Raw genomic sequence first — 144,179 nt, forward strand, 5'->3', positions numbered from 1 at the left:
CTGCTGAGAAGCCACTAAGCGAGGATTCAAGATGGCTGACACTCGTTTTGGTTCGTGAATCTTCGGAGAAAGACGACAGTCCAACCCCCTATGGGCGGGTTGAAAATATGGCTGTAGTCAGGCTGTAGTCCATTGCCTCTGGGCAAAAAATCTTCCGATGACGTAAAACGACGATTTTTGCGTCATCGGAAGATTTTTTTGCCCAGACCCACAATACAGAGATCTCTCATCTCAGGGGGACATGACGGAGGGAAACACAGTGATTAAAAAATACTACCGTGTTTCTACTGATACAAAGCTTAATGCTAAATCGGTGAAGTATCCCTTTAAGTGCACCATAAACCTTGTGGAATTCGCTGCAATTATAAGTCAAATACTAAAAATTGACATATGCAGGAAAACACACAATAAAGGCATTTTCCTTTCACATTTAGTAAATCTCTGCAAAGATAGATATTTAGAGATTTTATCCTTTACATGATCGGAATGAGGCATTGTGACACAATGCTGTTTCCAAATCAGCTTTAACAGTGTAAAAGCTCTGCATATCCGGATCTCATCAAGTTCACTGTGTGTGACTGTACTGATATGAAGCAGCAACACGCAATATAACACACTCTTAATGCCAATCTTTACTCTGAGCTGAAATTGTATTGACCCTGTAATCACAATTTAATTCAACAATCAGTAAGTCTGAATCTGACTGATTGTCCACTTTCGTTCTTGCTTTCTTTATTGCTTTCTTTCTTACTTACTTTCTTTCTCTCTTATATAGGCAGGTAACAACAGCTGTAATACTGCTTTTCGTCTTACTAGATGCAAGAAACTTTTTGTGGGCAGAATCTCAACTTTTAATCAGTTTCACAGAGCACAGATTCTCAGAGTTCTGATCCTTAGCCAACTCCTGCGCTCTCAGAAATCTCAGGAGACAGAAAGGAGCCAGGACATGCTGCACCTAATCAGCAAAATCAATCTCTTTAATTGATGGCAGCAGATAAATGATGATCAGCAAAGGATTTATCTGTGACTTTGTGGCCTGCCATTCAATTCCTCACTGTCCCGGCCAGGTTATTAGACTCTAGGGGTGAGTCTGATTCCTTTTCAGCACCTTTTCGGCAACTAAAATGTTATTCACTTCCATTTATCGGGGTGGCGGCAGAAATCTCACATACCTCAAAAGGCAAATTAAACCCAAACTATTTGCATGGCAAAATACCACTAGAAATAAGTGCATACATTTGTTTTTGATTAACATTTTGGTGAAATGACCCTTTGACATTGTTGCCCATGATTAAAAATAGTAGCTAGACTGGTTGCCAGTGTCTTTTGTGAAATGCCATTCATAGAGGCGCTAAGATGAAATGCGAACCCAAAGTTGACAAATGGGTTTGGACATTTATTTTCATAATTTTTAGGTATTTTTACTTATTTTTTGATCAGATAATTCTTGACTTAGATCAGAAGTTTGTGCTTGTTTCATTTCATTTTAATTTGTATGCTGTTTTTTTGTAATTTATCATTAGACTATCTAGATAGATATAAACACAAAAGCTGTGAGAGATGGCTCTCTTTATTACAGATTATGGAAGGAAAGATATGAAAAGACAATCTACCATCTTTCCACTTGCTCCTGTTCATTTTGAACAAATTAGTTACTGGCTGCAGCCCAATCATTTAATATTCCTTTATTGCCCAGAGCCCTCTAGACACCTCTGGTACATCTAAATTATGTGTTTACCTCCAAATGTGTGTAATAGATGTCAAGTATAGAAAGTGGTGACAAAAGGGTCACATACACAAATTATGTTTAATTCTAAGAAAACGACGATGTGCCGATGTGGTAAGTGACTCAGAGATGACCAGAAATCCGGATATTTAGCAGCTGGGAGGATTTAAGTTCAGTTCAAACCCACAAATCAGTGCTTTAGAAAATGGTTTATCTGCACTGGTGTGTCATCTGACGCTGATTATTGGGCAACAGACTCTAACCTGGCACTTACTCAGATGTTATTTCAATCTCTGACTGACAAACACAGACACACAGTGAGAAAAGCACTAGCTGCAGATCTGTTCCCATGGTAACATGGACCAATAGATCTCAGCTATTGACTGAGGATGAAGATCTTTGTAGACCTATTTAAGAAAACACACACACACACACACACACACAGGCTAGGCATCAGCCTCCAAAACATCCTTTTTTGTTATAAATGGAGATGGAGAATACAAAAAAAGGTTTTCTCTCTAAAAGACATGAAACAGCTGAATGCTTGAGAAACCAGGTAAGAGAAAGAAAGTCAAATCTCCCCAAGCCATGCTATGGAAAAGCTCGCTCTGACACAGCAGTATGATATAAAAGAGGATATGTTGTGTGTGAGTGGGTGATTTACTTAGATTTAACTGGGGAGGCTGGACAGATAAACTGTCTTTTTCCAAATAATTTGGCAATCTTCTCCATATTCTGTATTTCTGCTTTTATTCTCAAAGCTGTGCTTAACAAGGGGGTATGCATTTAATGCATGTGTGCTTATCATAGGGGTACAGTCTTTCCTTATTACCCTCAAATAACACCCTGAATAGTGTTGGCATGTGTTATTACGATTAGCCAGTATTTCATTGTTTTGCAATTTGAGAGTTAATGAGAAAGGTTGTTGACGTGGTACTGAGGGAGTCTTCTTCTGACTTTCTAACTCTCATTGTAAGTTAGCCAGTCAATCACTTATATAATTATCAAAATATAAAATAGCAGCAAGCCAACAAAGCAGCCAGTAAACAGTTCAACAATTTAATCAGACCTGTGAATTGAATCAAAATCAGAAAAGGACCATTTGTTCTGCTTTCGCCCTAAATTACTCAATTTAGGAAAATGAGAGTGATAAGTTTCTTATTTTATAAAGCATTGAGTACCCTGGGTGTTTGTACATGGAGAGTTTAGGCAGGATAGATTGTTGTGTGGCACCGAATTATGTTTGCCTAAGAAGGTATTATTTGTTGTCCATAAAATGTAAAAGAAATGTAATGTTGATAAGTGTACTTAAAAAGAAAGCTTATATCCTATTTTGTTCTTTTCTTTTCGGTTTGGGTGGGGGTTGACATTGCTTTTTTGTATTTGTGGATTACTTGTATTTTGTTGCAGCTATGATACATACAGACTTGTAATATATTTGTGTTGTTTTGGTTTTATTGGATCATTATAATTGAGAAAAGCTAATAGATATATATATTTTTAACTTCTGCAGCACCATGTCTAACACTGAAAACCTTCCACAGTTGTCTGTGAAATGTGGCATGAGTGAAACACAGTCATTATTCCTGGAAAGAGACAAGACATTTGACATTTAAGTTTTTTAAATGTCATCCTCAGTGCTGCCAGCACCAACATTAAAATTCCATTTAGCTCCAATGTGAGTTGGCATGAGAAGTCTGAGAGGCCAACATCTCCAAACCTCTGCAAATAAAACTAAAAACTAAATCTAAACGTGCAAACTATCTACATTGCTAGTTACCAATAGCCTATGGTTAAGTGAAAAAATGTTGTTATTGTTATTTATTTATTTTAAATAATGTGTGTGAATAAATCCTTTAATAGCCTTGCATCTCTGAGCAACTGTAGACCTGGCTTAATTGGATTCCAAATGAATCTTGGATGCATTTACATCTCCATTTTGTGTATGTCTACTTCTTGTAAAGGGTGCTTTATTATTTTGGGTGTATACTTATGTCAGTTGTATATAGGCCTACTTAACTATCCTTGATGTTAAATTGTTTTCAAGAACGTGTCAAAAATTGAATCAATGCAAACTATGTGCAGTCATGGCCTCCAAAGTTTAACCAACGCAAAATGAAAAGCAAATGACAAACAGTGACGCCACGAGGTTGGTTGTGGTTGAGGTTATGCAGCCAGAAAGCTTAGTTGAGCACCTTCCAGTGCTTCAAAAAACATTAAATATATTCCTTTAATGATATCTCTCAGGGAATCAAATACTACAAAAATAATAATCAAAAGAGGGATGTCAAAAGAGGGATTAAAAGATAAACTGCATTTTGTAGTCAATATTATATAAACATTATTACAAACCCCTGTCTGTTTACTGAAGTACAAGAATGTCATGTCCTCTGTACTCACTGTAAGCAATATGACTGAAATACGTAAACGTCTTTACTGCTATTTTTATGTTTTCCTCGGATGGCTGTGGAGACATGGAGATCATAAATTATGAATCTGTGCCACTATGAAACGTCCCCTATGGATGGTGTTCGAGAGTGACGACCTCGGGCCTCAAAGCAAGAATTAAAAGTTCCCTCCTTAATGCAAAGAAGTGTGGTCCACTGTGTGCTCCGGCTTAGTGTCTGGGGACGTGACTTCGGTTAGGGCCTGTGTGCTACTACACTGATTATTTAAATACAACATAGACATATATAAAGCGCAGTCAGAACATCAATCCCCTCAGAGAACATCCCCAGACGCGTCAAAAAGGATAGCCATATGGCCTAGAACACTGTTGTTTCATCACGTATAGGCTATACATCAACAGAGGTGAAATCGTCCACACACTGATCTTCTCCTAAACTGGCAAATCAAGAACTGCATAAGGCTAATAATATGGTAAATTAAGCGAGCTTGAGACTGGAATGGGAGTCTGAACACCCAGCGCCACTCAGGCTGCCGGACTTGTGGTGTTTAAATGGTTTATTTGTATGATGACAAGGAATAAAGGAACAATCTTACAGGTTGGATAATAAACACAGCATCAGTGGCTTACCGTCAGCGGCCAAGGAGCTCTGCAGCATCAGCATCAGCACCGCGCCGATGGTCACAAACCACCGGGCCAGCATCCCAAACAGCGCTCGCGTCCTCTTCCCGTTACTTGGCGAACAGACGGCCACCATCCCCGCATTCAGGATCCATGCCCTCGGAGAGGAAGAGTGGAGGTCTCCTTTATTTTTTACCCCTCCAATCTCGGGGTCACTGCTGCCGCTGTCGGAGAGGAGCACATGTTTTGGAGCCATTGGTCAACCAATTAATCCTGAATGGAAAACAAACGGCGCTGCTGTGGCGAAAGGCATCCGATAAACCTGCCCCTGGTGCGGACAAGCAGGGCTCCGCTCTCCATGAGCCTGCTGGAGGCTGTGGAGATTAATAAAGGAAACAAAGAGATTTTTCTTTTTCGTTTGCGCGTCTCACTGTGTCTGTGTGTACGCGCGCCGTGTGTGAGGTCTGTTGTCCCTACTGCGACCGCAAAAAGCGCTGTCCAAATCTCTGCTGGCAGCTGCATCAATACGAAGATACAATACCGGAAAACAGCCTATGCTGTCTTCAAAGTAAAAGCGTTCAATTTCTCTGGAAGTGCATTTGGCATAGGGGCACTTACTGCTAACTTCATAGTTAAGTCTGTTCTGTTCAGTAGCCTAGGTTATATCAGCTTAACAGTTGTAGGCTATAGTTCCGTAGTTCTGGGCAGTTTTTAGTCTTAGAAGATCGTGATTAGGATGATATGGTTTTGGAGACACATTTCTTAAAATTACAAACTTGGGGCATGGAGTTTGAAAGAGGTAGGAGTTTTCCAGGCAGGTATGCTAAAGCACAAAAAAACGCTATAAAGCTGCTGCCTGCATCAAGGGAAAGTTATCTATCTAGCTCTCTGATTAGGCTATTTGTTGTTAAAGACCCATGGTTCCTACTCAGATGTTTTATAATGTTAATGAGCATGATATTATCAGTTTACCTGCCTACACATCCTGCCAAAGTGTTCATCTTCATTTATTATCTAAAGCATAGGCCTACAATCTAGATTTGCTTGTAAAATGTAATGGCATATTGTCGTCCGATCATATAATAATAATTGTTGGCATGTTTTTATAAATCATGTTTTAATGTTAAATATACATGTGGCACACAGATACTTATTGTATCTGTGGATGGCTACCCTAGTGACTACCTTACCTATAGGCCACTTAAAATTCAGTGGCATTGCTTATTTTTTCTGGCTGACTTAGTGGCTCTTTAGCCTATATGTTTGTACTCAATGTTAGTAAAAAGGCAATATGCCTAATTTGTTTGTGGCAAGATAAAACAAATTGTATGGGTAAACTGCCTAACTTCCTGTCTTGTTTCTGCTAGCTTTGGCTAGCTTGACGCAGCTTCTAGTAGGTAGAATATACTGCGTGTTTGGTGTAATTATGGTTAAAATGACAGCAACAGACTGGTCATAACGTCCGACTAATTACTCCACGTCTTATGGAGATGAGAGAAGAGACAACTACAGCCTGCCATTAAGCACGATGCGTCGTTAAAGGACCAAAAATCAAGACAGTGACGCCACCACTGCTTTGCTGTAAGATGTTTTGGCAGATGTGAGTTCAGCAGGAGGCAGGCGGCCCCTGGTGGGAGCTGAGGGCACAATACTGCCTGTCACAGAAGTAGGAAGGCAGCTACAACTGGGAAATACACTAATCAGTAGACCTGTTCCCATTGAGTCCAATTTACTGTTAAAGAAATAATGGTGAAATCATTATTTTGCCGCTCAAACCCCCTAGGGCCCTAACCCTGTAACCACTGATAATGTCATCATCAAAATGCATTAGCCTAACCGGTTTCACTTTACAATACGGTACACAAAAAGTGAGTAGTTACTAAGGAATGAGTGAAGAATTAATCAGGAATTAGCTGACAATTAATGAGTCGCTAATGAGTCATTCCTGAATAACTGTGATTCAAGGACTAGAAATAGTGCCCTACATAACTAGAGAACTAGTCTTGCATTGCCAGACCTATGTCCACAATGCTAGTGATGGGACAACTAACTCTTTTACACGAGTCGGGGGGTGTTGGTCATTGCACGTTTACTTCCCCCGCCAGGAACCAAGACACTGCTTGATTACATTAGACTCGAGCGGTTGCGGTTACATTCGGTCTCGACTAGCAACATTCACTTCTAACATTTAACTTAACATAACTACCAACATAACATTACGTGCATTTGTATGTGATATAATACTTTCCCCTTAGTAATGTAGCCTATGAATTTCCATGAACACAATTCTAAAATGCATGAGACATAAAGGCTTCTGCTATCGGTTGATAACTCAAACTTTCGGAGAACCTAGACACCCGTTTGATTACATAGACTCATGCATTAGGCATGGTTACGGTCTCGTTCAGTAGCCTGGTGCGCGGTCTCCTCGTGACAGCCTACCTACCGTATAACAAACATTTAACTTAACATAACTACCAAGATAACTTGGTCTTGTTCAGTAGCCTGGTGCACGGTCTCCTCGTGTCAGCCTACCTACCATGTAGCAACATTCACTTCTCTAACATTTAACTTAACATAACTACCAAGATAACATGATGTGTATTTGTATGTGATGTACTTCTCCGTCGATAATGTGTGAATTGCCATGAACACAATCTAAGTCGGGTTAATTAACCGGCTCTTCGGTCAGTTCGTCAACACGACACAGCGCTGTGGAGTAAGGTCTGGCTACACCAAACATACATTCTGGGATAGGAGAAAAAAACTGAAAAAAAATCACTAACATTCATCACTAGCAATCCTCTCTAATCGGTCCCAATACGTCATAGTTAGATAGTAATTGCCGTGACCAAATTCTTCGTAATTCTTTACAATCATTCACTGACGGAACCAAGCAGGCCTGACTTACTGCACAATCCAAATTTTCGTCAAAACTCGCCATTAGCAGCATGTTGCTTGCTTGGTAGCTCAAAGTTTGCTGTTGTTTCCCGTTGCAAAGGGACTTTTAAAACGGCAACACAGAAAGCGGAAGGTGAGGGGCAAAGCCTGACATCTGGCACGTGAGCCACACGCCGAATGTCAGGCTTTATCTTGGAAATGTACTTCCGTTGATCCACACCACTAGAGAACAGACCGGTATTATTGTATTGTACTGTATTAATAAATCACGAGCAAAGAAGCCGGATGCACAAAAACAGCTACTTCACAGACAACACGTTGCTTGTGGCAGATGTTTCATACCATCACCGACTACAAGTGCCGACTATATGCCAGGATCCTCCTAGAAGATTTCAGCTCAGCTATTAAAACAATCATTCCACAGCAGCTGGTGGAAAAGCTGAAGCTGTAGGACACTGGCACCTGCAATTGGGTGTTTCACTTTTTGACACAGCAGACTTTCAGGATGGGTAGCATTATATCAAGAATCATCGCGTTGAGCACTGGCTCACCCCAAGGCTGCGTCCTGAGTCCTCTGCTGTTCAGTCTGCTCACCCATTTTCATTTAATTTTTCGTTTATTATACAGGAAAAATTTAAAAGTAACAATAAGTTATAATACAAACAGGCCTGACTCAGTTTAAAAACTGGTTTGCAGCAGGTTCCTGTTCTGCAGAAACATAAAACATTGAACATAGTTACGGCACATGAGGACAGAAACATTTGTACAGGACATTAGCATGGGCTAGACAGATGCAAACACATAAAACAACAGTGCAAACAAGACTTGGACAATACATGAACAATCAATGTGTGCAAGTGTAACTGTTGAGAAGGAACAGTTTGTATGCCTTTTTGAAATATGTGATGGATGGTAGTGTTCTGATGTGATGAGGAATGTCATTAAAAATGTTGGTGCATGTATGAAAAAAGGATTTCTGACCATAGTTGTTTTTGTATGGGGGTGACTGGAATGAATGCCTGTGAAACTGACCTAGTAATGCGTACTGGTCTCATATTGTGTCGGGAGAAGTGCAGCAAGTGTTGGCGAAGTGCTATTTTGAAACTGAAAATAAAATGCAATCTCGTGGCTGTTATGTAGTTCTGGTAAGTCAGAGTGTTTGAGCGTGTGAGTGCAATGCAATGGTGAGACCACTTTGGGAGATTACTGTGGATCTTGAGAGCACAATTGTATAGTCGTGCTATTGGTTCAGTAATTTCCTTTGTGGTAAGAGACCAGATTGGAACATAGTAGGACATTGTTGAAAACACAATTGCATGTAGGTAATAGAAAAGGAAAGATATGATCTAATCTTGTTATACACATGAAGTTTCTGATTTAGCTTTTTTGTTAAGTTAGAAATGTGTTCTCGGTATGTAAGGGTGTGAATCAAGTAGCACACCAAGATATTTGTAAGTCTTTGTGATGACAAGATCTTGGTTTGCAAAGGTAATAGAATCAGTAAAAGAAAGACTTTTTCTGGGTGAGTGAAAATACATACATTCAGTTTTCTTTACATTGATGGTCAGATGGTTCTTTTTCAACCAGTCATGTAAGAACTGATGATCAGATGATAATTTGGAGTTTGTGACATCAGGATTTGAGTCACAGAGAAAAATCACAGTATCATCAGCGTACAGTAAGCATTTTGAGTGTTTACACACTTGAGGGAGAAAAAAAAGTAAGGGTCCAAGAATGCTGCCTTGTGGAACGCCCATATTACAGACTAGTTGGGATATTGCATGATTAATTTTGACAGCTTGCAACCTGTTCGTCAGCTTGCAACCTGACTGAACTGCCAGACTAGCAACAATTACATCAGCAATTTATCTGACAACAATGGTAGGTCTCATCAGTGATAACAATATGTCGGCATACAGGATGGAGGTGGAGCTGCTTACAGAGTGGATGTCGGTCTCATAACCTCACTAGGGAACTAGGGCTGCGGAGGGTGCTGCAGCACCCCCTAGGCGAAAGGACAAACTACTACAACCATAATTTAAAAAAAAAACCATTTATTTTTAATAAGTTGATTATTAATATAAACCTAATCCCTTTCATTACAAATTAAATGCAATACATTTTAAAATTTGGTAAGTAAGAGATAAACACATAATTTGATTAGAATGAATCTGACGATTTTGCCAAGAGCGAGGCGCGCCGCGCGCCTCTGACACTCATTCATGAGTGAAGATAGTTGTAGAAACTTTCTCGGCTGATCAACAGTAGGCTACAAAAGTTAGCTAGCTATGGCACAAAAGCGCATTTGGGATTTCTTTATAAATCAACCACAGGCTAAAAAGCTTAAAAGACCGGAGGCAGAAAACTCAGCAACTGTAACCGAATGAAGTAGCAGCAGCACCTCTACACCTGTCACAGACGACGAGGGAGCTAATCTTGTAAGCCAAGCTAGCAGCACCAGGGCAGCCGCAGACTGGCTTGCTTCACTTTGATTTGATTTAATATAATTCAGTGATGTGTTTTATACCCTTGTGTTTTGTGGCTCCGTTTTTGAGGTTGTAGTAGGCATATTCTGTACCATTGTCGTAGCTTTGTGCCTATATCCTGCGTTACCCGTGCCTAGTTTGTTCCATCTTGGATTTTGGACTTTAGTTTTATTACCGAAGCTTTAGTACTGTTTTGACACCACAAAGTGCCTTTGTTTTAATAAATAGAGACATTTTGTCTTCATCTTGACGGTATGGGTATGAAAGAAATTTTACTTGGTTGAATAGCGATAACGGTCTATTATTTTCCAGTGTTTCGGGATCAGTAGCCTATGGCAGGCTAATTATTGTCTTGGATAGGCTATTTATAATGAATTGATTCTCTATATAGTTCAATAAATGTGATGGATGCAGTTTGGTGTGTGGTGGTTGACTTTGGCTGAAAACCTCACTCTGGAAAATTTGTCACCACCCCCAATTCAAAATATGGCAGCTCTGCCCTTTCCTGTTGAAGATTTTCCAGAAGCGCAGCATCTGCAGGGCCATCTCCTTCATTAAGGACCCTTACCAACCCTCTCACTACATCTTCTCACTCCTGCCATCTTGGAAGAGGTACAAGAGCATCAGCTGTAGGACCAGTAGAATGCTAAATAGCTTCTTCCCCCAAGCAATAAAGATGGTCAACTGACTGTGTCCCCTCCCCTTACAGACACACACACACACACACACACACACACACACACACACACACACACCACATCCATTGGCGGGGATTGCTATGGACAAAATACACACAGCGATACACTGGTAATAGCAAATTATGTTTAACCATGTATCCAGCTAATTTAAACAGCTCACGTTACTGTATAGTATAGGTTAATTCCAACTGCCATTAACTAGATGTTATGAAAAGATGGATTTGTTTGCCAAACTTGTGGTAGTCGATTTACGTAATCATTTACGTCCTGCTGGCTGCCACCACGTTCATTATTAATGTTGGACTCTAGCTCAAAGACTTGAGACTTGACTTGGACTCCTAGCTCTTGTCTTGTCTTGTCTTGTGAGCATCTCTGCTAACCACACAAACAAAAAGATATAGCAGCGAGTGGCAACATGTTTCCTGTTTCTGTACAGGTATGCACATTCTCCAGTCAAGGTTGTTTTTATAGATCACAACTTTTGTGTGGGAAGTGATGTACACCTCTTTCAGGGAGACCCTGAACAGAATCTATAGGATATTCTCTGCCTCTGACAAACCTGGATGGCATGTCCCAGACATGCTCAATTGGGTTGATGTCAGGAAGTCAGTCCATCACAGCGATACCTGCGTAAGGAAGGTCATGCACGAGCTGTGAGTTGTGTGGGGACAGTCATTATTTTACATTAAGATGAAGTCATCACCAACACACCTACAAACGGTCTGACAAGGCCATGCTGTACAGTGTTCTGCAGGGAGAATATTACCTGCCCATGGACTACAGACGGAAAATAGCAATTGTGCTAAAACCTGGTACAATGCATCTCTCCTTGTTTTTATACAAGGTTAATGTTTAATTGTGCACTGTCCCTGAATTCATAAAATTACATTACATAACATAGGGCCTGTGACCACTCGTCTCCTACCATCGTCATAGAGTTCATATCCAACAGTCTGGTTGAAAAAGTGAACTTCAGTAGCACGGTGAAGTAAGTTCTGTGATTTCAACGAGACAAGGTGATAAGATATTGGCCTTTTGTTGGCATTGTTGTATGCAGACAACCTTTACTTTGTCTCCTGCTGTACTGCCCAGTCTCCAGTTAATGTCTCCATAGTTGGCTGAACACACTTGGAGACACATCAAACTGACGAGCTACCACCCAAACCTCTTTACTCTATGTTCCAGCAGTTGAACTGCTGACAAACTGTCTGGTCCAAATGCCGTCTGACACCGCCAACGACCATCAGGAGACATCCAGCAATCACCATACAGAAAACATCACCCTGCCCATAGACAGGATAATTAGCTGATGAAAGTAACACAAATTCCTTACATACTGAACACAGCCACTTCTATTGACATTGTTTTCACTTCAGATCATTCAAACATGAACTATTCTGTAGCTAAAATAAGCCCCTTAACACACAAACAGTGCACAAAATCTAACTTTTATGCTATACCAGGTATGCCATTCTAAAAGTATTTTGAGTAGTGTATTACTGTATTTCACACAATTATCACTTCATAGTTCATGTCTTTGGATACACTTAAAAATAAACATTGAAAGGTCACCTTTATTGCAGCCACACACAAAGTAATACCCGTGCATGACATGTATATCAATAAAGACAACAGCGACTGAAGCAAAAGATCTTTTTTAATTCAAAGTGAATCTTGACATAGTACACCATCAATTCATAATTTGACACTCACCAATAAGAGTCACCAAGAAGGAACCCGCTTTTTGTGAAAAGGTACATAAGGCTTCATCACATTGAAACTCACTGAGAACTAGAGGGGGGGAAAGAAAACGACCGCAAACTGGTAAGACACACATTACATCCAAATAATCATTTCCCCAGTCCTCATATTGTTGTATATTGCACAGTGCAGTTGCTACATGTCAAAACTAGTGTAGCATATAAGAATACAATAAAATCAAAAAATCATAAAAAATCATAAAGCCACACAGATCTACACACATATTTAGAACAGTAACAGTTTCGATTTAGCAATTATGTCTACATATTTGTGTCTAACTACAATTGTCAAACCGATAATTAGATAGTTGTGGTACAAAATCTACCTAAAACATTTCTTAGGAATCTGATTTGCACAATTTACTTCTCAGCCCAGTACCCAAATGAGATGTTCAGACCCATGTTTGTGGAGTTGGTGGTTTTGTCATGTGAGGGCCCAAAATGTCCCCTAATGTTTTAGTATTTAAACAGTTCTAAGGCCTGCGTTGTTACCTAAGGCTGCTGGGCTCTATGTGCTTGTTGAGCTTTAGATCTGGGACTGTGTGACCCTCTGCTGACTTTGATGATGCAACTGTCAAGGATGCATGGTGGCGGGATTATCTATCATAAGCAATCAACCCAAAGTGGTGGGGGATTATGGCGTGGGACATCACTGACGTGGGACATGTGTTCATCTCATCACAGGTGCTAAGATGACAGAAATAATAAAGCCATGTGGGAATCACCGAGAGGCTGTACACCACAGGGTTAAAAGAAAAAACAGAACATTTTCCTTGACGTTAAGTACAGATTACTGTGCTATGACACACACATATATTAATTATAATTCTAGGCTGTACTGCAAGTGCATCCTCTCATTTGTCTAAGCATCGTCAACACAGTATCGTATTAGACAAGCACACAAAATACACCCATTGCTTAAGCAACATAGCAAAACCATTACAATGTAATACATTAAGTAGAGTAGCACCATGACAAAATATATTTGCTCAGTTTCTTGTCATAACAAACTTTTGTTTTTACAAGATAATTTTTCCAATATAACAAGATATTGTTAAAATGGTATGACATTTTCTCATCTTTACTAAATACCAAATTACTCAGGCCCCCCTCCCCCGTGTTATATCATAACACTTTATCTTGTTATATCCCAAAACGTTCTTTGTATTTTAATAAAACCAACCATCTCGGTTCAACGTTATAGGATCTTGTAAAAATGAGAGAAGTTTATGTTATAACAAGCAACTGAGCAGTTTTTTTTTTGTTATGGTGGCAACAATACACTGACGTAGATGGAGATGAGACAACTTTGGACCTAAACTTTGAGTTTGATTGATGGATAAAGCATTTTGAAAGAACCCCTGACTAAAACACATGGACTATCAACACACAAGAACTATCAACATCCCAACACAAGATAAGAGAAAACGCTGTGCAGCCATTAGAAATGCAACAAATAACTAATTTGCAAACCAAAAACAGATGTCTCGAGTTCCACAAATACATTCATGGTGTGATAATAAAGCTTTGCATTTGTGTATATTCAGGCCCTAGGTTTTTTCAGTACCGCACGGTGTTCTTCGTGAGCGCAATGAAACATTCCCTGACTTGTACTTTCTTAGGATTCTGTAAAAAAGAGATTTTCCAGACCTTATCTTTGTCGAACAAACAACTTTGGGGTTTTGTGATGTGAAAATACGAGCCGATCCCGTTAGAAGGATCTAGTCTACAAATTTCTGACTGCTTTGATATCAATGCAAGATTTCATCTGTCAGCCACTTGTTTGAAGAAAGGCACTAGTTGTACAGTATGCAGAATTGCAAATACAGTCCAATAATAAAAGCCATATCATCAGAAGAAAACGAGAAAAAACTCTTAATACAACCACAAACCGGTTACAGAATCAAACAGTGAACCCAGCCTACGTTTGGAATACTGATGCTAAATGCACACGCACAAAAAAACACACACACCAAAAAGCAACAGAAAAAAAGGAAAACTCATACCTTCCATTACAGCAGTTTACAATCACTTCAAAACAACAAAGCCAATATACAGAGGCACTAGCGTATAGGAATAGCATTCAATATACTATATATTAAAAAAAAAAAATACACTTCTAATGTATCTAGTCATCAGAACTACAATACAAAAGAGAGAATGCAGGCTAGAATGAGATTATTCCTCTAAATTCACAGCTACGAAGTGGCAGATAATCGGTACATAGCAGCTTATTATCTATACATTCCAAATACAATTTGCCAAATACAGCTCAGAAAAATAAAACCTCAACCTCATCCTGATTTTTAAAATAGAGATCTCACAATATATTCCAATGATGATAACTGCAACAGTATGCTGGAGGTGAAAGGAGAAATAGTATTGACCATGCTTCAGAAATGATTGATGAATATGTCTTTGGTGCTGATTACAGGAAAATACCAGCTGATATGACAGGTAAAGACGCAGCTCTACTACACACTGGAAATCAAAAACACAAAACAAAAAAAATAATAATAATCAAGGCTATGCATCCACCCTGAAGGAATGTATCAAAACTGACAACAGGCTTCAATACATGGACAATTACCGATACACCGTTAACACTCAATAGCCCAGCAATGATACTGTAAGTTGATAGGTTATTTCAAACACTGAGAAGCATTTAAAAGTAAAAACATGAAACAATCTTTTTTTGTCTATGCCACTCCCAAAAATTAAAACATAAATGCATCAATACAAGTCTAGCCTAAATGCTAAATAATAAAAACACAGCAACCCAGAGGCTATCTAGATTGTATTGCAGTTACAGTAAACAGTGACAATACTGTTGTGAATTAAGTACTATAGTGAATAGAAATTGATTATCAAAATATCAAATCACTCTTTATGTACATAAAAAGCTCATTCAGTCAAAGCCCTAAATGTGCAGCCTCTAGCTAAAGTAAATACATACTCTGAGTTAGAAAGCAAACTGAAGTCCAACATTTGCTAATATTAAAAACTTAACCACAAGCATTATTTATCCAATAAGCCCATCATATTCAGAGTCTAAAGGTTAAGTGCTGCAAGCCCATTTAAATTTCCAACCTATAATCTCCTGAAGTAACGTCATAGACTCTGGTTTTAAGGCACTAGGCGATGGCAGCAGTGAAGTCTGCCTCAAACAAAGACAGGAGCGTTCAATCCAGGTTAATAAAGACTGGGATGGCTTAACAAACAGATCTGACCAGCTAGCACATGCTACAAGGTAACAAAGATAAAGGGTAGGGGAGGCTGAGCGCATTGACAGCATCAACAAATGATTTCCCATCTCCAATTAGATCATACTCTCTGAAACAACTCTCTCAAACAACAGGAGGTAATGTGCAAGGAACACATTCTTAATTAAAAATATCCTTATCATCATACTTTGTGAATTCATTCCCTCCTGTGACACTATCTCATAAAGCTATGCAGATTTTATCAATCATTGTTTCTTCCGTTGACTGACATGATTTCTCAGGAGATCTTTTCAGAGCTGAAGTTGCTCTGACAATCAAACACGACTTGACTTTTGACGATAACCTCCAGATTACAAAGGCTGTGAATTTCTTTATCCTCAAAACACCATAAAACATTATCTTCAGCATTGTTAATTTAGTTTTTCTTTCTCAATCCCCTATGATACATTGTTATCCATTCTCCTCGTTAACCATATTTTCCTCTTCCTCATCATGACAAGTGTCCGTTTTGTACTCTGCTGCTAGCTCTTCCTGTCCAGGGTGCAGCCCCAGTCCATTTCCCGTTGCCCTTCCTCACCAGAAGGTACTGCTGTGGCCCTGTTCTGCTCCTCAGATATACGAGAACTGAGGGTGGTGGCTGAGCTTGGTGGGGCTCAGAGGGAAGCCTGTGTAGGCGGCCGGGGAGGCCATGTAAGGGTGAGGAGGAGGGAAGGGCGGCTTGTACTGGTGGGGGTGGTGGGCGTAACCGGGCTGGTGATGCGGATGGATGGTCGGAGAAGGGAGGAGCCTGTGTGGTTGGGGAGCGGGGTGTCCAGGGTGGTGGGTGCTGATGCCCAGGGTCACCTGGTGAACTATAGCGCCACCTTGGGGGTGGGAGAGACTGTAGCTGTGCTGGAGGAGAGGGGGTGGAGGAGGGCGAGAGGGCAGGATGGGGTGGGGATGATGAGCGGCAGTGAGGGGGGCGCTGGGAGGGTACGACAGCAGGGTGTGTGTGGGCAGGCCTTGGGTATGTGTGTGAGGGGCGGCCGAAGTGTGGGTGGGACTGCCGTGCGACAGGTGTGTGAAGGTGTGTGTGTGGACAGTGGGGGGGATGTAGGCGTGTGGTCGCAGCGGCCCATAGTTGCCGTTCCACTCTTTGTTGCTGTGGTTTGAACCGTACGGCTGCACCTTAGAAAGAGAATAGACAAGCTCAATGAGAATCTGTTAAACATCCAGGCTCTATACAGTCTGTTAAAGGAATAGTTTGACATTTTGGGAAATGCTCATTCGCTTTCTTGCTGCGAGTTAGATGAGAGGGTTGATATCACTCATCTATCCGTTCAGTATGAAGCTGGCGCAAACAGCTGGCTAGCTTAGCACAAAGACAGGACAGACAGGAGGAAAGAGCTAACCTGACTAATTTACACAAAAGTGTAAAAACAACACGTAGTTTTATGGAGTATATGTGCTGGACTACGTCATTGCGGGGAACAGAAACTTCTTGGAGTTTTCCTGGCACATCACCTTTTGTAAAATCACAACTTGTTGTTTAAACACTTGTTTTTATTCAGATATGTGTCTAAGCTAATACGAGTGAGATTTAAAGGGTGCAGCAGATAGGTGGATTTTGTCACCTCTGGACAGAGCCGTTTTCCCCTTAACTGACTACTGGCTCTAGATTCATATTTGTTCGGACAGACTTGCCCCCACTGCTAAAAAACACTGATCAATCTTCTCATCTCACTCTTGGCAGGAAAGCGATTAAGCGAATATCCCAAAATTATGAACCATTCCTTTACAGTTGAAATTACATTACATTTTTCATATAAGCAGAAAAGATAAACCACACAAGTCCACAACATATCAAGGCATTTTAATCAAGCCCTTGAGAGGAGACTAGAATATTGTTGATTGTATCAGACCAGCAATAAAATTACCCAAATGTACTGCTGCTCTGACAAACAATGCCCTAGAGCTCTGCTGCAAAGCACACACAATCCCATTAATATTCACCAATAGATTTCAAAGTGTTCAGCTCCTTCATAATCCCCTATATATAATAAAGTCAAAGGAAAAGAACTGAACTGACCTGACCATAGCCCAGAGGGTGCTGGTGCTGCTGCTGCCCAGTCACTTTTTGCTGCCGGGACAGGAGGGGGGCGGATGGGAGAAGGGGGAAGGAGGAGGGAGTGTTCTGATGTCCTACGAAGCTGCAGCGGCCTTTGGAACGGGACCAGGACTCTGAGACTGGAGCAGAGAGAAGACATAAGTGAGTCAGGCAAGGACATATATACTGCAAAAAGGAATGGCAAGTTTAGTCCACATGGCCTGCAAGACTAAAGACAGTGAAGAAGAAGACCAAAAACTACAAAGACTTCAAACAACAAACAAGCATGCACACCAGAGAGAAAATAGATTCAGATACTTTTGTTCACTGTGTTCTTTCAAGCCATACATACTAGTTTGGAACTTAAGTCCTGCTTTTGTATGTGCAAATCATTATTGACTACTTAAAATATCTCATCTTACTGAGGAATAAAGGCTGCATGCATACAAATAACTGATCACATTTACTAATATAGACATTAACATTGTATTTGCATTAACTGAAGCTGAAAGTGGAGTGGCTTAATAAAGTCAATGTGTAGCACTTCATATTGCAAAATGAATTATAAATAGGACAAGGACAGAATCCTTTAATGTGTGCAGAGTAGCTTTGCCAGGTAGACAAAGGCTAAACAAACAGGCTAAAGAGCAGCATGTAATGTGACTGGTCCTAGCTGGTCCCAAAGGTCTTAGCACACTACCAAAAACAAAATATTGGTAGAAACTTGAGAAATGCAAATATGAATTTCTTTAAAAATTTAAAGAGTGCTGACAATGTAATGGCACCAATCTACAGCTAGATTACACATTTCTGATGGGTCTGTGCAATACACAGTAAAAAGATTTTCACAAACTAAATTTGCGTTTAAAGCGAAAAAAAAGTCAAACCTGAAAGGACAACCAGTGTTTCCTCTATGTTGATTTGACCATGGTGGCACCCCACGGCAACATTTCTGCCCCCCCACGGTATCAGAAATAGGGCTACATTGTTAGAGTGCATGTCGGAGAATAGCGCGGACACACAAGGATAACTAGCCAGTTGAGATTGTGTGTGTACGTCCTTAAGAACTGTAAGTTGTATAACTTATGTTGTCGGTTCATTTAAGCCTGGTCTTGCAAATTTAAATTAAGTTAACTGGTGATTTTCGTTGTTTGTATTCTTCACCTGCAAGCTAAATTGCACGTGGCTGTTGATTCGATAGCGATTGCTGAACGCCCTCGTATGTATTTTAGGTGCATTATTTACATGCTGAAGTAGTTACACTGCATTAAGATAATGTAATTAATAGTGGGTTTATTGTTATTTGCTAAAGAATGCTTAGCCTATATGTCAAGATCAAAGTTGGCCTATATAGTAACTCAAAAAATACAGAAAATATGCCTCATTGTGTGTGTGAATAGAAGTGAATAAATATATTAGTTTGTGTTGCAGTGGTGTGTGTGTGTGTGTGTGTGTGTGTGTGTGTGTGTGGGGGGGAATGCGGACCTGCCCCCACTGCTAAAAAAAATCCTAAAGGAAACACTGACAACAATATCTGAAGACCAATATATCAAGCTAATCTGTGAGACACAGCAGCATGTGCATCAAAATCATGAAGCCAACTGAACAAAAACAGCCTATTTATTTCATGTACAGTCAAAGGATAACTGGAAAAGCTCAGGCTTAGTAGTTAACACTTCCACAAATTCTTAACATCTGACATGGACCAGACATTCCCTAAACTTTCCTCATGGAGACTAAAAGAGTCCTGTTAAAGGATTTATCAATATTTAAACTCTACAGGCATAATCTGAGAGTGTATACAAGAATGTGGTTGCATTAGAAGTTATGCATTAGATGTGAATGAAACAACAACAATAGATAAAACCCAACAACGTTTCACCCATTTCAGAGACTTGTTCTAGAATTCTAGTTCTAGAACAAGTAGAACATGCTGGCCCAAAGAGAACTACCACTCGACACTACAGAAGCATGCCACACCTTCTGGATTACAGTCGGTGTGGAAGAGCTTTTACATTAGCAGGGCAGTGACCCTAGTAGAATCATCAAACATGTCTTTCACTTTTTAACAGTTGTGCATCTTCTAATTCAACACAGCATCATAAAACTAGACAATACAATCCATAAAGCTGGGGAAAGAGAGTGAAACAGAGATTTTTGGCACTCAGAAAAGGCACCTGAGCAGCAAAGTTGCTTCTTGGACTCTGATCTGTATCAGTTTTAAATTCACTCCACCATTTATATATATATAAAAAAAACAAAAAAAAAACATCTGGCGAAAGAAAAGGTGAAGCTGATCTCAGATCAGTGTCTTAAGGACAACTTTTGCAGCATGGCAAGAACCAGCAGAGAAAGCATAGGCTCTGACTCAACACCAAATTAAATGCATCCACCTTTCCCTTGTGGACATGGACATGTTCAGAAAGCATTTCTGCTGTACTCTGGTTCAAGTAAACTCTCCCTCTTCTTCTTCTATAAAATGTCTGTATCATTGATGCAGGTGTTGTCAAGTAAGGACGGATTTGTTTTAGATACTTAAACTGCAGTTCAAATATTTGTTTGAGGGGTTGGTGACAGTTACTTGAGGGATTAACAGGAAAGAAATCTAAATGATATAACTCAATGCTCAAAATCAACCATCAGCCAAGGTTACTGCTCAGATGAGAAGAGCTTTCATCATTTTACTCTTTCTGGACAGCATCCAAATTAACAAAACTTGGTTTGCCTTGGGATATCTGGTTCACTGAAGCTTACACTAGATGTTGACAAATTTCAAACAATGCACACATGTACACACAGGGTTCAAGCAGCCACTCAATAGGTAACCTTTGTTATTTTGGCTGGTGAGTGAAGCAAATCTACCAGCCAATTGCATCTTTTACCAGCATTTGGCTGGTAGGTGGTGCAAATTTAGAACCCTGTGTACACATATTTAAAAGACACTGTTTATAACCCTATCTAACTGTGCATGTTTAATAGGTTACGCACAAACACACCAGCTCCTTATTCTTGGAAACTTTCCTTGAAGAAAACTACTACTTTGATGGAGGGAAAACCATAAAAGAAGACTCTCAGGCAATGATAGCATTGCCTGCTATGGATGCATCTTTGAGGTATTGGTACAATGTGGCCAGTTCTCTGTTGGTGTCTCTTGATCACCTGTTAAAGCCTCTATGACCCACTAGGGGGCGGTAAGCCCCTACTGCTTCCATATGACCTGCAAAGCACACACCACCAAAGCACAGGTGACAGACTACATGACAGGTACCAAGATGAGGACACATGTTGCTACACACACAACATTTTCATGAGCATTCATTTCTTAGCTTGTAATGACAAAAATTGGTTAAAACCTAAAAATAGACAACACTCCTTTTCTTCTCACCTATAAAATCCATCATACAGTACATAAACATACAAAGAGGAATATTTGTTTCCTGTTGTAAAGGTAAATATTTCCACTGACCTGTTCTCTGAACACGCTCCTCTGTCCCTTGACTGTTGTTGTTCTGCACTCTCATTGGTGGAACCACCATTGTCCTGACACCACGGGGACTCCTGCCCTGCACTGCAGGGTAAGGCATTGGCGCTACGATGGCAGCCAAAGGTGAGCGCTTGTTGTGGTTACTGTTGTCGAGGTAACGGTAGGGACGGTTGCCATGTGGGGAGGTTGACGTGTCAGACGTGGGAGAGCCTTCCACTGTGTCACAGCCACTCTCGTGGCCATCGTCTTCAGACATGCTGATCACAGAGGAAAAATAACATTAAGATGACTGGAACTTATGAGTGCATTTCTCTTTGTAGAACATTACGTTCTTAGTTATTTGGAGATGAGGACACACTTCCACTACCTGTTGGGTCTCTTGCATGGTGAAACAGAGGGGCTGGACTGAAGGGAGTTGGAGGCAAAAGAACTGGTGCTGAGGCTGCTGTCGGGGCTGCTGAGGGAACACACTCTCTCCATAGACACACTGGTGTTTCTGCATGCTTCACACACGCACTCCTCTTTACACCTACGGAGATCAAAATTAAGGTTATCATTTCTAAAGCTCATGATAGTAGAATTAACTCCCTCATGGATCACTCATATTTTAGATTTATAATTTGAATTCCAGATTTTTCTTAGAGCAGACACTGCCTGTTACAGAGGCTCATTTGGCTACTGAAATCTAAAAGGGGGTCTGACTTTTTTACTACCATTCTGTGCTATATCCGGAGAAGACAAATGTTGAAAGACATAGGGAAGATAAGTGTTAATGAGGTTGATTTTGTTAATCCCATTTTCATTGTCTGTGATGTTACTCACTCGCTCAGACGGCACCTCTGAGGGTCTTCATCCTCTTCGTCCTCTCCGTCAGTCAGTTCACTGCGGATGCTTATCACACTGGGGGCAGGGCTTGGCGTGTCACCCATCAGAACTGCCACATCCCGCTGTTGTTGACTGGACAGGTCCAGCTGGTTGTTACCATTTGGCACCACCTCTTTAAAGCAGCTCACTTCCTTCTCTGCATAATTTTCCTCTTCATCTGTGATTTGAACTCCCGGTTGCCTAGTTTCTACCAGAGGTACCCCCCTCTGAGGCTGCTCTCTTCGTGCCACTGCCTGTCCAACAACATTGGCCATCTTGGGGGTCCGACATGCTGATATATGGATGTTGCTGGGGTGGGACAAGTTCCTTTAAACAATATAATTGATATATTAGATGTCAATAAAACGGCAAAGCAGTTTAACTTTACTACACAGCAGAATCTCACCTGTTATGACTGTATCTGTTCCTTTTATTGGCTGGCTGTGGCCACACAACATGAGCTATGCCAATGTTGATTGGCTGATGGGCAGAGAGGGCTGGCATCTGATTAGTCAGGAGAGGCTGTTGCATCACTGTGTAGTGGCTGCTGTGGGGATATAATTTCCTATTAAAAGGTATCAAACGAAAAAACTAAAAAGAGGTGCAAGAGAAACACAACTTTATAAGATGTGTTACGTTGTTGTCCTTAGGGGTGCACGATTCAGAAAATGTCATCGACTTTTAGGCTCAAGATTCAATTCAAAATCGATTTTCGATTCAAAAACGATTCTTGATATAAAAAAAAAACGATTCACAGTATGTAAATGTAGTTACTTTACCCATGTGATTGCAGTAGACATACAATTTAAAAGAAAAGAAACACAACAAATTAAATGTAGTTTGATATTACTTTATGTCTTCATACAAAAATAAAAACTTTTGCAACTAAAAACCGCAAAGTGCCAAGCTTTGGCCAGCTTTCAAATACATTTAATTCAAGTATAAAATAAAACTGTTAAATAAAAAGAGCTTTTCTTTTTGAGTTCGGTGGGAGTTTAGAGCATTGAAAGAGAGTGCGTTGGTTGACTGGTATGTTAGGTACTTTAGGTTGTTGTTTGTCCACGTCTTTAATGTTAATCTCTGGGTGATGTTGTACCATGTGAGTTCTCAAGTTTGTGGTGTTTCCAAAATACTTAACTTTCGCTTTGCAAAGCCTACATATAGTATGATTCCTATCAAGTTCCGTCTTCTGAAATGTGCCCAAACTCTCGCCTTCAATGAGGATGGAGCATGTTGAATAATTCTTTCTGTGAGGTTTGCCATTGTTTGCGCCGCCTAAACTACTTCTGCTGCACTCGTTCTTCTTTGATTATGACAAGAGTGCCCAGGCGTCAGTGTGAATTCGACGCAGCGCCATCTATGGGAATGGCGAGCTTAACTCATTTCAGCACAATAGTATACACGCCATTACAAAAAGAAAAGAAAAAAAGAATACATTTTTGGAATTCTATGAATCGATAGAGCTTGAATCGTGATACAAATGTGAATTGATTTTTTTGCACACCCCTAGTTGTCATGCACATTTGCAAATGGAAAAACCCTGTTAGAATCCTGGTTAAGCATACAGTGGGGAGAACAAGTATTTGATACACTGCCGATTTTGCAGGTTTTCCCACTTACAAAGCATGTAGAGGTCTGTAATTTTTATCATAGGTACTCTTCAACTGTGAGTGACGGAATCTAAAACAAAAATCCAGAAAATCACATTGTATGATTTTTAAGTAATTAATTTGCATTTTATTGCATGACATAAGTATTTGATACATCAGAAAAGCAAAACTTAATATTAAGTACAGAAACCTTTGTTTGCAATTACAGAGATCATACGTTTCCTGTAGTTCTTGACCAGGTTTGCACACACTGCAGCAGGGATTTTGACCCACTCCTCCATACAGACCTTCTCCAGATCCTTCAGGTTTCGGGGCTGTCGCTGGGCAATACAGACTTTCAGCTCCCTCCAAAGATTTTCTATTGGGTTCAGGTCTGGAGACTGGCTAGGCCACTCCAGGACCTTGAGATGCTTCTTACGGAGCCACTCCTTAGTGGCCCTGGCTGTGTGTTTCGGGTCATTTTCATGCTGGAAGACCCAGCCACGACCCATCTTCAATGCTCTTACTGAGGGAAGGAGGTTGTTGGCCAAGATCTTGTGATACATGGCCCCATCCATCCTCCCCTCAATACGGTGCAGTCGTCCTGTCCCCTTTGCAGAAAAGCATCCCCAAAGAATGATGTTTCCACCTCCATGCTTCACGGTTGGGATGGTGTTCTTGGGGTTGTACTCATCCTTCTTCTTCCTCCAAACACGGCGAGTGGAGTTTAGATCAAAAAGCTCTATTTTTGTCTCATCAGACCACATGACCTTCTCCCATTCCTCCTCTGGATCATCCAGATGGTCATTGGCAAACTTCAGATGGGCCTGGACATGCGCTGGCTTGAGCAGGGGGACCTTGCGTGCGCTGCAGGATTTTAATCCATGATGGCGTAGTGTGTTACTAATGGTTTTCTTTGAGACTGTGGTCCCAGCTCTCTTCAGGTCATTGACCAGGTCATGCGGTGTAGTTCTGGGCTTATCCCTCACCTTCCTCATGATCATTGATGCCCCACGAGGTGAGATCTTGCATGGAGCCCCAGACCGAGGGAGATTGACCGTCATCTTGAACTTTTTCCATTTTCTAATAATTGTGCCAACAGTTGTTGCCTTCTCACCAAGCTGCTTGCCTATTGTCCTGTAGCCCATCCCAGCCTTGTGCAGGTCTACAATTTTATCCCTGATGTCCTTACACAGCTCTCTGGTCTTGGCCATTGTGGAGAGGTTGGAGTCTGTTTGATTGAGTGTGTGGACAGGTGTCTTTTATACAGGTAAAAATTCAAACAGGTGCAGTTAATACAGGTAATGAGTGGAGAACAGGAGGGCTTCTTAAAGAAAAACTAACAGGTCTGTGAGAGCCGGAATTCTTACTGGTTGGTAGGTGATCAAATACTTATGTCATGCAATAAAATGCAAATTAATTATTTAAAAATCATACAATGTGATTTTCTGGATTTTTGTTTTAGATTCCATCTCTCACAGTTGAAGTGTACCTATGATAAAACTACAGACCTCTACATGCTTTGTAAGTAGGAAAACCTGCCAAATCGGCAGTGTATCAAATACTTGTTCTCCCCACTGTATATACAGTACATGGACAAGGAATTGTGTGTGTTTCTTTTTTTCTTTTCTAGCTGTGCTAACCATTTTTTGGTTTACATTACATTTAAGAAATCATGTTACAACACAAGCCGACAGTAATCCGGTTACTTTAGTGCATGCATACACACTGAATGCAACATAAAAGATTTTGTGGATATCTTAAAACAGAGAATTCCCCGGACTAAGTTTGGGTGACTTACCCCCAGTCGCTGATTCTCTGTGGGCCGGCTGTGGTGTCATTGGTAAGGGAGGACGGGGGTGGTGGAGGGGGGTGAGAGGGAGGAGGACCCACTGGAGTCATCTGCTGCCAGGCTGCTGGGACAAGGAGCTGCTGCCCCCGGCTAGACCAGGCTTGCTACAGGGACAGAATAGGAATATCAGGGGTATTATACAATCATCTGTGGATCCCCATAGCTGTGACCAGTATTAAGTCCCCCATACCTACCCTGATGTTGGGGTTCGGAGGTTGACTTGGATACACAAGCTACACACCTATTTAGAATCCATGTTTGGGTCTTACCTGAGCAATTACACCAGGTCTCACTGGTAAGGGCTGTATGGGAGGAGCCTGAGTTACCATGGGAACAGAATACCCTGCTGGTTGGTTAAGGTTACCTTTTAAAAAAAAAAGGAGCATAAAACAAACCATTGTCATTCATGCAGTTCAGAAAGGCTGTGACTAAATTTATTAGCAAAAGTCAATTTGAAAAGTCAATGTTCAGAAATGTACTGATTATTTATTTTTGACAATGTATGTATGTAAAAATTGTAAGCAGCGTGCAGTCTGCATACCTTGCATGGTGGGAGGACAAAGAAGAAGGGCAGGTGGGAAGGGGTCAGTGCACCCAAACTGACCATTCCCAGTTGTTAGAGCTATTCCAGGATGCAACACCGAGGGAGCTGACTGGTTTATAGCCTGCATTAGAAAAGAGTACAAGGAGGCAGTGGCAGATAAGACAGTGGAATTAATGAAACAGAGATGAAGTGGCAGGCAGAGAAGAGAATATAGCGAAGAAAGAGAAAATGTGAAAATAATAGAATATAGATTTAGAGGAAATTAGGTGAATGACAAAAAAGAGAGACAAAATGAAAGTACAGACAGGGTAAGAAGTTTAGCAATAATTCTTGAGCACAACCATTAACCATGTCACATCAGTGAGAATTATGAAGACCGATATTCTGAGATTATACGTTAAAGCACCTTCTTCCCTGAAGAGGGCAACATTAGGTCATCAGCACCAGAACCGTATATTAGAGAGAGTTTGGCCAACGTTATGCGATTGGTTTCGAGGTGGTCACGTGTTTCATGGACTCCATGTTGTATACCAACATTCATCTGATTCCCATTGACATAGTGCAGGGAATAGTGGAAAAATGACATCAATTATTAAAAAAATGACATAAATCACTGAAAAAATGCCCTACTGTTGCACGCTTGGCTGCAATGAAAGACAGGGAAGTGGCAAAAGATTTCACAACTTCCCCCATGAACCAAAAAGGCGAAAAGTATGGGAGCTGAAGGTGAAAAGAGCAAACTGGAGGGCAAGTGACCTACTCATTTTTGTTTGAGGTAAATGTCAATTTCTCTCTTCGACTTATGATAACAAATTACATAGGACAAATAAAGTAATACCGTTGTTAATGTGTACCATGCTGTCAAGTTCTAACACTGCTTTAGAAATGAATGAAGTTTGAAGTTATCCAAGCCTTATGCTAGCGTTAGCTTTTTCGCTAGCACTCCATGTACCTAAATGGAAATGCTTGTGATCTTGCCATAGTCATAACTTGAATTTAAGCTAATCTGACTTCAATTGTCATCTGTAACTCAGATGTAATATACTGTGACCACGCAAGCAGGTCATTTATGTTGATTTAGATCACCAAATATTATTAATACATAACTTTGCCTCGGTTACTATTAAGTTATTATTGCTAGCGTGATAACGTTATGGTCCTGTCCTACCGCGATTTACACCTGACCAAAACACACTTTTTACCCGTATGCTGTCGGTCGCATTATCATTGTGTCAAAAGACTGTGAGTAACTTTATTAAGAGTTCAGTTGCTAGTCATGACGTTTTTGGAAGTACAGAAATCGTATGTTTGTAGCGCAAGTAATTTGGCCTGTCTTGCTCCCCACTTACTACAATGGGCATTTTTTAGAGGCCCATTTACGATAGAGAAGGTAAATATACACTGGAATATTTCCGTAAGGGCCTTTTACATATGACAAACGTTGATAATAACATGATAATAACATGTTATGGTGAAAATAAGCGATTTATTTCAAGATAGCACATTGGTTACACTGACGATGGTATCCAATATGGCGCCCATGATTTGAGTTGGCCAAACTCTCTCTAATATACGGCTCTGATCAGCACAGAAACATTACCAAAGATTGGAAATATTTATAGGTGTTTCTATTTATTATTATTTTATGTTCTCTGTCCTGACAAAAATGGGGTGTGACAATGTGTACTGGCATAATTTTCAAATGAAATAATTTAGTCAATGCTATGCTGAATGACAGGGATTTAATGATTTTAGAAGCTAAATGGCATTGCTACTGTAGTAGTTTAAAAAGACCAGACTGTGGTGTCTGTAAATCAAGATTTGTGTCACACGGATATGAATGATCACTGTTGCAATTAAAAATACAATACAAGAGGTAAACATGCCCTGGTCCAGAAAGACAGAAAAAGTACTAGTAGCAAACATTCACACTGCTACAGTATCTCACCTGAGTGTGGACTGGTATGTTGCTGTAGCCTAGAGGGAGGCCAGAGGAGGCAGTGGGGGCTACAGGGGGTCTTGAGAAATGAATGGTGTTCTGATTTATAGCATCAAAGACTGCATTGGTGGGCCGACTGTGGCACATGTCCATGATACGGAAAGATGACTGCACACTGGAGAGATGTAGTGGTGTGAGGAGGAAAGTTTTATGACTGGAGTTCAAACTACGGTCAACAATAATGCATTGATGCTATCCCTTTGTACATGGCTAGTTCATACAGGAATGAAAAAAGAAACAATAAAACAAACAAGAGCATGCAAGACAACACATTTTGATTCAATGTCAGTTGTAGCAGCCTTACTGGTTACTGTGTGGGTAGTCCAGCAGATGAGTCATAGTGAGGAAGGGGTGATTGAGGACACTAGAGGGAACAGTCCTGTCCCCAGCATCAATCAGCAGCATGCTCTTGAGCAGAGACACAAACTCCCTCCGGTCAGCCTTCTCTGCTTGCATGTCACTGTTATCAGGACTCAGCACCAAGTTCACCTGATAGATGGAAGCAGTTAGGCACACAGAGAGAAAACACTGCATATGAGAACCACACAGGGCAACAGTTAAAGTCACAATTAATTTAAAACCCAGGAGTACCTGAACTAATACGCTTATATGATTGTTTTACGGCTGTGATCACACTGCTGCCAATCCAAATTTGAACCTGAAATTGTCTGTGATCTTGTCCCTCCTATGTTGGATTTGTTCAGAAGGGTTTAAATTTGATTTGAAAGTAATTTGGTCTGGTTAGACTCACGTGTGCTATGTCATCCAGACAGCTGAAAATGTACTTTCTGGCCTCTTTGGATTTAAGTCCCGTCTCTTTCTCATGCTCTTCTGTTGTCTGGAGGAGGAACAGAGTTATTAAGACAACGAAAAATCTCAAGAATGTAGGTGCAGTATTTAAAGATGTTTGTATAGACACGTTTTTGCATATCTGTGTATTGAAAGCTACTTGATTTGTCATGTTTAAATGATAAGGAACAAAAGGTCAACGTATTACATTAAATATACACAGGAAATGGGAGCAAACCATGTGTTTCCATGTAAATCTGTGTGGTCAGTGGGTTTTGCTGGGAAGTACATTGACAGATAAACATTAGGCCCATATTCATATAAAATATATTTACAGCCAGCTCTGCAGGTAGTCTAAGCCGTTTCACATTTCCTAGCGCTTTCCTCAGGGCCTGCTGGCTTTGTCTTGTTTTGAAAAGCTTATGCATTTGTTTTCATTGGTAATGTACTGCCACTTCATACTTTTTTCCCCTTGTTGCAAGGACTTTCACTTGAATTTCAAATGAATTTACTGCTTTTTTAATTTCAAGTCTCTCCTTCCCAGTTAATCTGTGTGTCTGTATGGGGCATACAGACACCACCACCACCACCACCACCAAAGGAATCAGTGACTGTAGATGATGTGTGGTTGACAGGAGGATGTGTACTTTCTGGTTGCAGGTCTATAATATGTTTTGTGTATGAGTGTATATTTGTGCGGTTTGTGTGCAGATACCTTTAGTCTCCAGGAGGCGTAGGGAGAGTTGGACTCTTTGGAGAAGAAACGACAGGTCTTGGTCCCCTTGTTGAGTAGCTGCTCGGCCGGCAGGCCCTGAGTCTGAGAGATGTACCGGATCTGACAGAGAGAGAGAGAGAGAGAGAGAGAGAGAGAGCAAGAAAGAGAGAAAAGAAAGAAAGAAAGAAAGAAGAAACAGAAAGGAACAGGCAGAGAAAAAGAGAGAGAGACAAATTAATTAGAAAAGTAAAAGAAAAATGTAAGTAAATTCAAAGATAGACAATGGTTTACATCACACCAACTTGGCAGAATAAGATAATCAACTTGAATCAATTTTCTCGTTTTACTCAGCTACTGAAAATACAGCCTTTACTTCAGCTGATGAATTCCAACCATTTATGTACCTTAGTCTGAACCTTAGGTCAGCAGCTTGTAACTGTGGGGGTACATTTAGAGACTTTTTTTACTACTTGACTTCCTAATCAACTCACACCATAAAGGACATAAAGAAAATAAATGTTTATCGTGAAGAGAAAGGAAAAAGCATCAAGGCCAGAAGTGAATACCATGAACTGGCTAATATTTAAAAGACAAATGGAAATAATAGTTCAAACTCGAATAAGACTATATTTGCAAAACAACATGAGGCAAAGACATCTCCAATCATGTATGTTATACTCAGCAAATTGGGGCAAATAAAAAAAGTAAATCATACACTGAAGATTCAGCTTATGCCGCGTGGAGAGGTGCGAGGCCCATACATCGCTGCTTGCAGCTTTAATTACAAATGTATTTTCTTCAATACACCATACCTAATTTAGTGTCAGCTCAGCTCACCTGCAGACAGGGCTGTAGTCAGGGCTTGTGTGCAGTGTAATGTTTCAATATGCACTCATTAAAGTTAATTTGACTGGCAAAACAGTTAAAGTTCTTCTTACATTACACAATAATGAAAGTCATAATTTTTTATTTTTAAGTAAAAAGTTTTGGATACATTTTTTTACTTCTTCCAACCATATGTTAAATTAAGAGTCAATGTAGATTTACATATTGCAATAATATCATAATCCTACAATGAATCGTGAAAACAAAACTTTCTAGATGTTGTGTTGTTACTTTGGCCAGGTCATCATCAAAAAATTAGTACATTCATGATTTTGTCCATGTTGACATTAGTTGCTTCATGTACATTTATTAAAAACTTTGCATTGTTTAGCTTTTCATATAGCTAGACGTCTAAACTCTGGGACAAGGCTGTTATGTTTAAATAACTGCCATGCTGATTCCAAACAGACAGCTTTGTCAAGGCAGTTTGAGCTTCAGATAGCTTTTACACAGTGGCCATCGTTAATGACAAATCGTGTTCCTCTATGAATGTGCACACACGTATTGTTTATATCACAAACACGGTCGGTCAGTGAAGGCGCAGTCGCAGCGGTAGCCATCGTTGTCGGTAACATACTCATATGACAGAGTGCACGGACCAAAGCTTTGTGACTAGCATCTAATGACTAGAAGCAAGCACCCGGCTCCCTCAAAAATGAGGCACCAAGTGCTAAACGGCTTCCCGTCTCCACCCTTTTGTCCTCTATTCATGCCCAGCGGCATTTGTTTTTAACTCCTTTCTCAACTAAAGCTATATCTACATGCTCCAAGTTTGATAAACTTAAAGCCTACTTTTTTTTTTAGCTGCGTTACCACGGAGACCACACCGCACTCTCGCTTTTCAGCAAAGACCCGCCCTACTTTGCATCTGATTGGCTAGAACTCGTTTCATTGGTATCCCATGTGGACTTTTTAATTTATTTATTTCTCTAAAATAGTCATATGCCAGAAATCCGGCACGAGGCCCGAGTACTTTAGGCCCTGCGTTAGTTAGAGCTGCGTTCCTTGATTGGTATGTGAAATCAATTGACTCGAAAATATTAAACCACATGCAATCATCAAGCATCAATCATTTACATTTAGGCATCAGACACAATGTCAGCGAGCACTTTGTTCTATGGATTCTTCAGGACAAGGAATACATTCAAGAATGGGAAAATTTCCATGTTTTTGCTAATACCTGCTGCAAATGTTGGTATAATATGAAAATGGCTGGTGGAGTTAAGACAAAAGATAATAATGTATTGAATGAATCAAATTTGAACATATGTGTCAGGGGCTTGTAGATCTTTACATTGTTAGTTAATTTCCTAACCTGGCCTGGGACACACATTCATACGGTTTGATAAAGTACTGACTTTAACTTATCATTGCACTTACAATAACGAGCGCAGCTGTCCTCAATTTAGGTCATCCTGTTGTCTCATCTCCTTTTTTTTTCCTGCATCCACCGTGTGTGTTGTTTGTGTGTGTGTCTGCAGCCCCGCCCGCTGCAGATAGCCGGCAGGATTGAAACGGCAGCAACTTTAGAGTGAAAAATCGTTACAGCGTACATTGATGTTAAAATGTATACAGGTTGGCAGGACGGTCTGAAATGTTTTGCACGGTCTTTCGCTGTACGTTTTGTTAGTAATGTGAGATGTTCGAGTCACATACGTCTCGTCTTCATATCACAAACAAGGAAATGATCAACCCGTTCTCACTCCCGCTTGGTCATTGGCTATCAGAGTGCACGTGGGACTGCTGGGATTGGTTGAAGTTGCGGGAAACTTCAGGTTATTGGTCAAATTTGTGGAAAAGTTGCAGTGATTGGTCAAAATCGCGATCGCGACATCGCAAAATCCTGGAGAGACTGAATTATGAACAGTTAAGTAAGTGGTCTTGAAGAGGATTCTTTTTTTTTCTGTATCGGTCTTGACTGTCTCTCGAACCTCTTTGGACTCAGTCTCAACTAGTCCTGGTCTTGGACTTGTCTTGGACTCGACAAAGGTGGACCTGACTACAGCCCTGCCTGCAGAGAAGCCGCCCCACACTAAACTCCAATATCAGCCTACATTAGTGTCATGTTTTACATGCAAAACATTTGAATGCCTTTGTTCATCATATGTGATGTAAAAAAAAACACATCAGATGTCCACACAGTCACACAGAGAAATAAAGAGTGTGCATCCTGGTCATATAAAATCCTAGTGCAGCACGGAGCATCTCTCCTGCCGGACTGCTGACAGCGCTGTCAGCCAAACACTCAGTAACACTAAACAGCAATAGAGGAGGTTGTACCAGCGTCTGGTTTGAAAGTAGTAGTAGCCAACTTCATTGACAGTCCCAGCACTTGAGCTGAAAGCATCAGAGCAGTCAACACACATGTCGTGCTGCCCTGCCTCATCTGTTCAGGATCGCACTGTACTCCATTTTCCTCTCACCCTTATCTACCTCCATCACAGTCATTTTGAGAGACAAGGTTTGTAAAGTTTACAGCCTGCCATGCCGTTATCCTGCATTGCTCTGTACAATGACGCAGCTAAAAAAAATAATAATAAAAAATAATGATTGAGTCGACTCCAGGCTTTTTTGCAGTTACCCCTTCCCTCACACTCACAATTAGGGATGTCACGACAGCATGAATTGAGTAGTCCATACCAATACCAGTGGAATTCCATGATTCTCAATACCAAATTCAACACCACGGTAAAAAACAAAAACAAGACAACAAATCCCATCTACTCCTTTGTAACGTGTATTTCAGGATAAGGATAAAAAGTGTCAGTTTTTTCAACTTTTATTTTTCAGTTTGAACTTTGAGGGGGAGGGGGAAAGGAGTGTTGTTTACATGTAATCTGGAGAGAACGTCTGTCTTCTGAAGCCTGGCATCACATCACAGCTAGCGTACGCTGTCATGTCTTCCATGAGTTCACCTGGAACTCCCAAACAGCAAGTATGTTAAGTCGTTTTTTCTCTGCCGTTTTTTCACATAGAACTGAGATTATGCAGAGGTCCGCTGTGACAACCACTAACATAAGCTAGTTTTAACTATCATAGCTAATGTTAAGCTCTACGTGAAAAACAACGGCAGAGGGAAACAGACTTACTTGCAGTTTGTGAGTTTCAGCTGAACTTGTGAAAGCAGTTGTCATAGACGAACGTTACGGTAAAGCCTTTAGTGGCAGACTAGAGCACTTGTAACAGAATTGCACCCCTAAAAAAAACGAGTACCGTCACGGTTTCAGAATTTTGCCATTGGCTTGGTACCGAAGTATTTGGATCTAATGACATCCCTACTCATAACCTGACACAGACATTATATTCTATTGCAAAACAAAGAGTTAGTTGTATTTAACTTAAAAATAAGATACAACTGAATCATGCAAATTCATTCCATGTTTTTCAAACATGGCTCTGATGTAACCACATGACCTGTGCGTGACTAAGTTAGATTGCCCCACTGACCATAAAAAATTTGATGTTAATCTGTTTCTTTTGTTTTGGCATTTTGTTTGTTTTTCAGATCAAGAAAGATTTAAAATCCTTTAAAAATGTGTGGTTTCCAGCACCGTTTGATTTGCAAGTTATACATTTATACTTTACATGGTTCATTTTACAGGAGTTTACCAGATATGTGCTGACTTTTCCCAAAAGTTCATTCAGCTCTCTGTCTTGATTATGCCTCTCAAAATTCCATGATACTCCAGAAATACCATGGCCAATGGAAATCCCGGAGTGATACATTTTACAGCCTGTATGTGTGTGCATGAATGCACGTGCATGTGTCTACGGCCCAAAACAAACACACTGACCAGAACCTGCTGATGGTGCAATGAACACTCACCACAGTGTGTGTGTGTGTGTGTGTGTGTGTGTGTGTGTGTGTGTGTGTGTGTGTGTGTGTGTGTGTGTGTGTGTGTGCGCGCATGTCTACCATCAGGCTTATGCTTATAAATACATTTTGCTGTGTAGAGTGGAACTGCAGTGAGCCTTGGCATAGCACAGCATACTTTCGGGACCTCAATATGCACGTGTGAGTGTGTGTCCTGGCATGGCCCAGTGGTACAACAGAGCTGTCAGTGCTCAGCGAAGCTCTATCAGCCACTATCTCCGACTAATGATTGTCCAAACTGCTAAATGCTGCTGGAGGCACAAGTGACAGTTCACCAAAAAAAACTCCAAAAACAGATGGATACATACGTATTAACACTAGAATTGCCAGAGCCGACGCAATTGTGATTAAAAAGTGTAAATTACTCAGTCCAGGGTTTCTGCAGGTTTCACTAAGTCAAAGTAAAGTGAAACAATTTGGACCTTTCATGAAGTTTGATGTCTTCATCAAATGCTTATATGACGGTGTCATGAATATTATCCTTGACCTCAAGTAAAGTGGAACCATTTGGACTTGTCATTAAGATGTCTCAAACGTTATAAGACCAGTTTGACGACAGTGAATGCACTGAACAAGGTGATTTAAGGAATTGTGGACTGCTGTTAGCTCGGTTAGCTGTAACGTTACAGCTGTCCAATTAGCTAGCTGACTCATGCCGCGTTCTATTTACCTTGGAACTCGGAAGCTGGAGCTGGGAATGACGTCATACCCGAGTTGAATGCGTTCCATTTAAAAGTCGGATTTTCATTGTTTTCATTAGCTCTAGCCCGGTTAGCTATTGTTAGCAATACAAGTTGATAACAACGCATTACGCCGTTTTTTGTGCATGCAAACAGCGTAACAACATGTCCACAGATAGAAGTTGACCATGCCTGTGTGAACGACTGATTTAGTGACACAAATAAGACAGAAGTGCTTATAACTTTATGTTACTGCAGCTTTCACAACTGTTGATACAGGGGGCAGCCATGTTGGATTTTGAACTCTGGCAACTGCGAGGTTGTCCGAGTTCCAGAGGCAGAGTACGGCATGTCTTCACCATTAAATCCGCTTGGCATTAGCCGTTAATGGAGCTTTTGGTGTCGGTGACCAGATGGATTGGACCAAACACAGCGGTAGGGCTGGGACGGTTACTGCATTACCGCAATACCACAGTCTACCGCGGGGCCTGAGCTTGTCACCATCATCACCGCAAAAAAAACACTGGCCTGCACGTAATGTCTTGTATCGGAGAAATGTCATTACATTTCTCCGTTTTCAGCTGAGGTAGACACATTAACGTTACAGCTGCAGTGTTTACCATTGCACATTAGCCTAGCAGCTAACGGAGTTTCCTTCTGTTTATAGCTTTATCCCGATTAAACGGCACGGTTGAATTTCAGCCTGCATGCACGTTTCGTAGCCTAAAACAGAGCGGCTTATATTGTTAGAGAGAGCTACTAATGATATGGCTGGATAGCTAGCTTGTCTTGTTGTTCAACATACTGTCAAATACTTTTTACTGATTGCCAACTGTACACAGTGTTATTGACTTTGAATCTTGCTAGCATAGCGTTAGCTTTCTGGCTCGTAGCTGAAGGGTTCTACGAGCTGAGCGGACTATAAATATCTCCTGTTGCTAAGGGAGGCAAGTCATATCTAAGGTCTTTCCTATTTCCTGGAGGAGTGAACAACGTTTGCATTGCATAAGAACCTTATAGGATGGGAAGGATTGTTCCAGGTAATAGTTCAACCCTCAGGCGTAACCAGGGAAACAGAGTTATTGTTTGGATAAACTTTAGATTTCGATTGTAAAACAAATTAAAATATAAACTAATGTTTTAAAAATATGCTATTTGGCAAGTGACCATGGTATAAGCGGGTTAATGCCCTTCGAGGTGTCCATTGTCAGGTATTAATGGACTTTGGCGGCAGCAACGGCGTCAGACGGTTCACGCCTCGCCATCGTCCATTAATACCTGACAATGGACACCTCGTCGGGCATTAACCCTTACATAATTTGGCCTGTCATGACATATTTATGTTATCTAGGTTAATGTTAAGTTACATCGACAGGTTGTATTGTCTTGTTTAATGTCAAATTGTCATAACACAGAGATTGTTCTTTGTTAATGTCAAGTTGTCATGATAAATACATCTCGGACAATGCTAACTTTGCATTAAAAGTGTCATCATTTACCGAATGACACTTAATGACAACAGTCATGAAGACTCAAAATGACTCCTTCATGTTCACGATAGGTGTCATGTCATAATAATGACGGTGTCATGTCAGTCTGTGTTACCCTTTGGGTAAATGTTTTGAGCAATTATTTAATAAATTTCAGTAAAAGCTAATCAGATAATGTTGTGTGCGGGACATTAAGTCAAACTCAGTGGTGAGTGAAACCGAAGCAGAGGGACAGGCATAGAGCTGTAGCGGATCCAACGTATTAATTAATTAACTTTATCGGTTATCAGGCTAATAAAACGCTGATTCAGATCATCTGCAAACTATCCCTAAAAACTATTGATGTAGCTTAAAGCTTGCTTAATTTATTATTAGCTTCAGTATAGTGAAAGTACATTTACTGTTGAATAACTGGTAACGTAAGCTTAGCTCACTCAACTTTCCAATAGCTTGCCGAACACTGGTGATAAACAATATGTAGTGGTGAATAGTCGATGCTTTGATTGAAGGAGCCTGATTCGACTGCTAATCTCAGTCGAATCTTTGCAGAGGCATTATGAAACGAGGATAATGCCTTTTGGCATTGGGGGTGCTCCATGTCTTATTTTACATAGAACTACCGGTTTTCTTCCCAATGAGTTAATATACAGCCTATATCAACCAATATAACTATACTGTAAATATCAACATACAATGCTGTAAATAAAAATGTGAAAAGGAATAAGCTTTCAATTAATCGTTTTAAAGTGCGTGAATAAATCCAACCACCCCATGACAGATTTAAGTTTCGCTTTCGAAACTTAAGGCTCCCGCAGCTCCATACAGTTTTCGATGTAACTTTTGACACAGACATCTAAAAAAACACTGGGCTAAAGCGGGACACCTTGAACGGATCTAAGAATGCCAAACACCCAGAGGAAGATCACCCAAATGGCTAAATCTGCCAAATTCGTCGACGTTCAGTCGCCCCAAACTAGCCAAGCTAGCATGGCGGACCACGCACCGCCGCCACATATGGGTAAAGTGGAGACTGATAGCCTGGTAATAAGAATCACTACCGAGGTGCTCAAAGGCGTTGAAGCCTCCTTCCGTCATCCTCATGAGGCTTGTTCGTCTAAACTCGCTGCTTTTGATCCTCGGCTTAACGAGGCTGAGCAACGCATCTCCGACTCTGAAGATGCCATGGTGAACCACACTGCTAAGCTAGCCGAAGTCGGGAAGAAGCTGGAGACAGCGCTGGATAAAATTGATGAGGTAGAAAACAGGGGACGACGGTGTAACATTCGCATCATCGGACTATCCGAAGGCAGCGAGGGCAGCAACCCTGTCTCATTTTTTTAAACTTGGCTGCTGGAGCTGCTGCAAGTTAGCTTCAAAGGTGGAGCTGTCAAACTGGACCGCTGCCACCGGGCTCTCACACGCCGTCCGCCTCCCGGACAACGGCCCCGCACTGTCATCATTAAGGTCCACAACTTCCAAGATAAAGTCCGGATCATGCAGGCAGCCAGGAAGGCGCAGGCTCTATCGTTCAACGGAGCTTCAATCATGATATTCGAGGATTTCTCCGCGGATTTAAGATTTTACATCGTCTTTATATTACTCCTGAGGTCAGACACAGAATGAATCCTGCCATATCAGATCTTTGTACTAAATGTCAATCTGCTGTTGACTCACTTTTTCATTGTTTGTGGAGCTGCCCCCATATCCAGCAGTTTTGGATCACAATTGCTCAACAGCTTGAGAAGATCTTTAAGCACCCTTTACATCTGGAAGCCAGGATTTGTGTGTTGGGTCTGCCTGATGAGTTACCTACTGATCTTCGTAACACAAGACTGGTGCATAGTCTGCTGCACAGTGCCAGGAAGTGTATTCTACTCATGTGGATCTCTGATAAAGCCCCAACCCTAAATCAATGATTGTGTACTGTGACAAACATCATCCCTTTTGAAGCCTTTTCCACAGCCTTAAAGGACAAACCCTTCACATTCTACAGGATTTGGGACTCTTTCTTTGACTACCTGGGATCTGCTAAGGCCCAGAGGTTGAAATCAGGACTGATGGATTTGGCCTGGAGGGGGGCAGGGGAATAGTATCACCCGTCATGGTGAAGATGCCTAGATACAGCATCCCGGATGTTTCGGAGTTCGCTTTCCAATACATGCTCCCTGAAACTTCTGTTTCGTTTATTTATCCCTTTTTTTTCTTTTTTTTTCTTTGCTTGTTTGTTAGTCTGTTTGTCTATCTGTTTGTTATCTAATTTTAATGTTGGTCTCATTACTTATTGTTTTTAGCTGCCTGTCTTCACCATGTGCTGTTTCAATGCTGTACCTGTTTTTCTATCCTTTTTGTCTTTTTAGTGCTTTGCAAAACATGCAACTGCTGAATTAAAGTACCGGCACCTTTTCTGATCCAATTCAGGCACTGTTGTGTATTAACGTCAATGTCATTGGTATATATTAGTCCCCGCCACATAATTCGACGATAGGCAAGACATGACAATTCTGATTCGACTATGTAAATTCGTAGCCGTAGGGGAATGGCTGAACGGTGCCCGCCGTTTGTTTAACGTAACTAGAAAGTTAATGTGTTTTTTTTGGGTGACGAGATAATATATATTTATTTTTCTATATATCTAGAAAACTAAAACTGCGCTGCCTAGATGGAAACAATTCGGATTTCAAGACGACACCGGTCCAGTGTTTGGCTTGATTTCAAACCGGTTTGAAAATTTCTACACTGGCCCAAGCCTATTCTGATGGTCTGAAACAGCAACATTCATTCACCGACATTGATGCTACAGTACACCATCACAGCTCATCTCTGCATGCTGTAGTCTGTTTACATTTGACCGTCTGCTTATTTTTCATTCTCTGATTGGTTGTAGGTCTATCCAATTGTGTCCAAAGGGATTTTGGCCGTTAATAAACCCTTAAACCGAAAATTAACTGAACAGTTTTAACTTGCATTTGGATTTGGTAAGGCAATGTCAGGCTAGGGAACTATGCAAGTACATCTTCTTTCAAACATTTTGTTTATCAAAGAAGCTGAAACAAGTTAGAGCTTGGGAGAACTTTGTAGATGTTCATAAAAGGTCAAATATTATTTTCTCCCAACATAATAAATACCAAGACATGACAATACCAGGAAGTTCAAGTTTTTCTTTTTCCAATTTTCTAAACTCATACACTGTAAACATGATGGGCTTAATTCTAGTCTTCACAGAGTTGCCTATAGTCAAACACAGGGTAATCCTGTACTGCTCTGTGAATGTGTTTTGGGCCTTTTCCCATGCTCCCTCTCCCTCGCTGGGGGACTCCATTCAAAGTCCCAGTGGTGTAGTTGAGACCACATAACCCTGTGGGAAGATCATCACATATTGCCAAGAACAATTTTCTGATTTACTTAGCTCAGATATGTATTAGGTGGATTTCATGATGGATTTGTTAGACTTTACTCATACAATGAAAGAGAGATCAAGGAGCAACAACAAACACAGGTATAACTAGATAATGAAAATAGATTTACGTTTACACTTTGACTACTGGGAAAGCAGAGACCGAAGAATTATACACATTTAATATATATTCTATAATTATATTTCATTCTGTTTATTTTGTCCACTTGACTCCCTCATCCTCGGTGGGAGAGAGGGATGTCTTTATTTCTCCTTACACTCTTTGAGTATGTGTGTGTGTGTGCGATACAGTAGCTGGTAGTTCTTGCGAGTGTGTGAAAAATGTTACCTGGTCGTACTCCAGCGCTCCAGGGTAGAGGGGCCAGCCCAGAAAGAGCTCGGCTATCACACATCCCAGTGACCACATGTCTATGGCCTCGCAAAATGGTAGGCCCAAAATGATCTCTGGGGCCCTACAGAGAGAAAAGAGAGGCAGAATAAGTTACTCTGTCAGATCCCGGAGGACAACATGTCTACTGATACTACTGGTCAGTACCGTAGTATCAATAAGCTCCTGAACAAACAATCCTGCTATCAGTTTTTGTAACTCCGCCGGGCGCCCATCGTGTCTAAGCATTTGGGAATGATTTTTAAACTAAAATGTGTTAGGCTACACAAGTAGCAAACTTCTTTGAGGAATAACTCAGTGCATATGTGTGTATAATGCAAGCCAGTGAGAGAGAAAAAGAGAGAGAGCGTGTGACGGTGAGTATAACAGCTGGAACACACCGGGAACGTTAGTATAGCAGCTATTTTGGCGCCCATGTTATCCATCTGTCTGTTCACACCGGGCACGTAGCGTCCGCACACACAGACACACACATTACAATTACCACAGTTTTCCCCACTCATCCTGTCTCTTTCTATCGGAGAGCGCCTGGTGTGTTCCAGCTTTAAGGCTGCGTTCAGATTGCCTGTGTTTGTGTGTGTGTGTGTGTGTGTGAGAGACGACAGTTAATGTTAAGCAGTGGTCTATAGCTGTGAACCTCTGCATATTTATTGTAGCAGCTGGACATGGAGATTACTCTTGTATCGATTTCTGACTACCGTAATTCCTCAAATAAAAACCGGGACCTTTATTTAGCTGAACTGCAGAAGGTACCAGGCTTTTGTTAGAAGCAGGCCTTTATTTCTAATTCTAATCTGTTTGATAAGTATAATTGTTTTAAATAAACTGTTTTAAATTAAAAGCCATAGCGTTCCAGTGGACAGAGATCATTCATTTTTTAAGAAACATTCAGAATTAATCAAGCACCAGCATTGTGTCAGTTTCAACCCTGTAAATGTACCGGGTATTTATTTCAAATACAGGTACTACGGTATTGCTGGTAGATTACAATAAGAGCATACAGTAGTTTTGTAAAACACATTGCTGGTTTGCAGCAGCACACCAGTATCTGATTAACATTACAGACGGTAGCTATTTGTTTCTAGCTCCAGGCTAACGTTTTTCCTCCCACCTCCAGCTACCCATGCTCTACTCTTGTCGGCTAATCTTGTCAGCTCATCCTTCTGTTTCTTCCAGTATTGGATTCTCCTGGGGTCAATGTCGAAATGTCTCGCAGCTTTTTCACCCAAGTTTTCCTCCGCATACTTTAAAACTCTTTTCGTTTTGTTGGGCACCAGAGCCCGCCATTCTCTGCTAGCACTAAATAAGACCCGTACATCCAATGTAGCTACTGCCATCTATTGGCACCTGTACGTTACTACAAACTACACTTGGCTGAGTAACAGATACAGCCGCATTGACTAAAATACCGGTAGGACAATAATACTTAACATGAGTACCATAATCCAGAAAAACAAAGTGTGGAAAAAAGCATGAATATATTGTTGAATCTGTTAAATTAAATTGGTAGAAATGTAATAGAAATGATTTGCCTCGAAGCTTCGTTTAATTAATGTCACCAATGTTTTATCGCTAACGGTGTTTCCGCATGGAGGATTATTACTGTCGCACACCGGGCTGACACTGCTGTCGACACATGCCATGAAGACTGATTACAAAATGAAGAAAGAGCATAAGGGGCTAAGAGAAGACACAGGCTGGAGAAAACGACAGAAAGTGTCCAAAGTTTGGAATCCGTTCAAACGTAATTAAAATGAAGACTCTGTACAGTGTGTCTACTGCAAAATCGAACTAGCTTACCTTACTTACTTACTTACTTACTTATCTCTTCATGGAGAAACAGCTGATCAATGATCTACTAGCATAAGTGTAACAGAGCTGTGTAGCATTGTAATCAAATATATAAATGAAAATAGGTTGAGTATAACTAATATTTACATATAGGCCTATACACATATCAGTCTCAAGTTGAAACTTGTAGTTCTGAAAGTTAAGTTGCATAACTTAAGGTAATGTTTATGTATGTATGCCTTAGTTTGAGGTGTTTATTGCATTTCAGAAAATGTTTTCTTTAAAAACAATGTAATATAGCACTTAAATGCACTTAATATGTTTAGTTTTTTGAGAGATTATATTGTAAGCAATGTAGGCAATACAAACCTAGCTTTTTCTGAAAATTAAACCAAACTATTGTATTTTATTGCTCTTCAATAAAACAAAAGTATTTCTTACCCAATTACTCGATTAATCGATGGAATAATCGGTAGAATACTCAATTACTAAAATAATCGATAGCTGCAGCCCTAATTTTTACAGGCAGTTTTTCCTGTAAAACTCTGCTACTGCTCTGCAAAAGTTGACTCGCAGTCAACTTTCGAGACCGGGGCAGACTAGTGAACATCCGAACGCGCTGCTGCCCCCCCAGCACACGTCTGCCCCGCTTGCACTCCACAAAAAATAATTTATGTAATTATGTGTGGTTGTCATCACGCGACAGTGTGGAGGAGAAATAGTTTTTTGTAAGTTGTTGTTATGTTATTATTGTTTCAGTATTAGTGTTTGGTATTCAGTTTCTGAACGGTGCACAAGCCAACAGTTTGGTGACGCTGTCTGAGCCTTACGTCATAATTGTTAATTAGTCACAGTAATACCATATACCGCGGTAAAATAGGGAGGAGGTTTGGCGGTATCAAAATTTGGATACCACCCAACCCTAACTGGCATCGATAAAACCCTAACGATACCCATTCCCCGTGCTTAATTTGTAAAGTGGGAGGTCCCGGAGCGCAGGGGGGGGTGGTGGATCCGGCGACTCAAAACGGGGGTTGGAGGTAACGGAACAAAAAAAAAATACACTGCCTACGTAGCTTCTCTGACTAAAAAAAACTAAACAACGCTGTGTTTACATCAGGGCAATGTTTATTTTTATTTCAGAACATGCACTGCATCGGTGCAACATGTAAAAAAATATATACTGCAACAATCGTTTTTTAACAAGCAGCAATTATCCATCGGACTATTAAATTAACTAAAAAAAAAACACTGGATGAGACAAACATCATGTGACCATGTAAACAGCAACAGGCTTCTTGTGGGACTTAAATATACACATAGAAATGAAACCATATATGGTAGGATATATATGTATATTGCAATGATGAACACCCAATAATTAATAATCTACACAAGCACATCATAGAATAATTGTGATTTCTTCCTACCATCATTAGCCTATTTGTCCAAAACGGCCCATACAGCATCGATAGAGCCCCCGGCCTCTGTTCCCCTGCTTCTTTCTCTACACCTCGTGTTCAGAGCAGATCTATGTCCTTTTGCAATCCATGACCTCACGTATAGGAAAGGGGTTGAACCGGGTAAGCAAATGGCTTTATGCGCCATTATGATATTGCATTCTCGTTTTTGAGACAGCTCTGACAGTTCTTGCAGTGCGTCATACATGAATCCTAAATTGCAAACAAAGGCATGGGATGAAAGGCGCTTTGCCAAGCCATTGTAGCTTTCCCGAGTTGCGCTCTTGCGAGCAGAATCCTCCGCTGCGTGCGTAAAATGTCCGTGGAGGGCAGGATAACTTCTCCACACAGCTTTGACTGTTCTGAGACTAGATGCCACCCATCTGTTGTCTAACACCCGGCCAATTTTACACAACTGAATGTTCAAACCGTCAGCACACTCTTTGAGCTCCACTCAGTTTTTGTTTGATGTGCTGTACAGTGCGTAAAGTTTATCCATGAGGATTTTGAAATGATTTATAGCCCCCATTTCTTTCATCACATCACCAACTGCAAGCTCAAGTCGATGCGCAGAGCAGTGCCACACCCTGATGTTTGGGAAGCGGGTTTTAAGTCGAGTTGCCACCCCACTCTTACGTCCGAGCATCACTGACGCACCATCACATGTGAGACCGACAAGTGTTTTTGAGAGGAAGGCCTCGTCTAAGTTGGCGTGATCTAAGGCATCCAACAGTTTGCCGACAATGCCTTCTGCGCCAAAATCATCTAACTCCACAAGATCAAAGAATATGTTGTCGGGCGATTCCATTTCTGGCAACTGCATTCGTAAATACACGATTAATGCGCTCTTTTTATTCAAGCCTGTGGCCTCATCCAGCATGAGACCGATTTTTGGAGCACAAGTGACAATCCTCTCAAAAAGTTTTCTTTTCATGTCAGTTGCAATATGCTGTTGTATATGAGAACATGCCACGTTAGAGTGGAGAATCCTCCCCATATCCACACCATTCATTTCCTGACAGTCTGTTTCATGTTCAAATCCGTGAGCTGGCCTGTGACGCTTGGCCTCCTTGTAAGCGGTGCGAAAAATTCTGGCAGTCGTTTGCACCTGGTCGCTTTGGATATTGGTTACTGCATTTACCAATATATTTTCGTCTGTTTTATCACAAATATTGGATGCCATTACATGTGCTTTAGTACTCCCATGCTCAAAAACCTTTTTCCTTAAGGCTCTTTGCTTTTTTCTCAAATCGGGCGTAGATGATGTCACTGAGGCCGAGATCCATTCTTTTGCCAGTTTCATACCTGCAGTTTTTTCCGGACCCAGTGATCCCACTTTTTTTACAAATGGCACAGCCCAGTCCAGTTTTGTCCATTGTAAGCCAGGGATAACTTTTTTTTTCTCTGTAAACTGAGCGTTGGTCCAGATTAGCCCAGTTTGAGTGTCTGTTGTACCTGCTTCGTCGCCATCGCTATCTCTTGCAGATTGAAAGTGCCCATCAGCCGTCTCGTTGTCATCTTCTCCCCCATGTGGGTCATCATCATCTCCGCTAACGACAGGTGCATTAGCAGCATTGATGGTAGGCGTACTACTGCTGTGTCCACCATGGTCTCCACATTCTTGATCAGCAGAAACGATTTTTGCTTGTTTTGGATTAGAATGGCCAGCGTATTTGTAAAAGTTAAGCAAACTTTGTTGTCTTTTTGCCATTTTTCCCCTGAGGAAACGAGGCTAACAGCACAAGCGCTGCATGTGTCACTTGAAGTTCCTCCCAAAGAATTTCTAATATGGGAAGAAGTTCCACTCTCTCGTTACTTCCGGCTTCTGAACTGGTTGCAGTTCCACCCATATAGGGGGCGCTCACAGGCCAGTGCAGAATGAATGGGACTCTATGAATCCCCTCAAAAATCCACTTTTCTCAGGATATAATTTTTTGTCTAGTAATTTGAATGTTGCATTCGAAAGGGGAGGATAAGAAAATGCACACTGCTGGGTGTTAGATTTTTTTTAAAGTCGCTTTTTTGTTCTAAAAAGCCTTTTAAAATGTCAATGACGTCATACACATATACGGCCAGAGATCAGCTTTACGGCAAGCTCTTTTTTCTCTCGAGGCATCGACAACACAGCTGACAGGTTAGCCTCTCCGTGTTAATACACGTGCTAGAAAGAGGTTTGCTAATGTTTTAAAGACCACGCCGAAATATTCACTCTGACATTCTGGCTCTGCTTCGGATGCCGTCAAGTGGGATCTCTGGTCGTAATCAGTCCTTCACTGACCAATCAGCATTCATTAGCAGAATGCTAGCGTGTTATGGGCAACAACGACAACGACAAAGGACATAAGTACTCGTTCATTCAACTTTTGACCTATAATCCATGTTGAACTTGCAAAAACTACAATCAAATCTGAGATTTCTCAACGACAATCAGGCGAAAGAGACAAATTTAGCCGTCTAGCTCCATAGGGTCCCATTCATTTTGCACTGGACCGTGATCACCCCCAGTGGAACTCTGGTGGAACTGCAACCAAAGTAGGTACAATGTGTACAAAGGGGCTGAATAGGGAGTGGAACGGCTTTTCGTAGACGGGCTTTGGTTCCTCCCTTCCCGCAAAAAGAATACAAATCCTATCATGGCAACGCCAAGACCCGCCCTTCAATAGCAGCTCGATTGGTTGGGGTTAGGCATTGACCTCGAGTGGTTAAGGGTTAGGATAGCCGATTGGTCAGGGGATAGGACCTGAACAAATCAGGTTACGTCCCTCTCCCCCCCCTCTGTCTTTCCCTGAAAATTCACCTCAAAACGCATCAAAAATATAAACACAAGATTTTTGTGGAACTTCAATGGGGAATAAAGACTAACAAGACAGATAACAACATTGAACACTACACAAACAGTAGTTTATTTTTTTCATAGGCGATTAATTTTTCATAGTGACACGGGAGGTGCAATAAAAAAGGTTCCGAATCCAACGTCGGAGGTGCCGGAACATGTTCTGGTGTATTCCGGCTCAAATTAAGCCCTGCCCATTCCTGGCAAGGCTAGCGGCTCCGCAGCTTTTGTTGGATGGGTTAAGCTCAAAAAGAGAGAACAAAAAATGTTTCGCAAAACCCTGTCAACCATATTAATTCAGGGGTGACTCTGGATCTAAAATATCTACTACGACTCCACATTGGGTTTCTTTTCTGCATAGAGAACTAATTTCCTGCATTCTGGTACATTTTTATTTACCAATTTTTGGTGAAAATATGTTTATGTACTGTATGTAAAGGGAAACACAAAATTGAGGCGGCATGTGACAATAATAATGGAATATAAGGCAGTGATGCTCTAAGGCATTCTTTCAAATAATATTGTTATCCATGCTAAGTCAACACGTATAGGCATGATTTACTCGCCCTTCCTCTTTTGTTTAAGGAAGTAACTTTAAATGGGCATGTGGCACCTATTCACATTAATGATTAACAAAATTATACAACAAGTAGACACAGTACAAGGCAATCTGATTGGTCATCGTTCTAGACATTTAGAACTCAAATCAGCATGATAGCACACCCAGACCCATTTGAGCCAGCACTAAAAATATAACTCTGCTATGTCCATGTCAACATTCCAGAGTTGAATCAAAAACTGTTTCGGGAACATTTTTATTTATGCAAATAAATCACGAAGGAGGACAACCAAAACTAACTGAAAACACTTGATGACCAGGCATAAATCTCACCATTGTGTGGCTTATTGACTACACAAATGTTAACTTGATCACTTCCGATAACGTGCAGCTCACTCGCTTACCCACGCTTTTCGGTGGAAAGCGCATGCAGCGACACAAAGCTACATGTCTACGAGTCAAAATAACTGGAGGCACATATGCAATGAATATCAAATTAGTGGTGCGGAATACTTTAGGTAATCAAAAAAGTGGTAGGGACATATCCCTTCTGTTCCTATGGGCTGGTGCACAGAGATCCAGAAAGTCAGTGGATATAAGAGCAGGCAGCACCGGATCATCAACGATGACACATCACTGACAGTTTAATAACATCCAAAACACATGATTTACTCTCAGTGGTTTCTGTGACATGAGAGTACGTAGATCTGTTTACAGTTGAAAGGTGTTCCTTAATGTGGCCGAGGACATATTCGCGCGCACACTGCTAAAGAATGTGGCCAGGGGGCGGCCTCTAGCTCACCCAGTAAGAGTGTGCGTCCCATGCAGGCCGAGTCCTTTGCAGCTGCCCGGGTTCGAGTCCGACCTGCGGCCCTTTGCTGCGTGTCATCCCCCATCTCTTTCCCAGCTTTCCTGTCTATCCACTGTCACTATCAAAAAATCAAAAAAAAGGGAAAAGCCCCCCCCCCACATGTCTGGGTCACATGGCCACATGTGACCCAGACTACCTCCAAATGTGATCTGAGTAATCAGATCTTAATGCGTCCTCAATGCGACCTGGATGCATTCACACCTGCACTAAGAGCTGTCCACTTGTGAACATATCACTCAGGATGGATATTAAAACCAGGTGAAAACAGGGTTATAAATTACTCCCATGGGTGTGGGTTTGGGAGAGGGGAGGCAGTCAACCTACTGTTCCCCTAGCTATGTGGAGATGCCAGAGAAGGAGGCTAACCTGACTAAACAGTTCAAAGAACTGGACAGCCTGACTCTGGACGGTAAATCTAAGACCACATTAGCTAACCCTAACCCTAGCTTCACAGCAGAGCATTCAGGTCCAGTCAAAACAATGCACCTTAGCTCAGTGCCAGCCACATGCTTAAAATATAGCGCCTGTGGATGAGAGGGAGAGTTGACTGTTGGTCACACATAAGTCAAACCTATTTCAAAAGCACTACATCAAATCCATCACTATCAAGTCTTAATCCAACAGCAGACACATTCCAGGGTGGTACTGGGTGAAAATCATTTACAGAATGATGTGCTAGATAATTAGTGATGACCATTGTAACAAAGCACAGTATCAACAAAAACTGAACATGGTAAGAATTGAATGCAGGGGCTGTTGAATGGCATTAGATTGGTGATCCTATTTGTTGGGGGTATTTCAGTTTACATTTTAAGCAAGATAGTGACAAAAGTTCTGTTTTGGGTGGCATTCATGAAAAGAAATATTTGTAATATTTATCTTGTGACTGACTTGAAACCTTGTGATTTGAATGAAAACATGTTTAATGAACAAATCACGGTCTTTTTCCCCCATCTATAGATGGTGCTTTCTATTGGCAGAGAAGGCAGATTGGACCTCATTTATTTACTTTCGAAGTAGCATAAGTATGTATAAATAGGTCATGATTAAGGATCTTTGCCTAATTTTGAAAGCTCTCACCATTATAGGGTAGGTTTTACATTTTGTATGACCCTATTCCACCTAATTAAAAAATATAGACCCTATTCCATTAAATTATATTTAAAAGGCAACTGCATTCAGTTAAGCTTAAGAATACCACAAAGCATGGCACATAACTGTCTCTATGCAAGAAATGACAGTCTCATCAACAATTATTCAGGGATCACAAAGTGAACGTTACACCAATGACGTACATGCAGTGTTACTGCAACAAAGAACTAAATCTCTTTCAACGAACAGACTTTGGTACTTACACAATTCAAATGGGACTAGTAATCTTGCAGCAGTAGTGTATGAAAACAATGGGCTATTGGCCTGGACCAACAGCAACAGTGCTGCAAATAGTAACCACTGCTGTGACGACCACAGGGGAAATGACTGTTGCCAAGCAACAACCGGACGCAAGATCATAATGTAACAGTATTACAGGGTGATAAATGGAGCCATTGCTCAACATTATGTGTGAATAACTGTGAGCATGTGTGTTTCTATGGCCCCGTTTTCACCTGGTTTTAAAATCCGTCTTGAGTGATCTGATCACAAGTGGACAGCTCAGGTGGGAATGCACCCAGGAGGCATTGAGAACGGATTAAGATTCAATCACTCAGACCCCACTGGGAGTTGGTTTAGGCCACATGTGACAACATTATTTTAGCACTGTGCAAGTGTATGTGACCTAGGCCAAATTAAGGACCGCCTACTCAACTGTGAGCGGAACTACGTACTGAAACCACTGAGAATGAATTGTGTGTTTTGGATGTTATTCTCATACTGACGATGACACCCTGCACTGCTACTACTATTATTACTAGCCATACAGTACTTCTATTATTTTTACGGTTACTATAATTGCCATTGCTCATCATGTCATTCCATTTTACCCACTGCTATAATTATATGAGTCATATATCTGTATATCTGACCCCCCCCCAACCGGTCGAGGCACAAGGCCACCCACCAAGACCCAAGGTCTGCCTGAGGTTTCTGCCTGCCTTTTAAAGAAAGTTTTCCCTTGCCGCTGTCGCACCAAATGCTTGCCCTTGGGGGGAATTGTTGGATCTCTGTAAATTACTGTATAGTGTGGTCTAGACCTACTCTATTTGTAAAGTGTCTTGAGATGACTTCTGTTGCGATTTGACATTATACATAAAATGTTACTGAATTTGGCTTGGAGAGACATTCTACTGCCAGGTGGGAACATGCGTAGTGAGAGCTGTCCACTGATCACATCAAGATCAGACTTTAATACTAGGTGGAAATGCGGCCTGTGTGTGCATGTATGCATGTGTGTAAATACATATATACATGCACACATCAGGTCATGTCCATCACATTTACAGCACAGCCCCTAGACTTGATAACTAGAACTGTAACTGTAGCTGGTTGGGAATAGGTGACCACTGTGTTGCATCGGTAAGAATGCAGTGGAATGCTCTGATGCTCTTCAATAGATTTATTGGCAGCCAATATATGATTGTCTGTGTCTTTGTGAGTGTGTGTGTGTGGTTCTACAATAAACAAATAAAAAGGGAAATATCAGCATACAAGTAAAAACGACAGTGCTGACAGGATGCAATTAGTAAGGCTAATAAATGGTAATTAGTATAACTTTCACTTTACGTAGCTATAGCTGCTTATATCAAAATAACCAAATAATATACCAAATAACACACATCAGCTAAATCAAACAGGCTTCTTACTGCTGGGATCTCAGTAACAGCAACCCAAACATAATTCTCTAATACACAACCATTGTAAACACTCTCATTACGAACTTAAAAACGAAACTTATCAGCCAGCGCATACAGGTGTCTTCTCTGTGACCCAAAACAAAAAGGTGCTGATTGGCTGATCCCCGTTACCGTGAACATAAATAACAAGTCCTTCTTTACACTGCCCTCCTTGGCCTGAAGGAGAAAATTACACTTTGCCATTTCCTATTGCTCCTTCAAGAGGAAGTCCAGTTATGTAACCAAAAAGAGCCTTGAAGGAGACTGCCTCAAACATTTACAGAACAGTCCTGCAAAGTGGGGACTGAGAAACTGATTGTGGTGTTCCTAGTTTTAAGTGCTACGATAAACAAAGTGAAGACAAGGAGGTCGGACCACAAAAAAACTTTGTGTGGACATAAAGACTGACCTTAAAAAGGACAAAGGGCAGTTTAAATACATTTAACCACTTTATCAAAGGAAAATAATATCAAGAAAATGATAATGTGAATTCACACTAGATACACAATTCACAAAGAGCGAAATAAAAAATAAACTGAATAGCATAGGTGGACAAACTATACACTGGCAATGCAAAATAATCATGAGCGTTGCATTGAAGATGCAGATTCATGCTGTGCTATGGCGATCAGCTGAGAATCCTGCCTACACTGAAGAGGTACGATCCGCAGTGCTAAACAAAATAGAGAAAAGCACCTGGTACCAAAAGAGAGTTGAGTGGAGGCAAACCATTTTGTGGAAATGAGGCTCAAGTGTGTTAAACATGTAGAGACGTTACAGGACATGTGAACCCAGTAGGGCCACACAATTAATCGAATATTAATTGCGATCACGATTTTAGCTTCCCACAATTAAATGAACATGATTAACTATCTATTGAGATTTAAAATGTGTGCTCCACTCATAGAAAACTCAGCTGGATATCAAATCAAGCGCTTCTTAAACTAACAGCATGACTCAGGAAGAACTCGGCGTCAGTGCCACACCAGCAGTGGCATCACTCACCGTCGTTCACTGTTAAATCGCCTGATAACGACACCAGGCTGCTACAGTATAACAACACAAACCTGTGCTGCACACTTTACTCTGTCTCTGCACACATTAGACTGCTTGGTTATAACTGGACTCAGCCAGACGTTTCTCTGTTCTTGGCTGATAGACGGCGTAGCGCAGCAGTGTTTCAGTTAAAGTTTACACTCACTGTATAAATTAGTTTAGATAGTGGCTAAATCATCACAGAACATTTCAGAATTTCAGCCTGCATGCACATTTTATTTTTCAGTTTGACATTGTTGCAACAGAGTAGCTAATATTGGTAGTTATAGCAACTAGTTAGTGGGCTGACAAGTCACAGTAATATATAATATTTTACACTATTATTATACAGTATTGAAGAAAAAAAAGAATATCTGAATCACAAAATAAAAAAGAAATGTCCCTAAAATCAAATAATCGTGGTAAATAAACGTGATCTCAATATTGCTCTAAATAAACATGATTATAATTTTGGCAATAAATCAATCAGCCATATAACCCACAGTTAATCCGCGGAAAAAACTAATCCATGATGATCACAAATGAAACACATCCCACTGCATTACTAATGGTGTGGGACAGCAGATCAAATTACACATGAGAACATGCATGTGGAGCAAAACAGAGCAATACAGATTGGAAGCAAAGATCCCCTGAAATAAACCAATAGAATACTAAACACAAGTGGCATGTGTTTACTTTCTATTACATTTTTTAAATGCTCGCACACAGTCCTTTCTTGTTAAAGGACAGCAACACAATTAAAAGTCTCCATTGATGCACCTGCTCTTAAAGACTAATAAACTGATACTTTATTTTATTTTGGGATTTCGATGACTGAAAAGCAGTCTATATAATAGTATAATCCTTCTATGCGGGGCTTGACATTAACTTTTTGAGGCACTAGTCCTAGTACATTTACATTTCACTTTTCCATGCACAAAAGTCACTTGTCCGGGTTTTTTGTGTTTTGCTAATGCAGAATTGGAACAAACTGCTGAAAGCATCCAAACACTATCAACATTAATAAAATTCAGTTGAAACACTTTCTACCCGGCTGAGGCTGATTTACCAAGGGATCCTTTAAAAGGTGTAGCTACTTTACAGTTGAATATTAGCTGATATTTAACTACGTACATCTAACTGATGTTGACAAATGCTGCTAATGCTTGCACAAATTTTCTTTCCCTTTTTAACTCGTATGGTGCTGTTGTTGTAAGGCTAAATGTTCTTGGTGCTTTCCCTGGCACTTGGCTGGGCTGCGGAGCCTGAAGAAACATCACTCTCCACTCCAGTCTCCACCACTGTTTTTCTGAGGCAGGTAAAAATGTATGTTTAAACTGCGGGCGATTATTACTTGGACCGACTTCTGATAGGCCAATCAAAGCATTCTGAGTTGGACGCTGGTTCGATGGATTGTGGGGAAAAAAAATGTATTTCTTTCAAATCGGTAAAATAAAATCGACAAAATAGATGTAATGAGTGGCACATAACGTGAAGTAACATGGGATTTTAATTTGTTTGAGTTTTAACTTGTCCAGTGGGGCAAGTCAATTTCTTCCACTTGCCCTACAAAAAAATCCACTTGTCCCGGACAGGCGGACAAGCCTTAATGTCGAGCCGTGCTTCTATGCAAAAGACTGTTTCCAGGAAAAATGGTTAGAGGACTTGGCCACAAGGCACGAGTAAAGGAGGCAAGAAAGCAACAAAAAAATGAATTGATCAATAAATTAATGAGTAGAAGCCACAAGACCATAGTTAATTACCCAAAGAAAACTTCACCAGTTTATCTATGTCAATTTATGAGAAATGTAAGTTTACCTTATATTAAAGGGGGAAAAAACAGACCTAATACTAAATGTTTACACTATCTCGCCAACATAAAATTCCCCTAAAACTAAAATATTTGTTTACAAAATTAAATGATTGTTAAAAGGAAAGAACAGAGAGAGGGGGTTGGAAAATGGTGTTTCCTCATGGGAAACTGTTGCTCTGGACAATATCAGTTTCACTTTTTTTTATACCCACTGGTTTATACCACAGAGAGAAGGACCAGGGCTATGTGTATAACATGTACTTTTGCAATGTGACTAGGTGCTAGTGTAAAACAACACCTCTGCAACAAAGAAATCACAGCTAGATGAAGGAAGCCTAGCACAACCTACCCAAATCTGTAAGCATGCTATGATGATAGGATTCTTTCCTTCCACCTGATCTGCTTAGCTGAATTATTCACATAGCCCAGTGCTCCGTTTTCATTGTGGAAGCTGGTTTTACGTCACCAGCCCCCGCAGGACAGAACAGTCACCTCACCAGGCCCTGCTGTGTCATGCTACCATGGCAACAACACATTAGTGCATGACAAGCATTGAAGAGCTTCTGCGAGAGACTTATATCTACAGAGTTCTGCTTATAAAATTAACAAGGTCAAGTTTGTGTCCATTTAAGTACAAAACGTTATCCCGATGACTAAGCAAGATCTAGGCCAAAAAGCTGCACCTGTTTGCTGTAGGTGAATAAAAACACCCAGGTCCCATTATAGCAGAAGCCTAGTTTCTGATTGCATTGCTGTGGACTAACAAGGTCCATTCAGGGCCAAGGACAAGGTTGATGGACAAAATGTGGAATGGATATTCATAAAAATCTATAGAAGAATACCATTTTTGACAGGACAAATCCCGACTAACTTGAATAAGCATTCACTTAAAAAAACGCAAACACTACAATTACTGGACATGCTACCACCACAGATATATGGCTACATCCGTACAAAACCACAAATCCAAACCAAATTCTGTGTGAACTTGCTTGAAAATTAACCCTGATGCCAAAAACCTCTCTTTTAAATAAAAATTACAGCCTGAAATCTTGGCAGAAAAAGTGTAGTGTATAAAACCATGCATCACTTCTGTAAACCACCAACAAGATAAGGTGAGTTTTATTTGTAAGCAGGTTGATTGTTTTTAAAAATTCCACGTTTAGATGGACAACTCTGATACAGAAACTATTGAAACATCTGAGTGTGACATATGTACACCCTTTATTAGTATTCATAATCAGTCACAAGTAAGTGACGTAAGTGACATATGTCCCATCAATGCAATATGCTAATGGTTAAAAGGTCCAATCTGCAATTTTTTTTAGCTTTAGGCAATTTTGCGTTTCTCATTTGATTTTCATTTAAAATATGGACACGTTTTATTCTACAAGGTGCCAATGCTGTTAAACACACCTTTACCAGCATCAGAAAATACAACTTGAATTCTTATGTTGTCTAGTGTTGGACTGTGCATTTAGAATGTCCTCAATTTTACGGTCTCTTGGGGTTTTCTTTAGAAACTGACTTTTGCATCAAAGCCACACTGCTGGCAATGATACTACCTATGGCTCTGGAAAGTCCAGGGAAAACCCCAGAGCTGTAAACACAAAAAAACACCTCCAATCGACTGTGGTGAGGCCAGCATTTCTAACAGCTTTACTATGGTAACAATACAGTCATTATGCAATATGAGCACTGGAGATGAGGAGACACTGTGTCCTGCAAACCACTCTCCTGATAACCTGATGTACAAACAAAAATCACTCACACACACACACACACACACGCACGCACTAACAAGGCCTACCAATGCACGCTGCACAAAGTAAACTACAAATGCTCACACACTCAAACATAGAGTGGAAGGGAAGTAGGACGGGAAGCAAATAAAGAGAAAAGGCAAAGTAATGGAAGTGCTGGTGTACTATTAAAACCCAAAAGTTACAGTGTCTGTATGTACTCTTAAAATAATATCACATTGCCAGACCTATCTCCACAGCGCTGTGGAGTAAGGTCTGGCCACTTTACACATTCATTCTAGGATAGGAGGAAAAAAATGATTGGGCTTGTTTGCATTTCTTAAAACAAATCACAATCGTCTTGGGCGGCGCATAGCTCTGTACGCAGCGACGGTGGCTCTGCAAAATAGTCTCTGCAAGAACTTGTTTTGGTAGAACATTTGCACATAGGGAGGCAAGCTCTGGAGTTAAATTGGCTAATTCCCCGCAAAAGAAAACAAAGGCTAAAATATTTAATAAGGGATGTCGACTGTGTAATCAGAATTTTACTCAAAGAAAAGATAAACATAATTTAACTGTTGGTGCCCTAGAGGTGAAGCCTGCCTATGGTTTTGCTCTGGCGGAGCTCACTGGACTGCCACAGACGAGTTGCTAGCGTGGCTATTGCTCTTGCAGATATTTAACAAACCAATATCAAACAGAATGTTTCTGGTGATCCATATACAATGAAGAACTGGCCAGCAGCAATTTTTTGTTTGTGTCTTTATTTTGCAAGCGTAAGCTGCAGCTACCCCCCTTGTCTGCAGGGTTTTCAAAAGGTCCTCAAAAGGACCAGAGGGGACGCAACCAAAACCATGGCATTTTCACACCATTTCGCTGTGTAACGTTACCCTCGCTAGCTCACTTCAGACGCTAGGCCATGCTTGGAAAATATAACTTTTTCCATAACCAGTAGGCAAACATGCTAGCATGTCCCTGTTAGATAGTTATTGCCGTAAACATATTCTTTGTAAATCTGTACAATAATTCAACAAAAGAACCAAGAAAGCCTGCCTTATTTTCTTTAAAACTTGCCATTTTCAACATGTAGCTTGCTAGCTCAGAGGTTATGGTTGTTGTTTCCCAAAGCAAACAGTTTGAGAATGGCAACACAAAAAGAGCGGAAGGGGTAACAAAAAGTAATCAAAAGAATAGATTTAAACAGTTGCACACTAATGGTGGCCAGAAAAAAATAAGGTTGGATGTTACACCACACAAGGTTTCAGGTCAATATAGCTTTGTGGCCCCAGCAGGTAAAGTTAACAATCTTGACTCACCAATTTTTCATCTTCAGAGAACATTTTTGATCACATCTGACTTTACTTATTGTGTAGCATGTTAGGGTACATTGTGTAACCTACATACAAGTATCCAGCCTTGGCAGCTGTTGCATAGAGCACACATATGAGCACACCCAGACACACACAGGAATGTCGGAATGTTTTTTCCTGGATCTAAATCTGTTTTTTTAACATACCACATTCTTCCCTGGCCTTCTGTGTCCTGGGTGACCTCCCTAAAAGTCAGTGCCAGCCCATTTTAACTGCACTATGATCTAAGTGTTGCAGATGCCACTCAAATACAAAACACACACAAGCACACATGAATGCACACTCATACACACTTAACCAGGTCAATTGCAGAGCCCTTATGTTATGCAACAAATATAGCTCCACTCTCCTCCTCGTCTCTGAGAGGGGGGCCTAGAAAGTGGTTTGCTTTCGCAAAAATGCAGAACTTACAGTTGAAACAACTGAGAAAATGTTGTGCTCCTTATAAAGCAATAAAATCAGGACTGCATAGAGTGTAATCATGGGTGTGTGCAGTGCATTAGCGGCAGAAGTACCTAGTATCTTAACAGCATTTGTCATAAATTGCACAACAGCTGAAGAATTTGCAATAGTTTATCCAACGCGGCCTACTTGCTTAAACTTGCTGGTAGCAGTGCAGGTGAATGATAGATGATAGGTATTATTTGTATAACATCTTAGTTCTGATAGTAAGTTAATTAAAATTGCATTAATATCGGCATAGGAAAAACCAATAACCCATCATTCCCTCAATCGTCAATATACGGTCTGATCGGCATCGGCACAGGCCTATTGCTGATACCCAGTACTGATAACAATTACCTTGAAAACACGCATTATTTACACTTAAATTAATCATGACTTTACAAGGTGTACCTGAATGCACCATGAAATCCTGATTGGTGCCCACACACTTTACCATTCATTGTTTTGTTTCCAGTACATTTCCAGGATAAAGCCTGACATCCGGCGTGATGTCCCTCACCTTCTGCTCTCTGTGTTTGTTGACGTTCTCAAAACCCCTTCGCTTTGGGAAACAATAACAAACTTCGAGCTAGCAAGCCACATGCTGAAAATGGCAATTTTTGAAGAACATTTGGATCATGCAGTAATGCTGGCCTGCTTGGTTCTTTTGGTAAAGGATTGTATAGATTTATAAAGAATATGTTTACGGCGTTTACTATCTAACTGGGACTTTTGGGACCGATTGGTGGGGATGTACGAAGTACCCATGGCGATACACTGGTAAGAGCAAATTATGTTTAACCATGTATCCAGCTAATTTAAATAGCTCACGTTACTGTACTGTGTGAACAGTTAATTTAATATAGTATGTGGCGTTTTCTTCTTTTGCGGGGTGCAAATGTTCCACCAAAACAAATTCCTATTAGCGGTAGGTTAACGCTACCTGCTGCCAAGTTAAGTGCTAACTAGCGTCACATGCAGTGATGCATGAAGTGGTATCAAGTGCAGTTGTATTGGAGGAGTTTTATGAGTACAAGAACATGAGCACAGTATTGGACCTGATACCCAATAGTCAATAACAATTAGTTCTTGAAATTAGTGAATGATGAATTATACAGAGATTTGACTGAATGTGGAAGTCCGCACCTGTAGTATCTGGACTGCAGGTAAGTGGAGCAGACAGCCTTGGAGACATGGCTGGCTGAGCCAAAGTCAATGACTTTGACTCTGTAGGGCTGCCTGGAGGGGTCCACCAACATGATGTTCTCTGGCTTCAGGTCAGCGTGGATCAAACCCAGACACTTCAGCTTCTTTAAGGCCTTTGCCACCTGCAAAGATTTACATAAAACACGTATTATGAGTAAGTTTGGCACTTATGGCGATTATATCTGTGGTTGTCTGCAACTGATGTCACTTTACCTGCTGCAGAATGGGCCTGATGATTTTGAGTGGCAGGGGACTAAACTTGTTCTGTTTAAGGAAGTCATAGAGGTTTTGCTCCAGCATCTCAAACACCAAGCAGGTGTGGCTGCGGTGCTGAAAGCACTCCAGAGCACGCACCACATTGTGCTCATCTGCATTTTCGCTGCTCAACCGGGCTAGGATCTCCACCTGGGGGTTCAGGAAGAAGAAAGAAAATAACACAGGTTCAGTTCAGACCATCACAGCAAAACAAAAGCAAGAAGAAAATAATCTTCAATCACGATTTTGGCTTCCCACAATTAAATGAAAATGATCGACTGTGATATTGACATTTAAAATGCATGCTCCGCTCATAAAAAACTCAGCTGTATATCAAATCAAGCGCTTCCTAAACTAACATTATGGCTCGGGAAGCACTCAGCCAGCGCTGCGCCAGCAGTGGCTTTAGGCACAGCCTTTCACTGTTAAATTAAACATTTAATACAGCCGACTACACTGAAGCCTGATATACTACAGTCTAACTGACTGTAAACAGTAAATGACAGTAAAGACTTACACAAAGCTGAAATTGAAACACTGCGCTGCAACATGTGTCTTTCGATTTAATTAAAGGCATTCATTTTTAAGGATTCTGTTACTCTACAGTATTGAAAGAAAAAAAAAGAATATCTGAATCCCAAAATTAAAATCAAATATATACCAAATGAATGAATACCCGAATAGTCCAGACTTACTTATTTTGATGCAAAGATTTGTACATTACCAGGAACGTAGCACAACATGGAAGTGAAAGCAGTGCTCTGTTTTGTTTAGTGTGAAAGTGCAATTAAAAAAAAAAAAATTGTCCGTAAAATCAATTGTTGTCAATAATCGTGATCTCAATATTGATCAAAATAATCGGGATTATCATTTTGGCCATAATCATGCAGCCCTACAGATTCTTACCTCAATCTGTCCCTGACGTGCATAGGATGGGTGGTTCTTCAGTATTTTGACAGCCACCACTTCATTCGTTCCCCTCTTCCAGCACTTCACCACCTGACCAAAGGTGCCACGACCCAGAAACTCCAAGACCTCATAGCTGTTCTTCAAGGAACACAGAACCTCGTGCTGGACTAACTGATAGTCACCATCTGCTGACCCAGTTCTGGTCACCGTAGCTCCTGCCACTGCCTCAGTACTGCCAATAGGCCTGATTTCGGTCCCATCCAGCCTAATTCCCATGTCGTTCACTGCCTCAACCTTGCTGTGTTGAGTGGGCAGTGTCCCTCCTCTCCCTACTCGGACAGTGTCTGCATTGTTCCCGGTGCTGATTTGCAACATGGCCACAGGGGGAGGAAGTGAAGGTAGAGCAGATACCTCCTCCACTATCTGCATGGTTCCGACGCAGTTGTTCTCCTGTGGCTGTTCTCCACCTTCAACTGCCTTCTGTTCACATCTCTGGGTGGCACCTGTGTCTACAAGGCAGATGTATCGTCCTCTTGCTTGTACTCTTCGGTTTCTGCCCTCTTCGTCCTCTGCTCTGATGCAGGCCCTAATCAGTAGCCCGCAGTCCAAGCCTCCTCTTGATAGAGTTCCACCACTGTCTCTACAAAGCCTCACTTGCTGTGGGCCTCTGGTCTGGCAAAGAGACTCCTGGATCCTAGCTGATCCTTCTCCTTGTCTCTGTAATTCTGCAGTCTGCAATGTCAACTCCTCTCTCTCTCCAAGCTGTAGTTCCCTGTGCAGTTTTCCTGAATCAGCACCGGTTGAGGATGGGATAACGTTGTTAGGATAGGCGATGCCGTAGTTGACTCCAATCACATAGGTCTTGGACGTGGGTCGGTGCTGAAAGGCTCTGCTGGTGGTGTTCTTACTGTGGTAAGCTTCGTCTTTATGTCTGCTGTTACCACTGCTGCTGGTTCCTAAGGCACTTGTTTGAGCTGAGTGCAGGTGTGATGGGTAGACCAAGACTTGTGAGGCCATACCTAAAGAACAAAGATAAATAAAACACAGGCTACATGTAGCAATAGTCAAGGGTGAAGTAAAGTGACACAATTTGGTTTTTAGGCCTTAAAGGAACACGCCGACTTATTGGGACTTTAGCTTATTCACCGTATCCCCCAGAGTTAGATAAGTCCATACGTACCCTTCTCATCTCTGTGCGTGTTGTAACTCTGTCCAACGGTTCAACCGGTAGCTTAGCCTAGCACGGATCCTGAAGGTAATCGGTTCCAACTAGCCTACTGCTCCGAATAAGTGACAACATAACGCCTACATGTTCCTTTACATTTACGTGTTGTGATTTGTATAGTCACAGCGTGTCCCAGTTTATATACAGTTAGAAGATGGCTGTGTCTCATGTGACCTTGTTATTTGTACACGCTGTGACTATACAACATGTAAATAGGAACATGTTGGCGTTATTTTGTCAGTTATTCGGAGCAGTAGGCTAGTTGGAACCGATTACCTTCAGGATCCATGCTAGGCTAAGCTACCGGTAGAACCGTCGGACAGAGTTACAACTCGCACGACGATGAAAAGGGTATGTATGGACTTATCTAACTCTGGGGGTTACGGTGAATAAGCTAAAGTCCCAATAAGTCGGCGTGTTCCTTTAATGCAACTCTAGTCTCTGTGTGCACTGCAGTCTCCACGTTGTAACACCCTTCACTTTACCGAGTTTTAATAGATGAAGCCACCATGTCTTAAGAAGCGTGTTGTTTAATTGTTCACCGTTAACACACTTTAAATCGTCTTTGCTATCTCTTTTTCCAGTCGCTTTTCCCTCACACAGCCGCTACGCTAAGTCCGACACCGCTCACCGGCAGTTGCTCTCCTCTCCTGACTCACCAATCACACACTGACGTCACACAGTAGCACCTGCTGTTCTAGCTCTCCCTAATGCCTGATTTATGGCTCTGCGTCAAATTGCACATTGTTTGTTTGTTTTTCTTTTTATGCTCGTTTGTTGAGAAGTTGAGAAATACACATTTCAAAATGGTAGTATTTTGTGCATTTTCCTTAATAATAAAGCAGTAGACTCATGCTACCATTGTATCGCACTATTGTAAATCGCAATATGACTTTTTCTTCAAATCGTGAAGCCCTAGTTGTATTCACCTGACACGCTGTGTTTACTTTAGTGGTTAGTGGTTTAGTGGTTAGTGGCTCAAAACCAAGATTAAAAAAGCATTGTAATGTTCCCTCAGCATTTTGTTTTGTTGCTAAACTGTATGTAAAATTAGCGGAGACATTAAATTACCATTTTCACGTCTCATTATACTAAAGTACCGTCTATGTGCTAAATTTTTCCTTAGCAGTGGTTAGTCTGCAAATAAGCCAACTTTCGAGAATGTTGTTGTTCAGACTTTGGCACACTGTTTCAGCATAATCTGTTCACACACTGTTGTCACATCGTAGGAAAGCACATTGCTATTGCCAGATAGCAAACTTTGTTTGGCTCATTTTCTGTAACTAGTGTCGCATGAAAGCACGGCGGGTAGAATTAGCAAGCTAGCTAACTAGCCAGTTGTTTGCAGCGGGCTGCTTGATTCCTCCGCTTCCCCATCGCAGGGAGACTTCTTTGCAGAGAAAACGGATGACATCCTGGGAGATGGACAATCGGTTGTCCGCTGTCATCCCAACAGGGAGGGAAGCAAGATCTGTACTGCTACTGGCTGATTCGCTCAAACGATGTTTTGTTGTATGTATCATGGCAACGGTTTGTATATCCGGTTTCCTTTTTTGAATGACAAATAGATTTCCTCTCACGCAGGTACAAAACATACATGGTAGTTCTCCGTTGACTGTAGTCTTTGCAGTGTTTTCAAGTGCAACTTTTCGGCCAAGCCATGTGGAAATGTGAGCTGACGCCAGAGTTGGGCTTCGTCGCCACTAGTTCTTTGCTGTCTGCTTGGTGTGTCAGCAAATTTCTGGATTAGGTTTTTGTTACGTGATTATTAAACATGCTGAGATAGCCTACACCAACTTGTAAATATTAAAGTGAGACACTCAATGACTCAAGTGAACTTGTTAAGTACAAAGTAGCACCATCGCTATTACCTTTTTCCTGAGCAAGATTACGGTCTAAACAAAGCAATCATAAAAGCAGCTAAAGTGAATACACATCTAAGCCATCATGTCACCCTTACAGGAAAGGGGAACTGGCCTACTGTAAAGGGAGATGGGGGAACCCCGTTGCATCGCTGGCCTGTCCCTGCAATCTACACTGGAGGGTCAGTTTCACACAAAGTAGAACCGCAAAGTAAGCAGTACCCGAGAGGGAAATTATACATCATGAAGCGTGATGGGTGTTCTGTAACTCAGTGACATTTTACAAATACACATATGAACTGAAATGACCCATATCTGACATCCGGGTTTACTCTGACTCTACAACAACACACGTGCATACAGCAATATCGTTCAGATGTCTTACAAACACAGTCAAATCATTACTGTCACTATCGAATAAAGGGAAATGCCCCAAAAAAGAATCTAAAAAAAATGGAGTATGTCATAGGTAAGGTGTCACACATGAGAGTATATCAAATGTTCAACAATTAGCACAGTATCTTTCAATTTCAAAAGTATTTTCAAGGAACATTCCTCTCCTTGCAGCAAGTCATAACACCATTATAATAGGCAGAAAACATGCAGAGGCCAAGCCTGTCAACCACACTTCCTGAATATTTCTGAGTGAGCTTACATTCTCAGGTGATTCCAGTTTTAAGGCCATATCTCTCTCAGACCCACACACACACACACACATTTTGTTTTACAAGACAGGCCTGCTGAAAGCCAGTGGCCTTCCTAACTACTAAAGGCGTCACACACAGGCTCAAACAGGCTGAGGGGTGTGCCTTAACGTTAGCATGAAAATACAACACACCTCTTTCTCATGACTTGTAGAGCTGGTGAGTTTTACCTAATATACTGCTGTGCTGACAGAGATCAACAACCACTGTTGTGATCAAACTTTTCTTTTAACCAGGGAAAAACTCTGAAAAAACTATGAGATAGCATATGGACTTCACTCAAGTCAGAACAATATAACCGGTACTTAGAGTGCAAACCTTAGCTGACTACTATTGTACTTACTAGTGAATAAATATAAGGAGGTTTTCTATAAATTTGCGATTGTAAATAAAATCCCTGCAACCAACAAAGTTTTCCAGAAAGATAGCAATGCCATTTGCCATTACTAAGTAGAGATCAATGTTTAATTGACACTTTCTTCATTCACCACCCACAGCTGCAAAAATTGATAACTTGCTGACAAACTGACAAAAGTCACAGGCAACAGAACCACTACTATATAACTGGTGTGGTGCAAATATTTTACCCTGCCTATGCTTGACAAGATGGCATACCCATCAGTCATTGAGGGATACTGGCATAGACACAGCTGTGATACCTCCTGCTCTATCCTCTCCCTGCCAACCTAGGTAGCCTGATATCCCACAGAGCGACATGATCCAAGCCTGAAATGGAGAGCCATGACATAAGTGCGTTCCTGCGTGTGTGCGCGCCTGCGTGTGTGTGGTGTTTTTTACAGTTGAAAAAGAATGCCAGCTGTATATGAAATTTGTTACTGATCAATCTAGGAGACGGTTGACATATGGGGTGTGTGTGTGTGTGTGTGTGTGTGTGTGTGTGTGTGGGGGAAGGGCAACACCAGCCAGCCTAGACACCTGTTGAAACTTATATTGTAAGTGGCAGGCAGCTAAATAATGTATTATGCTATGTGGGATAGGTGATATAACTAACTTAAATGTAGCTTTAATAACCAAACGGACCTATTTATAACGTTACTGTAAGGCAAGTGTTGCGAATTATTTATAACATAAACGTTACCTAATACACCAAGTCTATTTCCGTATCTTTTCAAGGTAACGTTAACAGTAATGTCTCACAAAATACATAGCTAAAGTTACTCAAAATCAATACTAAAACAAGTGCATTCTCTTAATTGACCCCTGAATAACTAACTACTATTCTTCGTTAGCTCCAACTATTTAGCTTTCGCTGCTTGTATGCCAAGGGCAACAAACTGAAGTTGGCTAGCTTAACGTTACCAGTTAGCAAACAGGCAAGCTATGAGCGAAGTGTTTTCAATGTTAAAATTATAAAATAGACAAACATAACCGTGAAACTGAAAACATATTTGGCAACCAGTTTAGTCAGATAAGTTGACATACCTTCAGTAAGACCTATAAATTGTATCACCCAGAGCGTCAAGGGACATGCTAGCAACAAGGACCAGCACCACAGTCAAATGCTGCAACGATGCTGCTGCTGCCATCTTGTTCAACGACGAGGAGAGACCGAGCGACTTTTCACACATTTGAACCTTGTAATAACGCAAATAACTAGCTATTTCGGAAGCCAGCTATGACCCATGGTTTCGACAGCCGTATTAGGTTTTGCCAAGGTTGCTCTTGCCTCTATTCAGGACAAGGAATGTGTGTTTCTAAACTTTTGCATGTTAATACGCCGCGTCCCCGACAGAGATAGCTGCTAGCTGTTGCTTCGGTTCGGTAGCAGCTTGTTGCTTCTCCGCATGTGTGGAATGCTGGGGGGTAGAGAGAGAGAGAGAGAGAGAGCGAGAGAGAGCGAGAGAGAGCGAGACATACACACAATATACTGTATATAATTAATATAAATCAATTATTTAGTGTATAAAAATATATGAATCAATCGTAATGTTGTGTTAATGTTTATGTTCATATTACCGTTTATTGTGTGCTTTCCAAATATTTGGACAAATTGTATGATGCTTTGGCAATATTGTTATTGAAACTTTCATGCCAAAAAAGCTATCTGAATTTGAGAGATAATCTATATATACATGACAACTGAGTAAAAACATTGTATTTCCTAGAATTAATAGTCGTATGTGTTCATTTAATCACAAACTATATTTTATGATTCATATTATTTTACTGAGCTCCTTTACAATCTGCCTACATATATCCAATTTACTGTATATCATCCTGTCATACACATTGGGCAAAGTGGGCTACTGTCCTGCATCTCAGGCTCATGTCAGCTGGCTTTCATTATTGCAAATGTATAAGGGAATTTGCATGAAAGACAATATCAACCAAGAGGGTCCTGCATTATTACCTGATGTTGTGGCTGTGTCTTTAAGAGGGATAGTTTTTTAGGTTTATATTATGTGTGTTGTGTTGTTGACGTTACTTAATGGGAAGGCAAGAGGGTACATAAAATGTTAGGTGAGGGTCAATAGGAGCCCATCAGCAATCTTATCTAGAAAGACACATTAGGTAGATATAGTCCTGCCAATTACCCTTGAAACAGGCAGTGGCCTTAGAACTGCAGTTGATATCTGGGTCTTGCCATGCTGCCCACTTACTGGGTCAAATGCAGGGAAGGCCTTTCCCCAATAGCCTCTTTCTGACCAAGTAGTTACAGGAACGTAGTTATAGGAACAGTCCACTTCTAAACAGTTCTACTAACTACTCTCTCCCAAAACCGTTTTTCCATTTGCATTCACACTGGCCAAGTGGCCATAGGAACTGACCTTTTGTTATTATAATCACAGCCATCTAACCAATTTGGGGATTTTTAAGTTCCTCTGGCCGCAGTTCCTGTAACTCTTTCAGCTCCTACTTCAGGGCAGGGTCTTTTCGCTGTTCCCTTTTCAGCAAAGGAACCTAGGTCAACAAGGGTTGGGTTTCCGGTACAGACAGACCAACAACGGGACAATTTTAACAATTTTAGCCATCTTATTCATCACTAAATTCACTTCTAACAAAGTTTTAGGCGAGAAATGAAATGTTTAGATTTCGAATAGGCAGTCTTGCGAAAATTAATGCCGAATTGACAATTTGCTTCAAAGTTTTCAGAGTTGAGAAGCTCCATGAAGTGAGGCGACAGCCAGCAGGCGCGTGCCGGGGGCGCTAGCTCGTCGCTCAGCCAGTCATGCTCAGAGACCCCGCTGTAAGCTGGAGGTCTCGCAGACCGGTCTCGTAAATAAGAGGCTTTTATTTCGCCGTTTACGGTTCGTTTGTTTAAATATCACAACACATGTCCATCATAAGATTAACGGGAACCTGTGGTTAACTGTCTTTTCGGAGTTAAACTCCACCTCGCTGGCCGGCCGTCACACACACACACATACACACAGTCACACATCCACAGCGCAGCAGGCAGAGGCGGGGGAGAGAGAGATACCCGTTTCTCTTCGGGAGACTTGTTTAAATTATGACACATATGCTATACACATTAGATTTAGTATTTAGGTCATACTTTTTTGGTGTATTTGTTTTCTGATTTTAACGCTATAAAGACCGTTGCCGTGCTTAGAAGTGGCCCTTTCCTATAACTACGTTCCTGTAACTACTTGGTCTGAAAGCGGCTTATGTGGAAAAGGGAAAAGACCCTGCCCTGAAGTAGGAGCTTAAAGAGTTACAGGAACTGTAGCCAGAGGAACTTAATGATCTCCAAATTGGTCCAGTCGGAACAGGAGGAAAAAAGGGTTCTAGGGACGTTATGTTCTAGGAACTGCAAAAAGCCCTCCGTTCAGAAAGCGGCTAGTGATAGGTAAAGCACGGGGCCCCACCACTAAACAAAATTTAACAAATGTGGACAAACATCCTATTGATTCAGAAAAACATGCAAGAGCATTGTTTAAAGTAGGACACCAGGGAAAGCAAAGCTGAATTGGGCCAGTTTTGCATTTCAATGAGGTTTCACAAAAGATCATTAAAATGTCACAATATTGTTGCACTTATTATATTGTTCTAATTGTAATATGGTACTTGTTGCACAAATGTTCAAATACATACAGGAAATCAGACACTTTACAGTCAATGGTCGATCATAGTAATTTAAAAATGTGAAGTTATGGAGTCAATGTAACAAGTCACTTTTTGCTTGTTAAGGGCTGCTATGCAATTATTATATATTCTGCTCGGCTATACCAGAATATACTATAATCTAGTATATTTATGATAAAACAGTTAATTGGAGTTCTGGCTTCACCTAGTGTCTCATATGTAAACTACATGCAAGCAAAAAAAAAGGTGTTTGATGAAGGACTACATTACCCAGTTTCACCTTGCTCTCTCTCACACACCAACAAAAACATAAACCAACAACATGTAGAAGGATTAAAGAGATGACTCAGCTATGTGGGACAAACAATGCTTTATTGGCATGTTGGATGAACATCAAAAGACAAATATCTGTGTAATTGATGCGACCAGTCAATGAACATGTGTTATTCGTTTGGGGAATAGGCAACGTAATTCTGCCTGGAGGAGTGAAGAAACATTACAACCACTTTAAGTATTATGTGGTTAGTTGAATGAATGTGTAAAATATTATGCAAAGCAAAGTGTTTGTCAAACATAAATATTCTTAACATCTAATTAAGTTGATAAAGATTTTAAGAATATTTATTTGCAAGAAAAGTTATAAATAAGTGAACATTTATACTACTATACTAAGTAACACTTAAAGAGAGCAACTGTTCAAGTTATCCATAACACCTGTCTGGTTTCTCTCGAGTACGCATCAATTTATCCTGGTCATTTTCCTTTTTTCTTATATACGGTAAATGTTAAACATATCTGTGCACATACAGTGGATACAAAAAGTCTACATACCCTTTATTTTTATAGGGTATGCCGTGCGGCCTGAGTTAAAAAATATGTACTAAGTTATTCACAGATCCTTGTTATAAGTGGACCCCATTTATTGCCTGTTCATTTTAAGAATTAATTTTTATAATTACCGTCTTATTTAGATGCATGGTCTAGCTGCATTTCAGAGCCAGTACGGAGATTCAAATCCTCAAGCAGGCTGTACATTACAACAAACCATTTTGACATGGATAGTGTTCAAAAAAGGTTCTTATCCAGTTTTAATTTAGGCTGGTAGAGACTGAAGATGCTTCCTTTGAGCATCTATTTACACACATTTACAATTACAAATCCAGTGTATCTTATGTTTTAATTTTTAAGAATTATTTGATATCAAGCACAAGATGTAAAGGTGTAACAAGTCTTTGTATCCCCTGTATTTCATTACAATTGTAGTGTAAAAGACAGCATGCCACCATCTGTTGTCTTTGTTCATTGTCCGCGATCAATTAAACTGTGTCAGTAGCAGAGTTTGAAAAACTGCCATGTCCTGAAAGCTGTTACTGAATAACTGGCCAGGGTTTGTATTTATCAAATGTCTAAGTGTAGGGAATAAGTCCCAGGCGATCTTGCTTTGCCAGACCTTCCTCTACAGCGCTGCAGAAGAGGGTCTGGCTAGTCCACACAGCATTCTGGGATGGGAGAAAAACCTGCTGTGGTTTATTGGCATTTCTTTAAACCAATCACAATCGTCATGGGTGGTGCTAAGCACCGGGCAGAGCCACGGTGCCGCTGCAAAATAGCCTCGGGAAGGAACTTGATTTGGTGGAACGTGTACGTTCAAAAGTTGTTTTAGTCGTGCGAGAGACAACTCAGATTGGATAGATAGTCCAGCAAGCTAGCTCGATTTATCCTGCAGAGATCTGAGGAGCGGTTAACCATAGTCCTCATAAATCGACAGGAGTTTAAAATTCCAACACAAAGAAAGTGGAAAGGTAACGGACATCCGTCCGAAAAGAGTGAAATCCGGCGGAATTTCTAGCGGCATCGGAGCAATCACGAATGTGGAACGTCGTGATTGACTAGTCCTAGGCAGCCAAAAATTCTGAGTGATGCATATTTGGTGCTACTGTCTGGAGTAAGAACACTTAATTTAACATTCTTAAACTAGGAAATTACTCCCATCTCTGCCTGTATTTACTGTAGGAGAGCTCCAAAAAGGTATTTGTCAGGAGATACTAGTTAGGCAGAGACATGGTTGCACGTTCTGTTTAGGTATTGTTAAATAGCCGTGTAACTTAGTTACCTACAGTAGGTTATATGCTATTCCCTTTTCAGCTACATCATTTGTAAACTTGTGGGCCCCTACATAAGAGGGGAAATGTCACCATTTCTTTGGAAATGTATCAAATACCATGGCATGGCCCTGCCTTCCCTAAATAAAATAATAAATAAACAAACCAGTAATTTGCATTAATGCAGCTCCTTTTTCCATGACTTCAAACTGAGTGGAGGGGAAATTGATGAATCTGCACATAAACTTATTTTTTTTAATTTAAGTAGTTTGTGGTTTCTGTCAAAATAGTTTTTTGTTTTTTTTAAAGAACAGTTCAACATTTTTGGGTTATAAGATTATTCGCTTTCTTGCCAAGATAGATGACAAAAATCAGGTACTTCCTGCCATCTTTTTGCACTCCATTTTATTTTATACGGAATTAACAAACAAGATATAACATGTTAATTTGTGATCTTCAGAAGTGCTGGTAGGTTGATTTTGTAGCCTTTGGACTGAGCAAGGCTAGCTGTTTTCCCACTTCCAGTCTTTGTGCTGAGCTAATCTAATTGGCTGCTGCTGGCTGACTATTAATCTTCTCATCTGACTCTCGACAGCAAATAAGTGTATTTCCCAAGATGTACAAGATGTTTCAAGATGTTCCCAATACATTTTATTGTATTGTTCCTAGGTCTTCTTTCCTTCCATGGAATGTGCCCACATGTCTCCGCCTGAATGCCATCTCCTTGTAACTCATGACAGGTGGAGACACCTTTAGACCTCCCTTAAAGAGATAGGGCCATTGGTGTAGGTTAAGAACATTAATAAAATACTTCTGGCCCTAAATGCAAGACCAAATATGTCTCATTCTGAGAACTGTTTGCCATTTAGGACTTATCAGAGACCCTTGATAAATAAAGGCCCTGATCTTGTTGAAGTCTTGTTGACTTAATTTTTAATTAAATATTTTAGAATTAAAATCACTTTTTTGTTAATTATATACTGTGCTTTGCCATAGTTTTTTTTGTAGAAAGAAATGTGTTTATACTCTGTATTGTTAGTATTGGTTTTAAAACCAGGGTTCCCACACATTTCTATGGTCGCAATTTCAAAACGTTTCCATGACTTTACCATCACAGATAATAAAATTTCCATGACCATTCACAACGTATTACCCAAACAGAACTGTATTGTATACTCCAAATGTCAATTACTGTATGAAAATAAACAGCAGCCTACATCAATCTAAACAACACTAGCCTAACCTCTAACCCCAGTTGATTATGTTCATATTTTGAATGCATTTGTTTATAAACTCATTTCTAGATGTTATTCTGAAAAACTATGCATAAAAAAAGTAGCCTACATACTACATTATATTTCATGGCTCTCTAATGACCGACACAAACTGTATCGTCATTAGAGAGCCATGAAATATTAAATGTATACTTGTTTGACGCTATTCAAACATATCAAACTGTAGCCAAACATATTTTCAGCTAGCTGGCATACATGGAGGGAGAGACAGAATGCCAGAAAAAAATGTAAGAAAGGCGATACGTGATGGTAAAAAAAAACATGCATATTAGCACTACATTACGTCAGCAGCTACGGAAAATAAATTTGCCGGTATGTTACGTTAAGTAAAAGGTTATCCACAGAAAATTACTGTAACAATAATTTCATTAAACACAATTGAATTCCATGACTTTTCCCAAAATGTTCAAGGAATTTACTAGTTCCATGACTTTTCCTGGCCTGGAAAATTAGATTTTTAAATTCCATGACTTTTCCAGGTTTTCATGACCATGGGAAGCCTGTCAAACTTGGATAGCAAGCAATTGTGATGGATACCCAGCCCTGCTAGTAAAACTGAACAAAACTTATGCAAGACGGCTGGATGGTCATGAGGCCTAAGATTTGATCATATAAGCAATGAGGGGTGGGAAACAAAATGGAAAATCGTATGTATTGTGAATTTTTTGCAACAATTTTTATAATCAATTCTTTTCCCTAGAATCCATATTTTTTTTCCAACGATTCCCCTAAATATTTTCTGTTTATACGGCGACTAAATCATATCCGTTTCCAGCAAAACAGCCGGAAAGCAGAAAATGCAAGAAATACATGTTAAGTACTTCTTTACAAATGAAATAAATGTCAGACTGACTGACATGTGATGTGCATTCTTTTTAGAAAACAAAAAAAAGGAGAAGATACTCGCAATACTCAAAACTATCGAATCGCACTACTTCTAGAATCGCAATACATTAAAATCGCAATACAAGTCGAACCAGCACCCCTGTATCATGACTAGAGCTGTCAGTCTTCCTCTATAACAGTGCTTCTGAAATGGGGGTACGTGTACCCCTAGGGGTACTTTGGAGGACTGCAGTGGGTACGTGACATTTTTTGCTAAATGTTTTTCTGTTACAAGGCTGTAGTTATTTCTACTGTCTTTAAAAGTTTTTTTTCCGCTGTTTTTGAAGTTTGTCACCTTTTTTTGAAGGTTTTGTCGTTAGTTTTGACCTATTCTTGCCTTTCTTCCTTACTTGCCTTTCTTCTTTTTTTCTTCCACGTTTTTGTCTCTTTTTTTCAAAGTTTTTGTCACTTTTTTCGAAGTTTCTCGCTTTTTGGAATTTTTTGTCACTTTTGTCGCCCTAGTGTTGCCTTCCTTCTTTCTACTGTGGATTTTTTTGTTTTTGTTACTATTTTTGACCCATTCTTGCCTTACTCCCTTCTTTCTACTGTCTTTTTCCAAGTTTTTTCACCTTTTTCCATTAGCATTTACATGTTTTCCAGGTACAAGGCTGTTGTTAAGTAAATCTATCGCTGACATCGCTGTATTGTTCCTCTTTATAGCTGTAGGAAGGTAATATATGAAGTCAAAGCTAACTCTGACAGCTGTAGGGCAGCTAACATTAACTTTAGCTGTCTCCATGAAGCTCCCAGCTAAGCTCCTATAACTCGCGCCGAAGTTAGGAAACCAGAACGAGCCAACTATTGACAACATAAGCATTTTGGCTTGATGGATGTCGATTTTAAAGTCACGTTTAAACTATTTCCCATCCATATTCCGATTTCCAGCCACAGCCACAGCCTGTCAATCAAACGTTACGTACAAACGTTACTCGGTACGTAAAGTTAGCTCACAATGCCTTGTGTTTCTCACTCCCATAACTTATTGTTCCTCAGACGTGACATGAGAAGAGGGAGATTAGCTAACGTTAGTCAACCTATTTATAAAAAATAAAAAATAAAAATCACATTTGAATAGTAATTTCAACATTGGAATAGTATTGATTTTTTTACTATTCAAATTATATTCGACATTCGGAATACGTTCCAACAGCCCTAATCATGACAGAATCGAATCGGGACGAAAGTATATCGTCCCAGCCCATAAAGCAACACTGTGATTTAATGCAACTGATTTGGTAGCCAGCGTTTTCTGATTATGTTGGTTTAAGGTGCATGCTCTTGGGAACTGGCTTTGCCCGCTGAATACAGATCAGCTTCCTCAACTCGTTGCTCTAAATCTTAACCGTTACTATTGAGGCGAAATTGCAAAACTACAGACCACTCTCCACATCACTCTTACTTCATTTCAGTGTTTACGTCTCTGTGCTGGGACTCTCCCCTGTTGTCAGTATTTTATGAAGAATCTTTTGGTAGAAAGGGGAGAAGACCAGCTTGTTGAAGTTGATGAGGCGACTGAAGCGAACAGCAAGCTCCTTCAGCTCCCTGCTGACTGGAGCCAGACCTCCTGGGAGAGGAGGAGGGGTCTTATGTTGACTGAACTCCAGCGAAGCCAGGAGATAGTTCTGAACCCGAGACTCTGAGAGGAAGGGAAAAAAGAGAAGTGAAGAAGAGAAGAGTTCTCTGTCACTGCCAAATAAAGGTGTACATAAAACACACGGTCGACCACAGCTGTCAGCTGTGCTCCTACCCCTGAGGGTCATCATACGTGTCACTCTTCTTACCTATCAGTTTGCGGATTGTGTTGTCTGGCTGGATGGTAGCAGAGATTTGTCCCCTCAGAGTGCTCTTTCGGTCAGCTGACAATGGAGAGTAGCCATGTTGGCTTAGACACTGACTCAGCACAACACACAGTTTCTCTCCGATGGTCGCTAAGGCCTCTTGTGCACTAAAAGACCTTGGGACAGGCAATATAGAAGCATTTAAGTAAAGCAACACAACTTGTAAAAATGGTGCTAGCATTAAAAAGATGCAAGTATGGATGAAATACTTGCTGATCTTTGTAATAGAAAGCTTTTGCATATTCTTTTGCACTCTGCCTGGAAATGTATTCTACTATAAATCACTGAAAAAGCTATACTAAAACTATAAATCTAACCCTAAATCCCTTTTGAAGCCTTCTCCACAGGCTTAAAGGAGAAGCCCTTCTCTGATCTGGGACCCGTTTTTACCTGGAAGCTGCTAAAGCTCAGAGGATAAAATCAGGATTGATTGATTTAGCCTGGAAAAAGGTTTAAGGAATAGCTACCTGGCATGGAAATAATGTATTTGGCTTTCCAGAGGCAAAGTTTGCTGAACTCCCTTATTTTGTTTGTTTTTGTTTTTTTGATCTAATTTCTTGTCTTATTAAGGCATAATAAGACAAGGCTTCTATATTTTTGGCTCCCTCTACCTTGAATTGTTTTGAAGCTGTATCTTTGTGTTTATGTTTTTTAAATGTGCTTTGTGTAACTTGTTCAATAAAAAATATGTTTGGGGAAAAAAAAAAAAAATGCAATTGCAACACACATTAAAGCTGCATTTGTTGATTTTTTTTTTTTGTCACTTGGTTTAGCAGAACAGGCTGAAAACAAAATTGTATTATCTCAGGTTTATATTGTGTTAGCAAACGTGTTGTCTATTTACACATCTAGCACACATGGAACACCATTAGCATTCATTTGGAATTGTGTGTGTACCGGGCAAATGTAATTACTTATTCTAGTCACTCTTCACTAACTCTGTTTTTGGTCTGCAACAACTCAGAAAAATATCTGACTCTTAAAGGGTAACTACCTTTTTTCAACCTGGACCCTATTTTCCTATGTTTTTATGTCTAAATGATGGGAACAACAATCTTTGACATTGGTCCAGTATTAAGCAAGTTTGCTGCAGTCTGCAGAGGTGAAACAAGCTACAATGTAAGTTAAAAGGGCAATTGTCCAGCTTGTATTTACCTTCACAAAAGTGCTTGTTTTGCCACTGACAGGCTCAGATTAATATTCTAAGTGTCTGAAAACATTATGGAAAGGATTTCTAAGGAGGTCGACCTTTCTGTTAAAGAGTAAGATCTTTTTTTAAAACATAAAAACATCCGGAAATCGCGTTCGCTAAACCCACCAGACTCCATGTAAATAAACAGGAATTTTAGCATCCTAAAATACACTTCATTCATAGTCGACAGAACCAAAATAAAAATATGAAAAGCCGTTTTGGGTTGTCTTTCCACTTTTCCAACCATCACAACTCTAGTTTTGGTTGAAATAAACACATAGCTTACCAATTTACAAGTGAATATATGATGGCTCTATACACGCTAAAAGTACTGCTTTTTTTAAATGGAGTCTGGTAGGTTTAGTGCTAGCGACTTCAGAGCTGTTTCTGGTTAAACAAAAAAGGTCTCAAAGAGGTTTTAAAGGTAATCTCTAAAGGGATCCTTTCCATAATGTTTTTAGACACTTAGAATATTAATCTGAGCCTGCCAGAGGAAAAACAAGCACTTTTGTGAAGGTAAATACAAGCTGGACGATTGCCCTATTAACTTACATTGCAGCTTGTTTCACCGCTGCCAACTGCAGCAACCTTAATAGTGGACCAATGTCAAAGATTGTTGTTCCCATCAGTCAATTAGACACAAAAACATAGGAAATAGGTTGAGGTCCAGGTCGAAAAAAACAGTAGTTATCCTTTAAGCTGCTAAATTCTCATTTTTACTGATGTATGTTCACCAGCTAGTCGCTTACTTTGTTTGTCAGTGGCTAGAAACAAGTTTGATAAAAGCAGATTCTGCAGGCCACAAAACCAAAAACTCTGTAGAGTTGAAGGGTACTGGTGGGTGATAATTCACTGTGAAGTTGTCACTACGACCGACCCCCTTTGAATAACAGGTAGTCATTTGTTCCCCTGTTAAAGGGACAGTTTACCCCAAAAAAATGGAACTGAATGGCACTCAACAGCAATGTCTCTTTCCAGAAATCATGACCCAGTTACTCAAGATAATCCACTGACATGGTTGTGAGCAGTTTCATGAAGGAACTATTTCCTTTTTACCAAACTACACCCGCAAACCGTTGTAAACATAAGTGGCCTCCTTGGCTGAGCTGTAACGTTACCTAGCTGGGCTAGCCGTATCGGTTAGCTATAAACTAATTTCCACAAGCTAGCAATGTCGGACCACGAGCCTCTCGTCCATTATTACGCTTACTTCTGTATTCGCAGTGATACAGTTGGCGGGTGTAGTTTAGTATAAAGAAAATAGTGCATGAAACTGCGCACAACTGGATTATCCTGAGTTACCGGGTCGTGATTTCTGAAAAACAGACATCGCTGTTGAGTTTTTCAAATGTAGTTTTTTGGCAATTTGAGCACCATAAGCCCAGTGCTACCCCCTCACCAACTAGAAAAGTTGTCCAATGTAGCTTTATTAACTGTATGTGTGACAATTAAAGCACTGGCACTCACGGTGTGTGCATGTCTGCAAGCAGGACATTAACAGTGCTTTTAAGAGTCTCCATCAGCCCCGGCAGGCCTGAGATAGCCTCCCCTGTTGTAGTGTAGACGATGAGGAGCACAGAGGAGAGCAGGACTAATTGCTCAGCCTCATGATGCATCTCCTGAAACCGAACTTGATCCATCAACACTGTCTAGAGAGACAAGATGAATATGGTTTATTGCACCAGAAACACAAGATATGAAACATCAAAAATCACAAGGGGCAGAATGCATTATAAAAGATTAACAACTTATAGAGAGACACATTGGCAGGCTTTAGGATTGACTGTATTTACCTCTGGGAAGGGGTCTGAGGTGTGGTCCCACCTCAGCAGGCGTAGATAGGCATGATTATGGACATTAACGGGGAGGAGTAAGGGAGGGTCAGATGTGGCAGCACTAGATCCATCCGCCCCGGGCTCTCTCAGGCATCTCACTGTGTCCTCAAGCCACTTCTCAGTGTAGTCTAAGGCATCTAAGAACAGATCATTTCATTTTTTCAGCTTTACTGGATACAGTGGATCCTTGTCTTCCCAATCACTTGGCAAGCCAAAACAAAATATCCATTCACCTACCTGCTTTGTGAAGTAGGCCAAATACATAACACTAATAGCAACTTCTTCAAGTAAGACGTTTGCCATTTCATGTACAAATATAAATAAATAAGATCTTACTGTACTTCCTTACATAAAACAAACATGTCAACACAGGAATGTGTGATGCTTAATTAGAGGAGAGTGTAGTCAGAGGAAGTGAATGACTTTGCTTTACCCTATGTGCAGATTTTGTGGCAAATTAAAGCATTCAACTGTCACTAAATTTCACTTGAATTTCATGAACAACACCCCATTTTGTTTCAGGGTGGGCCATAATTGGCTAGCTGCATCACTGCAGTGCTACAAAGAAAAAAAACATGGTGACATGGAGACATGGTTCTATTTTCCAGATGCAAGCTCCAACACAAGTCAACGCGGCTGAACTTCTCAAGGAAAATATGTATGGGAAATGTGATCTGCAATGTGTTTCAGCAGTATCTACCTATACACGGCAGTCCAATACGTAATTGTTTTGCATGAAAAAAAAAAGTATAATATGACTCATTTAATGGAAGAGAGATTCCTTACTGGGGTGTTTCTCCAGAAACTCTTGGAACTTGCTCCTCTCAAACTCAACCGATTGTTGCATCAGATGAGGTCTGATGCTAGTCAGGGCAAAGTTAGCCATGTCCACCTTCATCAGGTCCAGCACAGAGAATATAGCCCTAGACAGAGGATGACAGTGGAAGACAGAGACATAAATGATATGTCATGAAATGATATCCACTCACAATGTACCATTTGAAAATCCAGGTCCAACTGGGCTGGGGTTGAACTTGTCATTCACTTTCATTAAGTCTGCATTAGGTTTAGGGACCTGCTAGCTCATCTCTTATCATCCTTGATGATAACAGCAATCCAGAACAAGCTGACTTCTCCACTGTGGACTGGAATGAAATTTCACAGTTTAAAAATAAACTAAGACCTGGAAGACACAGAACTAATAATAGTCTCTTGCTTGTCCCTTGGCTTACTTGAGCAGAGGCACAATATCGGTGATCTGCTTCAGCTTATCGATGTCCTCATCTCTGCAGGGGGCGCACAACGAGCCCATCATCCCAACAATGAAGTGGGACAGCTGACTGATGTCAAGCGCTCCATTCTCAGCCTGCTGCTGGATTAGAGGCAGATCCAGAACCTCATCGATACGGGAGCGCAGACGACCGTGGCCAGGCAGCAAGAAAGATAGCAGTGTCTGGGAGAGCAGGGAAATAGATGATGATTTAAGGCAGGCAGGAAAATATTTAGGGAATTAAGGGATAGATATTGTAGTTTGGTGTGGCATATTCACTGATGGCAAAGCCGTGCTGCCATGACATTCAAGTTTTGGAGTCATCTGGGCCGGTTTATTTCCTGAATAAAATTTAAAAAAACCTGCCTCACCTCTTTGATCTCAGCCAGCAGTTTGATGGAATGTTCGTACGTTGGCGGATTCTCCTTCAACTGAGCCTCCAAACAATCCCAGAATGCTTTGTGCACAATCTCTTTCACTTTGCGCTCCAAACTGTACAGGGCCACAGGACTATTACTTCTACTAGCAAGAAAGAACTCATCCAAAAACAGAAAGGCTCAAAATGACAGTTATAGTATCTGATTAAACTCTCACCTCCCTTCAGGAAGCTCTGCAGGTTTGACTTGAAAAGCATCGTTGACCATTATTTCATGGGCCAAAGCCATGTTGGTGACTCCTTTAGCTGTCTCCATCAGCTCCTCCACAGAGACAAACCTGGAGGGGCTGGCTGTGAGGGAAATCCATCTTTATGTGATTTATTCCAACAAAATTACACATTAAAGTGTATTTTCCTCCAAAAGAAAGAAACCAGAACTTTTATATTGTTGTGGAAAAACCTGAGCTATTGAACTGATTTGCAAACAGAATGCATTATCTCTTACTTTCAAGTGGATTTAGTCTGAATGTAGTAAAACCAAGGAACACACCAACTACAAGATGTGTTAATCCCTTCCATTGAGCCTGCTGTCAGTGTATCCACAAAGCCCTCTGTTCAGCATACCTGCCTTATAGCAGAGTTTATATTCTTGCACCTCATGGATAATCAAATTTAGAACTGTGAGCATGAACAAGAAGTCACAAATTCCCATCTGTCAAGTGTAGCGCTACCTAAATGCAAAATTTGAAAAACATGATAAAAGCCACAGTGGAAACTATCAGATAATGTAGCTTTTTTTTTTTTTTTTATAAATCAGAAAAAATGTATATGGCACTGCTACCAAACACTTTTGAGTTATATTTGTCTGGTTTCTGGCTTTGTGGGATACCTTTTATATTAATATGCTGTATTCCAGGGGTAAGCAACATTTGGCAGATGTGCCACCATGGCCCTATCTGACTGTAATGTCTGAACATACTAGACCTTGTGACCTTTCAGAGGCCATATATTGTGTTTGCTTTGTCTTCCAGACATATTACAGTAAAGGCCAAACTTCCTGTCTAAAGTCCACTAAATGTGGTGTGTCTAGGTATAACAATCAAGCGACCACTCTAGAAACGATGCTATCGAAAGTAATAACCTCTCTCTGTAAACTGCAACAACCCAGTGACAGAGAATGTTGTATGTCAGAGAAAACAGCTCTGATGTGCGAGATGACAAAATCTGCATTTTCACCTGTGTAGTGAAATTTAGCAGCCTCACAATCATTGCAAACTGCTTTGCTGATATCAATATGATAGTTGTACATATTGCTACACCACACCTGTCAGGTTAGACTGGGACATGCTGAAGTGATGACAAGATGGAGGAGCCGTGTTGTTAAAAAGTTAAGACAGGCGAGCACTACAGACAGGAAGAGTTTATTTTGCTAACCCCTGAAGTTGCGTGTATATATTATGATTTTCCCTCACAAGAACATTGATTCCTCCCCTCTGTACCAAAGGAGGGTTGTTTTTCTTTCCCGTCTAAGTCCACATTTGTGCTATACTAATGTGTGTGGGTATTTCAGGCCTGTGTGTAGTGATTTCTAACTAACTAAGTATACATTGTAATTTCCCCAATGGGGATCAATAAAAAGTATAAATATATAATAATAGTATTAATAAAAAACTGAGAAGAGACTGAGGAACTGAGCTGGGTAGTTACAGTATGTGATAGGGAGCAGATTGGATCCCAAATGTTTGCACCGCACGTCCATGTCTACAGACACTGAGGCTACTTGCAACAGTAGCTTGGACATCCTGACAGCTGACCAACATAAATTCTGTTCTGTTTATCCAGGATGCTGGTCGCCTTTCTAATAGCTTTATAAGCATACTCACACATGTACACAATACATTTCTTTAGCTAACCTTCTCTTAGGAGTGTTTCTTCCCCTACTACTCACCTTGAGGAGTGTTTCCCCTGTGTGGGCTCGGAGTATTTGCTCGGACCCTCTTCCTCACTGTCTCCTCAGGAGCGTCCTGTGTCCTCTCCTCCTTCGACTCGTTGTCTCCCTCTTTTGGCATGCTAAGGTCTGCAAAATAACAGATAACGTGAAGTTACAATCAGAAGTTATTTCAAATGCTGTAAAATGCTGAAAAATGATTGCAGTATTTGCGACAAGAGTGTACATTTAACAGTTGTTAGTGATTTTTCTAGCTAGCCATGCAGTGTTGCTACATCAATGAACGGCATTAGTCATTTGCTGGTTACAGTCCAAAAACAAAAAGATGAGATGCAGGTTTGTTTTGAACTATTGGATGATGACATCATCTCGACTGGAAAAGGGAGGGGGAGAGGATTCAGTGTGCCAGTGCGACGCTAAGCTGACTCAGGTTGTGAACACGACAGAGGTAAACACTACAGAACACAGCCTCATTGCTGTCATTACAATCGTATGTGCGGTTAACGTTACTAACCTTGTAAGTTAGTCGGGAGCCCCGAGGAAAGAGATGGGTTAACGTTAGCTGATGCTCTACCGTTAGCTTTAGTCTGGGTTAAACAACACCAATAATAACAACAAAGCCTTATGACGCAGCTAACGTTATTCCTTTATAACCCGGCCAAAGCAAAATGATCACCGTCACAGATTTATTCACTACTTCAACACTACCAGACACCGTTTTCAACAGAAGAAAGGCCTTATTTCGTACTATAAACGCTAGCTTACTGACATCGCAGCCTTCCTCTAATGGGTCGCCGCCTTAGATGCTAGATTGCACCAGATACACGTGTCGACGTCAACACGGGCATACTGTGCACTGCGCAGGCGCTAACACTTGGGCTGACCTGCGGTGGCCAATCATGTAACCGGTGATTAGTCTACCGGCAATGACTTGTGTCAGTCTGTTTTGAGGCGGGTATGCAGTCATTGGACCGCATTGGCATTGGACCCGTACAAAAAATAGTACAATCCCTGCCTGCCTGAAAGTTAAAAACAAAACAACTATGAGAGTAAAAATGAAGCACATAACTGCCCAGGAGTTTCTGTAACATCTGGATGTTTCCTGAAAATGTCAAGATCTATAAACGATCTGACGGAAAACAGAAATATAAAGTCTGCTTGTGCTACATTGGTGGGTTTAATAACACAACAGGACGTCACACAATGGGCCACGTGACGCTCCCACCGCCGGCCCCACAACCCTGTGGCGAATCGCCTGACCGTCTGACTGATCTAGTGTGAACCATGATTCAACGGTGTGAATTATATATCAATGTGTGAACCAATAGATCCATGGTGTGAAAGGGCTGCATCTCGTTGGCCCGCGCAGTGTGCTCATGTTGATGTAGACTGATGCTGCGTTCATAGACATCGGAAAAACATTTTTCCGATTGAAAACGTCATCATTTACGTCACTTCCTGTGGGAATTAGAGTTTTTATTTTTATTTTTTATTGTTCATTTATACAGAACACAAATATAAACAAACAAGGCACAATTACAAATCCATCTCAATAACAGAGCTATTGCCTCGGGTCGAGCATATAAAACAAAACCTAGGAGCTTATACCTTATAAAACAACATAAAAAATGATATAAAAGAAGAAAAAAAAAAATAAAGAGTAGGGGCTATCTCAAATTAAAGTAAATTAAGAGTTTCAAGTAAATAAATCAAATCAAGGGCTTTTTTATCTTTAACCCGTTTCAATGACTTGCACAAAAGATTGAACTCATTCTTCCAATGTTTCAGGGAGGGTTTGGTCTTAAAATATCTGCATTTATGTATAAAATGTTTTCCTAAAAGCACCAAGTTGTTGAGAACAAAATCTACTTTCTTATCTTCAACAAAAACACCAAACTTTATATTCTTCACTGTCAGAGGTGGCATCTCAATTTCCCTGGACTGTAACCCGCTCTACAGATCTCTCCAGAAAGATTGCACCGACTCACACGGAAAAAATACATGTTCTAAATTCTCAATTTCTTTTTCACAAAAAACACAGTTATTAGTATCAAAATTGAATCTCAGTCATCCGTATATCCTGAGAAAAGTGGATTTTGAGGGGTATAGCTCCATAGAGTCCCATTCATTCTGCACTGGCCTGTGAGCGCCCCCTATATGGAACTCTGGTGGAACTGCAACCAGTTCAGAAGCCGGAAGTAACGAGAGAGTGGAACTTCTTCCCTTATTAGAAATTCTTTGGTTCTACACTTGCGCGGACACCGGCAAACTTCACAGCTCTATACACGCATTGGCGTAAGGATGTTTGGACATTTCTGGTTACCAGAAGAATACATTAGACAGTGACAGTAGACCGTTATTATGGCAGAGATGAAGTTTACAAGGTGTTTGCTGGAGTTGCCTAAAGTATCTGTTAATGATATAGGGAGGGTCGTCCGGCCATCCAGTACAACACCATGTAGCAAATTAAATAAAGGCTTCAAATTTTACGTTTAATCATTTATTTGCAACTTTGAAGGTAATTTGCTAACGCTAGCTAGCCTGAGCTAGAAGCCTTGCTTTGGTGTTTTAAGTCATGACTCCGTCCTGCTTTAGGTTAATCATGCTTTAAATAAAGTTTAAGCATGTGTATACCGCTCACTTCATGTGTTTGTACTTCAATGAAAGTATCAGGTAAAAACAGGGCTACAAATGAGATCTCTGTGAGAGACCAGCAAACTCCTAGCAAACTATTATGTTAGGGTGACCAGACGTCCCTGGTTTCCGGGGACAGTCCCCGGTTTCGGTGACCTGTCCCCGGCTGGAGCTGTCCCCGGAAATGTCCCCGGTTTTCAGTGTGACTGACAGACCCGAAATTGGAATGAAATAGTCGTGCACCCTACACGCACAGGCTCAAGACAGCCAGAGCAAGCACTGCTCAGAGCTCAGAGATGTTTTAGAATGCCCATTTTACGATGCTAAAATTACTGTTTATTTACATGGAGTCTGATGGGTTCAGCAAACGCAATTTCGCGGACTTTTTATGTTTTAAAAAAAGGATTTTACTCTTTAACAGAAAGGTCGACCTCCTTAGAAATCCTTTCCATAATGTTGTCAGACACTTAGAATATTAATTCTGCCTGTCAGTGGCAAAACGAGCACTTTTATGAATGTAAAAACAAGCTGTACAATTGACGTCCTATTAACTTACATTGTAGCTTGTTTCGCCGTTTCCGACTGCAGTGATCTCGTTTAATACTGGACAAAGGAAAATATTTCCTCAATAGTTTTAATTGTATCCGATACTCAATGAGCTGTTGCAGAAACAAGCCCAGCGTGAAGCAATAAAGCAAAAGCTGTCAGATAAATGTAGTGCAGTAAACATTACAACATTTCCCTCTGAGGTGTAGTGGAGTACAAGTATGAAGTAGAAACAGGGGTGATTCTAGGATCAGACCTTTAGGGGGGCTCAGCCCCTAATGAGAATGTGACACGGATATGGCGCATGCAAAAGTGTTAACCCCATTGCTGTGACATATTGCAAGAAAATTAACATTGAACTTACATGAAATGTTATCATATTTGCATTCTGCATACATCTCTGTGAAATATCTCACAAACTCTTCACTCAACACATGCATCGGTACAACAAGCGGTCCCTGAGTAGTCCGGTTTTGAAATTGCAACAAAATTTCTACATGGTCTCCAGCTTTATAATGTATTCTCATGTAAACTATTTATGTCAGCACAGATATTTTTTGTAAATTGTTTAGCTAGTGTATTCCACCATAATGGTTATTATATTGCCAGATTCCAGACAATCCCACTTACTTATATATATATCCCACTTACAAATATAAATATATATTTCTACTGGTATGCTTCCTAGTGACATTAATGCAAAAATATGAAGAAAAAACTATTCCACCTGTGTGTGCATGGTTAAAATTCTGAAGTGAAATATTCCCATCCATAGATATATGAATAATCAAGTCTAACCTCTGAATTTCTTTTCAAGGTGCACCAGATTGATGCATTTAAACATTAAAATACACAAACTTTTCTTACAGGGGAGCATGCCCATTTCACCCCAAATTCCGGTCACTTTACTGTATTTGTATTTGTTTAGTATTTGGTTTAGAAGCCTTTATTGGTGATTTTTTAGTCCTGCTACATACGTACATATATAGCTAGCTATATATGCTCTGCTATGTCGCGTTAGCATGCAGCTACAATAGTTAGCTATGAGTATGCTAACGTTAGATTGTAGTGGAATGAAGCAGCACTTTATAACGTCAAAAATCGCAAATAAAGGCTTCTGAACCAAACACTACACAATCGGACATGTTTCAGCAGGAATGTGACCCGGAATTGGGGAGAATTTAACAACATTGCCAGCTAAGATGACATGTTTACTGCCGTTAGCATGTAGCTACTATAGTGGTATACAGCAGTGGTGGCTGGAAGAGCTGTCATCCCGTCTTCAAAAGGACACTTATGTACGTTTACACTTCATCGCATTAATAATAAACAGTCTATGGTTATTAGTCAAGACTAAGTATTAAAAGTAAAAACATTAACATAAACAACACAACAACGACGTCGCTACACGGTTTTGGATCAGTGACAAGTCTTGATTGTTTGTAGCTATGACTATTGTATAATAAAGATTTAATAAAAAAGTTGTGATGTTTGGTCGTAAAGTGTTTCAACGCATGCGTGGTACAAATCGCACAGGGACATTGTTAGTTTTCTACTACGTAATTATGCGCATGCGCAGAACGGATCTTACAGGCGTTACGGATCGGGTACTGACAGTGGGAAACTCGGGCAAGATTTTGCTCATAGACTGTATATAGAATGGACCAACAGATCCCGTTGCTCTGGACGGAGACCAGTGAAGGCTATTAGAAGCACTTTTCTGGTGAGCGCTGAGCGTTACTGCGCAGCCTCCAACTGAGAGAGATGACGTAAATATGACGTGAGCAACCTGTCTGAAAGTTGTAAGTCTTCTGGTAGCTGTGCCAAGAGAAATCTCAATCATTCCAAATATTGCAGAGACGGAGAGCGTAGGTATATGTAAGGAGATAACATGGACACAGGCTAATTATTGCTAACAAAAACGCTAGTTAACATTAGTAATTAAACTTAAACAGCTAATGTGAGTCCAAACTGCCTGCGAGCTTCTCCTGTACTATACGGTAATTCCTCTACTATGCGACTCTACAAAATTTAACACATTTTACAAAAACTAAAATAGGAGCCATAACGTGAGATACAAGGTAATGGAGCCTTTTATACATTGTTGTGTTTCTTTAGAAATAAACATTGGACAAATAAAGTCTTTAAATGCTTCAGATGTGAAGTTATTCGCTGTCAAAGTGACGTCAAAATGACGTCAAAATGAATGGCAGTCAACGGGATGCTAACGGGGGGGTGAGTGCTTGTTAGCATCAAAATGGCGCCATAGGATCTACGCCTTGTGAGGAGAAGCCAAGGGGGTAAGCGTCTCCTCACAACCCGAACCTCCTATGGTGCCATTTTGATGCTGGTGGCAGTCATGCAACAAGTTGTTGCCAAACACCAACATAACAGAAGAAGAAGAACAAGCATCCCGACCATGTGAACGCTGGCAGTCGGAAAAACAACGTAATCACGGGGGCGGTCCCTGTTATTCCCAGGTGGCATGAACGCAGCATGACACCTGTATAGAGCTCAACAGTCCCGCCCCTCCTCCGAGAGACCTTGGGTTCCGGAAGTAAATTTCCCATTTATTTCTCCCATTGACGTCTGGAAAAATCTGTATATAAAGAGTTTTAGACCATGCCTTAGGCTAACCAGACGGTACGTGACTAATAAGCATACAACATATCATTTAGAGTGAAAAAACAAACAGAAAATCCCCAAAAAGTCAAAGGTACAACAAGACTGTGTACATATTTTCATTTCAGACTGAAGGAACTACTCATCCCATAAACCACCGCGCACCACTGAATAAAGGAAGCTACGTTAGTTTAGCTAACAGCTAATTTGGCTAACTGCTAGCTGAGACAGCATGTAATAACTTGAAAAGACCCTCTGTTACGTCAGCTGTAGCCTGCTTTTCCCAGTGTTTAGTTTGAGTTAACGTTATTTTAGACCAGTGCTTGAAGTGGAAAAAAAAGGTGCCAGTACTCTCTGTCAATTATGACATTGGAGATTTCTACAGTGAAAAACAAAACTTGGAGATATTGCTGGTACAACAATTTGTTATTTATTAACAACAATGTATTGTTATTTATTAACAACATAAATGTATATATTTATTTAAACAAGTTCTGTGCTCCGTGCATGTGTGTGTGTGTGTGTGTGTGTGTGGGAAGGGGGCAGAGGAGAAATAGAGAGAGGAAGCAGACCTCTTTTCCGAATTTGCGTCCATGGCCGTGTCAGTAGCGAACTTCTGATAGGGTGGGCCGACTGCTTGCCTTTACGTGATTTGTCAAGATCCGAGGTAAATCACATAGTGCCCTCTGGGTAGTGTAGTTTATGTAACGTTAGGGTCAATCTCTCTGACACTGACGTTTTCTCTGTCGGTGGTAGAGAACCGGCTACATGCGAGAAGTAGCAGTACGCAAGAAAAAGTGCAGGTATGCATAAGAGTAAAATGTAGAAGTGCCGGTACTGCGTACCGGTGAGTACCGGCCCACTTCCAGCACTGTTTTAGACTGAATCAAGCTGTCAGCTAGCGGTTAGCCGAATTATCTGTTAGCTAAACTAACGTTAGCTTCGCGGTGGAGGCTAACGGCAGAAGTGTAGAACAGATCGTGATTCGTGCAGTGTCGTAAATCCTTGTTAAACAGGATTATCATCTTGCGCATGCGCATGGCGGATCGTGCAGGCAGCACAGATCTCTTAATACATTCATGGCACAGATCGGGTACTGACCAAAGGGGTAAGCCTCTCCCCGGAACGCGTAGCTCCCAAGGGGGTAAGCTTCTCCTCACAACGCGTACCTCCTATGGCGCTATTTTAATGCTCACAAGCACTCACCCCCTGTTAGCATCCCATTGACTGCCATTCATTTTGACGTCACTTTGACAGCGAATAACTTTACATCTGAAGCGTTTAAAGACTTTATTTGTCCATTGTTTATTTCTAAAGAAACACGACAATGTATAAAAGGCTCCATTACCTTGTATCTCACGTTATGGCTCCGTAGCAGACGTTTTTGTAAAAATAGGCTAACGACTGTGTCATAACCACGCGACTTACTGTCGCATAGTAGAGGAATTACCGTATAGTACAGGAGAAGCTCGCAGGCAGTTTCGACTTACATTCGTGTTTAAGTGTAATTACTAATGTTAACTAGCATTTTAGTAGGCAATAATTAGCCTGTGCCTATGTTATCTCCTTACATATACTTACGCTCTCCGCCTCTGTAAGATTGGGAATGATTGAGATTTCTCTTGGCACAGCTACCAGAAGACTTACAACTTTCAGACAGGTTGCTCACGTCACATCTACGTCTTCGAGCTCAGTTGGAGGCTGCTCAGCCATCACCGGAAAAGTGCTTCTAATATCCTTCACTGGTCTCCGTCCAGAGCAACGGGATCTGTTGGTCCAGTTTATATACTGTCTATGGTACTGACCATACAGTCTATGGTATTGACCCGGTTCTTTTTACTGTCTATGGTACTGACACCCCCCCTCCTCACCAGCATGAATTCCACTAATCAGAGGCATCACTGTGGGATCGTTCAGGATTGTGGGTAATGAAGTACTTATCCAAGACATCATGAGTAAAAGACATTTATTTCAAAACAAGGTTGGTGCCCCATGAACTTTTGGCGTCTATATGAGCATATACAATCGTCATGTCGTAGCTGGTTTTAAGTCTACCATCAACGGTTACGATTTATGGCTTATACTCCAGTTGTCAATGGATAAATTGCATTGTATTTTTACTTCCGGTACCCGCTGTGGGCGGAACTGTTGAGCTCTATGGGGGTGTGATCAAGCATCTACCATAACCCGAAGCGACTCTTCCTGTATGGGTGAGGCTAACATGAAGTAACAGTCGAGCCCACACACACACACGTTTGGTTCACTATCTTTGTGGGGACCCGTCATTGACATAATGCATCGCCTAGCCCCTTAACCATCACAACTAAATGCCTAACCTTAACCCTTACCCTAATCCTAAAACCCAAGTCTTAACCCTCAAACAGCCCTTTAACCTTGTGGGGTCCAGCATTTTGGGCCCCACAAGGGTATGCAGACCCCACAAGTATACTGTATTCCCCGGTTTTTGGACCCCACGAATATAGTAAAACAAGCACACACACACACAGTCTCACATTGCCAGACCATAGATATAAAACAATAGATGTGAAATGAAGTCATAACTAATGGGATAACTGTCCGCCATCTTACTTGTAATTGTGTTGAGAAGATCTGAAGGTTATGTCCAATTCCCCAAGTTAAATTTGGTTGTAAAGTGAGCTAGGTTAATGAAATAACAACTTTTAGATAATTTGGCAGAGGATTTTCGCAACATATCTTGCAAGAAGACACTTTTTTGATTCACTTTTATACAGTCAGTCCATCAATCCATATTTTTCAAAATTTGCTACACAAATTAAATTAAAATACACAAATATAGGGGTTGAGTATATCAGGAAACATACACATATTTACAGACTTAGAAAATTTTAATTCACAAAAGGCACTTTTTTTTGTTCACACCCATAAAAGAAAAAAAACACATGTTCAAGCTTAACCACAAGAATATACTATTTATGTTCTAAAATGTTTTTCAAAAGAAACAAGGCCAAACACATCAACTGTTTATTTATTTTTTTCTTCAATAAAGCAAATACATACATACATACATACATACAAGCGCAATCATATGCTGGAGGTATCTTTAAAATCTCCACTAAGATTTATTGTCAGTCACAAATATGTCTTTTAAGTCAGTTAGCTTTTGTCTGAAAGACCAACAATTTACCAAAAATGTAAAAGGCAAAAAGTAGCTACTGTTGAAACTGACTGTAAAAGACAGAGATATATATACGGTGTCATAGTCTTCACAAAACTACAGCACATTAACAGCAGATTCACCAAAGTACTGGGTAAATATCTCTGGGTGGGCTTGATAAAACTGTCCAAGTAGGCGCTTTTTCTCCTTGGCAGATCTCTTGGTGTCCAGGTGGATGCTGTTTAGCATAATCCACAGTTCCTGGTTGGTGGTCTTCTTTGTAGAGTCAGCGCAAGTCCTGCTGGAGACACGCTGACAGAACGTGAAGCCTGAAGGACAGAAAAGAAAAACTAGTTTTAAAAAGGGAGGGAAGAGTTCAAATTAACTGCCACAATCATGAACATTGCATTAAGGCCCAAACGGAATCTGCTTGTTATTATTGTTTTATAGTTTTCAGCAGTGATCCAGATTTAAATCTACAGAATTTAGCGGACAGTTTTTTTGCTTGTAGTGGAGATTTGTTAACATTCTGAGTTTAATTTTATTTATTTTTTAATCTGCAGAAAATTCTGCGGAAAATTTTGCGTCTGCAGATTCAGTGTGGCCCTGGTTATTAGTTGTGGCCACTCAGGGGCAACACAATGTTAACACATGATTTCTAAGGGTGTTAAGTGTGGCCACTTACAAATCCAGCAGAAATGGAGCAACATTAGCATTCAATTTAAGTTTCTGCCCACTCGACAAATGTATGGTCAATATTTACTTTGCTTTCAGCTCTGTTTTGTGTCCACCATCCTCTGATGGGAATATGTAGCTCTATACCTGCTAAATACTCCACTCTGTAAAGCAGCTAGTTGCTAACCTTGTCTGCCGTTTGGTGTTGGGCAGGTTTATCAGAACGTATTTGAGATTGATAAGAGGCCATAAGAGTAAACAAAAACTAGCTGTAAAAATTAAACAATGAGCTAAAAGACACTAAGACACTCCACAGAGCTGAGGAGAACTGTAGGGTCCCGTGTTAATTCTCTGTGGGTGCATCACGCGACCCCTGTCACATTTGATCTGTTGGAATATGAAAACATTGGTTAGTGTAGCTTTTAAGCAAGGCTGTGTAACATTTAATATAATAAATGACACATTCTCTCTTTTACAAATTGAATTTAACTCATACACAATACACCTTTCCTTAATTCAGCACAGGGATGTTACGGTTATAACCGTACTGGGTCTGGTGTGACCAGTAGCTCATGGTGGCTAATGTTGGCTAAAGTTAGCAGACTTTAGATACGCTGCAGTGAAACTGACATTACTGAACACGTTGGCTGACTTGTGTTAAGTGTTACACTACATTTTACCATTTACTTTATCTTGTAATTGTGTCACTCACTGTTTAATAAGTCACATAAAAGCAGTTTGTTTTAGTCAGGACATGGGCTAAGGAAGCAATCTTAAATATCCTGTATTTATGAAGTGGACACTTTATCAGTTAGCTGCTCAAAAATGTATCATCAGATTGGGGTCGATTGGCCCAATATATGAAAGTGTAAAATATTGTGACATAATTTTGATAATCTTCCATTTTCTATGAATAAAGTTGATTTCCAATAGTTTGTGATTTTTAAAAATGTGATGAATTAATAGTAACTTTTAACTTGAGGCAGCAGTGACTACAGCAGTCTACAGCTTACAGCAGAGCCTTTTGAAGGATCCACCTGCTGTAGAAAAATATTCAAAATATTCAACAAACAATGTTATGCCAAGAAGAACATTGCCTGCAGAATTGCCTGTGTCAACCAGTGTAAAAAGTAAGAGATCATGACAGATACAAATGAAACAGTGTCCCCCCCAAGTGTTCTGTAACTAGACACATGGTGGTATAGAGCTCAACAGCGGGTTCCGGAAGTAAAAATACAATGCAATTTCTCCATTGACAAATTGTATAAGCCATAAATCGGAACCGTCGATGGTAGACTTAAAACCAGCTACGACATGACTAAGCGATTGTATATGCTCATATAGATGCCAAAAGTTCATGGGGCACCAACCGTGTTTTGAAATAAGTACTCCATTACCCACAATCCTGAACAATCCCACAGTGATGCCTCTGATTGGTGGAACTCATGCTGGTGAGGAGGGGGGGCTGCACCTCCTGCGTCACCATGAAAAATTTGCCTAAATGAAAAAAAAAAAAAAGACTGTTTGTGTAGTGTTCAATGTTATCTGTCTTGTTAGTTTTTATTCCCCATTGAAGTGCCACAAAAATCTTACGTTTGTATTTTTGATGCGTTTTGAGGTGAATTTTCAGGGTAAGACGGAGTGGGGAGAGGGATGGAGGAAGGGGAGGCATTCAACAGTGCGGCGCTGCACTTCAAGTGACACAAGCGCTTGTGCTGGTTGAGATTGCTGTTATAGCCTCATTTCACTCGGGGAAAAATGTCAAAAAGACAACAAAGTTTGATTAACTTTTTCAAATACGCTGGCCAGTCGGATCCCAAACAAGGAACAAATGTTTCTGCCAATCAAGAATGTGGAGACCACGGTGGGTTTTTTGGTTAATTTAATAGTCCGATGGATAATTGCTGCTTGTGAAAACGATTGTTACAGTGTAGTTTATTTTTTTTTACATTTCGCACCAATGCAGAGGGCATGTTGTGAAATAAAAATAAACCTTGCCCTAATGTACACACAGCGTTGTTTAGGTTTTTTTTAGTCAGAAGCTACGTAGCCAGTGTAATTTTTTTTTTATAACGTTACCTCCAACCCCCGATTTTGACTCGCCGGATCCACCCCCTCTCTGCGCTCCGGGACCTCCCACTTTACAAATTAAGCACTGAAGCTAACGTTAGTTTAGCTAACAGCTAATTTGGCTAACTGCTAGCTGACAGCTTGATTCAGTCTAAAATAACATTAACTCAAACTAAACACTGGGTAAAGCAGGCTACAGCTGACTATAGTTTATAGTCAGCTATTTATGTTACTATTTATGTTATATAGTTTAACGGTTATTTTCAGGTCTTATTTTGAGGGTCTTTTAAAGTTATTACATGCCGTCTCAGATAGCGGTTAGCCGAATTAACTGTCAGCTAAACTAACGTAGCTTCCTTTATTCATGGTGTGCGGTGGTTTATGGGATGAGTAGTTCCTTCGCTCGATAATGAAACTAGGCCATGTACACAGTCTTGTACCTTTGACTTTTTTTTGATTTTCTGTTAGTTTTTTCCGTCGAAATTGTAGGTTGTATGCTTATGAGTCACGTCGTAGCTGGTTAGCCTAAGGCATGGTCTAAAACTCTTTATCAATGGGAGAAATGAATGGGAAATTTACTTCTGGAACCCAAGGTCTCTCGAAGGAGGGGCGGGACTGTTGAGCGCTATTGCAGTCATTTACCAGTCACATCAGGCTGCTTTCCCTGTACGAGACTGGCCAGCTTGTCACTCACTCCTTTGTGCAGAGCCCCTGGTATCTGGAACAAAGAAAATAAAATCTTGGTGGAAAATTATTTACTGGCAGAAAATGGTTTGGGGATAAAATTACACTTGAGAAATTTCAATTTAAGTTTCCACTTATCCTTTTTACTGAAGCCCACACAAATGTCTGAGAAAGCATTTTCTATGGCTGTCCCGAATATCACTTTTGGGGCTTCAAAGCTAGTGGGATTACTATTTCTAATTTCATGGGCTATTTATAATTTTTGGGGTAATGCATATAATAATAATAATAATAATAATAATAATAATAATAATAATAATAGAAGCAATCGAATACTGATTTGGGCATCGATTACCATGGCAATGATCGAAGCTTTGAAGCATTAGGGTCAGCCCAAGCATTTTCTAAACTATATTTTGCAACTCAATTTGAGAAATTTGTTCCTGTGAAAACAGTTGCATAATGTCATCTGTGCCTCTGGAGCTTTGTCAAGTCTGAGAAACCCAGATGACATCATAGTGATGTCATCAGGGTTACCTAGGCTCAGCTTTAGGCTCGGGGCTACACATTTTTAACAGGCTTTGTTACACATTGCGGGCGTGGAGTTTAAAAAACATGCAAGGAGTGCCTAGGAAAAATGATATTCAGTTGCATTATGGGAGCTTTACCCATTTTAGGCATTACAAGTTAGGATATCACAACCTTTTAAATTTGGAGTATTCTTTTTTTAGGCATGCTAGCGGTGTGACTCTAGGGATGGCAATGCTGGGACTGCCGGCCGACTCGGTCTAACACTTTGGTCCAGACTGAAATCTCAAAGCTATCAAAAGGTCCAATATGTAATATATTTACTGTAATAAATCCAAAAATGACCACAATGCATCATCAGATATTAAGGAAACATGCTAAGTTGAAATACTATCTTTTCTGACAACAATGCTAATGCCAGTATTTTCTCCTTTTGAAATTTCCGTTCCGTGATGGAATTTCTGTTTGTGTTTTGGCCTGTTTGTTGTTATCAACTGCCCAGTTTGTCAGCCAGGCCGGGTTGCCAGATATACCTGTAAAAACGTAAACCCAGCGTGCTACAGCTGTAAGGTTAGTACAGCCATAAAAGCAACAAACAAAAGAACAGGATCAACAGAGATTGATTTTACCCGACAAAAAAAACGGCATATTTGTAATAGTTGCGTGACCAGAGACGTAACAAACCCGTCTGAGAAAATATTGGAGATGCATTTGAAAGATGGAGACAGTTTAGAGACTATAAGGACACAGAGTTGGCCAATTTCCTCTTGAACAGGTAAGCATTAGCTTCAGGCTAATTTATCACAGCTACTAGGGATGGGCATTTTATGTCATTTCAACATTTGTGTAGCTACTCACATTAAATTATATAGCTAGAGTACCTGAGTTGGTTACTCGCAAAAACAATTGAGACACAGCCAGTGAAGTGATCCCAACTGGTCCTGGCTAACGCCGCCATGCTAACCCTGCTAACTGCTAACGTGAGCAGAGGACCAGGCAAGCAGCCATGGCGGTTTACAACGTGTAGCCTGTTCAGTGGCTGTAGCTGACAACGGTGAGTTATTTGAAGCCAAGAGAGGGGGGCTGTAAATCGGAGACCTTGAGTTTGCAGTGTTTAGCGATTGTTGCCGTAATTCTAAGCCAATAAAGTGTGTTCAGTCGTGGAAAAGGATGGCAAGGTAGTGGTATTTTTAGTGGTTCCTATCGTAATTCTAAGCCGAGGAAGTGTGTCTGTCTGGCGTGTGGAGAGGATGGCGAGGTTGTGGGATTTTTAGCAGTTCCTATGGTAATTCTAAGCCGAAAAAGTGCGTCTGTCAGTTGGGTACAGAGCTCCACGTGAGCACGGGCTTTTATGACTGTCAATATAGCCATCTAACGTTAGCTACTCCGCTGTGCTGTGGAGTAATGTCTGGCTATGTGAGACAAGCGTCTAGCAACATTGTTGTGGATGCTCCGGTCTCAGCCTGGCAACCAATGTGAACTTCCAGTCTGGGGAGGAGGGGGCGGGGGAGATGACTCTCTCCAGTATTTTGAATTTGTACTGCAGTAACTATTTTAAACACTAGCTGTCAGTATTACATATTGCACCTTTAAATTACTATAAAATGATACCTGCTGAACATCAGCGCTTTAGCATTGTCAATGTGAGCATGTTAGCATGCTGATGTTAACATTTAGCTCAAAGCACCACTCTACAGAGACGCTAGCATAGCTGTAGACTCTTAGGTGACCAAAACCACTTCCCTGTTCCCTGATTCACTACTCTCGCTATATAATATACACTGTGTGCTATACTGTTTAATCTATAGGGAGCAGTAAACTGAGATTTCTGACATTTATGATTCATCGTCATTTTTAAAATCACTGACAGATGTGGAGTCACAACTGTAGTTTTTGTATCTAAATGTGATGCACTGCATTGTGTTATTGTTAGCAGAATGTAGTGTAAATGCAATGGACACTACTTTTTATTCCATTGTGGGAATTCATCAGGGCACAAGAGCAGAAGTATAATGTATCCATCCACCAAAGCAAATTTCTTGTAAGTGTTACTTACTTGGCAATAAACCCTTTTCTGATTCTAATTATTCTGACATTCCCTTACCTTAAAAATGTCCTTTATGTTGCTGAGTATGAAGACCACCATCAGGTCCTCTTTCTCTTTTGAAAGAACCCTGCTGTAGAGTATTGCCCTCGAGAAGGACCTCTTCACTGCCTGTCTGTTCTCCATCTACATATTCCGCAGTACAACTTTAATGTCAAATTACAGAAAAAACAGGTTGCACAGTTTTGGAAAAACAAGCCCTCTATTTTACATGCTTCTTACTTCTCTAGCTAAAGACAGGTGGAAAAGTGGTGCCACGGTGATGACTTTCAACTTTCAGACATTATTTTCTTGGACATTTTAATAATGCATTATCCAACACTCGATTTAGTCTCCAACTCTTACCTCCTTGTCCAGTTTTATCCTTTGCGGGTCAGCTGCCAGAGCCATGAATGTAAGCAGCTTGAGCAGCTCATCTCTGCAGCCAGAAGGCAGCAACTTCAGGCACAACTGCAGAGCTTCAAGAGCTATGTCCAATTTAGCATTCACTGGGAAGGCAAGAGACACACACTAATTTGATATAAAAGGGTTAATGCCCGATACCAGAACCGTGTGACCCGCAGCCAATTCCTGATATTGGACACCTGGAAGGTGGTTAACCGGCTCATACCATGGTCAATTGCACACAAAAAATGTAAGACCATTAATTTATATTTTCATGAGTTTATCAATCAAAATATAAAGTTATTTCAAATAAGTAATTTGTTTCCTTGGTAACACCGGAGGCTTTGACTTATACCGGGAAAATTTATTCCAATCCCATGAGTTTCTTATGCAATGCAAACGTTGTTCACTGCTCCAGGAAATAGGACAGATCTTAGATCTGACCTGGCAACAGATTTCTAGTCCGCTCGGCTCAAAACTCTTTGGCTCAGCCAAAGCCTGTCTACGGAAAGCCTTTTCACTCCCTATTTAGCCCCATTGTACCGAATTTGGTTGCAGTTCCAACAGAGTTCCACTGGGGGTGATCGCAGGCGAGTGCAAAAAGAATGGGACTCTATGGAGCTAGACCTCTAAATTTGTCTCTTTCGCCCGATTGCCGTTGAGAAAGCTCAGATTTGATTGTAGTTTTTGCAAGTTCAACATGGATTATAGGTCGAAAGTTGAATCAACAAGCACTTATGTCCTTTCGATTTCTTACAGTTCTTACAGTTTAGTCGTCGTTGTCCATAACACGCTAGCATTCTGCTAATGAATGCTGATTGGTCAGTGAAGGACTGATTACGACCAGAGATCCCGCTTGACGGCATCCGAAGCGGAAGCAGAATGTCAGAGTGAATATTTCGGCATGGTCTTTAAAACATTAGCAAACCTCTTTCTAGCACGTATATTGACAGGGAGTGCGTAACCTGTCAGCTGTGTTGTCGATGCCTCGAGAAAACAAAGGAAGTGACTCAGAGCTTGCCGTAAAGCAGTTTCTCCGGCCGTATGATGTGTATGACGTCATTGACATTTTAAAAGGCTTTTTAGAACAAAAAAGCGACTTTAAAAAAATCTAACACCCCAGCAGTGTATATTTTCTTTGCCTCCCCTTTCGAATGCAACATTCAAATTACTAGACAAAAAATTATGTCCTGAGAAAAGTGGATTTTGAGGGGTATAGTATATAGTATCGAGAGTATACTAGTATACAGTAACTTCTTCCCTTATTAGAAATTCTTTGACTCAGCTATGAGCCCGACATTAGCCAGCTAACAAGCTAGCAAGCTATCTTGCAAGCTAACTGCTAGCAAGATTTAAAGTAAATAACATTGCATACGGTTGACAATCAGTGAATATAATTTGACAATAAGATTTAACAACAAGACAAGCTAGCTATCCAGCCATGTTAATGTTGCCAAATCAATATCAAGACTTTTACAACAAATTATCAACAAGTGTACTGTCAGCCACAGCCTGAAGTAGCTTGTTGAACAGCGACTGGGATGAAAGATGATCGCTGTGAAACAGTAAAAGTAAGTTCAGAGGGGCAATGCAATTATTTCTTGCAGCTTGTGTGTTAGCGCCATTCTGTGGTGTTCAGAGGACGAGGCACTGTCATTTCCACACTCAGTGTTGGAAATAACATGTTTACATTTTTATTTTTCATTTAAAATGTAGTACATTAATTTAGAATGGTAAACAATCAGTTTCACTGGAACTCCTTTACTAGGGGTCCAACATCACTTTTTTTATGGACATCCTGCAGCCAATCAGAATCAAGTATTCACCCAGACCATGGTGTAATGAAGTTAAAATGGAATGGGGGCAACTTGGGTAGGGAAACAGGCTTGGTTGCGATCCCTGGTTTGTTTTTGCTAGGACAGTGTTAATCTAAATATGCAAAAAAAAACAAAAAAAAACTGTGGTTTCTTGTGAGAAACCACAGTTTCTAAAGTCACAATCCTAGTTATTACCCAGCAGGTCAGTGATGGCTGTGTAGATGTCAGTCATGTGCTGGGGCAGCAGTGGAGGTCTGTCTGCGTGGCTGTAATGTTTCACCAGGGTCCCATACAGCAGCAGCTTACATTGGACCAAACCCCTCTGGGAGAGAGGAGGCTGCTCATCACTGTTGTTGACTGGGGTGGACACAGACCTCAGAGACTGCACTGAAGCCAGAAATACAGAAATTAAAATGTATATTGTAATATTGTTAACAATGGCAGTTGTATGCTTCCAACACAAACCTGACACACAGTATTAAACCTAACAAACATTTCTTTAGAGCTGACACGATTAGACTGTAAAAAACGCATATACATATTGTATTTCTAAAAGTGAGGACACCAAACACAATCAGGTAGTGGCACTAGCCTTTGTGAGACACCAGTTTCTTGCCTTGCTCTTGAAGGCCAACCCCCCCATTGTGATACTCGTCCAAGCACTTGCCTCGATCTTGTGAACTGCTACCAGCTGGCACTTGCTCACAACTGTCCTGATCTTGCGGGAAACAGTGCGGCAGCTCCCTGCTCAGCTCCACCACTGGCTGATCAGGGAGGAAGTCCAGACAGTCCAGAGCTGCACAGATCCACTCATCCTCCCTGAGGGATAATCAAAAAAGATTTTTTCATTAAATTAAAGATACTATATCTTTATATACGCTATATATTTGATTGAAACTACTCTAATGTCTGCACTGTAAATATGAAGCTACCCCCAGCTGCTAGTTAACTTAGCTTAGCACAAAGACTGGAAATGGGGAAACCACTAATGTGGTTCTGTCTTATATTTTTTTAATGTTTGAAAGAAGTGATAACATGGAATGCAGGCATACTTTTTTAATCCAATATTTTGGATAACAATAACATTTGCATTAATAGCAATCGCCTGAGGAACCAGTAACAGATGTATGGAAAATATAAATATGCAGCACAGTATTGCAGCTTAGATCGCTAATTAGTGTTAAGTAAGCAGCAAATAATTAAAGCCATACATACTGAGAGTCCCTGAAGGCCCTGATGATCTGCCTGTCCAGGTGGTTACTGCTGTAGATCAGGTCTGGGTTACTGTGAGCCAACAGGTTAATTAGGGGAGGGGATGGGGTCTGGCTGCATTGAAGCACCCCTTCCAGCAGGGGGAGCTCCACCAGGTTTAACAGCCTGAGTAGAGTCTGCTCCTGCCATACCTCTTTTACCACTGGGGAGTGGAGCAAGACAACAAATAATATTAATCATACTGTACTGTTGTATGGTTTTCTATTCCAAGGGAAACAGGATTTTTTTTAAATAAAACAGATCTGCCTCTTAAAATTCAATGGAACTCAACCCTGGTAGTAACCGAATATACCCTTAACACTGCAGACATTTAGACTTGTCATAGTAGGAAAAGCACAGGTGAAATTAACAATGATTCAGTTCCATTGAGAGTCCCAGTAAGTTATTCCAGTAAGCCAGCATGCAATACCAGGGGCTCCATAAGTGGAATGCAACCATCAGTAATGCTATTAAATGCACCTGTGCTTTTCCTACTATGATTATGTCAAAACTTCTGCTGTGAAAAATGTCTATTTGAAAGAGTTATTTCTTTCATTTTTTCTCTTTGGTCCTACTAAGGGGGTTTTCTTGCCTTTCACTCAGTGTATGTTGAGAGAGGCTCAAAGCCCTGTGACCATGAGTAAGTTTGTAACATTAGGAGAAAAAAAATATTAAAATAATTAATTTATGCTTTAACAGAGGAAAAGTGGCACAACAGGAAGAAATACACACATGCTGACATTAGTGTCTTACATGATTGTGGTAAAACAGTGTCAGTCTGCACTCTGCTGGGACTCACACTGTCCACCAGAGACTCCAGTGACAGGCTGGCAGTGGCAGGAGTGTCCAGTTGGTTGGCTTTTATGGATGCCTGAGTACATTTGACAGGGGTGGACATCTGAACATGTGAGCCAGTGGGACATGTCTGCGCTTCCTGCCTGGAATGCAAAACAGAGACAGCTGAGAGCTTATGCTGGTGACATAATAAAAAAAAAAAAAAAGGGACTTCTTGTAGAGATTTTGCCACATATTTATAGTGTCTGCTCTCCCTTTAATATCTCTGCTTGTATTAGACATTGTGGGCAATGTTCCAAATCAATCAACCGGACTGTTTAATGGCAACTTTAGATTTACAGGGTTTTGCATCAATGTGATTAAGTACTTGTATTTGTCAGGTATTCAATTTACTTGACAAAAAGAAAAAACATTCATATCTGTTAATTTTCAAATCTTTAAAAGGGGAACTGATAAATTGCCTTTTAAAATCTAAAAAATGGTGGAGGTGTGGAGTTAGAAAGAAGTGAGCTAATCAGACCCACTCCTCATCTCTTGCTTGAGGCTACTGGCTCTAGCTACATTAGCCGTTACTAGCATCACACACACACACACACACACACACACACACACACACACACACACACACACACACACACACACACACACACACACACACACACACACACACACACACACACACACACACACACACACACACACACACACACACACACACACACACACACACACACACACACACACACACACCTACCTCCAGCTAATCTGTTGGTGATTGTGTTGCATTGTGGGTAATGTGGGTGCCAGATTTTGACAAGGAAGAAGAATTTAAAAGAATAAAAAAAAAAAGACGTCTCTGGTTCTGCTGCACAGATTTTTTTCCCCTTTGAAACTGTCCATCGTTGAATCTGACAATATTATAGTGCAATGCTAAATCGGTGAAGTACTCTTTTAAATGTCTTTTAATAGACTTTCCAGAAAATGTAAATCATGGTATATACTTTTATGATATAAAATGCTGTATACCGTGATCAAAGATTGTATTCATATTCCCCACACATACACACATTTACTGAGCAGTTTACTGAGTACACAGACAATTTTTGTGTGAGTTTGCAGAGACTGTATGAGATAGGTTTAACTATATGGTTATTGCGGAGGCTGTAGTTAGTGGTGGTGTTGTATTGAACTGCATTATATTCTGTTTTTTTAATGTAGAGTACCTGTCTGAAGGAGCACTGCAGAAGAGTCTTTGGATCCCTTTCACAAGCAAACTTCTTTCCAACTCATCGACTGAAGGAGAACACACACCTACAAACCTGCGTGTAAAAAAAGGCACCATGTTAACACATTCACAGCCATTGTGAAAACATTTTAACTGCAGAAAAAAAACAGTTAACTTGATGAGTATGTTTGTGTGTATAACCTGTAAAGTGCACTCTTGCTGTCCTGAAACACAGCTTGCTTCTTGTCTTTGCCAAACACTTTGGTACCCACTGCCTCAAACACATTGCAGTCCAACAGAGCCTGGCACACACACACCACTTTGTCCCGTGACACATTGGCACCTTACATTTTAACCAAGCAGAAAGAGGAAATGGCAATTTGTTGAATGTCTTTTGGTTCATAAATAAAAAGAAAAAAATTATGAGATAGCTTGAGTCAAATGGAACCCTTAAATGGAAAACCGAGGCAAATATTTTATGTAAAACTTAACACAGAATGCTACCATATATCAAATCCACTGCCCAACAGCATGCACACGCACACACACCCTCAAAGACTTTGACACAGCTGATGTGTTCTGCCACCACATCAACAGCCTCTGAGCCGGGGAAACAGTCATTGTGAGACTTAAGGTGGACTCGTCGACGTTTCACTGTCACAGAAGACCTGAGGTGGGAGATGAGGCCACTCCAAATGGAGGGAGACTGGACTGGTTTACTGGCCACTCCATGAGCTAAGACAAAAGGCACAGAGAAAATCAAAATGGTCATATTTTACACATGACCTCTGCAGGGTTGGAGTAGGCTAGAGATAAATAGAAGGGTGTATAGAACAATCCGAGAGATGACAAAGCATGGAGAAGAGGAAAGGCTTGTGGAGGAATATGAATGACAGACAGTCGAACTAACTACTTCAGCAGCGGTGAACTGGGGTTGCTTGTTAATAAGTGAGGATTGACCAACAACTTAAGTACATTTTATTGCGTTTAGTTTATCGTAGTTGGCCAAGATAAAATGAACTAATCAGACACATGAACAGGCCTCCATGATCTGCAGAAGTCCAAACACCTCGTTGAAATGCGGTTTGATTAACATACCTTGAGGAGGCACACACAGTTTTTCTGCAAGGTTTAGCGCCGCGGCTCTTTCTTTTATTGAAGCCATGTATAGCCTACCAAATGATGGAAAAGCCGAGGAATAAGCTCGTTTCTTTAGTTAATAAAAGGTAGGTGGACACGCAGGAGAAAGCAACCAGTGAAACAAACAACGTCCAAGCAGAAGCAGTATGTACAAGTTTACTATTTAACCGCTAGATGGCACAAACGGCTAAGTCACACCGTGACAGGAGTTTAATGGATCTATTTGTAGCCTACATAGGCATACCGCCAAAGATTCTCCAGGTCCACTATGTTGACATGATGTGTTCATATTACACGCTGAAACAACAAATCCTAGGAATACAGATTATTAATGAATAGGAAATGGGCACAGATCGGACTCTACAATCCAAAGCCTATTTGTAGGCTTGCCAGCTCTGTGCTGTGGCTACAAAGGACGAGAAAAACATTTAATGCCAAAAATGTAAAGAGCACTGCCTGAAACCTGAAACCTTTTTACATAATTTAAATCAGTTAATTCATTTGTGCAATTTTACCTATTAGTAGGCAACAATAATAGATGTAGATATATGAATGTGTATTCATATCTTGTGTGTGTTTGGACTATTTCAACCATTTCATTTGTGTTTTGAACAATTTTCTGTGTCCTATATGCCAATAGAAAACCATCAAAGGTAGTCTACTCAGTAGCAGGTGAGCTTCTTTTGATCGCATGGCATCATTTCGCTGTCACTTGCTCCAATAGCATTCACACACTACTATTGGCCAAGCGTCCATGCTTACGCAAGGTAACTCGATTTGTACAGGTCCTATCCTGACCAATCGGCTATCCTAACCTTAACCACTCGAGGTCAATGTCTGACACCCCCCCAACCAATCGAGCTGCTTTGTAGGGCGTGGCCATAGTAGGATTCGTAAATACGCAACCACCAAAGGTAATGTATCAGCGTCAACAAACCACAATTTTACCAGACTAATTCACTTTAAACAACAAACGTTTTGATTCATAGGGACATTAACATATTTTTAACACTATTACCTTAAAATTGAATGGACAAACTAGCGTTATCTTATTTTTTGGTTTACGTTAGCAATATGGAGGATCATGCTAGCTGACGTTTGTTACAGTTAGCTAGCATTAAGTTAGCTTTTGGTGTTATGTTAGGCTAAAGTTTTGGCTAATTTTAAAGTCTGGTGGTAATTCCAATAGAACACTGCATTGTAATGAACTTTTCTTTAATTTCAGTCATAACTTAGTTGATTTAAGTCAAAGTAAAAAAGCCTTACACTAAGCAAATGTATTTGGAATATAATACATTCTGACTAAAAAAGGGGTTAGCTTAGGGGTTATCATTAGCTAAAGCTGTTAATTGGCACTTGGAAACAGTCTAAAAAGTAACTTTCACTGTCTCACTCCTTTTTAAAAGAAAAAGTTTGCATTTTCACTATCTCTTTAAATAAAAAGATAACATTTTTAATGTCTTGGTCATTTTAAAGAAAAAGTTGGCATTTATAAATAGCTTGCTATTTTGCCTTTAGTTGCAATATAGCCAGGGAATGGAGCAGTATAGTCTTTATTGATAAATTGTCAAAAACCTGGTAACATTACTGTCATTTAAACTCAAGCGTTCAATTAGGCCTTTTTCACAGCAGACATTTTAAATGCTCTTACTAGGAAAAGGGGAAAAGCACAGGTGTTCCTAATAACATTAAGATGCATGTCCCAGTAAGCCATGATTTTGTGACAGTGAGCCATCATGCACAACACTAGGACCCTGTAATTGAAGCAGCTAAATAAAATACAGCCATCATTCAATTTGTTTTTTACACCGGTGCTTTCCCTTCTGTGATGTGATAAATTGTCTTAAAGGCCTATTGTAGTACACTTTAACACTAGTCTTGCAGTAGTTTAGTTACTGAATTGCTGTTAGCTGTAATGTGAATACTACAATCGCATGGCTGTGGTTTAACTTTCTTTTCTTCAGTGAATTACAGAACAGTAGCTAACATAACTCACCACAAGCTACAGACAGCATGTTGCTTGATAGAAATGTTCCCATTTAATGGAGGCAGTTCTTTTAATTTGTCTTTTCATGGCTTAGAGATGGTGGTTAATACCTGCTCAACTGAATCACAGGAAAAGCAAATAAAGACATTGTTGTCTATTCCCTCACTCCCAGTCACATAGACATTCACAGTATGCACATAAGACACACAAACACTATCGCTTTGACACACTAACACACGTTTGCACATCCCCTCCCTCCTAAACCTGGGGTCACACTGTCATTTTATGATAGTAGCCAATTCTAGCAGGGATCATTTAATTCTCCAACATGATTGATACCAGTACAGGTTAAATGGGAGAAAAGGTCTGTTCTATTAAGAGATCAGTGGCTAGTGGAGACCTCCCACTTAAATAGTAATATTTTCCCTTAAGTGTGTGTTTGCGTGTGTGTGTCACTCACTCAGTTTCTTGGTTATTTTGAGGGGACAGAGACAGTTTCAGAGAACCATCCACCGGTCAAATTAAATAACCTAGATAATTTAAAAAGCATTGACAGTGCAATTTGTCTATTCAGTGTTATTGCCTTGACCCCTATTAGTGTCAATGGGCTGTTTCATTTGAACCTAGATGGCTTATCAAGGTGTTATCTTCTCACTGCAATGGAAGTGGTGTAAAACAAAGACAGAAAAAACCATAATGGTCTTTTCAAAGCCATTAGCTTAGATTGTAGTGATTGAAAAACATTACGAGGCTTTAATGTGCTAGCATGTTATTTCTAATAAAATCATTTAGCAGTAAATATTGCAGATGAGGAAGTAATTATAAGCATATGGGTGGAAAAGCAGAGTGTTACTGCTTATTAAACAGCCAATTCTTCTTTTTTTTTTTTTTTGATTAACAGACAGTAGAGGGGACCTTGGCCTGCCCTGAAACAACTCGATGGATCTCAGTGCTGACTCCGGGACACTCCCCTCCCACACCACTGTAAGTTACTACTTCTGACAGTAGAGGACAAAGCAAAGCAAATTCATAAACTGATTTGTTTATTTATTTATTTTTGGTAAGATTTCAACTAAAAACATTTGCTATAAATAATTCCTGGGTATTGTATCTGTCTCAGTTTTGTTCTCAGAAACAAATCATGGAATATTTTCTATATGTTTCCTGACATTAAGCTGCAGGACACCTGCAGTAATTACATGCCAATGAATCATGAATCACTCATTCAAGTTGTTTAACTGTTAGCTCTTTGTTAAAAAAAAACCTCTTTCAATCTTTCTTATTGTGTGCAGGAGGAAATTACTTTCTTGAACATGCACTGTCTTTGTCCTACAGCCTCATAATATAGCCTAATTGTGTATCTTAGAATTGCCCATTAATAAGTATTTGAATAGGTAAATTATAAGCATACATTTTTCTTATGTAGGTAGGAGGACCTGTGTTGGAGCAGGAGCTGTCTCTGCCTAACGCTCAATGTCAAGCAGAAAGTGGAGGCACCATCTTACTACAGTTGTTGGAATTTAAAACCCATCTACTTGAGGCTGTAGAGGAGCTGCATATTCGGAGGGTATAGTAGCAATTGTAACATTTGCCATATGTGTGTGGCTTTTCATATTGATGCAGGATTGACAAAAGATCTCTTTCGATTAAGATTTCCAGTACTATTACTATTGTAAGGGCACAAAGTTTTTTATGTTTGTAGAACCAGCAGGTGTTGGGCTTTTTTATGCATGGTCTTTTGATGTCACAATCTAAAGCAGTGATTGAACCCTTGTAGCTTGTAATCCCTTGAAACGATGCAGTGTATCACAGGTTGCATATTTACACTGGTTGTAGAGTTCACCAAAAACAGATTTTTCCCTTGTTTTATTAATAATTAATGGAGGTACAATTTACTCATAATTCACAAGAAAAAGTTAGGTTAGAGAAAAGTATGTATAAATTAAACGTAATGATTTTGTAGCAGGAATATGTTTTCTTGTATCTTTTCTTTAGCATTTTGTTAATCATCTTGCAACCACTAAAATCTATCTTGTGACCCTTTTTGTTATAGTTCCGACCCCAGTTTGGGATCCACTGATCCATAGAAAATATATATACTACCGTATATTTACTTATATTGTTCAAGCAGTTACTGAAACTGAGCTATGGTATATAGAAGGTACACTGTAAAAGAAATCCTATAGGAATTGAGTAAAATCCACTAATCTTTTCTCATCAACTTCAATGAAAATATATACGTTTTATTAATTTCAAGTTAATCCAACTTAAATTTTCTTAAAGTCTTTTGACTTAAAATGATGAGTTGAATAAATGTATAGAACAGATGGGTTAGGTACATGTAATTCTGAGTGTACAGTCAACTAATTGAATTAAGTTTCTAAAGAAACATGATCAGCACATGACCATTCTTTGTATAGCTTGAAGAACACATATGGAAACTTGCTGTGTGTCTTTTAATACATGTCAAATGAAGTCATCAGTGTTTATTTCCTTAACAATGAAAAATGCGACATAAAGAAGACTAGTATCAAATTCCGTCCCTACCCCCTTACGTACACATAGTTTAATAAGTCCAGCAGCAGCCGTCTCGCTTATCGTCTTTGTGCTAACTGGTACAAAGTGGCTCCAACAGGAGCAGCTGCAGTTGTTCTTCGTGCCAAATGAAGAATTGACTTTTCACACTGAGAACATGTAAATAGAAAGCAAATCATACTGTAACATTTTAACTTCATTACACTAGTTGTCTTAAGTTAACTTAACTCAGTTGGTTTTACATTTCCAAAACTCATAAGATGACTTCAAACCAATTATTCAACCTTAGTTCAGTTAACACATTTTTAAGGCAGCTTAAAATGATTTACAGTGTAGCTCTAAAAGAAATGTCAAATTATGTCTTCCTCTGCATCGCATCACTATTTACTGAGTAGAACTTAGACACTAATGGCTCTCTGTTTGGTTAAAGAGCAGTGTGATTTCATAGAAGAAGTAGGGGAGTTGGTATTAAAGTGTCCTAGAGAGAACCAGCTTCCCCTTTCAGCTATCTGGATAAGAGGCACATTGCGTCAAGATGGGGTCACATAAGCCGTTAGACCCCTGACCAATACGTGGAAAGTAAATTTGTTTGTAAAAGTAACAAAAATAAATAATAATGCAATCTACCCTCCAGCAAGTGCTTTCAACCTGACAACACATTGCGAGTGTGCTTAAAGGTTAGGCGAGCAAAAATGGGATGATGGTCATTTGTTGCCATTTAGTTTTTATTGTTATAGTCATGTTAACTGGGACACGAGCATAAGATGGTATATCAGTCTGATCCTCCTCAGGCACTGCTGTTATCAAAGTAGCACTTTGTAGTTGTGGCGTTTATGGGGTGGAGAGGTTAAGAAGCTAGAGGATGTCATGATGGTGCCGGACATTCTTGAGCAGGTCAAATTCCATGGGTTTGTTTTCTTTTCTTTTTTAAATACAGTACAACTCACTGCTTTAGTTGGTGAGAATGTGCTATACTTAACCCTAAATGGAAAAGGACTACATGTATGAAATTTTTTTGTCAAAGATGAGTACATATGACATTTAGTGTGAGATAAGAAGCTTTTTACAATAGTCAAATAAATACTAATTATTCTAATTGAAATATAAATGAAAACTTACATTGCCTTACATTGACTTATCACAATAACATATATAGGCTACTTGAAAACTTTAGCTTTGTCTAACTTCTTCCAACTAGACTATTAAATAAGCTATAACCTTTTCATGCCCAGATACTTGTTTTTTTAATGCCCAGTAAAAAGCATCTATTCAGTAAAGAGACAGCAATAAAACAGTAAAGAGATGAAAAGCTAATGGCAAATATATTATGTTAAGTCATGAATTTTAATACAATAAGCAAAATCAAATATTATGAGATATTGTTTAGACAAATACAAATGAAAAGGTTTTATTGCCCTCAGCTCTAAGTTGATCCGCAGTTGCCGACTTTGATTTACATGGACTACCAGGCTTAAACACACACACACACACATACACACGCACACATACAAAATAAGGATTCCTCAGTGGAAAAATAACAGCTTCATCTCCTTTTTTTAAGTGCAGTGCCACGCTGGTAGCATAGTTTAATTGGAACTTATAAAATAAACTCAGTGAGTTAACCAGCTCCCACATGCACATAAAAAGTCCCATGGATGTAGAGAGCAATTGACTTTTACCTGCCTTCTCCCAGGGAAGAGGGAGGATAGGGATGACTTTCCACAAATATCACCTCCCCTCTAATGTTCCTCTTTCTGCTATGTGTGGTTCTACAAAAGATACGGAGGAATGAACCAGGAAAACATACTGCAGTTTGCAGTTTTGGCTCAACTCCAGAGAGTTATCTGCACACAGAATTGAAGAGATAACACATTTTTAGCCAATACCATGCCTGCTAAGATCGCATTGTACCAGCCATCACCCCATCTAAATTTACTGTCTTATTTCATTAAGCAGGCATCACCAAGTTGTCTGTGTGTCTAATTGTGAATTATTTCTTACTCAGTATGTGTGATTGTTCCTTGGATGGTTGAGTATCAGCTGTAAATGATGCCTTTCCATGTTACAGGATGCAGAGACACGCTTTGAGGATCAGATCAATAAACTGGCATTGGAGAAACAGGAGCTGGACTGGGAGAAGGTACAGCTGGGCCTAGCAGTCATTACATCAACATCTTTAATATCTCTATGTTGGTACTTAGAAATATGGACATTCACAAAAGATCATACATACCCATATTCTTATTTTAAAATAATTAATTTTGATATTTTATACTTCATTAATCATCATCAATTGTTTTGATTGATTAAGTATTTTCCTGTTTGACAGGAATCCCTACAACATCAAATTGAAACATTGGCAAACCAGCACACAGAGTCACTCATCAATGTTAAAAAGCAGGTATGTTTTTACTGTTTGGTTAAAGTTTTTATATACTGTATCTAAAAAAAGACTCAACAATTCATTAAAACCTTCTGAAGATTTCCTTTTTTTTTTCTTCAAGCTTCAGGCAAAAATAAGAAACATTGAGGAGGAGAAGGTATGAAGGTCTTATTCCTAAAAACGTCAACAAGATACTCAGAGCATTTTATTCAATTAATGTTTTTAGTGCAGTAGTACATTCACTCATCTCATTTGCATAATCTTGGCCCTTTGAGTGAATTCTTTTGTGCTGTGATTTGGTATTTATTTCTTTTTTGACACTCACAATAATAATCTAATATTTCAGGGGAAATACCAGGTCAGTGCTGAGTTAAAGGATAAGGAGATTAACAACCTGAAAGAAGAGCTGAAGACGCTTCAGGTACGGAGATGTGCAACACTCACAGCCTCTTCTCTCAGTCTCTATCACACACACACACACACACACACACACACACACACACACACACACACACACACACACACACACACACACACACACACCAGCACTCCCAGTCAATTGCCCTCTGTTTTTCTGTCTCTCGTTCTTTCTTTAAAATCAGAATAATTTGATTTATTTTTTACCAATAAACTGTTTAAAGAGATAAGTAAATAACGAAAGCTCATGCCCAACCACTGTCAAAGGCTTAGGGCGTTAGGCATAGGCCTGACTCAGTCTGGCTCCCAGAGTGTTCGTCTTCAGGCTTGACACCACAGACCTGATATACAGCCATCCCCACGGTCCGCTGCACTTTAACAACCCAGCCATATTACAGAGACAATAGAGACTGTTTTTGATATTCTATCTGGGAGACCCTGACTGTGTTGTTTGGCTAAAGTGAGGCCCAGTTGTGTTAATTCTTGTGACATGGTCTGGTGGGTTCCTTTTTAATTTAACACATTTTCACATCAGTGGCAGCTTGGATTGAAGTGATTTAATTGCCATACCTTGACAATCTGCTAAATTACAAATTTGAGCTCCAGTGGAACAGTATGGTTCAATTAACCCTTAATAAATCTAAATAATTCATCATAGCAGTGTATTTCAATCTCAATAAATAACCTGGTTGATGAATATCTATAGAAATATAGTTCAGTATTTACTAGAACAATTAAAGTGTCATTTTTACTTTACATTTTTTAATCTCTACTGCTCAGTAAGCAAGCATCTCATTGCGTTTCTTTTTGAAAAAAAAACCTTGGACCTTTGTAGGTAGTGTTCTCTGTTTGTTCTCCAGTTTACAGTACAATACACTTTTATAACACCTTACACAGTTAACTGTTTAAGGATGCTCAGGATTAGCAATGACAATAAAGCAAAATGTGCCATAACTACAGCCAGCAGATGGATGTGCTTAACACTCTTTCAGCAGGTAGGCTAACTCAGCAGTGAGCACACAGCAGTTTCTATATAAACAATAAAAAATAATAGAGCCTTATACAAATAGGTCTTTCATAACTGCTCACAAAAAACTATTACTGGTAGTCACAGGCTGCTGTAAACAAACACCAGTCTCACTGTCTTCATCAAAGAGTCCAGTCAAGACAGTAAAAAAGCTCAGCTATGGTGAGAAATGTTGAAACGGAACGTCAGTAGAGTTAAGTACAGTATCCCCGCTAATCACACAGTACAGTAGGGCGGGACAAGGTAGAACACTCTGTTGTGACACGCCTCGGCAGTCGGCATCTGGCCACATTTCTAAATAAAAGCATAGGGCCTCTACTAATAATATATATATAAAAAAAATCAGATTTTATGCAAGTAAATATGTTAGAAACAATGCATCTGCGATTTCATCCTAAATTGTATCAGGTGCACACTTTTTTTTAATCGATGCACTTGCATCATGCACTCTTATCTTGGCACACCAATGCAAATTGGTGAATCTTACCATTCCTAGTATTTCTAAGTCTCAAAATCAAACAAATGAGGGAAGGAAAACTGCCCACAACTGCACTAATAGAAAAGGCAAATGTAATCTTTATATACAATGCAGTTATAGACCCTCTTGATTTACAACATTTCAGCATTTATTAATAATTAACCATATTTTTTGGAAGGTTATTGATTAATCCTTGTAGACATGAAGTGTATTTTGGAACAGTCATATTACCCTCTAAAATTAGCATAAATTGCTGCTGTCTCAAATAATTGGTTGTCTTTGTAAGCAGGCTGGCAGACGTAGACAGTGCTTCTCAATCTGACCCCTTTAACACATTAAACAAAAACATTGGAAAAACCTATATGGTTGTAGGTTTGTGGAAGACTCAGGTGTGTATATTTGGCGTTTGTTTAGGGGTCCTACCTCAAGGAAATGTTTTGTTTTTCAATAAAACAAAAAAGCAATGTCACCTCATTTGGACCATTATTATTACCATATCGGTGTCTAAAACGATGGAAAAGCTAGAGCAGATAATAAATTAATAACACTCAAAAAGCTTAAAGACTTGCTAAAGAAGTCCACTACAACTACAATCATTAGATCTGAAAAAAGTAATTTGGTTAGTTTTGATGCGCACATTGATTTTACATTTATTCGGCTGCGGTGCTGCCACCTAAGTCTTATAATAATAATGAGGGACAACCCTGATCTAATTGCATCCAGAGGCATTTTAGTCTACACCATTGATAACACACCTTGGAAATCTAAAATGAACTGAGAGGTTCTAGACTAATACACATTTGCAAATTAGTGTTGGGATGCCACACTGACAAAACAATTTTGCCTCAAGGTTAGCTGATTTAAAATGTTTTATTACGATTAATCGCATGATTGTCCATAGTTAACTCGCGATTAATCATAAATGAATCGCACATTTTTGTTTTTAATGCTCTTATCAACATGGGAGCGGACAAATATACTTTCCTTATGCAAATGTTTAGTATTATTGCAACAATCCAAAACCTGACAAATACTGTCGAGAATATTCACCAGAATAACCTCAAAGTTACTACATGCTCAAAAAATATGTATAGCAAACTTAAGCCAGTCAAGCAACAACAGATGGGCACATATGACACATATGACATCTAGCGTAGCCTGCTTTTGGTGAGGGGGAGGCGGGTTTCCTGCATCAGCCATATGCTTGGCCAACAAATGGTATTTGAGACTCAACGTACTCCGGTGGTAACTCAGTTCACATCGACAATACATGCAAATAACTTAAGACTTATTGGAGAACCATCTTGAAGGGCTTTGAAACTGAACTGGCCATTCAAAAGACCCTTTTCTTTATCCATTCTGCTCAAGGAGGTTTGTTTCTGCTAACCATGCACAATGTTACTGCTACTGCATCGCTTCCTGATTTCCTAAACTACGGAGCGGCCCGAGGCCCAAATTACAGAACGCACATGCATTAATCTTGCGTCAAAAAATGTGGGTGTGTGTATAAATATGTGGCATCTTGATTTATTGTGTACACAAATGGGTAAATGTGCAGAAACTCTTGCTTTTTTTTTAAGCTTCACTCAAATTAAGCCACAATGTTTGGATCATCAGAGTTGATTTTCTTTTACTTATGTTTCACAGTTACTGAAGTACAACTTCGAGAAGAAATCAAGTGAGCTGGTAAGTAAGGATTTTCTACTTTCTATACAAATTGTAGACAGAGGATGGGAGTGAGGAAAAATTGAAAGAGGAGGATAAGGGAATGGTGCTAAGGAGGGATAGGTTTAGAGGGAAGAGCTTATCAGAAGTAACGGATAGGGAGTGTGTGACACTTTGAACTGCCAGCACAGCAGAGAAAATATCTCTATTAAAATGTTTTATAACTGGGCCTCGCTCGGTTTAACCTTCTTCACATAACTGGCTCAGCAGAGTGAGAGGGAGTTGAAGTGAGCTAGTGTATTGGAGAGAGGGATAGGAGGGAGTGAGAATGAGAGCAAAGGAAGAATTGAGTGGGAAAACAAAAGTGAAGTAAAGAATCTGCTCAGCTTAATACAGACAATCAAACTATAATGGCAGTTTGAAGAGCGATAAAGCGCTCTGAGGCGTGTATTGAGTTGATTCCTTTATCCCACAAAAAAGACAATCCCTTGACATCGGTTTCCCCTGTAACAGTATGCTATATCTATCAAAATGTACCACTGCCATTAGCCTCCTTGTTTTGTGCCTGCCTTTTCAACTGAGCAACCTACATGGAGCATGCTTCTTTTTTAAAGGCTAACTCCTTTCCTTAAGGAAAACGTTGACATTTTTTGGCTGGGATTTAACCTGTCTGTGCGCTGACTACAGACCAGCCAGCAGCCAATTAGTTTAGCTTGACAGAAAGACAGTGGGAAACAGCTATCCAAAGTTACAACAAATCAGCCCACCAGAACCTTTAAAGCTCACTAATTTCCATTTTATATCTTGTTTTTTAATTCATACAAAAAACCGAAGTGTGAAAATGACAAGTTTGGATTTTACAGGATGTTTTTTGCTAGACAATTGCTTGGCGGTGATTAACTGGAGCCTTGACATCACTTTAGTAGGTGGATTCTTTTGGACCTTTGGACAAAGCCAGGCTACAGGGTTTTCGCGTGGTCTTAAATTTCAAAATCAAAATTTAAGGCCTTAAAAAGTCATAAATTTGCTGAAATATTGGGTCTAGGTCTTAAATTAATTTTAAACAGGTCTTAATTTCCCTAGGTCCATGTAACACTACCTCTAATGCTCATTGGAATGCTCTCGCAGCGCTTAAAAATGTTTTTTTTTTTCTTTTTTCGCCGTAGCGCAGAGATCGACAAGTGGCTGATGGGCAGCCACTCTGGTACATAGCTCATTACAGCAGCATGTGCCGGTGGCTGATTGCCTATGCCACTGTGACAGTGGCATAAACCGATCCACTGGCGGCACTGGCCGCTCATTAATAGGCCTGGCAAACTCGATTGTTTTTAAAGATTTGGGTTATTCTGAGTCACTCACTAAACTGATCTGGGTTGTGCGAGTCACTTGAGTCAGTATTGCTAAATCGCAAAGGAAACTCAGTCCTGCTCACCACCTCATGCAGCTGCTCACAGGAGAGCCATTTAGTAGGGGTGTGCAAAAAAATCGATTCACATTCGAATCGCGATTCAAGCTCTACCGATTCAAAATCGATTCATAGAATCCAAAAATCTATTCCTTTTTTAAAATTATTATTATTTTTTTTTTTAATTGTATGTCTACTGCAATCACATGGGAAAAGTAACTACATTTACATACTGTGAGTCGTTTTTTTAATCAAGAATCGTTTTTGAATCGAAAATTGATTTTTGAATCAAATCTTGAGCCTGAAAATCGATATCGAATCATGACATTTTCTGAATCGTGCACCTCTACCATTTAGTCTCGGGAAAGAAAGCATTTTGAGCCAGACTGTTTATTTATTGTCTTAACTAGTGTAGCCTAAGCAATATATAGGCTTTCAATGTAGACCTAGAAACAGGAACGGAGAAATGCCCGCAGTGAATAAATTATAATTTTTTTTTTTTTTTTTTAAATTGATCAACCTAATTTTGATATGCTACATCTATACACCAAATGTTATTTCAGAAGTGAAAGAATGGCTTTTGTTGTGGATTTGCTTGACTCGAGGAGAAACTAAACTCCCTTGTCTGCTACAGCCACTCATGACAACGTAGCCGGCTGATTCGCGCAACTCATGAGTCATAATGACTGCTCTGTCATAATGACTCATAAGTCCCATGGTCTGCGAGCTTGCAATGTTTCCGGCTCTGAGTCTGCGGGTCAGGAAGTTCCTATAACCTGTCTCAGACTGTCTCTGCTCACTCAGTCGCTTGAGTTGACTTGTGGAGTTGCGGTTGCCTATGAAATTGTAAGTTATAAAGCTTTTGGCAGCTGAGATGGCTAGGACTAGTAGTAGCTAATGTTGCAAGAGGTTTGTGTGTGGTGCTGTTATCATTTTAGATTGAATTGTAGTAGGACTCAACTGATCCGAGTTAATGATACTAGAGACTCGCAACTCATGAGTTAATTTAAAGACACGGATGAAAGATCTGAGTGAGTCACGACTCAAAGTAAACAGGTTTACTCACTACACTGACCTGTGCCAGTTGTGTTCCACCGGCACACCGTTTAACGGCATGTGAACGTGGTAACTTTAGGCAACTGTTAGTGACAAACTGACTGTGTTAAGTCATTTAATATATGCTTGCAGATGTTCCCAAAGTATTAGAGCTAACATGAGCTAACATGGCTATACATGTTAGGCTCAGTACCGTAGTGGCTAACCGTTTACGTTACCGATACTCATTAAAAGTGGCCATATGATGAATAATAAATAATGTTATGTATGCCTGGTTAAAATTCCGTAATGTGGAATTTTGTATGATGGAATGTGTGATCACGTTTTACTATTTAACATACCAAAGGCGAGCATAGAGATATAAATATATGTATAATTATACAGTCTATACTGGCGGTATAGGCACAAGCCAAACAATAGCCATCAGCCAGTTCTGCAGAGTATCTGGTGGCGCCAGTCCCGGCAGTACCTCCACACTGCCTAGACGAGACCCACACAGCAGCTCCGCAACTCCCGTAAGCGACCTCCGTGTTGCTTTTGGATCAGAGCCAACAGAGTATCTACCAACTATATGTATCTACCGGGCCGAATATCAACGTGGATTTCGGTGCCACTAAAATACCTGCACTGCTCTCTGGTGCTCTAAATTGGACATCAGAGGCAACAGAAGCATCACTGCATGTAATGCTAGTTAACATTACACTTCGCAGCAGGTAACGTTAGCCTAACGTTAGCCAGTAGCTACTTAAATACGGTTAAATACTGAAAGCTAAACGGTGTAACATTAAAGTGTGGCAATATTTCACTGGAAATGATTCCAACACTGGAACATCCAACAACCTGCAGTCAAAGACTCAAACAACACATAACTTAATGGTATGTTCAATTACAGTTGGTAAGTTAGTGGTGCATTCAATGTTATTGTAGAATACCCTTTTGTCATCGTTCTTTTTTTTGTCGTATATCTGCAATTGACTAGTAAAATAAGTTTTGTTATAAGTCATTGTTATTACATTCTTAATAAAAAAAACTGATTTGACCATATGGCCTTAGCAATACCTAAGCCATGCTCTTCTTTATCTTAGTATCGATTCAGGCACGTTAAGGCACCAACACCATTTTATAAGTTTAATTGTTTTAGAACCGGTATCAGAAAAAACCCAAACAATACCCAACACTACTCTGGGTCCTTCACAGGGTGACTAGACACCAGTCTTATAATGCAAATGAGGAAATCAGAGAATTGTTGTTTCCCGACTCTGACATCTGTGTTTTTTTTGTTTTGTTTTTAATATAAACAAGTTAAGTTAACTTAAATTGCATTCATAATGGTCTTTAAAAATGTCTTAAAAAGTCTTAAATTTGACTTTGTGAAACCTGCAGAAACCTTGGGCTAGCTTTTCTCCTCTGCTTTTAGTCTTTATGCTAGGCCATAACCAGCTGCTGGTCATAGCTTCAAATGTAAAGAAACACGCCGACTTATTGGGACTTTAGCTTTTTCACTGTTTTTCACAACCCAGAGTTAGATAAGTCCATACATACCCTTATCATCTCCGTGCGTGTCGGAACTCTGTCTGAAGCACCCACTGCTAGCCTAGCTTAGCACAGATCCTGGAGGTAACCGGCTCCATCGAGCCTACTGCTCCCAATAAGTAACAATAACACCAACATTTTCCTATTTACGTTATTTATGTGATTTGTATAGTCACAGCGTGTACAAACAACAAGGTTACATGAGACACAGCCATCTTTTAACCGTATACATACTGGGAACTATTCTCAGAAGGCGAAGCACTACTACTTCTGCCACTTGGGCAGAGTGATTTGCTCGCAGCACCTGAGAAGCCTCGTGGTGAGGAGCAGAGAGTAACAACGGTGCTTTTCAGGTGTTGCGCTAATCACTCTGCCCAAGTAGCAGTGCTTTGCCTTCTGAGAATATAGTTCCCAGTATGTATACGGTTAGAAGATGGCTGTGTCTCATGTGACCTTGTTATTTGTACACGCTGTGACTATACAAATCACAACATGTAAATAGGAAAATGTTGGCTTTATCTGATCTGTGCTAAGCTAGGCTAGCGGTGGGTGCGTCAGACAGAGTTACGACACGCACGGAGATGAGAAGGGTATGTATGGACTTATCTAACTCTGGGGGATACGGTGAATGAGCTAAAGTCCCAATAAGTCGGTGTGTTCCTTTTAAAAGACAGATATGAGAGTGGCATTGATCTTGACATTTTTGTGCTAAGCACTTTGCTATTGCTGTATTGCTATTTTTTTTCTGGCACTCATTTCTTTGTCTGTTTTAACTATACCCCTTACACAGGAACAGAAATTAGCCTTGCAGAACCGGTCAAAGGATAGCCACTTGAACCAGTTGGGGGAGGTTGAGAAGCGTTTCAGTGCTCTATCCAGGCAGTGTGCCATGGTCAAGCAGGCCCACGAGAAACTAGAGCAAAATGGTAATTAATGGATGTATGGATGGATATATCATCAGAAAGGTATGTGTATATATATTAATGTGTGTGTGTGTGTGTTCTCCCTGTTGTGAAAGCTGTAGGTAAGCAAATTATACAATACTGCAAAGACACAATTTTCCAGCCAGCCAGAACTGTACTAACAACGTTCTACAGGATACTGTGCAGTACATCAGTTCATGCTATTGAATGTTACTGAGGTAGTCCTAAAAAAAGGTACTCAAAGTTGACTTTATTAGATCTTACCAGAAAAGGCCCTATTTTGCTTCTAGAATACCCTAAATTAATCTTTAGGGTCTGAATATACAAGGTGCTGGAAGCAGTTCACAGAGATCTTGGTCCGTGCTGACTTGGTACAGTAGTATGAATCCGCTTCTGCACAAGTTTTTGTCAGAAGCAGTTGCACTGGACATTTGTACTGATATTATTTTGTAGTTGAGATCTGGGTAATGAGCAAAGGTCACTGTCATGTTCCTTTTGAAATGCTAAAGGAACTGAATGTGAGCCAATAAAACATTACCACAACATTAAAACCAGCAGCCTTTTCTGTTGACATGACTCCATGGATCCATACTGTTAAAAATAAATGAAAATTATGCGTCCTGCTGTTAGAGACATTTGCTGCCCTTAAGCCATCCACTTGACCACCTGTTCATTGTAGCTTACTCTACTTTTTGTAAGCTGACAGCAGAGTAACCAGGCATAATCTGCTACTGTAGCCCAGGTGCTTCAAGGTTTAATAAACTGTGTTCTGAGATTTCTTTTTGCCAACTATGTTGTTTTGGGCCCCGACTATCCACTGAGTGGATGATTTTAGTGTTCATCACTCTTAATGGTGAGCTCTAGACAGTATAGTCTCAAATCCCAGCAGAAGCTAAAGCCGCTTAAATCATGTCAGTAAAAGAGTAAATAAAACCGCACTCTGTTTTGAAATGTATGCGTAACCCACTGTTCATACAGTTGGCACATTCTGCGACAGCGGTCGCTTATTTAAAAAAGTCTGACACCCCTGGAAAGTGTTACACTCATCATTTATTGTAAGGGGCACAGAACAACCAGGGTGAAAATATTAGTGCACTAGTTGTAACATATTGCTTATTTTGAGTTTTAGAGGATCCCTTCCCTCATGTGTGTCACTAATTACTAGTAATGTAAGACAATTGTAGTGATGTCATAGCATTATGTATGATGGTGTCTTGCCGTGTGTAATTCTTACAGTTGATGAGGCCATGAAAATAAATAAGAAACTGACTACTGCAAATGAAAAACAAGAAGCAACCATTGTCTCACTAAATAAGGTATGTAGAAATGTGCTTTAACATTTGGAATTATTTGAAGCAAGATGTCAAATTTTGTTATACTGTATCACAGCAAATAAAAATCCAAGGTTGCCCAGGAAATAATATTAAAGGAGACCTATTATGCTTTTCTGTATTTTCTGTCACATCTATAATGTTACAATGTTGAATGTTCATATTAACGTAGCCAAAGCTTACAGTAAAATAATTAAGTAAATGAATTTAAAAGAAATCCCTGTGAGCCAAAACCTCAGATTTCCCACTGTTTTGAATGCTCTGGTTTCAACAGTTTTTCTACTCTCTCTCTCTCTCTATATCATGTCACTTCGGGAAGGTTTTCTGGATATGGTTATCTGCTACATGTAGCTATATGCTAACGTCAGCAAAATCTGTAATCTTGGTTGATATGTTGTTAATTTCTCCCCAATTTTGGGCAAGTTACAACTTGCAACTACCTACCATGTGCTGGTCTACAACTTTCTGAAACTGCCGACCTGACTTGAATAGCTGACTTTGCTATGAGTTGATAGGTTGTTGAAACAGGTGACGTCCCTTATGTTCTAAAACCAGCCACTGGCAACAAGCTGACTCAGGCGACACTATCAGCTGGTTTAAGGCGAGCTGAGATGGGCAAGTTCAGACCGCTGCAACTTTTGCCTGCTATGTTCTAAAATGGTTTTGTCTCAGTGCATATCTTCGGTTTGATCTGGGCTCTACAGTCTATTGCTAACTACATGTAGCTACATGCTAACACCAAAAAAAGCTGTAATCTTTGCTGCCTCATTAATTTCTCCCCAATTTCGAAAAACACATTCCTGCTGGAACATGTCCAGTTGTGTAGTTTTTGATAAAGAAGCCTTTATTGGTGATTTTTCCTGGTTATAAAGTCCCGCTGTATACTCTGTTGCAGTCAATTTGGCTGCAACAGAAGTAGTACAGAGACAGCAAGAGTGGAGTGAAGAAGCGGAAATGCTGACCAATCAGAGCAGACTGGGTTTTTTCGGGAGGGTGGCTTAAAGAGACAGGCACTCTAACCGAGTCTCAGACTGAGGGTGAATACAGGTACAGCAATGGGCAGTATGAGAATAAAGTGTTATTTGAACATTAAAGCATGTAAACATGTTCTAGTAGAAACACAAAACACAAGTATCAACCTAAAACAAGTATAATATGTCTCCTTTAAAGAAATAAAGTATTTAAACAAAGTAATCAACTTGGATAACTATGTTCTTTTGAAATGTTTGAATGTCTGGTGCTTTCTCAGGAGTTGGAGGAGGTCAGTAACAAGCTGATCAAGGCCAAGATGTCATCAGTTAGACATGACAAGGCCCATAGTCCTTCAGGCAGAGCGCAGCATTTTCAGCAGCTGCAACAGAAACTGAACATGGTGATTTCTTTTACATCAAAATCAAACTCCAATTCTGACAATTAGCCAGAAAGCTAATACTGTCTCTTTATTTTTCTGTATTTCTTTCGCATGTTTAGGAAACTGAAATGAACAAGAAACTCGGGGATGAAAATCTAGCTGTGAGAGCAGAAAAGCAGGTAAGAAACTAGAAAATAGGAAGGGAACAGTGTGTGATCACTAGGGCATTAACGTGTATTTTAGTAGTCTCTACTTCCCAAAAGCCTACGAATAGTTGAATATACGCATATATATATATATATATATATATATATATATATGCAATCTCGCTCAGATTTCATAACATTTGAGTGTTATTTGTTTATTAAAAGAACATCAACAGTGCTGAGTTGGCTCAGTGGGTAGAGCAGGTGCACATACACTGAGAATTTTATGCCTCGACGCAGAGGTCCAGGGTTCGAATCCGACCTGTGAAGATTCCTGCATGTCTTCCCCCTCTCTCTCCCCTTTCTCACCTAGCTGTCCAAGGCCCAAAAAAATAATCTTTAAAACATCAACAGCGGCTGATAAACAGTGGAATGAACTGTCATAAGGACACAGATTATTAACACAAAACAGAAATTCAAAACGTACCCTACTTACTGGAATCGCCTTAATGAAATAAAACCTAGAAAGAAAAATATCTTACTTCTGTGTGTGATAAACTGACAGTTACTCGCAGTCGCTACCGTCCTCATTTATTACCCAGTCCCTCCACGATTTCGCAGCCTTTTTTTGAGATTGTTGCGGCCCAAAATGCCTGATTTCGCGGGAGCTTTGTAAAAAATTGCGATAAAAGTTGCGATGTCTTTTGTATGTTTGTTGCAATGAAGTTGCGGGAGACAGTGAAAGTTGCAAAAATGTTGCGATATTTTTTTTTTAGTGTATAGTTCTTTAAAAATAAAAAAGAAACTTGTTTTGGGGAGAATAAAACTACTCTGGGCTGAGATTTCCTAGTAACCAAAAAGGCTCAGGATGCTGCAAATGTTGGTATAATATGAAAATGGCTGGTGGATTTAAGACAAAAAATAATAATTTATTGAATGATCAATCAAATTTGAACACGTCTCAGTGGCATGTTGATCTTTACATTGTTAGTTAATTTCCTAACCTGGCCTGGGACACACATTCATACGGTTTGATAAAGTACTGACTTTAACTTATCATTGATAACGAGCGCAGCTGTCCTCAATTTAGGTCATCGTGTCGTCTTATCTCCTTTTTTTCCTGCATCCACCGTGTGTGTTGTTTGTGTGTTTGTGTGTGTGTGTGTGTGTGCAAGCGTCAGTCGCAGGGGGAACGGAGCTGCAGCCCCGCCCGCTGCAGAGAGCCGACAGGATTGAAACGGCAGCAGCTTCAGCGACTTTAGAGAGAAAAAACATCACAGCGTACATTGATGTTAAAATGTATACAGGTTGGCAGGATGGTCTGAAATGTTTTGCACGGTCTTTCGCTGTACGATTTGTTGGTAAATGTGAGATGTCTCGTCTTCATATCACAAACAAGGAAATGATCAACCCGTTCTCACTCCCGCTTGGTCATTGGCTTTCAGAGTGCACGTGGGACTGCTGTGATTGGTTGAAGTTGCGGGAAACTTCAGGTTATTGGTCAAATTTGCGGAAAAGTTGCGGTGATTGGTTGAATTCACGTGAATTGGCGCGATCGCGACATCGTGAAATCCTGGAGGGATTGATTACCCTCATTTTGCGCTCCTGGTTAGGGTTCCACCCACCACCAACACCACTGGCAGACTGCTTTGCTGGGAGGAGAGCGCAGAAGGTAGCTCTGCTCTCCTCCTGACAAAGTAGTCTTGTAGCCGCGGAGGGACCATCAGAGCCAGTGCTGCCGCTGGCCACCAGCTCGCTGTTCTGTAACCAGTGTAGCATCAAAGAATGGTGGAATTAGTAAGCTAGCTAGCTAACTAGCCAGCTGCTAAATGAGTAAAATTTAACAACTTAATTCTTCATTGCTAATGCCAGATGATAATTTGTTGTTTAGTAATGTTATTACAGTCATTGCAAGGCTGGTAGGACACTTAAGTGGGGGGGGTTTGGGTTTCAAGGCTAATTTCAAGGGGCAAATAAACTAAAATCAAGCTTGAACGGACATCTAATGACTTCATTGTGGATACCTATATTGTGTGTATGTGTATTTGTATAGGAAGTGATGAGGTCTCTGCTGCATACCCAGCAGCTGTTGTTGAGTCAGACACAGACAGTAAGCAGAGTAGAGCTGGAGCTCCAGACACAAAGAGAACAGTACCAGGTCAGACACTTTGATCCTCTGCTGGTTTATGGACATAACTGTACATCAGCACAGATTTGCTCTCATTCTACTACATACTAAATTGCCTTTTTTTTTTTCAATACTTTTTTCTTGCTGTCTTGGCCTAGATTTATACCATGTTGTTATGCCCCCGCCATATATTTTTTTGATGCGTTTGTTTGGAAATAATTTAAATTCCCTTTTAATTATCTTGTTTAATTTGTTTTGCTGAAAAAGCAACTTATAGTGGAACTCTTACAAAAGAGTCAGATATGCATGACAAGTAACCACAATTGGCTGTACTTTTATTGAACTAATAAAAATAATCATGCAGAATGGGGAAGGAGTTAATCTCATAGACTGTCATGTTTAACAGAAAACAGAATGAAATTCCTCCTTCTGGGTCATCTGTAGACATACTTTTATCTTTTAGGACAGATAAACCTGACAAACATCATATTGTGTAATCATGCAGATTTATACTGGAAATTGTTTCATTCTTAGTAGGTTATAATTTAAGGGCAAATCAATATTTTTAAGTGAATTGGAATAAAACAGGCGAATTGTCAACTCAGAAGAACAATTGCTATCACATTTCTAAGATGTAATGTGGAAACAGTGTCTTAGAAAAATATGCTAAACTCTGGTGTCACTTTTGTTCTTCTTGACTTCCCCCTTTTTTTATTTTTTGGGTGCACATATCCATCAATGTTATGCTTTAACTGATGTAAGCAAATGTATGCCTAACTAAATTTGAATGATTGAGAAAGTGGTGTTTTTCTTCAGGTAAAACCCTGCAACACCTATTGGCCCCACACGGATCAGGAATTTTTCAGGGTCTATTTAAATGATTATGGAGTGAATTTACACAGGGACAGAAATAAATAACCGCCATAGTTTCTTCTCATAAAAGTGATGAATATGGTGTTATATATCACAACATATACATTAGTAAATATGGTCTCCTCCGCAACTGAATGATAGTTAGTGTGTTTATTCTCCATTTATGGCTTTACAGTTTATTATTCTCTTTTATTCTCTCTGTACCCCCTTCTCAATTTTAATTCACCTATTCATTAATGTATTAAAATCATTATTAAAATGACACAAGCCAACTGATTTGTATTAGCAAGAAGTCCTCTCTCTCTCCCTGTCCTGTTTAAGACCTTCTGTTCACGTTAAAAAAAAACACATAAAAATGTAGTATTGCATTAAAAATCCTATGGGTGATTAATTTTACTGCAGGCCCTTAAGCAGGAGCATCACAGGGGGATGCGAGAGAAAAGCAAGGCAATGGAAGACAAGGTGGCCCAACTGATGGAGAACTACGCTGCTTCCAAGAACATATGGGACAAAGAGGTAGAAGAAAAATTGTAGTGTGACAGAAGGCAGTATGGTAGTGCCATTTTTAGTCTACAAAAGAATTTGCCAGGTTAGATTGTACTGTCAAAAAAGAGAACCATGTTAGTAATTAATTGGTGTTTGTCATACTGAAACATCTGAAAGGAACATTAAGGTCTTTTTAAATGTGTCTTTGTTGGTTTGTATTAAACAGAAATCAATGTTTCTGGATTGCATCAAGAGTGAGCAGCAGGACCTTCAAGCAGTGAAAGAGGCTTACACTGAGCTCCATCAGGGACACACTGAACTGTTCTCACAGGCCAAAGTTCAGGCTCAGCATATATATGAATTGGAGGTACAGACACAAACACATGCATAGTGGCCTATGGGTAACCAAAACACAGGAGTTAGTAATGTTACCACAAATAGACGAGTCATTCATACAGAGAGAAAGCCATTTCAGGGCTGTTCTGACAACTATACGTTTCTTTCTGGTTAAAATGAATTAATAATGGTACCTGGTGACCTACTGAACATTGATTTGTTTTTCTTTCACATGAAGATAGATGTAAACATTCACTAGGTCCTAAGCCTATGTATGTAAGTCACATCTGCCTACTACGCCTATAAGAAGCATCTGCTTGACAATTTTATACATCTAGAAGTGAAATAAGGTAGTCTAACAACAAATTTATTTATTGATTGAGGTATTGCTATGGTCAGTTTGGAGGCTGTGGTGTCATGTTGGATTCCATTACATTGTTTTGAAAAACAAAACTGAAAAAAGCTATTGGAATGCACTGACACATCCATAATGAACTATTGAAAATTCAGGGATTGAGTAGCCACAAGTTAATCTGACTACATTATTTTTCCTTTGACAGTTGAATATAGGACTGGTTAGGAAAACCTAAAATGAGAGGTTTGTTAGTAAACTGTGCTCTTATAGATGTGTCATATACTGTAACAAATGTGTGCGCAATTGTAGCTAAACATAGTGATGTCCAACATGTGTGGTCATCTTCTCAGCTCAGTGCTATTCACCATCCATGTACTGTGCCACAGCTGGTGGTGTTGTGGTAAAAAGGTGTAATAAAAGCAATTATGCATCCTAAGCATGTGACTTTCTATTTTTCTCTACACAGATGAGAGACGGCGGTCAGAGCCTCAGTGTTTCTACAAAGGTCTTCCCCAATTTAGTGGAGGAAATCGGAGAAGAGGAAACTCTTAATGAACCCATCTCCAGCTCTGAGCTGCCTGGCTTTGGCAGTCTGCAGCCCTTGGCCTCCAATCAGACCAAAAACCCAAACTGTCTGGAGGACACCGGAGCTGTGACTAAGCTAGTTGCCACTAGAGCAACTGGAGGTCAGCCAGCTAAATAAAAACATACAAGACACACAAGCAATTTACTGACAAACTACAAGACAGTCACATGTTTGCATTATATACTTTTATTTAGTAAGATATGGCATTTTTATGAACAGTACAATTTAACCATCTGTTCAAAAAAATCTTTTTCAACAGAATCAACTGTATCAAGTCCTGGTTACAGGTCTATCGATGGATCAGTAGACTTACTAAGCAAAGAAAAGAGTGACGAAGGGAATGGAGAAATGAGTGAGAAAGACCAGGGATGGAAAGATGATGTGAAACAAGTAAAAAACAACGGAGAAGAGGGGGAAAGAATTGAGGCGCAGCAGTGGAATAGAGAAGAAGTCAAAGGAGAAGATGTGAAGGAAGGAGGGAGTGCTGGAGTAAAGAGAGGAACGCTCATGGCCCAAACAGCAGATAGAGCAGACAGACAAGACTGTAGCCAGGGGTCAACAGAGGATGCAAGGGACCCCAAACAGCCTGAAACAGAAAAAAAAAATAGAGCAGAAGGGGAAGGGACATATGGAGCGGAGGAGAGAGGAAATACAGGGCTACACACAGCAGAAACCCAGATACCAGCCCAGACGACTACTGATACGACTACCAAGAAGAGCAACGCACAGCAGATCATTGACTTCATGGACACTGAGCCACCACTGGCTGCCTGTGAACCCTCAGACTGCTCACAAAGTCTCTTTCAGAAAATCAGTGAGAAGGATGCTGACTTCAGCCATGTGAACAAAGAATATGAGATTAGAAGAGAAGTACATACCTTTTGCTCTGATGAGCACCAAAGTGGCAATCTTGGGCCAAACGTTGTAATTCAAGAGGTGCAACCCCTCTGTCATGATGAGGACCAAACCTTTGCTAAGTCAGTTTTTCAGCTGCCAAGTCCAGTTCATCAAGTTTCTGAGAAGACTAAGGAAGAGAAACCATCCAACAAATCAGCAGCCAATATACCCACTGAACCTTCTGGACCTCTGAATCAGTCAAGTATTTGTAGCTCACAGACCAATAGTGTACCATTAGCTGCTCAGTCGGATGGTATTGTCAGTATCCAAGAGTTCAAGACAACTACAACACAAACACAACTTAATAATCCGTCTGACATTACGAGCGACATGAAGCAAACGGATACAATGTGTGATAATGAAGAATGTGTTTTAGTGACAACAATGGTTGAATCACAAGCATTACCTCAAAGTCAGTCAAATGTAGACACATGTGAAAACGATGCCTGGGAGACTGCCCAGGAACTTATGGAAAAATCTAATTTGAAGGATGCCTGTGCTGATATCACGATGGATACTGTGAACCTTGAATCTTTGGTTGAGACTGGCAGCTATCAGGAACACATGGAAAATGACAAAATAGAAGACGCAGGAGATGCAAAGACGACTAAAAGTGAAACAGTTTTGAAGCTGTCTGTCCATCCAAGTCACGAGAGTAATGCATCACCAGAGACTGGCAGCAAAAAATGCTATGAGCAATCTCCAGCAAAAGAATTGCTGCTTGATGATACTATTGAGTTGTCTCTGCCCAGCAATAAGACTGACAAGTCGGCATTTGACTTGGGCAGTGCTCAGAGAAAAACAGTAAGTCACAGAACTATGTCTCCATCCTACATCAGTTTGTTCAGGTATTACAATAAAAAAAATGCTAGCATTACTGTAGTGGCAGCATGTTAAAAACCTTCTTCGCCACTTCTTGCAGGATGTAAAGACTTCTGACTCATGTAGACCCCTCTGTCCAACATTAACATGCAAGGCTATCCAATGATGATGAGGCTTGTAGAGAGTGAAAAAAACGGTTTATTCCACCGATATGATCAAAAATTTAAAAAAAATCTTAAAAAAAAAAAAAAATATCCATATGCAATGCTGGATTATCAAAACACTGACCCTGTGTTGAAATTGACATTCTTATAACCAAAAAGACAAAATTGATTGAAAATCCAAAAATTGTTGCTCCACATCCTGCTCTTAACAACTTACAACTTAAAGAAACCAACCCAAAATTGTCCAATACAGAACAGCCTAGTGGAGCACAAGTCTTAATAGGGCAAAACACATCACATTGTACAACATGATCAGTTACCTGAATTCTAATGTATATTACATATTTTAAATGGCCTAACAAAATTTACTTTTGCAATGGGAATAAAATACAACTGTAAACAATACAACATGGCCCTTACAATTACCATTTAGTGGCCTTCAAGAGAGCCTTAAAGGTGAATTTGTATTGGTCGTGGTAACATTTTACTCACTAACTTTGCAGACATTTGGGGATGCAGCTTATCACAGCTTTATTATAAAGTATAAAGAGCAAACTACAACTAGAACTACAAGCAGTTATGACAGGGCCCAATCCACCCACGCCAGTCGCCCCCGACGCCCCGGGGAGCGCGCGAAAGCGGAACCCGAAGCCGGGCGGCGGGGAGGCAAACGTCGGTAAATATCGAGAGGTACGAGCCGCGACGTCTGCGATACGTCGTCGTTGCAAACGTAGCGGTCAAAAGTTCACCTGCATGCATATACAGACTACCTTTAACATTTCTCTAAAATAAACAAACTTCTTAATCCCCCTGACAGACAGCAGAGAGAAATGAGAGAGTGACCGAGAGGGTGGAGGGGGGGAGGCAGGTGTGGTGGTTGAAGGAGCAGGGGAGGTGGTCAAGTTGTTGCAAATGGTGTCATAGGCGCCGATTTATGTTTTCCTCCGTGGGTGCTTCGTGGGAAATTAAGAATCAATGACACCAACATAAACAATCACACTATGACAGACGCTCCACTTAGCACCAACTGCAATGTTTAATTGCACGGTATTGGCGCCTATGAATGGTGTTGATTTTGGATTGAAAAAGTGAGAGAAAAGAGTTGCATTTGTCCACTGTGAAGGTTGTAGAAACGTTGTCAGGTGGGTTAAGAAGTTTGTTTATTGTAAAAAACCAGGGGAGCATGCAAAAGCAAAAAACAAAACATAACGGTAGGAGGCAAACATAAGTAAATATTGAGAAGAAGGCCTGTGGTACATTTCCATTGCAAATATGCCATTAACATAGATTGAGTAAAAGGGCCAAAACTCGTCTACGTTGATTATAGTGCCCCTTAATGGCCGATCTTCGCCAAATTTGGTACAGAGCCTTTGTGTTGATTGCATTTACTGTGGCAGAGATATTGCAATTGCAAATTTCCCATTTAAATGCATTGAGTTATTGGCCAAAACAAATAAACGTTGCTTATAGCGCCCCCTAAAGGACGATCTTTGCCAAATTTGGTACAGAGCATCGTAGTGGGATGTTGAACAAGGATCGCAAGTCCTTTGCTGATAACATTTAATTTGGCCCGAATTTTTGATATATGTTTGTGGTAGGAAAATTAGTTTGGTCATCAAATGCGCATACTTTAACGTAGCAAAATTCTTTGAGTAAATTTTGGTCAGGTCCATTTGGAGATGCTACGTACCAGGTTTCGTGCTGATCTGTCGCACAGCCTAGGACGAGTTCTAAAAAGTTGGTTTTGCACATTGCGCAATATTGCAAAAAATATTTAAAGCAGAAATGGGCGTGGCCTATATCATGTGATTCAGCCTGATTCAAGGAACACGTGGATGTACGGTTTTCTAATGTGTGATGTGTAATGTGGGAGTTAAAGGCAAAAAAACATTATAGCGCCACCTAGTGGTGCACATGTTGAATTTTTGGTATGTGTGGTCCATGGCCCATTGTCCATCTACCCTGTAAATTTAAAGTTGTTCACATTAGTGTAAGTGGTGAATCTAGACTTGGGTCCCATAGGCCACGCACACTTTTACCCCTCAGTACCCCACTCGAGGGTTGGCCTCAGGAGGGGCCCTAGATGGTACCCATCAAATTTTGTAAAAATCGGATGAGCCGTTCATGAGATATAAACTTTTTGTACTTGTAGCGCCCCCTAGTGACCAATTTTCGGAAAACGCGTGGGGGACCTCACGAGCATCGTGGCAAACAAGAATCTAAAGTTTGGCGTTGATGGCATTTATTTTGGTCGAGCTATGGCAAAGTTGGTTTCATAGTTAGCTACACAAATTTGTTGTGCAATTTTTATCCTATCAAAATTATTTTTATTAACTTTTTGTCAGGCCCATCTGGAGATGCTACCTGCCAAATGTCGTGCCAATCGGTCGTACGGTCTAGGAGGAGATCGAAAAAGTAGGTTTTTGATAAATCTCGATTTTTCACGCATAAAGGTTTAGGCGGAAATGGGCGTGGCCTATATCACGTGATTCAGTTGGATCCAGGGAACGCGTGGATATATGGTTTTTGAATGTCCAGTGTATGGTGTGGGAGTTATAGGGCCAAACGCGTTTTTCTGCTATAGCTCCACCTAGTGGTGGAAGTGGGTCAATTGTTGCGCCTGAGGTCCTTGCGGAGTTTCGGACCAGTCCTGAAAATGGCAACCCCCCACCATGTACGGTTTAGGCTGTAGTCTGAGTTTTAGGCGGAGAAGAATAATCCTTAGAAAAACAATAGGGTTCCACAGCCCTGCTGTGCGAACGGGTAGCTCTTGCTGCCACCAGTTTTTGCAGACTCGGGCTTGGACCCGTAAAAAGCTATTGGAATGCACTGACACATCCATAACGAACTATTGAAAGTTCAGGGATTGAGTAGCCACAAGTTAATCTGACTACATTATTTTTCCTTTGACAGTTGAATATATCATGCAAGATGTCAGATGTAAACATCCTTGACCTTTAATACTTTTACATTGCAGTTTTAATCACCAATTTCAATTGAGGTTTTCATTTTTAAATAAATGGTTTAAATAATTGAGGTAAAACCCATCTAATTGCTCATGTTGGATTCTAAACCTGTCTATAGGTATCATGGTAAATGTGTTTAAGCACAAAACAATTCATGGATGTTGTTATTATTAATGGATACAGTATGTGATCAGTATTTTTATGATGCTTGTTTTGTCTCTATAAAACCTTTCTGTTTTTTTAGGGATCCCCTATGTCTCAGCAAAATAAAAGTGGTTCTGGTGGAGTCCTCAGACATCCTGCCAGCACAATACCCATGTTTCTAAAAAGCAAGCACAACAAAGGTGATTGTTGCATTTTTATAATCCATTCCATTAAAAGGGCATTATGTCATTGTGGAACACAGTAGTACTGCTCCACTGCTGACCTCTTACATAGTGAACTCGGTGTACATCTGTATTTCATACCGTCGCTAATAATTATTCATTCTTACCCTCTTGCTGTTTTTGCCATCTCACCTCATTCTTCCTAGTCCCCTTGGTGATTAGTAGGGCGTCGGATCTGTTGAATGCCTCCAGTGTCTGTGGACCTGCAGCTTCCACAAGAAGACAGCAGGGAGAGTGGAAGGCTCTGGGAGAGACCTTCAGAGAGACAGCAACAGCAGACATGGTCAGTTACAGAACCTGTTAGGAAGTTAGAAGCTGCTCTTTTGCGACTTTTTCACAAAATGATACTCAAAGTTTACTAAGCTCCACACACTAAACCACCAACTTGCATGGAAAGAACCTCAGCTTGAAACTGATCCCAATATTACAGGCAACAAGTAAAACAACACTTCTGATTTACATGCCCTATGGACTTGCAGCTATGGAGAAATTTTTATTTTAACTGTTGAAGCCTATGTCCAAGTATATTTCATCACAGGAAAGCCACAACATTGTTCTGCATTACGACTTGATGCTGAACAGCAGGAAATGGCCACAGTATGATGTTCACATAGAAACATATGAGCTGCCTTAGAGGAAGTTACAATGACCCCTATACAATATTTTCTGACATTACCATCATCATCATATAAATTGGTTTGAGGTCATTTCTGTTCCACAGATTCTAAGCTTTATCATTTTATAAACTGTGTCTGAGTGGACCCCAGGGGAAATTTGTGCTAGAGCTTAATGAAAAGGTCTGTCATATCAACCCGACATGTGCTCACAAGAACTAGACAGTATAATGCTTTTTCAACATTTTTGTGGTCCAGAAAACGTAGAATGTAAGAGCAAGCAAATATTAGCTGAGGCTAACACATTTAACCGAATGTACAGAATATTTGACAGAGATTTAGGACGTATACAATTTTGACAAATCTTAAGTCAGGTGTTGAGTGAAAGGACGTAGCTGATGTATGCTGAACTCATAGATGTCCTGTAGACAGACAGCCAGACAGACAGAGAATGAATGACCTGTGGAAGAAAATCTACCTAATGACGCTTGGGTACCTCTTCTCTCTCACTTACTCAGTCTTTATCCATCTCCTCACTCTCTCTCTTCCTCTCTCACTTCATCATCCATCGCTCACTCACTTTCTCCATCCTCTTGCTTGCTGTTTCATTTTTTTCACTCTCACACACTCTCACTCTCTCTTTTGTCACCATCACCGCAAACTGTCACTCTGTGTTTTATAAGATCCAGGTGCTGGCAATTGAGGGAGATAGAGTGCAACATGTCTAGGGTATGAGAAAGAACTGGTCTGATAGTTTAACAAATTGTAGTGAGGGCCAAAGCCTTTATTTTCTGCAGACTCTGAACACTGGGAACGTCACACAGAGTTCAGTCTGGGCCTGGCTACTTTCTCTGGGCCAGATACTGTTACATATCAATTGCCACTGGTTATTGTCTGCCCTGCATTTGTTTATTGGTTAAAATTCCTTTTACTCAAAAATGTTGGCTTCCTCAAGAGGCAGTGAAGTTTGAAAAAGAATGAATCCTTTCACGGCATTTTCTTTAAAGGCTAAATTGAAATTCACAGTAAATGTTTGAGCTCTACTATTTGTACTTTTTGGTGTCATTTTTACATAGGAGAGCAGAGCTTCTGTGTCAATTACTTCTTTTCCAGTCTCCACATCCGTCACAGTCAGCAGACTGTCATGGCCAACCACCCCAGGGTAGGTCCATTTACCATACACAAAGAGGACCCCCAAGCTTGGAACCAGAATATATGTTGAACTTTGAAGTTTTTATTTTGAGGGGAAACCTTCCTTAAAGCTAAAAACATAACTTCACACATAGTCAGGAAGACATTGAACTGATGTTCGAACTACAACAGAGGTAGCAGATCATTCACAATCACCCTAGTGATGTGTTTTCATTGTGTTGCTGTGAATACACAGCTATCTAGCTGAATGACAATGTCCTTGACTGGCTAGGTAACTTCTGTGATAATTCATCATTCACTAAAGTGATGAAATTAAACACAAAATTAACCTATGATGATATAGATTTTGTAGAATTTCTCAAAACATTATTTATGCAAAGCAGAGTTTATTGGTATTATCAACCCAAAAGGTAGTGGTTACAAAATATATTTCAACAAAAATAAGTTACAAATTATTTAACAATGAGTGAAAGTGATTTCATAATGCTTTATGTCAAGTGTGTATCTCTCTAGTATAATTGCTGTTGTTTCTCCTTACACCAGGGGTAGCAGAGATCCTACCTCAGCTGTAGGTCCTGGTTCAGAGTCAGATTGGGAACCCTCTTGCTCCCAGGAGAGGGAAGACCAACAGTCATCGTTCAGAGCCCATATCTCCAAAATCGAACAGTTCCTCAACACAGAGAGGCTCCGTCTGCCCAAAAGACGAAAAATGGAAAACTAAACCACAAAACATACTGTTCTGTTGAGGGATGCTACTGTATCTAAAGTCTTCTGTAGCACTTATTTGTAAGTTGTATGTTGTAAGTTGAGCAGAGCCTTACCTGTGGAAAATTGTGCAAAGATGTCTAGTTGTTGGCTTAAATCACTGCCTGTTCACATTACTGTTATGAAAACATTTCTTCAGTTTTTTGAATGGAAAACTGCTCTGTTCATTTGTTGTTTTGACATGGTATATTTGTAGGTAAGCAGGAAAAGGGGATTGATTATTCCACAGGAGGTTTATACATTAATCTTGCTATATTTTAAAGATTTTATTTGAACACAGTTGTGTGTGTGTATAAAGCAGTGTTGAAACATATGCATTGGCATATAAACAAGAATAAAACATTTGGCCTACATTTGGATTTACTTATGATTTGAGCTGTTGTCAGTTGTATCAGTTGTTTCCAAATAATAGATGTAGACAGTACTGTGTTATCACTTAGCAGTGAATCCTTTTCTGATTCTGATTTGGTCTAACCCTGATATGTCTTCTCTGTACAAGAACATTTTAATCAACAAGTACAGTTCAGCCAGCTTTCTACTGCCTCACTAGTCTGGCTCAATGGTTGTACATTGCTGGGATAAAGCTTTAAGTTTTATCCTTCTCTCTCGCCACCCAGGATGGTTGTGATTGGTTAAAGAAATACAGCCAAAGCGTTTTTTTTTTTACCTATACTAACCTTACTCCATTGCTGACACCACCCTGTGGAGATGGATTTGGCTATGCAAGACTACTGCATCACTGACCAGAGCAACATAACTTGGCACAGCAAAACCTACAAACAGTTGGCTGTCCTTTTATAGGCAAATGTATTGAAACAACAAAATGGTTTGCATTGCATTTGGTTTATGGAATCGTGTGTTCACAGAATGTCATGCATTTCACAGCAAACAGCGAGATAAATAAACCGTAAAGGCCAAGCACTGCTGTCAGTTTAAAAGGCCTGTAACTGTTAACATGTTAATTAACATTAATTAGTGTCATGGCCAATCAGGGTTGCATGTCTCAGAGGAGCTTTAATTGTGGAGGCACCATTGGTTGGCACCATGTTGTGGTTACTGCTGCTGCTGTTAAGGAAATTACAACTTGGGACACAACTGGTCAGAATCTGTCATCTATTAACATAATAAGAGATAACAATTAGCACCCACTCCACCAACCCTAATTAACAAAAATCAATTAGCAAATTGAATTAACACATTATAACAAGCCTCTCGTTAACTTTATGTTCCTTGCTAGGATGATGGAGGAAAGAACATATGGCCCTGTTAGCATGAACCAGCTGACCACAGATGCCTAGCTTGTTATTAGTTTGACTGCTACGCATGTACTGTAGTTCATGTCTGTCTTGTGAGTAGGACAGTTATACTGCAAACTGATGTATTCAGATACAGAAAACCCAATGGTAGACAAAAGCCAGCTCTTCAGCCATCGAAGACAAGAAAATTTAGGCTAAACATGTACATGCATTGCAGTCCTTTTGTCATTCATATCTTTTTTTTAAATCTCTTCTTAAAACTCATTTTTAATGTATGGCTTTTCCTTAACTGATGATATTGTAATTGCTTTTCATTATTTTATCTAAATATATGTTTGATCCTTTTTCAGATGGTATTTACTTTTTGTTCTTTGTTTTTACTGTATTTGACCAAACCCCTTTTATTAAAGAATGTATCCCAGTATCCCAAAAAAATGGACTGTACTAATATAGCACATATAGCTCATCTGTGGTGGTTGTCACTTGTTCTATAGCGACCAAAATTGTGGCAGAAAATTTATGGAAATTTACTAAGGTCTATGGCGGACTTTTGTTGGAAGGTCTTATTTTCAAATCTGCCAAATGAGCTACATAGTACTGTTGGTCTTTGGCTATGCACATTTGGGGTTTCCGTTAATTGGGGATGTGAACAGGGGAAAAAGGACTTGTGAAAAGTATGAAAGTCAATTAAAATACTTTTGTTTAAGAAATGTCAAACTACTTTCATGTTTTTCTAAAGCAGAAACATTAGTTTTTATTGTACATTTTCAAAATCTTGCTGTAGGCCTACACGGAAAGGGCCATTTCTGTAACTGGCTGCAAAGTGTATACTGGTAAAGATCCATAGCTATCCCTGACTTGATAAAGAAAAAGAGACCTCCGCTTCCCTTGAGCTCTCACAAACATTCTGCTCACGTACTAAAATTAACAGTGCAAATTTTGTTGGTGGCAGAAGGTCTCCGCTTGGTCCATCTTACTACACTTACTGATAATGAATACGCCTGAATGTTAATGCGCTCATAAAGAAATCTGGAGCGTTTGAGTGGCTCTGCCCACCACTGCTGACCCTTATCCTTATTGGGAGGAAGGGAGGAGAGGTGGGGGAGGTGTAGAATATAAAGAAGTTCATTTTAATACACTCACACACATAAACACATACACGTTTGGTTTCTCTCTTACAGTTTCAGTCTCTTTCTCTCTCTTACACACACACACACACACACACACACACACACACACACACACACGCGCACGCAGCCTGGGTTATGAAGTGTTGGAGCTTTGAAACAGTCAATTACCCTCTGGCTAGGGAGGATACCTGCTGTTAATTACTGCTCAGTGTTTTATATGGAGAGTAAATAAAGAGATTGCTGACATTCACATTCCATCAATGTGTCCCCCAGCACACATTGTGCGTGTGTGTGTGTGTGTGTGTGTGTGTGTGTGTGTGTGTGTGTGTGTGTGTGTGTGTGTGTTTTATTTGATGTTAAAATAACCCCTCAGAGGTGGGCACCATGAGAAAAAAGACTTGTGTCTGTATGTCTATATTACCTGCTGTATCACTTGCTGTATTTCTGCAAAACAATAGACTAGGTATCTTTTACCTGTGCTTAATGAAATATTTACAGTACATTTGTCCCACTTTATTTCGTGAAAATTTAAACAGGTTTAACCCTTATATTGCTAAAATGCAAATGACAACAGTTCAATGCAGTAATGGACAGTGCATGCACTCCCACAGACACTCACACAACACCCCCCCCCCCCTCCAGGCTGAAATACAAAGGCCTATACAGTAAAAGAGCAGTCACAAGTTTGAATTCAAGCTTGATTTACTGCCCCATTTTATTGAAATTCTGTACATGACAAGGGAGGAAAGCAATATATTTGCCAATCCTCCAGCTAAATGGGTTCCACCACTAAACATTGTTGAATATTCCAGGGTTATGGGGCCATGTTTTGTCATATTATACCTCTTTGCCTCAAAAGCCATCACAGTAAATCTGGCCGAGAAGTCGTATTAAACGGTGCAGTACATGTCTTCTGAGACAGAGGCTGAGTGCAATCCTGGCACTCCTGAGTGTACTCTGCAGTCTTAAAGTGAAGAAGTGCAGCTGCTCCCTTGGCCCTGTAAAAATACTTAAATGAGCAGATTATTAAGGAGAGAACGGATTCTGCTCCTCTTACCTTACACTGTAGAATAGAGCCTACTTTTTCTCTACTTAGCAACTATTTGTATGTGTTTGTATGTATCAATTAAACATTTATAATGCATTTAAATGTAAGAGTAATTTCCTGTTTTGATAAAGACATTTAACATGGGTATTGGATAGATGCCTTTCTACCTGTGAAAACAACTCTTCTCCTTTTTATTTTAACTTATTGGTTCCTAGTTGAAATATAAGGAGTCTTGAAAGACCATACCACTGTGTTTGCAAATTTCTAACCCTCAACTAGAAATGATGCATGTGTATAATATTTTACTACTGTTCTGTAGTGTTCTGGTCTCCTTTTTTCAAAACTCTACACACAGTTCCCAAAACTGTACACACAAAATGCCTCACATCTCCTTCAAAATGAAACATTTTGGGGGGGAATTGTATGCACAAACAAAGTCTGATTGATTTGTAATGCTGATAGTAGTAGCATGCAATATGATAGTAGCATGATAGTAGCATGATAGTAGCATGCAATATGGACGCCATTGTAAAGCTACTCAAGATGGGCTTTTCTCATGGTCAATCCGTGGTTGATCACATGATGAATAAGTGTGGCCCTGATCTCATCAGAGATGGCTCTCCTTCCTCTTCTCCCCTCCTCCTCCTCCTCATTGTCGTCCCATGTCTGTCCCTCCTCCTCCCTTTGCTCTCTGTCTATTGTTGGCATCCATTGTTCAAAACAGGTAATCTGACCTTTGACCTCTGTATAGGCCTATACTGTGATAGGCCTATGGTGATTGGTTAGTGTTCAGTTATGACATAATGTGTTTGCACATGTGAGGAGTGTGTGTGTGTGTGTGTGTGCGCCCTGGTAAATAAGTGTAGCATTTTGATTGGTTGTGTTTAGAAAAAGAAAGCAAGTCACTTCCTGTTAGATTTTTGTGTCTTAGGTAGAGAATTGTGTGTAGTGTTTTGAAAAAAGTGTTTTATGCAATTGAAAACTGAGTGAAAGGCTGAGAAATAGCTTATGGTTTTGGAGATTTGCCGTGTAATTTTACACTTTGAGTGAGAGGTTTCAAAAATCGTGTGACATTGTGTGATTTTGTGTGTAAGCAGTTGAAAAAAACTGTAAAATAAATGAGGAGACTTAAAACTTGCTTGAATTGTTTAACCCATTGCAGTTAAAATCCAGTTTGTATTAGTTATGGTCAATGTTGCATTATCGTTGATAGTGGAGTTTAAATTCAGACTGATTCCACTGAAAAATCTGCACTGAAATATCTCATCAAACATAGTTGAACTTTGACAGAAATCAATGCAGACGTGATGTTCACTGTGTTGGATTACACAACTCAAGCAAATTTCAAGACTTTTAATTTATTTCATACAGTAAGGGAATAAATGGAAACCAATGGCTGCCTGGAATAGTAGAAAAAGGATATAAAACAGCAGCAAGAGTTGCAAAAGGGTTATGTGAAAAGGGTTATGTGACTTGTAGTAAATGGACTAAAACATACACAACCACGATATGGTCCTTTAAAGGTGTAGTTTTCTTGTAAATAATAAAGAATATATTGAAGTTAACAATGTGAAGTTATCCGAAATAGGAGAAAAATACAAAGATAAAGACTTGTTTTGGGATGATCACCTAATTGAAGTCACATCTTTTATCACAACGCTGTTCTGTGGCCACATTCATTGTGCCATGTGCAGTGAAACAACACACTAATAGAGACAGAGCGCCCACAATGGAGGGGAAAACAATTCAGCACTCTCCATTGACTTTGTATTGCGTGAATTCCGTCTGCTAGAAAACAATAACCGATAAATAACTTAAAGCCTTTTCTTTTTTCAGCGCTCTCCAACTAGGAAAAGCCACACCAATGGTTACCCGTGTTTGTCTTTGCTGCCGGTCACTCTCTTTTTTTTGGATTTTAGTCCTTCTGCTGAACGTGTAGGTCTTTTCTTAGCAGTACCATGACTGACTGAAACATTTCGTGGACGCTTTGGGTTTTGAGCCATGCCCTTACCTGTTGCAGCAGTCCTCTTCGTCTCCAAAGCTGAACGCTGCTGTTGTCCTTTTCTCAGTGGTGATGTAAAACACTCAAATCACTTGAACATCTGCGTGCGAAAGTCGCCGTAATATACCATTTTGTAAACATAGCCATACTGAGAAATAGGCTACAGAAAGAGTTTTGTGGAGCTGATAGGCTTAATCAGCTTTGTAACTCATTTGGCAATGGCTTGAATGTAACGGACGTTCATTTATATAAAATAGTTGCGCACTGTAGCTTTAAAGCTGCTTTGTGGTGGGATGCACTAACAACAGGGTCAAGAACCAATACGTTTTTATAAGCTGCTGAACTGAAAAATTGAGCACAAAAGTGGGCATTTTGCTAGCATTTTAACTCTTGGCTGCATATTGTGGCACCAATAATTTTCCCTTCCGATGGGCGTGGATTTTAGAGAATGACGCATTGCACTCTGTTTAACAATAGTATCATTATATGGCACCATCCTTGTTTTTTCCCCTCTCATCATTTTACTAAGCTACATGGAATACCTGTCTAAATCCATTCATCCCAAGCCAAATCTTTGTTTCTCCCATCAGCTAGGGGATATGTGTGAGTTTATAAACACAGTAAATCAGTTAACTACCCCTTTAACAGTTAAACACATTAGTAGAATTAAAAGAAAAGTAAACAATAGACATCTAAACTAAAACCTCTCAGTGTTTTACGGTTCTCTTAGCATAGCCTTTCTTATTCTCAGGTTTGAAATATAGTTGTGCCATTACTCTTCTGTGGTCTGTATCTCTGCACATTTTTACTGCGGTGAAACCTCACAACGCTGATAAATAACAGGCTTCACCTTTTCTTAGCGAGGCTCAGCATGACTGACTGCACTCCTAGTCTCTCTGAGAGTAAGTCCTCAGCTGTGAATCACTTGTGTTCAACACACACCTACGCCCACAAGCACACACACAGTTTGCTCGTCTTTCACCCGGCGAGGAGAGAGCAGAGCAGATAATCTCTGAAACGTCGGCCTGCTGTCAAAGGTCAGCAGAGTTGAGAGGTCAGCCACATCATTTATAGGCTCCGAAATAAGTCCAGGCCTCATTCTCCAGCCAACTCTCCTGTTTCAAGCAGTTATCAGACATCTGCAAATTATGAATTACATTAATGTCTGTGCATTGAGAGATCAGAGAAACAGTGAAAGAGACACAGAGCATTGTGGAAAGAAGAGATATAAAAGAGAGACGGAAAACAGCAAAAGCGTGCTTCCTGGTCATTTATATTTACCTCTGCTCATGCACACTGTTGCCAACTAGCAGCTGTTAACTATGGCAACAACCAGGGGGAAACATGTGAAGCAGAGTAATAAGATCATTCATTACAACTTCTTCTAGTTTGTACTTCTTAGCACTGATCTTCCAACCTTTTTCCGTATTGTTTAACCCCACGTGTCAACATCTGTATGCCAGACTCTTGGATTTTGCTTGTTGTTTTCACAACAATAGCAGTTATAAGCTTTACATTTTGTCAACCTCATATTGAAGATAAAACTATAGTTCATGCTGTAATGTGATGCTATAAATAAATTAATTACTGAATGGGATATGATAGACTTTCAAAGACATTTCCTGATTATCCAATTTAAAAGGACTATAAGTCAGCAGCTAAAAAATACTGCTCAAATGGCTTCATACTTCCTACATGTGTGAAAAGCGATGGCCAATGTGTGTACAGTGCAACCACTAAAATCTTTTTAGAAAAGGTTGTATTGGTTATTGTCTTTGGTTCAAGACAATACCCTGTTATAAATTGCTTGAATTTGATTCAAAACAACTGATGTACCAATGTATTGTTTTAGAGCACAAAAGTGTAATGCATGTAGTGTAGTGTAGTGTAGTGTCATGCAACAGCAAAAAAAACTGAAAAGGGTGCTGATATTTTGACATAAAGCCAGGGTCAGACTGCAGGAGTTTGGGGCCGATTTATCCCCGATTAACCCCTCCCAAGAATTGAGAAGAAAAGAGAGAATTCTGGTCTAGGACCGGTCGGTACAGATGTTTGGCCCAGATTATTTGGTAATATGAGGGGTTTACAGATCCAGTCTTATACCTCCCACACTGCTCGCAGCACTGATCATTTCAAACGTATTCGATTTTTAGGCGTTTAAATCGCGATGATTATGATTACATGTGTCCCGGATCTGCTGACGGTGTTGCTAAGCAAAGGTTAACATTCTAACCCTTGAGGCTAATGTTAGCTAGCATACTACTGTTGACAGATATTAAAACTGACAGTTCTCGCTGAAGAGTGGACAACGCGTGTTGCCTCCGTCTCCCCAACCATTTTCTTATCCAGACTCGTAAAGCCTTCTGCTTTTCTTTTCATTGCTCCCTTTGGCATGATCATCCTAATAATGTCCTGTAGTGTTTGATGGGACATTATTTTCTAATCTTATAGTGTGTGCATGTTTGAGATTAGACAAAACATCTGTGACGTTTCTCCTTATGTGCATGATGCAACCAGATTTCAAAAATATGACTTTAACAAAGTTAAAGTCATATGCTTAATATAGTTCCCAACATGTTTATCCTTAAAGTCACCAAAGTAAGCAACATTACATCTGTGAAAGGGCACATAGATGTTTATGAAAAATGCTTTACTTTTAGTATTAACATTTACAACATTGTCTTAAAGGTATAACATGCAATGCTTTCCTGCAAAAAAAAATGTATCGACAAAAGTAATCCCTCTCAATCATCACTTATGACCCACTAAAAGTGTGTGGCGGTGTCTGTATTTTCTCTGTTGTTATTATTTTGGTGTGTGCGGGACATTTGTGTGTGTCAACAAAGAGCCTTTGGACCCCCTGTGGGTGTGCAACCCCCAGCCGATAATGGCGTGCAGGTTGTGCAGCCCATTCTCATTCTCAATCGCGCTTTGCCCCTCGCGTCTCATATCGACGCACAAGTCTAACTAACAGACAGGATGAAGCTCTGCATTCACTCATAATTCGACAATGCGGCACCCTCCGGCGGAGGTGTGTGTGGATTTATTTGGGCTTTACAACATAACCGCTGTGCAACATTCGAAAAAGATCGTTTTACTGGTATTTCTCTAATTCACTGCTTTTTACAGCGCCCCCTTTCTTCATTCGCTCTCTGGCTTGGCCATTGCTGCTCTCTCTCTCTGGCTCTGAGGAGGGGCCAACTTTGAACACTGTGTTTACAAAGAGTAATATGATACTCACTACATATTCTACTTTTAAGATAGTCACTACCAATTATCTCAACATGATATCAACACTCTTCAACAATGACTAGATGTAATCTGGCTCTGCAAGGATAGTCCTTGAGGGAAAATGTTACCTTAAAGGGCTCTGTGAACTAATGTGAGTACAGTTGGGGTATGCCATAAAACATTTTTTTTTTTGATACTTTGTGGACTGTGGTGGTGACTGAATTATCCTCCACAGAGGACCACCGTGGCAGCAGACATACGTTTCTGATTTCCTGAGAAGGCTTTAACTTCTAATGGGTACATGGTCCTCCCACAGACCCAAACTGTCACTGATGCCTATATATCTACAGGAATGTGTGTGTGTGTGTGTGTGTGTGTGTGTGTGTGTGTGTGTGTGTGTGTGTGTGTGTGTGTGCGCGCGTGCAAGAGTAAGTGTGTGTGGTTGTCTGTGCACATGCACTGCGCTCCAGAAGATGAAACCAATTTGTTATTGATGGAGTATTAGGTGCCTAAAGCATACTAACACATAGACTACAGGAGGTGTTGGTGTGTGAGCCCCTCCCTCAGTGGGTTGCTTGCGGTCAGTATGATGGAGAACTCTTTTTCACTCCAGGAGATCCTATAAACCTGTCACAACCATGGTCTCTGTCTCTTTTTCTCTCTTTCTGTCTTTTTCCCTGCTTTTTTTTGTAATCTTGTCTCAAGATTGCCAGTTTGGTGTTTGTGAGTAAATGTTACTTTTCAAATGTTAACAGTAAAAAGTCTCACATGAGACACGGTCTGTCTCTGTCTCACACACACACACACACACACACACACGCACACACACGCACACACACACACACACACACACACACACACACACACACACACACACACACACACACACACACACACACACACACACACACACATGCACATGAACTCTAAATCATAGGCCCAGAACGACCTGCCAAGCTCCATTATGCTACAAATGTATTTTGTTACCAACCTCGAAATGTCAGAGATTGGAGCCTCTCTGCCCGTAACAACACTGTTGTGTTCTTGTTTTGATGTTGAACCATAGCTTGAACTCATAGATAACGGCTGCTATGTTTGACCTTGTTTTCTTAGATTTTGTTTCAAATAGATGGGACCTGTGGGGCTGACACAATAAACAGAGAGTGTCATGTAACGTGATTTGTGTTTACTCCTGACTTGAAAAAAAGTTTCTGAATTTTAACAGTGGTTCATTGATCATAGCAGTAATACCTGCTAATAACTTTAAAGTATTGAGAGGAGCGTGTGAAGGCAAAAGCTAAACCCATTAAAACCTGAAGTCCGGAGCAGGAGTTTAAAGGCTCATACTGTACTGTACTGAGCTAATGTAGCTGGATTTAATTTACACATGGCATCATGTTTCTCCTTCTGTATATACACACAGTGAATTTACTGTATTGAGACTACTCTACCCAGTTACATGTTCTATGAAGAGGGACTGACCTACAAGAACAAGTGACATGAATTATTACTTAAAGTCCTAGTGAAACGTCTTCAGCGTCTGTACTGTGACGTATTTCCTAGTGAAATGGAATATTTGAGCGGTAAATAAAATCCTTTGCATTTGATTGGACCACTAAATTGTGGGCAGGCTTACAGTTTAGCGCAGTAAACTGGAGCAACTGTGGTATGTTTTGATCGATTTGTATATAAACATACAAAGAATAATAAAAAAAAGTAAAAGTTTTTAAGCAAATATTGTTGAATAAGTGAACAATATTAAGGGTCCTCACAGTAAGGGATGTGATCTAAAGGGTTAAAAAGGCATTTTTCATTTCATCTTGACTTTAAAGACAAACCACCTAAAGCTACATGCCAAATTAAAGCACCAGTGCACTAAACCCTCACTGAAAATATAGATTTTTCACTAAAGCAGCTTTCTTTTTATGTGCATATCTGACAGGGCAGTTTTGGCTTCTTCCCAACAATAAGCGAGAGCGCCAGGTTTGCCTGTTATAGGCTAGTGGCAAATCTTCTCATGGCGAGTTATCTAGTCTTGGTCTTGTGAAATCCGTTGCAGTGAAAGCTGCTTTATTCTGCATTTGATTTGTTGCCAGCTAAATAATTCTTAGCTGCCAGCCACTCAGACACGTCTCAGGTCTGTTTGTTTTGATAGTTAAGCAGTGCGGACACAGATGATTGTCTTTCTCTATTATGATTCCATTAGAAGAGCCAGTGTCGTTTACACGCTCTCTTAAGCCAGGGCCTCTGTGGTTTTCCATGGACTGATCTGCCCAGAGACCAACTGATGTCGACTCAGAAGGCTCTTTCCCAACTAGGGGACACGTCTTGGAAAACCCCCTGTTACAGTTGAGGGACAAGACCCAGGAGATAAAGAGCAAATAAAAGGACAAAGTGACCAAAATGGAAATTTTATGATCTCACTAGAGGGTTAATATATTTATATCTCACTTGCCACAGTTTCAGTTTAAACAAGGTCAAAGATATCAATAGAAATGACGGAGATGTAGGCCCTCTGTGTACGTGACAGTCTAAAACTGACCAAGTACTGGTCTGTTGATTGTAAACTTGTGTTGATTGCAATCTTGTTTTTTATGTAGACTCCAAGAACTGTGGAATTAGTGAGGACAACTTCCTCCCACATTGGCATTACCATTGGTAAAGTATTATTTAGCAAGTGATACTAAGTAGGATCCAAAATGATATTTAAAAAAAGTTAGTTAGCATTATTGTGAAGAGCTATGTGACATGCATTTGTAATTGAAACAGATGTTAGGGTGGGACATGATACAGAGAGGGGCTGTCCAACAGTTGGCAGGCCGGACCTTACGTGTAGAAAGTGACTTATAGTATTGGGCATCGCAAGTACCATCATCTTAAAAGTGAAAATGAGCCAGCCAGCAGCATGGGGTTACACTTGTTATTTGTAAATTAATAGGGCAAAGTCTTCGTTTTG

General features: G+C 40.2%; 5 protein-coding genes across 11 annotated transcripts in view; 1 reads left to right on the forward strand and 4 right to left on the reverse strand.

The window, feature by feature from the left end:
• The window catches only part of kiaa1549la (KIAA1549-like a), a 248,641-nt gene extending 243,631 nt beyond the window's left edge, over window positions 1-5,010 (reverse strand). Inside the window, exon 1 of the mRNA XM_078258059.1 lies at window positions 4,764-5,010. Coding sequence (XP_078114185.1) covers window positions 4,764-5,010 — 247 coding nt within the window. The remainder of the gene's footprint in view (window positions 1-4,763) is intronic.
• A 7,468-nt stretch (window positions 5,011-12,478) lies between these two features.
• LOC144522555 (homeodomain-interacting protein kinase 3-like) lies at window positions 12,479-65,204 on the reverse strand. Of its 3 annotated transcripts, XM_078257726.1 has the most exons (19): window positions 64,834-65,204; window positions 59,597-60,618; window positions 58,649-58,840; window positions 58,376-58,557; window positions 40,418-40,541; window positions 29,746-29,865; window positions 28,993-29,079; window positions 28,546-28,730; window positions 28,191-28,356; window positions 26,240-26,363; window positions 25,968-26,062; window positions 25,648-25,802; window positions 23,878-23,937; window positions 22,664-22,804; window positions 22,216-22,584; window positions 21,761-21,922; window positions 21,376-21,650; window positions 17,892-18,049; window positions 12,479-16,990 (listed from the first exon to the last, which is right to left on the reverse strand). In XM_078257726.1, exons 2-19 carry the CDS (start codon window positions 60,614-60,616, stop codon window positions 16,433-16,435), a joined length of 4,173 nt encoding a protein of 1,390 aa, XP_078113852.1. In that variant the 5' UTR covers window positions 60,617-60,618; window positions 64,834-65,204; the 3' UTR covers window positions 12,479-16,432. The 3 variants fall into 3 exon arrangements, with proteins under 3 accessions (XP_078113852.1, XP_078113854.1, XP_078113853.1); XM_078257728.1 differs by lacking the exon at window positions 23,878-23,937 and having other exon boundaries at window positions 22,664-22,801; XM_078257727.1 differs by lacking the exon at window positions 23,878-23,937.
• Window positions 65,205-72,145: 6,941 nt separating this feature from the next.
• tcp11l1 (t-complex 11, testis-specific-like 1) lies at window positions 72,146-81,033 on the reverse strand. Of its 5 annotated transcripts, none has more exons than XM_078257730.1 (10): window positions 80,948-81,033; window positions 80,179-80,307; window positions 78,449-78,581; window positions 78,226-78,364; window positions 77,817-78,037; window positions 77,371-77,507; window positions 76,543-76,721; window positions 76,217-76,398; window positions 73,501-73,673; window positions 72,146-73,355 (listed from the first exon to the last, which is right to left on the reverse strand). In XM_078257730.1, the coding sequence occupies exons 2-10, from the start codon at window positions 80,297-80,299 to the stop codon at window positions 73,132-73,134; spliced, it is 1,509 nt and encodes a 502-aa protein (XP_078113856.1). In that variant the 5' UTR covers window positions 80,300-80,307; window positions 80,948-81,033; the 3' UTR covers window positions 72,146-73,131. The 5 variants fall into 5 exon arrangements, with proteins under 5 accessions (XP_078113856.1, XP_078113857.1, XP_078113855.1 ...); XM_078257731.1 differs by having other exon boundaries at window positions 80,944-81,022; XM_078257729.1 differs by having other exon boundaries at window positions 80,693-81,017.
• An 8,200-nt stretch (window positions 81,034-89,233) lies between these two features.
• On the reverse strand, window positions 89,234-101,814 carry LOC144521602 (DEP domain-containing protein 7-like). The gene is made up of 12 exons (XM_078256157.1): window positions 101,748-101,814; window positions 101,199-101,384; window positions 100,851-100,992; window positions 100,648-100,743; window positions 99,383-99,567; window positions 98,594-98,792; window positions 98,046-98,197; window positions 97,574-97,765; window positions 95,523-95,665; window positions 95,178-95,303; window positions 92,504-92,579; window positions 89,234-89,445 (listed from the first exon to the last, which is right to left on the reverse strand). Exons 1-12 carry the CDS (start codon window positions 101,812-101,814, stop codon window positions 89,234-89,236), a joined length of 1,776 nt encoding a protein of 591 aa, XP_078112283.1.
• Window positions 101,815-104,715: 2,901 nt separating this feature from the next.
• On the forward strand, window positions 104,716-132,924 carry ccdc73 (coiled-coil domain containing 73). The gene is made up of 19 exons (XM_078258060.1): window positions 104,716-104,760; window positions 105,203-105,343; window positions 108,380-108,451; window positions 109,041-109,115; window positions 112,264-112,302; window positions 114,398-114,532; window positions 117,066-117,201; window positions 118,435-118,514; window positions 119,779-119,901; window positions 120,000-120,059; window positions 122,080-122,184; window positions 123,430-123,543; window positions 123,740-123,880; window positions 124,671-124,890; window positions 125,050-126,491; window positions 129,884-129,983; window positions 130,172-130,308; window positions 131,716-131,801; window positions 132,335-132,924. Exons 1-19 carry the CDS (start codon window positions 104,716-104,718, stop codon window positions 132,510-132,512), a joined length of 3,429 nt encoding a protein of 1,142 aa, XP_078114186.1. The 3' UTR covers window positions 132,513-132,924.
• Window positions 132,925-144,179: the final 11,255 nt, after the last annotated feature.

This window comes from Sander vitreus, chromosome 8, assembly GCF_031162955.1.
Source record: "Sander vitreus isolate 19-12246 chromosome 8, sanVit1, whole genome shotgun sequence".
Taxonomy (NCBI): domain Eukaryota; kingdom Metazoa; phylum Chordata; class Actinopteri; order Perciformes; family Percidae; genus Sander; species Sander vitreus.

Excerpts from the sequence above, each read along its gene's own strand:
- LOC144522555 (XM_078257726.1), bottom strand. The coding sequence starts at position 60,616 with ATGGCCTCACAAGTCTTGGTCTACCCATCACACCTGCACTCAGCTCAA. Across the intron at positions 58,841-59,596 it reads CACGTCAGGGACAGATTGAG|GTGGAGATCCTAGCCCGGTT; the intron begins GTAAGAATCTGT and ends CTGAACCCCCAG. Across the intron at positions 21,651-21,760 it reads CCATGCAAGAGACCCAACAG|CATGTCTGAAGACGATGGCC; the intron begins GTAGTGGAAGTG and ends CTCTGTGATCAG.
- tcp11l1 (XM_078257730.1), bottom strand. The coding sequence starts at position 80,299 with ATGCCAAAAGAGGGAGACAACGAGTCGAAGGAGGAGAGGACACAGGAC. Across the intron at positions 76,399-76,542 it reads CCTCAGACCCCTTCCCAGAG|ACAGTGTTGATGGATCAAGT; the intron begins GTAAATACAGTC and ends TTGTCTCTCTAG. Across the intron at positions 73,356-73,500 it reads CACAATCCGCAAACTGATAG|AGTCTCGGGTTCAGAACTAT; the intron begins GTAAGAAGAGTG and ends CCTTCCTCTCAG.
- LOC144521602 (XM_078256157.1), bottom strand. The coding sequence starts at position 101,814 with ATGGCTTCAATAAAAGAAAGAGCCGCGGCGCTAAACCTTGCAGAAAAA. Across the intron at positions 98,198-98,593 it reads AGGGCCTTCAGGGACTCTCA|GGAGGATGAGTGGATCTGTG; the intron begins GTATGTATGGCT and ends ATTATCCCTCAG. Across the intron at positions 95,666-97,573 it reads AGCCATCACTGACCTGCTGG|TGAATGCTAAATTGGACATA; the intron begins GTAATAACTAGG and ends TTGCCTTCCCAG.
- ccdc73 (XM_078258060.1), top strand. The coding sequence starts at position 104,716 with ATGGATCTCAGTGCTGACTCCGGGACACTCCCCTCCCACACCACT. Across the intron at positions 104,761-105,202 it reads CACTCCCCTCCCACACCACT|GTAGGAGGACCTGTGTTGGA; the intron begins GTAAGTTACTAC and ends TTTCTTATGTAG. Across the intron at positions 123,544-123,739 it reads AGAACATATGGGACAAAGAG|AAATCAATGTTTCTGGATTG; the intron begins GTAGAAGAAAAA and ends TGTATTAAACAG.